A 102,464-nucleotide genomic window follows, 5' to 3' on the forward strand; every position below is an offset into this window, starting at 1 on the left:
ACACACCCTTTGAAAAGTTTTCATGGACATGGGCTGTCCACTTATCCACCCGAGTGTGACTGAAACACACACATGTTCTCGAGGAGGCCTCGAGCTCAGCCCAGGGCAGCGTCCCCGGCAATGACAGGGCACCTAAAGGTGACAACATCATGCCCCTGGCTCGGCGACCCCAGTCCTCCAGCTCTGCCGTCGATGTTATTCCTGTCCGATTAAATCTCAGCACCGCGCGGCTGCGCACCCTCACCAGCTCTGTGTGAACCGATCATCTCTCAAGACGGGAGGGGAGGAGGCTGGGACCTCACTGGCCTTTGCACAGGCCCGCCTTGATGCCAAGCCAAACTCCGGAGAAGCCAGCCTCGAGGCAGGTGCATCAGGGAAATTCTGTCCTGTTCATGTCAGTGGCACTCACGTGGCTGGCACGGGGCGTGTCCCCTGTGCATGATCCCTGCCAGGCTGATGGAGCTGTGCAGCCCCCCAGGTGCAACCACATGACCAGTGCCTGCGCAGCCAGGGCCCAGGGCAAGCCCCTAGGGGACCCGTGGGAGGCAGGGGTGGGAAGTTGTTCGTGTCATCATCTGTGCCGTGACACAGGAGAGATGGCTGCTTGTCCGCTGTGGCCACAGCGCACCCTGCTGAGCAGGGCAGATGTGTCTCAGGTCCCCTGCTCCAAGTCTCACCCAGGATTCCAGGAGAGAAGTGTTTGCAATCAGCTTTACCTCCCCTCCGGATATCCCCGCACACCCCCGCACGCACGCTGGCAAGGTCTGCACCTCCCACTGCCACCTGCAGTGGCCCCTTCTCCCTGGCCCAGTGGTTCCCGCAATTACTCTGGACACAGCCCTGAGGCTCGGGCCCACAGACCCTCCCCCGCCTCGCTCCCTGCGCCCCCACTTGGTTGCTGGCACAGCCCTGCCTGACCCTCACGGCTCCCACAGCGGTCTCTCCTGCTCTCCCCACAGACTCACAGTCCCCAGGCTCTGTGGTTCCCCTGAACTCCATTCCTGTGCCTCGCTTCAGCCACTCATCCACAGGCGGCCCAGCCTCACTCCCAGCTCCCAGGATGCAACTGTCCGGTTGCCTCACCGGCAGGGGTCCTGCGAGACCCCCGTCCAGCCGCACTCGCAGGGAGGTTGTGTTTTTGTTGATTTTTAAAGTTCTGTTTGTTTTTAAAGGCACTGGAGCAGCAGGTGCAGCACTCAATTAACCACATGCTAATTCTTATAAACACCAAACCCCAGCGCTCCTTCTTCAACTTGCTTTCCTCTTTCCGGGAACACCCCCGCCACACACCATAACTTTGTGTATGTTTGTTGGAGTGCATATTTCTGCCCATAAGATCACAAATAAGGCTTGTTTTGGTAACAGACACAAAATACCATCCCTATCCTGTTTCTCAAGGGAGCTGGCGGCTCCACGTCCAACTCGGGACCCAGACTCCTCCGTTCCTGATCTCATCACCCCCAGGGACAGGTGCAGGGCCATACTGTGGGGGCACATCCAGGACCCAGGTCGTGGGGACTGGGCTAGGTCCCCATCACCGTGGTCACCCTTCCCTGCAGAGAGGTTGGGAAGTGGGGTCCAGCCTGAGGGGCAGCAGCTCTGGGGGGAATCAGCGGACACCAGTCCGGCTCTGCCCCAGCACCTGGCAGCCCTAGCCAGACACCTTTCATGCAGGTTCCTTCCCTTCAGGACAAATGCCTTCAGCTTAAAGTTTGCAGCAAAGCATCAAACAGAAGAAAGTGGCTCCACCTTGGGGAGGAGGAGAGGCAGGCACTGTTGTCCTCCTAGCATGATGAACACACAAAGTGGCTCCAACCACGGTGGGCCTGGGAGGCAGAGGAAAACAGCCCAAGTCCTTTGTGCCCCTGCCACCCATGCGACAGACCAGCGTGGAGTTCCTGGCTCCTGGATTTGGCCTGGCCCAGCCCTGGCAGCGGTGGGCATTCAGGAAGAGAACCAGCAGATGGAAGAGCTCGCTCTATCCATCTCCGTCACTCTGTGTTTCAAATGAATAAATAAATCTTTTTTAAAAAATAAGAATCAACCAATAGGACAAAAGCTCTTCTTCCTCTTCAGGGCTCAGGGGGAGGAGGCCTCTGGGCAGCCGTGCATGGTCAGACAGCCTAGCGGCCATGGCCAGCACATACACCAGGCCTGCAGGCGGGGAAGTCTCCCTCCCGGGAGGCTCTGAGCCCAGAGGCTGTTTCGCACACCGTCGTTTTTAGAAACGGCCACTCCAGGCAAAAGGAACAGTGAGAGCTCAGCCGTGCCCACTCCAGGCCACACATCCCCTACCACAGGGGGTGCTGGCAGTGGGCAGGGGCCCTGCCTTTGCCCTTGAACTTGTCTGTTTTCCATTGCTGGTAGCTGAAGGCCGCGGGCTGTGTAGGGGAGCGAGACAAGTGCTTTGCTTTGCTCAGGGCTCCGGCCCTCGGGCGAGCGGCCACTGTGCAGTGGCCTCCTTGCCAGAAGAATCCCGAGGCAGGAGACAGGGAGCCGTGTGACAGGTCCGGGATGACCTCACAGAACCCAGACCCTCCCCAGGGCCTCACCTCTAACCACCGTGGTTGGACTAAGCTCCCACCCTCTCAACGCCTTGCAGTGGGATTAAATGTTGACACATGAGCCCTTGGGGGACCCTGCCTAAGCCCTGGCACCTCCATCCCATCATGCTCCAGCTCGCCCCTGCCTCTCTTTGCGTCCCGTCCAGATATCTATCTGTCCTCAGAAGAAGGGGAGAAAAGCAAACTTCCTCCCTAAGAATGGAGGGCGACGGAGGGTGACCGAGAAGGTCAGAGCTGCCAAGCCAGACAGCAGGCTGTGCAGCCCATGTGCGACCTCGTTGTGGGCGCATCCATGGGACGGGTCGCCAAGGCACGCAACAGCCATGAACCAGGTCCCAAGTTAAGTCGGGACTGCTCCAGTCCATCCCCGGTTATTTTATTTATTTTTTTTTAAGATGTACTTATTTATTTAAAAGTGAAGTGGGTGCCGGTTCTAGTCCTGGCTGATCCTCTTACAATCCAGCTGTCTGCTATGGCCTGGGAAAGCAGTGGAAGATGCCCAAGTGCTTGGGTCCCTGCACCCACATGGAGACCTGGAAGAAGTGCCTGGCTCCTGGCTCCTGGCTCCTGGCTTCGGATCGGCGCAGTGCTGGCCATGGCAGCCATTTGGAGAGTGAACCAACGGAAGGAAGACCTTTCTCTCTGTCTCTTTCTCTCCCACTGTCTATAACTCTACCTGTCAAATACGAAAAAAGAAAGAAAGAAAGAAGGAAGGAAAGAAAGAAAGAAAGAAAGAGAGAGAGAAAGAAAGAAAGAAAATTAAGTGGGGCAGGGAGAGAGAGAGAGAGAGATCCTTCTTCCATCCGCTGGTTCACTCCCCAAATGCCCCAACAACCAGACCTGGGCCAAACCCAAGCAGAAGCCAGGAATTCCATCTGGTCTCTCACAAGGGCCCAAGCTGGTCCCTCACAAGGCTTATCTTCCACTTCTTTCTCAGGTGCATTAGCTGGGTTGGAAGTGGAGCGACCAGGACTCGAACCAGCGCTCACATGGGGTGGCAGCATCACAGGGGGCAGCTTAACCCAGTGCGCAGCAACCCCCTCTCCCCCAGTTAGTTTCTTACTGAGCAAAAAGATGGCTTCCTCAACAGACTGCATGTCCCCTTTAACCAAGAGAAAGACACAGTTCCCGCAGAGGAAACACAGCACAGCTGAGAGACACGGAATGGAAGCCTGGGGAAGAAATGGCTTATAAAACTTTTAGAAAGCTTAAAGAATTATCGGCTCAACAAGTAATTTCATCCAGGGGTTTATGTGCGTTTCATAGCAGAATCGCTTCCAAAACTCCCTTTGAACTCAGAGTGTAGGCGAGCTCGCTAATGCTCTATCCACGATGACTCTGCCAATGCAGTTATCATAAAGGCCATCAGAGAGAAAGCAGCCATGAGCCGGAGCCACAGATGTGAAATGTGGAGGCAGACGCCAAAGCGAATGTGTCAACACGCAGCCAGAGAGAGCATTCTCCACGCTGTCCTGTAACCTTGGCGTTGAATCAGCCATCAGGATGCGAGGCATGCAGACTTCCCGACCAAAGCCAGAGATCTTTTTAAACCCCAAAATTTGACCACTGACTTGAATGATGGTGAAGAGGGAGAGGCCTGCACCTGCCTCACCACCGACAGCAACCAACACGACAAAGCCTCATTCAAAACCTCCCCCCGCCCCGCCCGGTGTGAGCAGGGTAACGCGGGAACACCATGTGTTCCCCAGGGATGTGTGTCCCAAGGCTGTTTTAGGCAGACACAAGTCACACGTGTAGTCCCGTCTAACCTTATAACCAGCGGCGTCAACACTAGGGGCTGGGTAGCGGCTGATTCTGGAAATGAGGATGTTGAGGTTCAGGGAATTTGAAACGCTTTGGAGTAATTATTTCACACTTGCCTCCCAGAATTCCACAGACTGGGAGCCTTCACCCACAGACACTTCCCTTGTCCCAGTCCTGTTCTGCAGGCTGGTTGGTTTAGGTGAGGCCTCTCTCTCACCGGGCCCCGACATCCTTGTGCACCCCAATGTCTCTTCCACCCCTTACAAAGACATCTGTTAGAATAACCATCATTGCTATGACCAAATTTAGCCTTCAATTATCTCCTCCCAGGCTCTGTCTCCAAATAAAGTCACATCGGGAGTCAGGGCTTAAACATATGGATTTGGGAGAGGGACAGAATTCAGCTCCTACCAGATCATCTGTCCAAGAGCCCACGGTTGTTCACCCAAAGACGCCTTCTACACTCAGAGCTCACTCTCTGTCCCATGCCGTGCGAGTCTGAGAGGGGAGGCAGCTCCTGCAAGAGCTGATTCAGGAAGACAGAGGCACAGCAAGACGCTGTCCGGTAGGCAGGGTGTTGAAGGACTCCCAGTGACAACTAGAAGCCCCCCAGAGGGCACCAAGTACAAATGGCTTTGTCTTCCTCGCGCCTTGCTACACAGATGGCATTCTGTTTCACTGCTTTGTTTTATACCAAGTGTGCACATCCGGTATCCACCAACAGCCAGCGTTTCATTGGGTTTTTCTTTTCTTCTCTCCCAACCACCAGCTAATGTCCTGGAGGGCGACTCCATGGACCAGGATGTCGAGAGCCCTGTGCCCATCCACCAGCCAAAGTTGCCTAAGCAGGCCAGGGAGGACCTGCCGAGACACATCAGCCGGGACCGCACCAAAAGGAAAATCCAGAGGTACGTGAGGAAAGATGGGAAATGCAATGTGCACCACGGCAACGTGAGGGAGACCTACCGCTACCTGACCGACATCTTCACCACCCTCGTGGACCTCAAGTGGAGGTTCAACCTGCTCATCTTTGTCATGGTTTACACGGTGACGTGGCTCTTTTTCGGAATGATCTGGTGGCTAATCGCCTACATCCGAGGGGACATGGACCACATAGAGGACCCCTCCTGGACTCCCTGTGTCACCAACCTCAACGGGTTCGTCTCGGCTTTTTTATTCTCAATAGAGACGGAAACCACCATCGGTTATGGCTACCGGGTCATCACGGATAAGTGCCCGGAGGGAATCGTGCTGCTCTTAATCCAGTCTGTGTTGGGCTCCATCGTCAATGCATTCATGGTGGGATGTATGTTTGTAAAAATATCTCAGCCCAAGAAGAGGGCGGAGACCCTGGTCTTCTCCACGCATGCCGTGATCTCCATGCGGGACGGGAAACTCTGCCTGATGTTCCGGGTGGGGGACCTTAGGAATTCCCACATTGTGGAGGCATCCATCAGGGCCAAATTGATCAAATCCAAACAGACTTCAGAGGGAGAGTTCATCCCTCTAAACCAGACGGACATCAACGTGGGCTACTACACGGGGGACGACCGCCTGTTCCTGGTGTCGCCGCTGATCATCAGTCACGAAATTAACCAGCAGAGTCCCTTCTGGGAGATCTCCAAAGCTCAGCTTCCCAAAGAGGAGCTGGAAATCGTGGTCATCCTAGAAGGAATGGTGGAAGCCACAGGTAAGAAGGGCTCCGTCCTGGGGTATCCGTGGGCTGGATGCTCGTTTAGACTGGCCCCGCCATCATTCTTGCAAGAGATAGAAGCTGAACCTGGGCCTCTGATGCCACCATCCCCTACCTTTGTGAGAGTGTGCCTCTGTGTCCTACAGCCACCAAGAAGCCTAGCCACCTACCCTGTATTTCTATATGAGAGAAAGAGCTGTTGTGTCCTGGTTAGCTACCCAAATGTCTACAACAGCCAGAACTGGACCAGACTGAAGCCAGCAGCTGGGAACTCAACCTGAGTCTCCCAACAGCAGCCACCACCTCCTGCTTCCTGGGCCTGTACTCGGGGGCAGGTGCACTCAGGAGCCAGAGCTGGACATAAAATACAAGTGCTGCACTACAGCAGGCATCATGAGTGGTATCGTAACCACCGGGCTAAATGCCACCCCCCTTAGCTTTTCAGAAGCCCTTTAGGAAATGTTAGTGAATACTTTTAAAATCGCTTCATATATTTTAAATTTCCAAATATTTACTTAAAGTAAAATTTAGTGTCTCTAAAGGACTGTTTCAATGGCTTTAAAGCACTGCTCACTTCAATATTTGAGGTGTTTTATTACTGGGCCACGTGGAAGAAAGTAAGCCTTCCAAACGAAGCCTAACAAATATGCGTCCCGAAAGACATAGTTTCACCTGTTCCTGGAGCCATGTGTAAGGCCCATAGCCTTGGTTTTCCCTTTGTTTCAAGTGCACCTCATGTCTCCCCACTCCCTTTGCTGGACCCCTGTAAGACCTAATACCCCAGACCCAGTTAAAAAAATAAATAAGACTCCAGGAGAAAACACTGGTGAGCCATCCATCAGCATCCTGTTGATGCTGCTGATAACGGCTACTTCCGGGTGTGTTTGGGGACGACGATCTGTTCTCAGGGTGGAGAGATGGTTTGTCACTCATATCGGAGTCTTCATGTTGTGCATCCCAGCTGCCCATTTTTATCTGTAGCATCTACAGAACAGAGCTACAAGCTCTGAGTCCCGCTGACAACAGTGCCTCCCAGACAGAGCGCGAAGCAGCACCCTGTTCCTTGCTTTACTGTTTATTCTTCTGACTTGCCGCTTTGCTCTTGGGGTCCTCTTCCCTTACATAATCAGCCCTTGTGTCCTTTTAAAGTCCTCAGCCAGAGGCTCGAGGCGGGCTGACATCATCAGAAAATGCATGACCTGCAGACTGGCCCCAGATTCTTCATTGTCCTGTGACAACCTAAGCCTGCCTGTCCCTGTCAAAGGAAAGTCCTTGGTCCATGTTTCTACCTTTCTGTCCCAACTGGCAAAGTCACGGCCAGCGGCAACTTTCTCTTGGGGAGGTGTAACTTCAGCAGTAGGTTTTCAAGATGCCACAAACAGAGAGTGCGAATGAGGGCTTGGCGTCCATGAACCTGAGCTGTAGAAGTCGTCTTTACTTTCATTTATCGGAGAGACAGAGATTTTCCATCCACTGTTTCATGCCCAGAATGCCAGCAACAGCTGGGCTGGGCCAGATGGAAGCCAGGAACTCAATCCGTGCCTCTCCCATGTGGGTGGCAGGGCCCCAGCTCCTTGACCCTTCATCTGCCGACTTGCAGGGGCTGGAGTCAGGAGCTGCAGTGGGGACTCAAAGATGCAGGCATCTTAACCGCTGGCTCCTAAAAATCTTTAAAGACTAGCAAATGGCAGCCGGCCTTCCATGTCTGTGGATGCTGCATCCATGTGTTCAGCCCACCATGGATCCAAAATAGCCACACGCAAAACCTGTGCCTGTGCTGAACACACATAGACTTGTTCTCTTGCCACTATTCCCTGGACAGTACAGCGCAGACCCTGCTTATAGGACATTTGCATGGAGTGAGGTGTCGCATGTCATGTAGAGGTGCACACCGGGGCGGGGGGTGTGTGCAAAGGTTACAGGCACGTTCTTTGTCTTCTTATTGAAGGCACTTGAGCACCTGCAGATGTTGGTGTCAGCCCCTGGCAGGCACAAAGGCGCGGCCGTGGATTTATTTAACACCCACCATGGGGCCAGGTGTTCAACTCAATGAGGGCAACTTGACCGTGAGCAGCCCGGGCTGTGCTGAGACGGCTCGTCTCCCTGGCTCATGAGCCTCTCTTTTTAAAATCTTTCTGTATTTGAAACCGCAGCTTCTGTGAAATGCTAAATAAATAAGTGCTGTACCTGGGCTGGTTCGGGGTGTCCACGTGAGGCCATCGCTGTGTGGGGGAGACAGAAGGGGAGAGGACCAAGAAAGCACTTCTACAACCTCTGTGAGCTCGGGGGCTCTGGCGCCCCCTAGTGGTCATGACGGCAGCACGGACCCCTCCTGCTGCAGGGTTTTGTTCTGTTGTTTTTTTAATCAGAGCCACAGAGAGGGTCCTGGGTGAGCCTTATCCACGTGTCTCTGAGCCCCAGACTCAAAAGCCACTGGAGACGTCCCTCTGGTTCCTGGTGTTAACCTGAGCTTCCAGTGGCAGGAGCTGAGCTTTGTGTCCCTCGAACCAAAGCCCAATCTCAAAAAGTAAGTGAATCCGGAACAAGCAGATCCTCTTCGTGATGTCGGTGCCTTGCAATTCTCCCTGGGGCAGGCCCTGTCTTTCCGATGACAGCTGGCAGTGAGTGAGCCTCTCCGAGTGCAGACGCCAGACTTTCTTGGTAATTAACAGTGATGCTTGCCTGGGAGCATTCGAGGCCTTTGCACACCTTGCTTAGGGAATGCCAGCAAAAAAAAAATCCAAATCCTCGCCCGAATGTGGGGGAGGGGTGTTCTAGAAAGCTCCAGAAGTATCTGGAAGCTGCAAAGTCTTGTTCCTTTTTCATGGGATTCCTGTAACACAGCCCAGCTCCTGAACTTCGGATACTGTTTCTTTGTGAATGAAAGATCTGTAGACATTCCTTAGGGAGAACAAAAAACGTTTTCAATGTATCAAAGCAGGTAAAGAAACAAATGGAGACCAAAAGACACTCCAGGAAAACTAATTACTCATTGGAGTGCCAGATTGGGAAGCAGGGTGCATGGTGACAGCCAGTGACACAAACGGCTCTCCTGGTAAGAAATCGCTTCTTTCCAAAATGTCTTCAGTGACCGTCCACTGCTGTGTTCAGTGGCCTCGGTTATCAGATGGGTCTCGGGCAGCAACCACAATGCAACACCCACTTCCTGCTCGCTGGGGGTGATTGCAACATGGTGTTTCTGCCACTGAGTTGGTCTCCTGTGGCAGATCTCAGGGCCCTCCAGCTGCTGGGAGCTGGGGTGGGGAGGGGGCAGGGGCAGAGGGGGACAGGCTAGGTGCTGCTGCCTGCCTTCCATCCCAGCGCTGGCTGCAGCACAGTAGGTTCCAGGGTTGGACATTGGAGAAAGCTCCTTGAAGGCAGGCGGCGAGCCCTGCTCAGCCTGGGCGCCCTGCAGGGAGCTCATCAAACGGCAGCCATGGAGGACGGAGCCGCATCCTCTGTAGATGTCCTCGGCCTGCCCCTGCCCGGGAGGCAGAGTGACCTCTCAAGACCTTTCTAGTCATGCAATTCTATTTTTGAAAATGAATCAAACCCTGGAAAATTCTGACACCAGCCGCCCAGACATCTAGGAGCGAGCCATGTCTCATCTGCAAATATATTTTTAAAGGGGACCATTTCTGTCCCTGACACATGGGTGTTTACAGAAGGTTCCGTAGCTACGTAAACAAACAAGCTCAGCAGCTGCAGCAAATTGCGTTAAAATAGTAAAGCGTTCGTATTGCCTGGTATTTATAGGGGCAAATGGACCTCGCGCCTGGATGACGGCTCCGCAGCCCCGGGCCCGCTGCCAGCCTGCTCCTCGCTACAGCCTCTCTGATTGATGCACTCCCAGATTTACCCCCCACCACAACCCTGCAACTGTGATAGGCAGTCCCCCTTTTGCTTTTTTTTTTTTTAATTACAAAAACTATCAAACTTACACAAAAATGGACCAACTGGAGTCATTAACACTTGTGTGCCTGCCATTCAATTGCAATTGCAATAATTGTCCATTCACAGCCAAATTTGTTTTGTCCGCATCCCCACCACTGACTACACCCAGCGTTGCAAATATCTCAGCACGTGTCTCTGGGAGAGAAGGACACTTTCTAGCCAGATACCCCCAGGCTTCCTAAAATAATCACAGGGCTGTCTGGAGCTCTATTATCTACCAAGTGTTCCAACTTCAACTGTCTCCTAAATGTCATGTCTTTTTTTTTTTTTTTTTTACAAACTGCTGGCTTGAATCAGGAACCCAATGCGGTGAACACACTGTGTGCGATTAGCTGAGGTCTCTTTTCAAGTTTAGGAACTCCCCTTCCACCTCTGTTTATTGTCTTCTTTCCTGATACATTTTCCTTAAAGAAGGGAACTGATTTAAATACTGCACCAAAAGTGGGGGAAGCGGAAGATGGCAGGAAGGCAACTGAACGCAACACAGGAGGTAATGCCACTGGGCAGGCAGCTCGCCACAGCCGTGCAACCTGCACTCGCAGATTCGACCAAATGCAGATTGAAAATTTCGAGGAAAAAACCCACATCCGCCCTGCACATGGAGACTTGTTTTCCTTAGCATTATCTTCCAACCATTGTAGCATAACAACTGTTTACATAGCATCTACATTGTACTAGGAATTCTGTGTCACCTAGTGATGATTTAGGGTATATGACAGGGTACCGTAGGTTATTAAGCAAATCCTACACCACTTTCTTTTTTTTTTTCTTTTTTTTTTTTTTTTGACAGGCAGAGTGGACAGAGAGAGAGACAGAGAGAAAGGTCTCCCTTTGCAGTTGGTTCACCCTCCAATGGCCGCTGCAGCTGGCGCGCTGCGCCCGGCGCACCGCGCTGATCCGATGGCAGGAGCCAGGGGCTTCTCCTGGTCTCCCATGGGGTGCAGGGCCCAAGCACTTGGGCCATCCTCCACTGCACTCCCGGGCCACAGCAGAGAGCTGGCCTGGAAGAGGGGCAACCGGGACAGAATCCGGCGCCCTGACCGGGACTAGAACCCAGTGTGCCGGCGCCACTAGGTGGAGGATTAGCCTAGTGAGCCGTGGCACCGGCCCACAAATCCTACACCACTTTCTAAAAGCACTCGTGCATCTGTGAGTTCTGGCCTCTGGATACCGAAGGATGGGCTGTGTAGACAAGGAAGCAGGACCGGCTGCCCCTGAGTCGCTTTTGAGGGGTACGAGGAGGCTGCTCAGGATACACTAGGAACGGGGACAGCACCCCTTCCCCTGCCTTAGGAGAACTCCGTTCCCCCCTAGCGTAACACGCAGGGGCGTTAGCCCCATAAATCGCGTCCCAGCTCACAAAGTGTCTGAGTCAAATGGAATCTTCTCCCAACCCTTATCCAACACGGAGGAGTAGAGACCAAACAGGAGAGTGACTTAGCTGAAGTCCGAGACCACCAGCAGTGGCGGCCAGCGTCTTCAGTGCGGTTGGTTCATGAAGATTCTGCCGGGAAATGCACCCCAAAAGGCAAACGGCATTTCACCTGCCGGGGACCGGGGTTCACGCCCTCTCTGGCCTTTGCTCCCATCATCGCTTCCTCCTTTCCTTGAAGGCTTCTCTGCTCATCTCCAAATGTTACCGAGTCGCTTGAAAACTCCATAGGCCGTTACCCGAATAAGCTGCTGCTTCTAGCAATGCTACCTCTTCATCATCCCAGTTGCCATCTCTTATTCTCGCCTTTTGATATGTTACTGCTAGTGCCTGCCTTAGAGAGCCACCATCTCCGTACTTACTGTTTTTTTCTCTAAAGAGTTGTAACCCTGACTACCCAGCCTAGGAAAAGAACTCATTGATGAGACCTGAAATGCCAAGAACTTGAGTAAAAATATCCATAGCGGTATCCTTGGGGTAAATCTATCAGAGGAGTGATTTTTTGAAAAATGCCAAGATCTACAAATATCTTTCTCCTACGTCAAAATCTACCACTCATTAACATGGAGAAATCCAACTATCCTTTCTTCTTTGAGTCTTTAGGTTCAACTCATCTATCCAAGGCTTCCTCCCAAAAGGCCCAGGTAGATTTTGTACAGCCCGGCAGTGTCACTGGCTGGGTGCAGATCGACAGCAGTTGCTCCCCTCATATGTAATCGTCAGGAGCCTGGCGACCCTGTGACCTCTGGCTCCATAAATGTCCTAGAAACCTGACCTTGGATACTGTGGAACACACACAGGCTTTGACTTTCTTCCACGTCCTTGGAAAGCAAGAATTCTGGACAGATCCAGTATCATAAGTCTATGAGACATTCCCATCATTATTAGAAGGAAGACATCACATCACCTTACATGATGGAGGTTGAAAAAATCAAAATCCTGGATTAAATGTTTCATTTTCCAAACCCTGGAACTCAGATTGCCATGGTTCTTCCTTTCTCCCCACGGCCCAGGATCAGCCACTGAAAGGTGCTGGGAGGAGGTCGGTGACGGTCACATACGGATGAGGACATTTTCACAAGTTTGTGAAGAAATGGAATTTAAGAGGATCTGGGTGCAAGACAGATTTCAAAATGCATGCACAGCTTTTCGTAATATACATTTTCCATAATTTTTTTTTGGACAGGCAGAGTTAGACAGTGAGAGAGAGAGAGACAGAGAGAAAAGTCTTCTTTTTCTGTTGGTTCACCCCCCAAATGGCCGCCACGGCCTGCGCGCTGCGCCCATCCGAAGCCAGGAGCCAGGTGCTTCCTCCTGGTCTCCCATGCGGGTGCAGGGCCCAAGCACTTGGGCCATCCTCCACTGCACTCCCAGGCCATATCAGAGAGCTGGACTGGAAGAGGAGCAACTGGGACAGAATCTGGTGCCCAACCGGGACTAGAACCCAGGGTGCCAGCGCCACAGGCGGAGGATTAGCCTAGTGAGCCAAGGCGCCGGCCCATGAATTTTTTGAAGACCCATGTCTTCTAGAATACAGAATTCAAACCTAAGGCAAAACTGGACTAGGATCCACGTCGGCCCTGATCCACACTCTAAGTCAATAACCATTATCTTGGAGAGAAACAGCACCATTTAGAGGTCGGTGCTGTGGCGCAGTGGGTAAAGTCACTGCCTGCAGTACCAGTATCCCATTTGGGCATGGGTTCAGGTCCCGGCTGCTCCACTTCCAATCCAGCTCTCTACTGTAGCCTGGGAAACCAGCAGAAGATGGCCAAGTCCTTGGGCTCCTGCACCCACGTGGGAGACCTGGAAAAAGCTCCTGGCTTCAGATTGGTGCAGCTCCAGCCATTTCAGCCAATTGGGGAGTGAATCAGCAGATGGAAGACCTCTCTCTCTGTATAACTCTGACTTTCAAGTAAATAGATAAATCTTTTTAAAAAGCACCATTTGGATTAGGAAATGGGTGCCAAATAGTGTGACACCTCTCATTAGCAAACCTTTCCATAAACAGAGTTTTGTGATTTCTTTGAGCCTTCAATAAGAGAGCTGACAGCAAGTTATCGAGGGGCAGGTGGACCTGACAATTTCTAGTGGTTGGAAGAAGAACTTTGGGAAGAACCGTGTAAATCATTCACACATGTATACGCATACACACACATGTGCACACACACACACCTGTTACACAGCTCAGCATCCAGATGTGCTGCTACTCCAGTTTCCCAGGCCCTCGTCCCTCTGTCCCACACCCACCCACACACTTGCCTGTGATAGTAGATCGTTAATAAGCTGCTTTTTCACAAGCGAGCTCTCCCAGCTACAGCCTGGCTTCTCTGCATTTCTCCATGTCGTGTACAGCACCAGGTTCAAAGCACCGTCGCCCACTCACTGGCTCACATACGCTCCCTTCAAATCCGTCTCTCCAGCTTTGCCACGAGAACGGTATTGGTCCCTACCACACAGGTGACATTGCACCTCCTAAATCCATGAGCTCAGACCATGTAGGTCCCACCGTGGGCTACACAGGTGAAAGACAAACAGAACAAAGTTGTGCAGGGATGGGAAGCCAGGCACGTGTTAAGGGCTGGTCCCAGGGAGTGGCTCCATCGGCCTCAGAGAGCTTGCAGCTGGCGCCTCTACAGCATGACAAGCAAGCCCCCTGGGAGTCACTGCAACGGCAAATGTGGCCTGGTGGGTGCCCGTGCACGCGATGCACAAACAGTGCAAGGGTAAGCGCCAGCCTGGCCTCTGTCCCAGAGACTAGCATGAATTATCAATCGACGGGAACTGAATTGATGAGCACCACTGGACCCAGTCAGAGAGGCTTGTGCACGCCTACAGAGAGCAGCATTTCATCCCTACAGTTTCTGCCAAAAGTGGACAGGAATGTAGGTCACCCCGACACTGCCCAGACGACACGTCCGCGCAGAGGAGAGCCACAGTTTATACTGAAGAATGGACTTGTGTGTTCCCAGCTTCCTCCTGGATATTTCACAGGAACCCTGAGGTATCCGCTGGTGCAACAATGTAGAAAATGCACTTTCGTGCTGGTAACTAAATGATGTTTATTTGCATAAGTGCCTAGCGATACTTCTGGTACGCAGCAAAGCATGGCAGAGAGTGTGCCTTTCTGTATGGGAAATTCCATTGTTCTCTTACAAAGAAAACCCTGGCGCTGCCCTGTCTGCCTGCCTGAGCTGGGTTATGCATCTGTCACAAGCGATGGCAGGGGTGACAGCAGCAGGGTTCCGTCTTCCTCGACATGACAGGTCACCTCCTGCCCGCTCCAGGATGCAGCCTGCAGGGGCAGCCGTCAGGTAGGACATGCCATCCCATGATGACGGGAAAAGGAGAAGCAGCAGCCAGCTCGCCTCTGCTCACCACCTCCGAGTCTCAGCAAATCATCCCGCAGTGCCTGCTCGCCATGGGCTGGGGAGACACAGGGATGGTCATTCACGTGTTCACCAAAAACGCCTGCCTGCTATCCTGCCACGCGCACAGTAGGGCCACATTTCTGCTCCTGCTGATTAGGGCCTCGGTATTTGACAGTCCCATCACCACATACCCAAGTGATGAGGATCCACCCTGGCGGGGACTCTGCGAGCCAGTGTGTGACGTTCCGTTTCCAGGGCTAGGGTTGTCATGGAAATACACGTCACAGAGAAGCCTCTGTGGTCCCAGATCCTTGGTTGGCTTTGAAGAGTAGGCCCCCTGCAGAGTCACTGGGGACATGGAGCACGGCTGCAAGACAACTCGTGTCTGGTTAAGCCACAGACACTTGGGTTTGTCACCATGATACAATGTAGCCCACCTTGTCTGCTATAAAATGTCACGTTAACAGCTTGCCAAGCCGGCTGGTATACATTGCTGAGCACGGCAGCCTCTCCCGGAGGTGGGTTTGTAGCCAGCTGCTTCCCGGAGCCTGAACCCTCTTCTTGGAGTCCTCGCTTCCCTGGTTAGGGCTCTGAGGTCAGACGGGCTGGACTGGTTCTGCGGATTGTCCCTGTGGTAGGACACATCACATTCCTCAATGTCGCCAAAACTGCTGCAAGGTGCGAGTGACACCTGTGGCTACAAAAAGATTCCATGTGATGATACGAGCAAATCCTCCATCTCAGGGCCCGGTGTAAGTGCTCAGAAGAGTTAGACAGGGCGTCTGAGACCCCATGAATCTCCAGCTGTCACTCGCTTGTGCCTACCGGATGCCCGTGGCTTCATCAGATGGTTTGCATGGGCCGCTTTCCTTCCTCGAAACGATTCTGAGAGGTGCGTTCCTCGTTTGTTGGCTCTTGGGTGGGGGGTCGGGGATGCGGGCAGCTGCCCAACGTCACCCCACTGGTGAAGTGAAAAAGCCAGGACACAGCCTCAGGGCTGCCCACTCCACTGTCCATCCGCCCCTCCAGAGCCTTCTACACGGACACACTTGGGCATCTCCAAAGTTGTGGTTCTGGAGCTGAGTTCATGACCACAGTGGCGGCTGTGGCTCTGTGACTGTGGCCTCGGCTTCCCCACCACTCTGTCCTTGCCTGACTGTGGAAGGCCGGCAGGGGTGGCCTCTCCTGCATAACCATTGGCAGTGAGCCTCCCGAAGGGGCATCCCACTGGCTTGCCCAGCTCAGATCTGCCCAGCTCAGTGCCGTAGGGTCACCATACCAGCCGAAGCTCTGGGCCAGCCCCATCCAACATGTGCCGGTGCCAGCACAGCCCAACATGCAACCAGGCAGCCAGCTTACAAAGCCTCAGGGGGTGAAAAAAAATAAAAACAAAGTTTAACATGGAAAGGGAAGAATCAATTTTGACTCTGCGCTCTCTGCCAGAAAGCAGTGTAATAAAAAGATGGAGGCTTTGAGCAGCCTAATTACACCCTGCTGGAAAGTCCAGCAAGACCCTTTATGGAGGAGGAGGGAGATGGATGAGGATGAAGATGGCGGTCCACTCACTGAAGCCATCCTCGGAAAATCTTAATTGCTCATCTGCCAAGTAACATGTTTCCTCTTTCATTTTCTCAAATATATTTTATGTAAGCAAATGTTGGCAGAAATCTATACAAGCTGACACACGGGAGAGGGGCTGATTGATGGGCAATGACATCCAAGAGCTCTCGGTAGGGAACTTCAAGGAGACGCGGTGCGAGGAGGGAGTCTAAGACGCTACGTTCACAGCGACCTTCAGCTGAGCGTGTCTGGTGCAACTCACAAACCTATAATCTGGAAGGACAGCATCATTGTTTACTATCTTCAGAGGGACGGCCACAGGGCTGGGCCACCATCGCTACGAGGATGGGAGGAGGCCCAGCCAGGGGCAAAAAAGACTTCCAAACGCTGCCCCGGTTCCTCCCAGCGTCCATCTCATGTCCACCCAAAGGGACCTCAGCACGTTCAGCCCGACCTGCAGATCCTGGGCCACCCCAGGCGGAGAAAGAGGTCAAGTTCATTGAGCCGACGACATCTGAGTGGTGATTTCACATGAGAAAGAAGGCAGCTTGACTGGCCACCAACCGACCAGACGGTTTCCAGCACTGAGGCCCAGCGTGGGCTTGGCGGGGAATCCTCGTCACCCGTGGCTGGGGGAGTGTCCACCCCTGATGCTGGCGAGGCTCTCTACGTGCATTGGGAGTTTTGTGTCAGCAAAGCCAGGTACCCTCCCCTGCCACACTGAAAGGTACAAGGGCACAGGGACACCTCCGCCCTCCAGTGCAGACTCAAGCAGGTTCAGCAGGTACAAGCCAGCATCTCCTGATGTTCGAGAGGTGGTAGCCCAGGAGAGAGGGACCAGAAAGGACCTCGTGTGCACTTGCCTTCGGAGGGCACTCGCCGGATGCCCCAGGGTCTCTTCTTAGGGTGAAAGGAAACCACAGAAGGAGCAAGGGGCGTGCCCTCAGATGAATAAATAAATGCTTCATTGTCCATCTCCACACCCCCCCACCAACCCAAGATGTCCACTTTCTTCTCCCCAGTCCTCCAGCCCCGCCTGCCCCCTGCACAGCAACCTGGTCTCTCACTGGGGAGAAACAGAGGCGATCTGACCATCTCTGCCCCTCCCCATGCCACCGTGGAACCTGCTTCCAGCCGGGGCCACCTCTGGATCCCACCCCCGCAGCCTATTCAAATATTGTCACCCCTAATAATTCATTTTCACTGAAAATGCCTGACTTCCACTCTCTTAAAGAACAACTGGAGGCCGGCGCCATGGCTTAACAGGCTAATCCTCTGCCTTGCGGCGCCAGCACACCGGGTTCTAGTCCTGGTTGGGGCACCGGATTCTGTCCCGGTTGCTCCTCTTCCAGGCCAGCTCTCTGCTGTGGCCTGGGAAGGCAGTGGAGGATGGCCCAAGTCCTTGGGCCCTGCACCTGCATGGGAGACCAGGAGAAGCACCTGGCTCCTGCCTTCGGATCAGCGAGATGCGCCGACCGCAGTGGCCATTGGAGGGTGAACCAACGGCAAAAGGAAGACCTTTCTCTCTGTCTCTCTCTCACTATCCACTCTGCCTGTCAAAAAAAAAAAAAAAAAAGAACAACTGGAGCAAACAAAGCAGTGCGTCTCTCGGTTGCATGTCCTCTTACGGCGCCGTCCGTTTCACAGCTCTTCTTCTCCTATGACTTCTGGAAGGAAGTGACCTTATCCCCACGGCCACTTCCTGCCTTCCGCCCCACGGCCACAGCCCACAACAGCGTGCACGCCCCCCGCTCCAGAGGCCACTCCCATCCTGGCCTCCTGGCCTCTGCGTCAGCCACTGACCGCTGCCTCCCTCCCCGACGTCTCCTTCCTGACCCCCGCTGTCCCTCCAACCTCAGTGACAGCGCCTTCCGGAAGCCTGGTCCCGGTTTTCCCTCTCGGTGAGCCAGGCTGGCCCTGGGCTTTATTTACTGCAGCGACACCGGCTGCCTGTCTCCAGTCCTCGCCTCCCCATGAGCCGCGCTCTCAGAGGCCCAGCCGCATGCATGGTTTCGCTCCCGAGATGCTCGCCGGCGTGTGTGGCTGGCACACCCAGAGCAGACAGGAGAGATTCCCCAGCGCCCTAGGCTGCTCCCCTCTCCATCGTCCCCGCGTCCCTAAACGTCACCGTCAGCCACACAGAGGCTCAGTTCACAACCTGCAGTGTCATCCCCGCTTGGTCTGGTCCCCTTCCTGGGACAGTCCTAGGGGAGTTACAGCTCGGTGTGTCCATCTCAGGTCGGCACTGGACTTCCCCCCATCCTGCAGCCGCCGGTCTGTGAAAGTCCATTCGGGGCACAACAGCCCGAGCATTCTGAATCAGACGGAGGTCACAGCAAATCACTTTCCTGGTCTCCAGCCCCCCGGGGGCTCCCACCGCACTGGGAAAATCCAGCGTCCCCGCGTGGCCTCCAGGGTCCCTGCTGCCTGCCTGTGCGCTTCCACTTCTACAGCCGCCAGGGTTCCGGTACTGAGCACACGGATGTCACTCGGGGTGGCGTTGGCGACAGCGCAGTTGAGCTGGCAACAGCTGCAAGTGAGCTCCATGAGCACAGTGGCCTGGTGCCCGGCTGCTCCCTGCTGTGCCCCGGGACCCAGGACAGTCCCCGCTGGGCAAACAAAGCACCCTGCTGTCAGCCTGAACCACTGCCTTCGGAGCCCAGGAATGGCCCCAGGGGCCATCCAGCCACCTCTTATACACAAGGCCCCCTTCCTCCACCTGCCATTTAATTCCCGGTGGCTATGTAAGGCTCTGTCCTGCCCCCCCCACTTCTCTTCCACACTTCCTCCCACCAGCAGCCCCGCCTGCCTCAGGCAGCACAGGTGCAGCCCACGCCTCTCTGAGCTGCGGACCCAGGCAGCTCCCTGTTCCCGGGGTCTCCATGGGGTGGCTAAGCTCAGGGGTGCGCCCTCTCCTGTAACCTACACCCGGATGTGTGCAACGGCTCACTGCCCCGGTGTCCACATCAGAAACCTGTCTGTCACCTCACACCGTTCCCTCCCGCGTGTTCTGCAGCTCCGCTCTTCCGGGACACCTAGGCTGCTGCCAGCCCATAGTGCGCCTTGTGAATAAAAGCTGTCAGTCCTTGAGACACTCTACTGCCATCTGCTGGGAAACTCATGTATTAACTATGTAAATCTGTACCCCTTAGATGCAGGGTGTTGTGCAGTGTACAACCTGTGCAGCTGTATATGGTAGCCCTTGCTGAGTTTACCCATTCTGTCTTGTACCTGTCTCTAGTGTCCAGACATCCTCTCCTCTGCAGTACTGTGACCGCCATGCTGGTTCTGCCGCCATACGCTCCCCTTGGGTATCTCAGTGCTTCCCTGCTGGTCTCCCACCCAGCCTCTTGCTGCTGTGGCCCTCCCCACAGATGTCAGAGTGGACGCAAACACGCTCAGGGGCTCTGAGGAGTCCAGGAACAAAAGCCAGTCGTGTCGCCACCTCTCCAGGCTGCTATGCATCCTGCTGCCAGGGTCTCTGAACATGTAACAGCCACCTCTCCTCCCGCCGCACCTGTGCCCTGGCGCCATCTTGGCCTAGGACACCATCTCCGTTTGCTCCGCGGCCAAATCTTGTACATCCTGGCCCCATGGACCGTCCCACCCGCTGTACCCACGCGGGGGCGCTCCCCCTGTTTTTGCCTCATTTCTACAACTCTCCACGATGTCTCATGGGTTCTGGTCCCCACGTGGGTGTCCCCAACACACTGCATTTTTGAGGATAAAGATTATGCCTTTTTAAATTTGTTCATTCTTCTGTCCCCAGCAGAAACACAATCTGGCTCAATAAGTGAAATGAACAGATAAATACTTTTCTGCCACACGATCTGGCCTCCCTTGATCTGTTTTTAGACTCCCTGGAGGGTGTCCTCGGCTCCCGGTGCCTTTCACGCGGGCTCTACCAGGAGCGAGGGCAACATCTGGCCTCCCTAGGAAGTCTGCTGAGTCGTTTCTAAAAATAAACACACATTGGACACTAAGCTCCTATTCATTCTCTAGGATCCCCCGACCACCACCCCAGAAAAAGAGTGCAGCACCCATCTCACGGACTCCACCCAGTGTAGACAGAGGAGCTAGAAAGCAGAGAACTGAGATGCAGACTTGCCCCCAGGGTGCCCCAGTGGGGACCTTCTGTCCCCTCTTTGAAAGTGGGTCTTGGCCAACAGAGACTCAAAAACAGAAAGAGAGGGAGATGCTGCCGTGGCCAGGGCAGCAGGTGTCAGGCTGAGCGGAAAGGGGAAGGCGTGGCACAGAAGGGAGAAGCAGGCTCAGGCTTGGGGTGCCCTGCGGGGAAGTGGGGGGCGGGGCTTCCTCTCAAAGACCAAAGGCGATGGCAGGGGCCCCAACGTCCAGTTCTTCCCGGGTTTTATTATCAACAGCGACATGATCGATTAGTCATAAGCAGTGTGCAGTTCTACAAAAACAGGGTCTCGTAACAAGGAAGTCTAAGCACAGGAAAACAAGGAATGGTAAGTGTAGGAAACCACAGGTTTACAGGATTACTCAAAGACTGGTAACCACATTATTGACTATGGTATCAGAAGATAGTAAAGAAACCCATTCTTGGGGCCGGCGCTGTGGTGTAGCAGGTAAAGATGCAACCTGCAGTGCCGGCATCCCATATGAGCACCTGTTCGAGTCCTGGCTGCTCCTCTTCCAATCCAGCTCTCTGCTATGGCCTGGGAAAGTAGTAGAAGATGGCCCAAGTCCTTGGGCCCCTGCACCCACGTAGGAGACCTGGAAGAAGCTCCTGGCTCCTGGCTTCAAATCAGCCCGGTTCCGGCCATTGCAGCCAAATGGGGAGTAAACCAGCAGATGGAAGACCTCTCTCTCTCTCTCTCTCTCTCTCTCTCTCTTTCTCTGCCTCTGCCTCTCTGTAACTCTGTCTTTCAAGTATATAAATAAATCTTTAAGAAAGAAAACACATTCTTGCCCAACAAACACGACCTGGCTTCGATTGCCAGTCCCTCAGCCTGGCCGGTCGCCTTTGCAGCTCGGCCAAGGATGCTTTCGGCAGAGTTCAGGCCATGCCGTGGTCTCCGACAAGAATTACCTATTTGAAAGGCAAAGTGACAGAGGGAGAGAGAGAGAGAGAGAGAGAGAGAGAGAGAGAGAGAGATCTTCCATCCGCTGGTTCACTCCTGGGGCTGGGCCAGGCTGAAGCCAGGAGCCAAGAACTCTACCTGGGTCTCCCATGAGTGACAGGGGTCCAAGCACTTGGGCCGTCCTCTGCTGCCTTCCCAGGTACACTAGCAGGAGGCTGGATCAGAAGCAGAGCAGCAGGGACTCAGTGGGGGCCCTGGTGTGGGATCCTGGCTGGCGTCGTGGGCGGCAGTATAGCTCCCTGCACCGCAACACCCGCCCCCAGCAGAGACTCTTCCCTAGAGCCCACACTCGGGGGCAGCTGTCCGGCCTCGTGACGCGCACAGAGAGTCCCCAGTGCCAGCTGGTTTCCCTCGCAAAGCCCCTGCCCTGTGCAGAGGAAACAGCTGGGCTCTCAGCCGAGAGCAAAGCCCAGGGAAGGGTGAGTCCTTGACCGTGAACAGAAGAGTGTGTGGCTCCGCAACCATGCCCTGCTGCGGTCACCATGGAGGCGTAGGGGGGATGTGGGCACTGCCCACTCAGCCCCCACCACGGAGGCTGCGGGGAGACCTTTCCAGGCGAGGTGTGCCCTGTCGGCAGGGGAGCGTTTTCCAGAACTTTCTCACACCTGGATCAAAGATCAAGCAGACGGGGCTCTGCCCTGCTTGGAGCTGACGTTAGGGTTTCTGTAACAGGCCAGGCGTCAGTGTTTTAGGCTTCGCAGACGCTCTCCGTCTCTGCCACGTTGCATGTGGCATGAAGCAGCTGCAGGTGACTGCTGCGTGCCAATACGGTTTCACTTATGCTCACATTATCACTTCTCCCGCGTCGTAAAGTATGATTCTGTCCTGGATTTCTTTCAAGCGCTTAAAAAATGTCAAAGCCGTTTATCACTCTCCTGTGTTCTTGTCAATAAGTCTGACATAAAACCAAATTACCATAGAGCATCAGACAGGTGATGCCTGTGAAGGGGGCACTGTAGGTGGGGAGCTGAGCCCCTGGGGGCCCATCATCACCACCAGTGCCCGCAGCAGGCCACAAAAGCAGCACAGACCAGGCAGAGGGGACGTGGTTTGCATCCACCCTTGGCGTGGGCTTTCTCCTTGAAAGAGAACATTACGGAGAGCAGGGGTCTCCTGCCTTCAGGAGGGCCACAGTGGCACTTGGCTCCCAAGGCAGGTGTCCACCAGTCAACAGAACCACTGTCAGCAGACAGAGGAGAGGGAACGTGAGCACCGTTTAACCGGGATTCGCACCGGCTCTCATTTCCTTTGTCACTTGCTCTGTTTTGTTTGGGAAGGAAAAGGCTTACTCTGTCTCCCCGTCCTTCCCACAGCATCATTTATTCTGAATGTCCAAAAGAGCCTTTCTTCACCCAAACCCAGCTGTGCCTCAGCCTGTTTGCTCAGGGGGCGAAGTGTAACCTACGGCAATCAGCTGTCACCAGACTCCACCTGCTGTTGATGCACACCCACACAACACCACCGAGCCTTCTGTCAGGCAACCGTGAGACGCGGTCTGCTTGGAGGCATTCCTGATCAGACTGATGGGCAGTGCCTCCGATGGCACCGGCAGCAGTGTCACCAGGACCCCCAAATGACACTGTTTACACCCTGATCATACGGCAGGCGGGAGCTGTTCACAAAGCCCTAAGGACGTGCCGTGGCTGTGTTTCCCCCAACCGCGGATCACGCATGGGGATGATTGTAAGACACTTCAACACCAATAGTACATGTGACATTTCCTACATTAACCATTCCTCCCCTGGAACGGGTTCTTCCTGGAAACACACATCAGCCACTCTCAGGCTCTCTCCTGCCCTGCTTGTGTTCTCTGTCTCTCCCGTGCTGCCTGCCGTGGCTGCTTTCCCCCAACCAATCTGAATTCTCTGCACCCCGGAAGCCACAGGCAGGCACCGCCTCTTCCATGGGGACTCTCGCAAGTCCTGGGCTCTGCTGTGGCCCTGGGCTCTGCCCGGCACACGTGACACCGACTGCTGTCCTCTCCCCCTGGGACAGCGACGCCTCTCCAGGGAGGTGGTCAGTGCCTGTGAGTGTGGACTCCTCTCTTTCCTCCTCTGAGTCCAGGCAGAACACAGGAAGCCCACAGTGACACTGCTTTAGGGGACCTCTCAGGGAGCATCCCGATCTGCCCCTGTCCATCCAAACCTGACAGCCTTCACTGATGGCCATTTGACAAGCAAGTCCTTCACGGGAACATAACGTGCCCAGCTCATTGAAAATCATCCAGTTGATCCTGCCTGCCACGCTACATCAGGAGCCAGGGCACCAGTGGCAAAGGATTTCTCGATATTTCACCACGGTGGCACCATCCTTCTCTGGCTATAGGCTCAGATGCAGACATGTGTGGACACCTTTTTATCTATTTGTTGACACTTTTTTTCCAATCATTTAAAAGTAATATATAGGCGTGCTGCCACCTTCACCTTTAATTCTGCAGTGTATATTAAAGAAAAATGAAAATAGCCTACAAAATTACAGTGCAGTTAGCAAAATCAGGAAATTAATGTTGACATAATGCTATTCTCTTATCTACAGACATGAGTCGGATCTTGCCAATGTTCCCTTGTGGTCAAAGAAAATCCCAGTTCTCACATTGTTCTCATGACTCTTAATCTCCGATTATCTCGTAGAGCTCCTCTTTTTCTCTCATGACATCTGTCTTTCATTGACTTTTTGAAGCACAGGCCAGTTATTTTGTAAAATTTCCCTTGGCTTGAGGTTTTCTGATGGTTCCTCATGATAAGACTCAGGTTATGTGGTTGGGGCAAGAATGTAACAGGAGGCTGTGTCCTTCCAAGGGCATTGAATCAGGAGGCACGAGATGTCCGTGCTCTTCCCAGTCGGCGTGACGTCCACTCCCGTGACTGGGGAAGGGGGCCTCGGCTAGGTGTCTACACAGTAGCCATTGGTTTTCACTTACAGATGGCTTGATCTCATGTCAGCGTCCTGTTCCTCCTCAGACTTACATTTTAACATCTGTTGATTGAAGCCTGTGTCAGGTATTCTTAGGGTGGCTACCAAAAGGGCACCTTCCAATTGCATAACCCTTGCATCATTTATGGGCTGGCTTTCAACTGTAAGGAAGAACTTTTCTACCTCCTTCATTTCTCTATCTCTGTATCTGTCCTCTATCCACCCATCTAACTGATCCGTCCAGCCACACATCCTACTGATTCTCTCTTCTCTCTATCTACCTCCCTCAGTATGGACTCATGGATTCTTGTTCTATACAATGGGCTGCCATATATAGAATGGGCTATCATTATTTGTGGTGCTCAAAGCATCCCAGATTTGGCCAGTGGGACCCCTTCAAGCAACGTCTTTTGAACATTTCCCTAGCACCACATTTTGAAATCTTCCTTCCTTTCCAGCACAAACAAAAATGCTACAGGCTCACCTTGAACTTTCCTGGGGTGAGGCATTTCTCCAAAGAGGCTCTGCTCCTTTCAGTAGAGAGTGATCTTTAGAAGCCAAGATCTGCACCTTAGTGTGTGAGCTGACAAACATGGTCAGTTCTAGACAGCTCCACAGGCTAAGTGTGCCTCTGTGAAGTGCGTGACTCAAAAACATTACCCTCCAGAAACTTGTCAGCAAGAAATCTCAAATCTCATCACCTGCAGCATTTATCAGAAAGCTGGTCTGGCATGGAAACATGTGTGGGGGCCTCTGTGCAGTCACTGGGTTCCTGCTTTCTTCCACAGGATCTGAAATCCAGCTTTGACAGCCAAGAGCAAAGAGCAGCCTTACCTTAGAAGCCCACTGCAGGCTTCCTCGGATTGTGTGACATAAAAATCAGCCTGCGAAAGTGGCCCTGTTTCTGCTAGAAGGAGGTGTGGACACCCCCAGGGCCATCTTGCTGCAAACTCATCCCAGAAATGTCTTCATGGCATAGCACTGGGAATAAGTGGACTTTGGCTTAGCAACTGATGTCCTCCGGGGGAGGGGAGACACGGTGCAGTCCATAAAGTTTTGTAGGCTGCTTCTATCCATTGTGGACCAAATCAGAGCACGCAACAAAGGGACACAACGTGTCCACAGCACTAGGGGTCTGCAATCTGCAATAATTCACCACTGGCACCAGAGCACCTGATGTTTTGTAGTAGTTGCCCTGTGGACGGTGCTTTATCTAAAATGATGCAACGCAGAATTCATGTGTGTGAAATCTGGTTCATTCCTCCACAGTCAGAGGGTATTGAAAAGCAAATGCTAAGACATCAAGGGTATGGGTGAGGGTGGTGGAGGCGACTGTGCTGCCGTGAACACACAACGGGGCCGCGTCTTCGCAGCAGCAGGGAGTACCTTCAGACAAATGCTGAGGCCACACAGGTAGCTGGAGCTGGAGTCCGGGGACAGCAAGGCTGTCCCCCAGCTCAGACCTCCTTCTTCTGGAAGGTTCTGGACCTTTCACACCCCCTGACAGACACAACACAAGTCTGCAGGTCTGGGGAGCTCTGTCCTGAGGCTCATCCAGTGCTGCTTCTGCTCTCATCTCCAAATCACACATTGAATCTGTTTGAATCATTCGCTGTGTTGGGTCACCCTCCCTCCCCACAGTCCCTGCCTACAGCTGTCTGAGGGCTCCCGGCTCTCAGGGACACGCTTCTGTCCTCTGGAGAGACCCTGGGGTGCTCGGTCATGCTGCCCCCCCCCGGCATCCCCAGACCCACGCAGCCCACCCTGCCCATGCCCACAGCTCTGATTTCCCAGTCCTTCCCCGGATTCTGACCTTCACTCCCCAGCTCAGGCAACCCATGGGACCCTCCTTGTCAGGGAGGAAGTTGAGACCCCATCCCCCAAATGACAGCAGTAAATCAAGAGGTGACAGGATTGGCACCCCTGCTCACTGGTCGTTGAGGGAAACATTGCTTTGGTTACATGCAAACCAGCAAGTCTACCTCCAAGTTGCAAGAAAATGCCCAGATGGCACTTGGTACCAACTATCTCAGAAAGAAAAATCATGACATTTAAATAGATCACCTGATCGATTTCCAAATGGAATTTGTGTTATTCATTTCCTGCTTTCAAATAGCACATACCCCAGGGATGCTTCTCTCTACCCGTTAACCCTTTGTGGAAAAGCTGGACAGCAAAGTGGAGCATCAGAGGCTTAGCCAGGCATTAGCAAGTCTGGTCACAGACGCTGCCTTGCGGAATTCGTTTCTTTGTGCCCATTTACAACCCAGATGAACACTTGTAAGGAAAGCTGTCCCTTCTTTGTGTCCAGGTTAAAAATAGAACTTAAAACTCCTAACCCAATCCTTTTACTGTAACTGAAAATAGTCCTCTATTTGAGGAAAGTGGCTTTAGCGAATCGGGCTCACTGGATGGTTCCTGGGCATGCTGCTGGGAGGTTTGCGATCTCAGGGGGAACATTTGGTCTCGTAAAGTCAGGTTGTCAGCTCTCTGAGTGTCTTCGAAAGTGACTCCTCAGTGCTCTGCCATCCTCCTGATTCACGGCAAACCCAGGGTCTACGCTCTGTGTCTCACAGCCATGGGCCCAGCGTCCTGTCAGAGGCACCTGAATGGGGCGTGAGCTACTTCAAAGCCTGTGGAAAGCTTAGTTAAAAGATAAGCTTAGTTTTGTGCAAAAAATAAAATAAAATAAAATCCACGCATACTTTTTTGCACACATTTTCTTTTTTATGCCTTTATAAGAAAGTTAGGAGGATTTTTAATGTTTTCATCATAAATTATAAACATTTGAGGAGAGAGATGCATGCATACACTGGTTTGAGCACTACACGAGGTATACATGCAATGAATCAGCACAGTGTTCTACAGATACGTACAATTTTTATCATTGAAATTAAATTTAAAATAATAATTAGCTCCTGAATAGAAAAACAAAATTTACTATGTCGTAACTTAGTGTGTTTCTCTGGGCAAACCAGTTCAGTGTCTGAGCCTGGGTTTGTTCATCTAGGACCTGATGTGGTGGAATTGGGTTTTCTGTTGTCTGACATCCCCAGCTTCTGAGATTCTGCTCAGCTCAGGGATACTTTCTCCTAAAAGGGCAAGACTGTGGTCCTTCTGGGCACAGAGTGACCCAATGGCTGTGCAGACCCCACGTGCACACAGATGTTCTGTGAACAGGACAGGGAGGGAGTGCACACAGGAGCCACCGACGTGAGGAAGGGTCTCCCGGGCAGAACGGTGTAGACAACAGTGCCACGTCCAGGAGTCCCAGGCTGGAACTCAGGTCTGTAAGGAAGAGGGAAGATGTTGCCATGTGGTCCAATATTCCTCTCACTTCCTTTGTGCAACCTCAGTCCCTAGTCAGCCATCTTCACCATCTTCACTCGGTGCCCCGCCACAGCCACACCCTGGCTTTTCCTCCAGACCAGGGACACTGTGATGTTATCTCACCGAAACCTCCAGAGGAACACAGACCGCTGATCGGCGGGTAAATATTTGTAAGGAAACTCTGTTAAAATGCCACTGCTAACTACAGCTTTAAGAAATCTGTGTTCTTACATGACAACATTGATCAAGTCATACTTGATTGGGTGTTACAGGGAGTGGGAGGAAGAAAGAAGTTCCGTCTTGTGAACAGTATTCAACATTCCTGTGCCCAAGTTTTCTAGCCTTTTCCTTACTTCTCTTTTTTTATCTTTTTTTATTTTTTTAACCCAGAAACCTTTTATTTAAGGTATACAAACTTCATGCATTTCATAAATACAACTTTAGGAACACAGTGATTCTTCCACTGTTCCCAACTTCCCACCCTTCATCCTCCTCCCTCTCATATTCCCATTTTTATTTTTTACTAAGATTTATTTTCAATTAATTTTGTACACATATGATTAACTCTATACTAAGTAGAGAATTCAACAAATAGTATGGAAAAAAACTATTCCTCAACATTCGAGACAAGGGCTGTTCAAAGTCATCGCATCTCAAAGTGTCAATTTCACTTCCAAAGATTACCTTTTAGGTGTTCTGTTAGGTACCACAGATCATTGAGGACATATGGTATTTGTCCTTTGTGGACTGGTTTATTTCACTAAGTATGATGTTTTCCAGATGCATCCAAATGTTTGTTGCAAACGACAGGATTTCATTTTTAACCACTGTGTTTTATTCCATAGTGTACATATCCCATAATTTCTTTATCCAGTCTTCAATTAATGGACATTTGGGTTGATTCAGAACTTAGCTATTGTGAATTGAGCTACAATAAACGTGGAGGTATAGATAACTCTTTCGTATGCTGATTTCATTTCCCTTGGGTAAATTCCCAGGAGTGGGATGGCTAGGTCATGTGGTAGATCTATATTCAGATTTCTGAGGTATCTCATACTGTCTTCCACAGTGACTGTATTAGTTTACATTCCCACCAACAATGGATTAGGGTACCTTTTTCCCCACATCCTCGCCAGCATTTGTTGGTTGTTGATTTCTGTATGAAAGCCATTCTAACCGGGGTGAGGTGAAACCTCATTGTGGTTTTGATGTGCATTCCCCTGATGGCTAGTGATCCTGAGCATTTTTTCATGTGTCTGTTGGCCGTTTGGATTTCCTCTTTTGAAAAATGCCTGTTAAGTCATTTGTCCATTTCTTAACTGCATTGTTTGTTTTGTTGTTGAGTTTCTTGATCTCTTTATATATTCTGGATATTAATCCTTTATCAGTTGCATAGTTTACAAATATTTTCTCTCATTCTGTTGGTTGCCTCTTCACTTTCCTGAGTGTTTTGTTGGCAGTGCAGAAGCTTCTCATTTTGATGCAATCCCATTTGTCAATTTTGGCTTTGACTGCCTGTGCCTCTGGGGTCTTTTCCAACAAGTCTGCCTGTGCCAATGTCTTGCAGGATTTCCCCAACTTTTTCTAATAATTTGATGGTATCGTGTCATAGATGTAGGTCTGTGATCCATTTTGAGTGTATTTTTGTGTAAGGTGTAAGGTAGGGGTCTTGCTTCACACTTCTGCACATGGAGATCCAGTTTTCCCTGCACCATTTGCTGAAGACACTGTCCCTGCCCCAGGGATTGGTTTTAGCTCCTCTGTCAATGATAAGTTGATTGTAGACATGCACACATTTTCCATCAACTTATAGATGACCCCTCAGCTGTCAGGTCCACTGCATGGAACCAGACACGGTTCTCACTGGTCCCCACATTCCCGTGGTTTCCCGATGTGGCTGCTAAAATGGGGCTCGGGGACAGAGGCACTCCTCATACAGCACGGGAACGCGGGACTTGGGGTTGGTGCAGCTGAAGGGATTGTGTTTACTCTTCAATCTCCTCAAACCAGCCAGATTTAAGCACAGTTCACTCTGCTTATGCTACTCCATGGAATTAATCCTGAAAGAAAAAGCAAGTATAGGGAGAAGCCGCAGAAACACGGACATTAAGTGAGAAATGGGTGCTGCTCAATGCTTTTCAATCCATGTATTAAATTCCAGTGCAACAACCCCAAGAAACTATCAAAGTGTGCTAGAGTCCAACCACATGAAAAATCGCTTGAAATAAATGGGGAGTCCGCGGAGGTTAACAGAATCTTTTTTTAACTATATAATGAAACATCGCAAAAAAAAGTTATTTGGTCCCAAGTAAAAGTGCATTGAATGAATCTGTTCCCATCGCGGCCGCTGTCTGAAAGGGTTGCTTTTGAAATATTAGTTTGCTTCTAGTACTCGGAGTTGCTGCTCACCTCTACGAGGACCGAGGGTTCAAACATCGAAACAGGTCAAGTCAGAAAATATCAGCCTGCTGCCTGGCTGGCAATGCTACTTTCGTAGGTGAAATCTGAACAAAATGAGCTGGGAATCTTGTCACATAGAATTCAAATCCAGGGGCTGGCACTATGGCGTAGCAGGTAAAGCCACCGCCTCAGTGCATCCTGTATGGGCGCTGGTTCGAGTCCTGGCTGCTCCACTTCCGATCCAGCTCTCTGCTATGGCCTGGGAAAGCAATGGAAGATGGCCGGCATGGGAGATTGGAAGGAAGCTCCTGGCTCCTGGCTTTAGATCGGCCCAGTTCCGGCCGTTGCAGCCTCTCTCTCTCTCTCTCTCTCTCTCTCTCTCTCTCTCTCTCTCTCTCTTTCTCTCTGCCTCTCCTTCTCTCTCTGTAAAACTCTTTCAAATAAATAAATCTTTTTAAAAAAAAGAATTCGAATCTGCTGGAGCACTTTAGCTCTAGAATTGTCCTTCTAAGAAGGGAGAAAAATAAAACCCCTGTCTGCCACACCCTTTGAGCCATCAGCTGGTGAGGCCCCCATTCCTCACTCCTGTGCTGTAGAGCTGAGACAGACCAGACCAGAGGGACGCCTTCCGCCTGGCTGCAGTGCTGGGACCCAGGGACTGGAACAACTCAGCTATCCGGGACTATCGAAGTTTCTATCAATAGAACAGGAACTTTGTGGTCGCCTGGCATTTGTTTGTGTAGCAACTTTATCCACCTAGACCCTGGGATTCCAGTAAGAAGCCCCCACATGAGGGGCGAGATGCAGCAGTCACCAAAGAAGCCACGCGTGTGCGTGTGTGGAATGTCACGCACTGCAACGCAGCTCCTAAGTCTGAGAGGAGGCGGAGCTCGGGCTGTGTCTTCTCTGGTGTGTGTGTTTCTGTTAAGAAACTCTAACAAGCTCAGCAGACTACATGGCCAGACCAGAGCAGACTGGAAGCAGCAGCTGAAGGAAGGAGACAGTTTTTGCTAAAACAGGACCCTAGCAAGAGGCTGGTCCAACAGGGAGAGAGGAAAACCCAAGCCACAAATCAAAGGAAAAGCAGCCCAAGCAGATCGCGGCTGTCGGGAAGCACTTACTAGAGAAGCCGACGCTCCCAGCCACCTTCCCATCAGAGGTCAGCCCAGAAGGGCAGAGCCTTCGGGTTCCAGCCCGATGGCAAGGAGACAGCAGCAGACTATACTCCACACAGGCCCGTCTGCTACCAGGGAGGGCAAGCGTCTGCCACAACCCAGAAAGCTGGCGTGGGTGTGCTGACCTGAACTGCAACTTAAAAGGACAACCCTCCCTGGCCTGGAACATTCCTCCTGGGGCACAGAATCCCACGGTGCTGATTTATTGGGTAGGGGCTGGCTACTAGCCAGGCTCAGGAGACCCAAGTTCGGAGGTTCCTGCCAGGCAGTTCCAACCCCAGCCCGTCACCTGTGGACCCCTCAGGGCTTGGGGACCACCAGAGAGGAATTCTCCAAAGACTAAGGATATTGATTGACGTGGCACAGCACAACATTGTGATGGAAACACACACCCGTGCCTTAGTAAAACCATGGGTGCCTCCAAGGGTGTGGAGGCCGGGAAAGTTTCTAGAAGTGAAATGAAGACGGTTGCCCGAGCTGTGTTGAAACAATCACACCTGGCTTACCAGGGCTGACACCAGGACGGTGCCAATCTGAGGCTGAGCAGAGTTCTGTACACAGTTAGGAGGGCTCCCGTGCATCCGGCAATTGTGCACAAAGCCCAGTGGTTCATAACCGCCTGGTTTATTCCTCTTGTTTGTCTGTTTGTTAGAGTTGACACAAGAGACTCTATCTGAGTCCAATAACTGTCATTATGTAGCGCTGGGAGCAGCCTCTGAGGCTCCTGCCACCTGCCCCTTCCAGGAGCCTTGGGTGCAGGCTCTGTGGGGTGAACCTGCAATGACAGCTCTGATGGCAGCCCTGCTCCCAGCTCCTAACTGTAGCAGGTGTGTGCACAGGTGGGCAGCCATGGCCACAGCCCCTGGGGCCCTGGGCCTCGTTCTTCTCACAGACAAGCTCTGTTGGCAGTGTCTCTCGCTCACTCGCTCGTATTCCTCCACCCCTCCCCTGTCAGGTCTGTGATGCACAAGTCCCTGTCTGCTTGTGTGTCCCCATCGGGCGTCTTGCAGGGAGTGGGGTCGTGTGGGGTCTCAGGTTAGAAACCCCAGGTGCAGGGGCTTTTCCTCCCCAGGTGGCTGGCCCCTGACTGTAGGCTCGAGGCGATGGATCCCCCTTCATCCGCTCTAAGGCAGCGACGTCTAGGGGGGAGCGTGAAGACAGCCCAGAGCCAGCGCTCCTGTTGCACACGTGAAGTCTGAAGTTGTCACAGTCAAAGTAAGACCTGCCTGTGATCAGACAGCCAAGCAGCATGAGAGAGTAGATGGTGGGGATACCTCCCACCTCTCTGCTGGGCAGGCTCAGGGGTCGCAGCCCCGTGAATGCCTTTCTTCAGGTATAGGCACTAAGACACATCCACGCCTTGCTTCTCACCCATGGTCCATTGCTCTTCTAAATTATTAACCCCTTCCCACACTGTGTGTAAGCAGTGATGTTCGCTTTGTGGCTATAGGATAACTTCTATAACCAGTCCTCTGTTGGAAACTCTTTCATGGAGCTTATGCTTTTATCCTGTTATAAATAGCAAAGCAGTGAACCTCTTGGGTTAGCACAGGACCAGTGTTTACAAAGGGACTCTGATGGGCTTTCAATGCAGGTATCTGGGCTGTTAGAAATTGCGCCAAGCTGCCCTACACGGGGCTGTGCTGATGCACGGTCCTGCCTCCAGGGGGCGAGCCGGCCTGTGCACTCCCAACCGCCCCTCATTGGATGGGAGCAACTCATGGATCTTGCCAGCAGGATCCGTGTAAACGGAATGTCATCTATGTTCCTTAGAATGTTTGCTCATGCATTTACTTTTTTAAATCAATTACCAATGTTTTCCTATGATAAGTTCACTTTTCTTTTTCTGTTCTTCGCCCATGTTTCTAGGGGATTTTCACCTTTTTGAAGGTTTGGAAGGGTTTGCTTTATTTAAAGGAAGTTAACCCTTGGTCGGTTATATGTTTTGCAAGTATTTTTCAGTTTGTCTTTTGCCTCATGGATTTCTTTGTTTATCTTTTGCCTGCGATATATTTTTATTTTATTTTTAATATATTTTTTAATTTTAATTAGTTTTTAACAGATTCAATGCGATTTGTAAATATGATTCTAAGAACATGATGATATCCCCTTCTCCCTTCCCCCAACCTCCCTCCCTCCTCTCTCTCCAATCCTCTTTCTTCCTCCCCTTCTTTCTTTCTCCCTTGCTTTTTTTTTAGTTTTTGAGATAACATATTTTAAAATCACAGTGAAAAGACTTACTATTTCACCAAATAAGAAGTTTAACAAGTAGACAGCAAAAGACCCTAGTTTGGTAGGAATATAGACAACAGCTATATACAATAACTGAAGGGAAAAATGGAAAATTTCACCCATATACAGTAAATTTTAAAGTCATCACAGGTCATTAAAACTATACTAGCATAACATCCTTAACCATTGGCTTGACAGAGTTATACAATAAAGTTTTCCAAAGCTGTAGATGCAGCAATATTTTATATAATGAAACTTTCTATGTTTTCTTTTATATCTCAGTTTACTGTTATACTTGGAGAGGCCTTTCCTATTCCTAAATTATTAACACAGAATCATTTTCCCTGGCTTTCTTGCTGTGTTTTTAACCGTTTACACTTTTATAATGTTTATTTATTTTTACCCACTTGAAAAGCAGCACAAGAGGGCAAGAGAGACAGAGACCGAGATAGAGAGATCTTCCACCTGCTGGTTCCCTTCCCAAATGCACACACAGCCGGGGCTGGGTCAACCAGCCAGGAGCCGGAACTCTGTCTGGGTCTCCCACATGGTGACAGAGGCCCAAGGCCCTCAGCCATCATCGGCCGCCTCCCAGGACACAAGAGCAGGAAGGCGGACTGGAGGTGAGAGTAGCCAGGACGCAAGCCAGGCCCTGTGATGGGGGATGCAGGTGCCCCCCGCAGCAGCCTAACCTGCTGTGCCATGACGCCCACCTCGACGTGCTACACGAAGGCCTCCAATCCAGCTCGCCCACTGGACAGCCAGCTGCATTGCGCTAGAGCCGTCCAGCCAGCCGTCTGAACTCCGTTCACAGAATAGCCTGGCTTTCCATGGCCAGCTCCAGGGGTCATCAGCTGTGTCCCCTGATTTCCCCGGTCCTGTCCAGCAGAAAACAGAAGCCAAATGACACTGCTCACCTGTGAACCGTGGCCTGTGCACATGGCCCGCCCCCTGCTGGCTCAGCGGCTGCCTGGGAGAGCACACAGGCTGTCACAGATGTCACAGTGCTTGGGATCAGTAAACCTTTGGTACCTAATGTCGGCACCAAAGCCAAGAGAGGTGATCCTGGCAACTCCAGTCTACCAGCAGCCAGCGGAAAATGGAGTGTTCTCACCCTAAGAGGGTGCGAATGCACTTTGCCAGGAGCGCTGGTACGTGGCTGTGTCTCATCGCCTACCGTGCACAATGGATCGGCTGAATGTCACCACAGCTGTGGATGAGGGGACTCCAGGAAGGTCATGGAAACTGAAATTAAAAGATGAGCGCATTTCAGAACAAAAACTTTTTGAAATCCATGCGTGTGGGGGCCTTCAAATAACTCATGGGAAATGCACAGTATGGGAAGACTACGCATGGATTTCAAAAAACGTTTTGCATCGAAGTAAACTTATCTTTTAAGTCCATTTTCCCTACACACTTTTTGAAGTCCCTCCAGTGTCTAACGGGCTCATAGCCTGTAGGGTTCGGTTGTACCCACAGCTGCAGGCATCGCCGGGGTCTTGGAACATACACCCCCAGGGATAAAACAAACGGCAGCATCTCTTGTCTGTCGTGGGAGCCCGGCTCCTCTGCTGAGGGGAGGCAATGACGGGGGCCATCCTCCTCTGTCCAGGTCAGCATCCCGCGGAAGGAACGCCCACTGTGCATCTCAGGCCAACTGGGAAAGTCACTCCCGGATCAGCACACACGGTACGGCAAGCAGCAAACTCCCCATCCTGCAGAAGTATCCGTGTCCCCCGCCCCGCTTACCCAAGGAGATGCTCCCCTGCGTGGACCATCAGGAAGAGCCCTTGGCCCAAGGCTGGGACCACCAAGCCGCTGAGGAGTGAGGCGAGATTCGCCCCTCCCAGCCCCCTCTGCACACCAGAACCTGTCCACATGGCCCTCCCTCCAGCCACCTGCAGTCCTGGTTCCTTTCTGCCATCCTGCCAGGCTTTGATCTTCCCCTTCCTTGTCCTGCACGCAAGCAAACGCACTGAGCAGGGAAAACATGCCCTTAAAGAGACAGTGGTCCCAAAGTCCCCTGGGCTGAGCAGCATTGTCTGCAGTGAGCAAAGAAAAGGGGCTTCCGGGGGATGGGGGAGAAGGAAGAGGAGACAGGAAGAGGCCAGGAGGAGCAGGATGCTGGTTCCAGGGACCCTTTAACCTGGAGGGACCCAAGAACCTGGAGACTCCCTCTGGGAAGGGGCCTTCTCCCTGCCTGTCACCACCACGCTGGTGTCCCCCCCCACCCGGAAGCCACATTTGCAGCGCTGCCTCCTTCTTTGTCTGCAAATAGGATTTTTCTTCCAGGCTCGCTTTGTGCTGCAGAGCCAGTCTCCTGCCTCTAAAGAAATCCCATGCAAAGCAGGGCGGTCACGTGGTCCAGGAGAGACCTTCTTCCAGGCACGCCTCCCTCGCCGGACATCAGGCAAGGAAAAGCAGTGGCCGCCCCAAGGGTCCATCCACACGGTGGACCCCAGAGGCCTTGTCCATGACCTTACTGGAAAAGGGGTCTTAGAAATGTAATTAGACTAAAGTTCTCGAGACGAGAGCATCCTGGGCCGTCCGGGTGGTCCCTAAACCCAGTGACAATGTGCTTAGAGGAGACACACAGAGAAGAGGAGGCAGAGATGGGCCTGGAGCCGCCAGCAGCTGGGGGCAAGGGGGGTGGGTAGCCAGGAAGCACCCTTCCCGGGAGCCTGCAGAGGGTGCTCAGTGGGCCCTGTGGGCAATTTGGCTTCCGTCTCCCGGCCTCCAGCTGCAAGAGACGAGTGTCTGTGTGTTCCATCCTGTGCTGCGGCCACAGGAAGCTAACTACAGTCCCTGTGCCCCGGCGCTTCTGCTGCCTCCTTGGTGATCATCTAAACAAAGACCATTTGTGTGGACTGAAGAAACCCACAGGACAGTCAGGTAGCGGGCGAGGGGGTCCCACCCTAAGGGCAACGCCCTCTGCAGGAAGAAATCAAACAGCAGGTGCTTGCTCCCTGCAACCTCACTGAAGCCCAGCGTCATCCCCCGATCTCAAATTACAGGGGAGCCTCATGGCTGGGGGGTCTCAGAAGAGAACGTCTGCTCCCAGAGGCTTGACCTTCCGGAAAATTCGGTTGGGGTCCCTCCCTCTCCCTTCCCCCTCCTCAAGTTATACCTCTAGACAGATAAATGCAGTTCGTAGTCACCACATGTGCACTCACAAAGTTTCACAAATAACAAGATTTAAAAATCCGCTCATGCTTTGCCTTTGAGAGTGAAAACAAACGTTGTGAAGACTCTGGTGCAGAAATACCCAAGGAGCAGCTGTCACAGACAGATTGGAGCGGCGCCACCACGCAGGTGCGCACATCTGCCAGGGGCTCGGGCTTGCGTTACAGGTCTATCTGCGGTTCCTCCACAGACACCTGTTCTCTTGGCCTGGACCAAGCCAAGAACGGCCCCCGGAAGACGAGAAGGACCCAATCGGGAAGACTGGAAAGCCCTCCGATTGCCACCTGCCTATTGCTACGTCGTCCTTCATCCGCTCTGCCTACACCCTGGGAACCTCCTCCCCCAGTGTGAGAGCTCCAAGCTGTTCGCATCCATGGCCAATGCCACAAAAATCTCGGAACTCCAGACCTGTGACGAGATTTAGGAAGACAAGAGAAACCATCCTCTTGGCACTGTCGTTCTGACCAGGGCCGTAGAAGCCTCGGCTTTTAACTCCTCCAGATCGAAGGGAGAGAGATCAGTTAGAACCTGGGCAGGCAGCTCCAGGGACCACAGTCCATGACATCACAGCCAGTCCGAGCCTCAGTCCCAGGGCTGCGGAGGGGCCCCTCTGCACAGGCACCTGGCCGGGAGCAGTGGGTGCTGCCCCATGGGAGAGCGGACTCTCCCCATGAGAGCCCCCCAGAGCATTTCACGGCGACAGTGGCTGCAGTGTCCGGGACACACAAAGAACAGAGCACACACATTCAGGGCACGAGGAAAAGCTCCTAGGACGATGGAGTGAAAAGACACGGGTTTTTTTGGTGTAAAAAGTCTTGAAGCCCATGGCGTGTTTTATAACATGTTTTTTGGGGCTGGCGCTATGGTACAGCAGGTTAATGCCCTGGCCTGCAGTGCCAGCATCCCATATGGGCACCGTTTCTAGTCCCGGCTGCTCCACTTCCAATCCAGCTCTCTGCTATGGCCTGGGAAAGCAGTAGAAAATGGCCCAAGTCCTTGGACCTCTGCACCAGCGTGGGAGACCCAGAGGAAGCTCCTGGCTCCTGGCTTCAGATCAGCACAGCTCCGGCCGTTGCAGCCATCTGGGGAGTGAACCGGCGATGGAAGACCGACCGACCTCTCTCTCTCTCTCTCTCTCTCTCCCTCTCCCTCTCTCTGTAACTCTCTTTCAAATAAATAAAATAAATCTTTAAAAAATAAAGAACATGTCTTTTCCATTAGCTCTTTGAAGATCTCTCAGATGCATGGATTTTGAAAAGATTTTTGCACTGAAATAAATGTTATGTTTGCATTTCATCCCCCATGAGCTTTTTCCAGATTTATTTATTTATTTCAAAAGGCAAAGTTACAGAGAGGAAGACAGGAAAAGGGATCCCGTGGGAAGAGTTCCCTCCTGGAGAGGCAGATCCCAAAATCCTGCTAGGGTGAGGGCAGGGGGCAGCCCTCGGGGATCCGAGGAAGATCCGGGGAGCAGCCCTGGGCCCAGGCAGTGACCCAGCGCGGTTAGCCAAACGGAACCCCAAGCCCACCTGAGGCTGCCACCTGCCAGGAGCCGCACGCACGCACAAGCGCCACCTGGTGGTGAAGCAGCCGCACAGCCCGGCCCCACGTCACTCACGGAAAATCGCCCCCTGACTGTATTCCTTGCCTTGGGGCGTTCATGTGTGGCATTTACATCTCTGGGAGATGGCGATCCTCGCTGAAACCGCAGGCAGCAAGCGATTTTGGTTTGGCCTCCAGCCATTCTTTCAACCTGAGCACCTGCTGTTGGTGGTAGGCAAAGTTCAGTACCTGACTCCCGGGCTCGGGCCAAGGACACACTTGGAGCCTGTGCAAGGGGCGTTAGTTATGCCTGGGTACCCTGGGAGCTCCTAGCAGAGCCAGCTACCTGCGTGCCCCTGGAAGGCTGGGGACAGATCAGGGCTAGGCACTGTCTGGGAAAAGCCGACTTGCCTCCTCTTAGCTACTCTGAGAAGCTGCCCAGGTTTCATTCATTCATTCATCCATCATTAACCCCCAACACGCTGTGCCACCTGCAGTATCTGGCATTGCAAGCAGAGGCTTAACCTACTGGCACCCTCCTTAATCTCTTAAGGAATCGCCCCTCCTTAATCTCTTAAGATGGATGTTTCAGCATTAATATTCTCTCTCTTTGCTAATGTAATTTAGGATGAATTTTCTAAGAATCACGTTAGTTTCATCCACAAGTTTTGGCCTGTCAATTGTTTTTTGTTTATTACTTTTCAATTCTAAGAGTAATCAAATTTCCATGATTTGGGATTACTGATTAAGAAAATTATTTAGCCGTGATTCTATTTCCGGAAGTACGGCATGTCTTTCGTCTTCTTGGTATTGACCTTTAGTCAATAACGTGTCTGTAGAACGTACCAAGACTTGTTCCCTGAGGCCATCACGGCCAACTGCATGAAGACTCTGCAGGTGCTGATGGACGCAGTGTTTGACGTGGTTCTGCTCGTGACATTGAGTCTGTGTTCTTCATATATATACGCGGACACACACACACACACACACACTGGCTCACTTACGGCTAGAGACTTCATGAGAAGGGAAAACCTGCCCGTCTCTTCTGGGAGTCTCCATGACCTTTTCTTCTATGTCGAAACTGTGTGATTAGCATTTGATACGTCAGCACTGGAGCGGGCTTCGCCCTGTCTCCTGGGAAACAATGCACTCTGTGGCCCTGGACGGGCACGGAAGGAGCAGCAAGGTCATTAAAGGGAACACAGCGTCCCACGCGCGAGCCCACTCCACAACGCAGGTGAATTCAGCCCATGGCACCCAGGCCACTTCCCGTTCAGGGTACAGCAGGGAAGATGAAGGCAGCCTTGAGACCAGCCCACAGCCCAGGCACCCCGATGAAAGTGGTGTCCACTCACACGGATATTTCTTAGTCCTGGGGCTTGGGAGGCAATTGCACTGACCCTCGCGCATGGGGCTGTTCTCGGTCAAGGGGAAGGCAGCCAGACTGCCGGCGTGTGCCCAGGTGGACACATCCCAGGATGGCCACCTGGAAGGTGAGCTCTGTACAGGAGTCCCGTCTACACTGCTGGCCCGCACAGCCACTGCCTAAGGCCCGGGTCAGCACCTGAGGGCGCTGCCTTCCCATGCCCAGCTCCTTTTCAGTCTCTGGGGACTTCCTTTTCTTCCCAGCTCCTCGCGTCCTGGCATTGTGGTCCTTCCACAGAGCCGGCACGGGTTCAGGGCTGGCACGGGTGCCACCGTGCAGGGCAACGTGCATCCAGCGCGCGCCGCACCGTGCACTCTGAGCAGGAGAGGAGAGAGGGGAAGGGGGAGGGGAGAGGAGAGCCTACCCTCTCCCTCCAGCCCTCTTCGGCAGGGCCTTTTAAATCCATCAGATCCTGCCTGCTGGCTGCAACATTTTAGCAAATGCAAAACACTGCTGGAAGGTTCTGCACTGCGGGCCCATGTGAAATGGCTGCACCGCGGCAGGAACCGGACAGAGAGATGCTCGCACGTGGACAGGCGTTTCCGAGAGCGCTCGGTTTTCTCCGCCGGCGTGAATAGCAGTGTCACACTGGTCTCCAGGGAGCAAATGCTTCCTCTCTCCATTTGATTCCCTGAGCCTCCCAGCCGTCCGCGCCAGTGCCCTGGTCTTGCTTCTATGTCCCACTTCGTCTCCGTGGTGAATGTCACGGTCACACCGGAGCCGCCATGAAATCGGCAGATTGGCCCCCGACCACAGACAGCTCTGTTTCTGCCCCCGCCTGGTCTCAGGCAGCTCTGGGCCAAGAGTAATAAAGCGATCTGAGCATATTTACAGAGAGAGGGGCCTGGCCTGCTGGGAAAACGCCCGAGTGATAAAAGCTGCAGCCCTGCCCCACGAGGCACAGCGGTGGCCCGCAGAGCTGAGCGCCAACCTCCGCTCGCTGCACCAGCTTGCAAAAGACACTGTCACAAAACGCAGGTCCGGAAGACGCCACCACCGGGAAATTTAATTCATGTCTTGCTGGGATTTTTCCAAACCAGGCTGTGGCCCACATGCGTCCATGGAGAGGAGCTATTTCACCTCCGACCTGCCTTGTCCCTACCACCTCAGTTCCCTTAACTTCTCACCAGGAACGACAGGGACCAACCGGAGCCGCTAGGAACCCAGAAAGGCAGGAGTGTGCCCCTGGCTCATTACAGTCACCCTGACAGCCCCCAGCGAGTCCTTGGGGCCCCTCCAAGGAGGGGAGAGCAGGGGAAGAGCATCCAGGCTGTCCATCAAGCTTGGGGCAGGAGCCTCGGCTGTCTGTCCGTGCATGGAGCACCGGACCACGTCCTGCAGGGGACGATGGCTCAGAAACTTCCGTCCCCTGCATCAGAGAGACTTTCACAGAGCTCCCGGCCAAACCTTGCCTCAGGCCCATCCATAATACATGCCCCTTCCTCTGCCTGTGCCTCCTGGCTCACCCAGCGAGGGCCCTGGGGAGCAAGTGTGGGTTCACCCCAGCACTTCCCCTGGATCAGGGTCCCAACCACAACCCTGGTGACCTCACGCGCCGACTCCAGCCTGCATGGGCCTTGGAGCAGGGCCGTCCTGGGAGGGAACTCCCAGGTCCCCGGAGATCCAGGGATGGGCTGATACTTTTACGGCCCCAAGGAGGAAGGCCAGAGGCCAGGGCACCCCATCCTCCTCCTCAAACCCAGCCTCAGAGCAGAGCAGGGGCGGCCCTCACTGAGGCCCCCGGGAACGTCTCTTTGGGGTGGAAAGGAAGCAGGCAAGGGGCCATCGACAACTCCCAGGACCAGGCCAACTTCGCGCACCGCTGTCTGTGCAGCCTCTCCCAGCAGAGAGGTGTGAGCTCAGGCCACACCGGGAGGCAGGCCAGGGCCCGCGGTGCCTGGCAGCTCTGCCAGCCTTGGGTTTTGAGGACAGCGGCCCCTGACCAAAGCCAGCCCATGGGTCTGATTTCCAGGCTACCAGCCGGCTCAGGCGGGCAGGAGGATCGAAGAGATGTTTGCTCGTTGATTGCATGCGTGATGGACTGAATGAAAAAGCAAAATTATAAATGAACGAACAAACCAAGTGCTTTGACTGATGCTATGCATCTCGTCTCTAATATTCATCCCAAAACGAGGCAGAACTTTTTTTAAAGATTTATTTATTTATTTATTTGAGAGGCAGAGAGAGTGGTCTTCTATCCACTGGTTCACTCCGCGCATGGCCACAAAGGCCAGAGCTGGGCCAATCCGAAGCCAGGAGCCTGGAGTTCTTCCAGGTCTCCCACATGGGTACAGGGGTCCAAGCACTTGGGCCATCTTCTACTGCTTTCCCAGGCCATAGCAGAGAGCTGGATCAGAAGCGGAGCAGCCAGGATTCGAACCAGTGCCTATATGAGATACCAGCATGGCAGGCGGTGGCTTTACCTGCTATGCCACAGTGCCGGCCGTGAGGCAGGATGTTTTGCTCAGGTTCTGGGAGGTGGTGAAGGCTCTCTTGCCAGAATTCCTGCCCGGTGGTCTCCAATCCGGCCCCAGTCCCTCCAGGGCTGCCCACCTGCTTCTTAAGCCCACATGGGGTGCTGGGGTATCTGCTGGGACAGCACTGCTCCATGTTGTGTCCTGCCTTTTCCATCAGGGACTTAGGTACTCACCCCACTTTTTCCAGAAGTTGTTGTCACTAAGAAAGTGGAGAATGCTTTGTTGATAAGACAGGTCATGTATTCTTGCCTGGTGCAGCCTAGGACAAAGAAAAATTTACAAAGGAGAATAAGAAAGGCAAGATAATTAAACGAATGCTTTAGTTCAGAATAGCAGGTCCGCTCGGGTGGCCTGAGGATGGGAAGAGCCTGGGGAAGGGGAAATAAATCAAACATTAACCCTTTCTGTCCTGGAACTGAAGACCGCTGGATAACAGACGTTTCCCTAAGTGCTGAACGCATTCGCTGGAATTTTAGGCACATGGATTCCATTGTCAATCACTGCCCTACGTCCCCTGTGAGCATTTCAGTCCCTCCTTCGCTCTGCCCTATGTTTACAGGTTCTGGTCTGCTGCGCCGGCCTGGCCAGCTCCCTCCCAGCCTCGTGCCCTGTGCCCTGCGCCCTGTGGCATCAGAATGACTGCGCCCTGTGCCCTGTGGCATCAGAGGTGACTGCGCCCTGCGCCCTGCACCCTGTGGCATCAGAATGACTGTGCCCTGTGCCCTGTGCCCTGTGGCATCAGAGGTGACTGCGCCCTGTGCCCTGCGCCCTGTGGCATCAGAATGACTGTGCCACTCATCCAGCTTCCACCGCCGTCTCCATCCTCTCAGTTAGGAGCCTGCACTCGGACCTTACCAGAAGCTTCCAATCCATTGCCTTTACCCAAAGTCTACGCACTCCCTTTGTTCACATCTTGCCGTATGCAATTCAAGTTCCACGGTCTGCTACTTCAACAAAATACTTCCAGTGCCTTATGTCCCCGTTTTTACTCTTCTGTTGCTTCACCTGGAAAATTGTCATCTCTGGACGAAGCTAACTATTGCTCTTCTGTGATCCTCTGCGGGCTAATTCCACGCACACAGCACATTGTTAGAAACTCATAGACCCCAGCCTCACACGGTCATTCAGAACCATCCAGGAATTCTGCCCCATTTCTCTGATCAACTTGCTCTTCCAGGTTCCACAAGGGACATTTCAACCCCTCTCCACTCGTTCCCTCTCAGCAAAAGATCTACTCCTACTTCAAATAAGGAGAAAATGTCAGCTGTGAAACCTTCCTATCTGATGCTGCAGGACATCCAGAGCTTTCTCTGAGCTGAGTCCACCCCTCTGCAGAAGAGGAGGTGCCCTGCCTCCTGGTGAAATCGATTCCCCTCTCTCACCCGTAAACCAGGATGGCCAAGCGTCCCCACTTGTCTATGGTTACCCTGGGCTGGCACTAAAAGTCCTGTGTCCTAAGAAGCCAGAGCAGCCAGTCACCCTAAGACGCCATCCATGATCTCTTCTTTCTCCCCAAATCGCAGCCTCTCTCATGCCAGTGGACCCCGTCCTGTGGGTCACGGTGCTCACCTCTCTCCCCTTAAATGAAAGCTTCCAGTGGCTTCCACCACGTGTTTCCTCCCTCCCTCTTCTCTCCACCTTAGCACGCTCCTGTTCACCTCTACCCACATGAGAAAGCAGAAACGCCTCTTCCCCAGCTTGTCAATGACTTCCAGACTGCAGATCCACAGAGCAGTCCCAGTCCTTGTGCCGGGTGTCCTTCTAGGGGGTTGTAGGTCGTTGGTGTGTGTGTGTGTGTGTAACACCTAATCCCGAAACTCTTCAAAATAACAAACACAAAGGTAGTGCCAATAGAATCGCTTTACATATCCCACTTTGAGTGGCCGTTTAGATGCTGTCATCAAGTTGTCATCGGACTTATGCAGAAACACAACTCTGACCCAGCCTCTGACCTGCAGGTGCAGCAAGACTTCTGCTGAAATGCTGTTGCCAAGGGCAAGAAAGAGACGCCAATGAACAGGCCCAGGGAAGAGCAATGGGAGAGCTTAGCGAGCCGAGATCCAGGGACTCCTGAAAGAAAGCCTGGGAGGGCACGCCAAGAGCCTCCAGCAGTCAGGGTGCAGGGCCGGGCAGCCAGAGGAGGAGACGGGGTCCTTGGGGGTGAAAAGAATGGCAAGTAGGGAACTGTGCAGAAGTCACAGAAAACGCCCCTGGGTCTTGTGCAGTGCACCTCCTGGTGACCCGGGCTGTATTGTTAGTCCTCTTTCCCAGAGGCTGGAGGACATGCAGTCACTTGCCTCAAGTCACTCAGGGAATGAGAGGCGGCACCAGAATTCAGCCCAGGCACAGCTCACTGCACAAGCCCAGGGGCACAGCCCCGACTCAGTCCTGCCCCTCCCTGCTGGAGCAGGACACTCAAGGAAAGGAGAAGTGGGAACTGGCCCCAGACAGCGCACAGGGGCCTAAAGCACCACCAGACCAGCCACAGCCCAGGCAGGAGCACAGCCGCCTCATCGTGGCTGCTTTTCCAGGACACAGACCCGCTGGACAGATGGTCTTTAGAAGCTGGAATAAGAGGATTCTTTCCACAGGTGACATCTTTGCTTTTGCCAGCTCCTGGAGATCAAGTGAAAAAGGCATGTCTCCTTTTTCTGCCACAAATCATGGCAACATTTTTGCCCATCACCCAGTAGTTGGAGGATATTGGATCCCAGCAAGCATCCAGGAGTCAAACCAGTCCCTAGGGACACAGAGGGAGAGTCAGTGAAAACCAGGCAAGCCCCTGTCACCCAGCAAACGTCCCATCCATTCTTCCTGGTGTTTTTTCAAAATCCAAACTTCTTATAAAATCACTAATCAGTGAGGAGCAGAGAGCTTCCAAGTCAGATTGTTAATTTAAAAAATATCTGAAAATTGTACTTGAAAGATTGGCAGCTAAAATGAATTTCACCTTCATGACAGAGGAATGCATATCACAGCTCAGAGCCAGGGACCCCAAATCCCCTTAAGCTAGGTGGTTAAAATACTATCTTAAGTGTTAAAGCAATCACATAGTTAGGAATAAGTGTTTGATAATAACAATAGAATTAAAAAGGAGTGAATGCTCCAACATGGGAGGCAGTCCACACAGCAGACTCATAGAATGACAATCACCTTAAATAGCACTCTGACCTCAGCATCAGCCCTTAAGGAATTCTGGTCTGGCTGAGAGTATTTCAGGCATGGAAAGCCAAGACACTGTGGCAAAGTCCTAATTGGAGAACCTCTGTGGGTGAGACCCCAGGGGAAAGAAGTGGCCATCAAAGAAGGAGGTATTTTTCTCTGAAGGGAGGAAAGAACTTCCACTTTGCTTGCGACCTTGTCTAAAATACTGAAGGTGTTTGTGGATTCAGAAGGCTTCCATAGCCTAGGCAGCTCATGTCAAGAGCCTCAGGTGATCACTGACATCATACATAAGAGTGTTAATTGTTAAATTAACAACAGGAGTCACTGTGCACTAACTTCTCATGCAGGATCTCTGTCCTCAAAGAGTTGTACTATGAAAATTAACTGTAAAACTTGTTCTCAAAGTATTACTTCATTTTAGTGTATTAAGTGGAGGATAATCTTTTTTAAATGTTTTTATTTAATGAATACAAATTTCATATGTACAGCTTTTAGAAATATAGTGTTTCTTCCCCCCCATTCCCACCCTTCCACCCTTACTCTCATCCCATCTCCTACTCCCTCTCCATCTGTTTTTTCATTAGGATTCATTTTTAATTCATTTTATATACAGAAGACCAACTCTATACTAAGTAGAGATTTCCACTGTTTGCACCCACACAGACACACAAAGTATAAAGTACTGTTTGAAAATAGCTTTTACCATTAATTCTCATAGTACACTTCATTAAGAACAGAGGTCCAACATGGGGAGTAAGTGCACAGTGTCTCCTATTGTTGATTTATCAATTAGCACTCTTATTTTTGACGTCAATAATCACCCAAGACTCTTGCCATGAGCTGCCAAGGCTATGGAGGCCTTTTGAGTAGTGGAGGATATTCTTATGTCCCATAAATTACACTTATATCTAAGTGCTAGCAAAAGATATATCATTCTTGGGTTCTTCTTTAAAGATAATTAAGTTTCAGAGAGAGAGAGGGGAGGGGGGAGAGAAAAAGAATTTTAAAAAAATAAGCAAAATTAACTCTGAAATGCAATGACTTTGAACAGTCCTTGTCTGGACTGTTGAGGAACAGAGTTTTCTTTTTTTTTTTTTTTCTTTTTTCTTTTTCTTTTTTTTTTTCTCATACAAAGTGCTGAACTCCTTACCTAGAATAGAATTAATCTTCTGTATATAACACTAAGTAAAAAAAGATCTTAGTAAAAAAAAATAAGACTGAGAATAGGAGAGGGAGGAGGAAGGGGGTGGAAGTGTGGATGGGAGGGGGGTATGGTGGGAAGAATTACTGTGCTCCTACTGTTGTATTTATGGAATGCAGGCAAATAAATAAGTAAATAAATAAACTAAGACTTGGCCCTAGACATCTACCCAAGGAAATAAAAGACAAAGTGCTCAAGTAGAAAACATTGCATCCAAAAACTCTATTTCACCTCTTTATGGAAAAGCAGAACTTGAAACAAACAGGTGAGAGAAGAAGAACCTGTCCATGTGAATGTTCAAGCCCTAGAGGATTTCCATAGACTACAGGATTTCCATAGACTACAAATGTCCCACAGGGGTAGAGAAAACCTTTGCCAAAGCAGATAGTCTTGATGAGATCCTGGTGAGGACCCTGCAGGGCTAAAATATACGGAGCACACAGAATATAATACACAGGGGGGCAGCATGGTGGCACAGTGGGTTAACCCTGTGACACCAGCATCCCATATGGGCTCTGGGCCAAGTCCCAGCCATTCCACTTCCACTCCAGCTCCCTGCTAAAGCTCCCTGGGAAAGCAATAGAAGATGGTCCAAGTGTTTGAATCCCTGCCACCCATATGGGAAACCTGGATGTAATTCCTATCTCCTGGCTTCAGCCTGGCCCAGCCCTGGCTGTTACAATAATTTGGGAAGTGAACTAGCAGATGGAACATATCTCCCCCTGCCGTGTGTGTGTGTGCATGTGTCCCTGTCTCTCTGTAACTCTACCTTTCAATTAAACAAATATCTGAAAAAAATATAATACACTGCATTAGCAGAGTACAGTATATTAGTAGAAAATGTGAGGTATAGTAAGGTCAACAGATTGGGAAGTAATTGCCATTGGAAGTGTGGGTTTTTCACAATTCCTAAGAGGAAGAGGCACATCCTATTGTGGGGACCATAAGGAGGAAGCACCAGTGTCAGTCAGAAGGCAGAGAGGTGAGCAGAACTGTGGGCAAAAGTATTTGTTATGATTTCCACAAGAATAGATGGACAAGGCGAGACAAGCACGTTTAGGATTGCTAATTTTGAATAATTTCATCAACTCGGAGGCATGGGGACTCTCTCTAGCTGTGTGGTCTTTGGCCATGGGGTGATCCAGGCAGGCAAAGAGTGACCCAGAGTAGGAAAGCCCAGTAAGTGAGGCAGGTGGGGAGTAGGCTCTGGATGGAGGGGTTTGCACCTGAAAGACCATCCCGTGGGTGAGCGTTTGTTTTCTCTCCCAACTGGGCCAGCCAAGCCCCAGATGTCGAAGGATCAGAAGTTAGATAATAAAAGGCAAGACTGATCCACTAACCCAGAGGTAGCCCTCACTCCACCCACAACACAACTTCCTCCACCAGGCAGGCTTCACAGTTAACAGGACACTCGGAGAAAGACCAAAAACCCCATGGGATCCAAAGACGTGAGCTACAAAGTGGGGATCGGATCAGTACCTTCAAGCCATCATGAAGTTAGCAGTAACAGTCTATGCTTAATAACTGATGGCACCAAGAGCATGAGGGCTCCACCTGTGCAGCGTCCCCTGTGTGTTTTTCATCTCATATGAGGGTTCTTTCATGGGAAATGAGATCAAAAGAGAAGTTTATTTTGAGGCAAAAATATTTTGAAATCCATGCATAGTTATGTCATAATACACAGTTTCCATAAACTCTTTGAAAATCCCTCATATGCATGGATTTCAAAAATGTTTTATTCCAAAATTCTTAATTTTTTACAAGATTTTTCTCAATGTCACTTTATTCACTTTATTTATTTTGCAAATTTTAATTACACATGTTTACATCTTTTTGTTCTTATTTCTTTTAAAGTTATATATTTATATTTATTTATTTCAAAGGCAGAGTAACAGAGAGGAAGAGAGATATCTTCTATCCACTGATTCAATCCCCAAAGGCCTGCAAAGCCAGGGCTGGGCCAGATCAGGCCAAAGCAGGGAGCCAGAAACACCATCCAGGTCTCCCACGTGAATGGCAGGGACCCCAGTCCTTGGGCCATCACTGGCTGCCCCCCAGGCCCATCAGGGAGCTGAACTGGAAGTGGCCATAGGACTCAGTCCCAGGCATTCTGAGGTAGGATGAGGGTGTGCCAGGCAGTGGTTCACAGGCTGTGCTATGATGCCTGTCCCTTAAACTCATCTGTCAATCACATTTGCTGCAGATTTTCTGAAGCGCCCTCATATATGACTTGTCCTCCTCAGACTGGAGCAGATGAAAAGATCCTGACCCTTCCATCAGTCCACATACGCAGTCCACCAGTCAATACCCACAATCCATCAGTCCACATACATCATCCACCAGTCAATACCCACAATCCATCAGTCCACAGACACCATCCACCAGTCAATACCCACAATCCATCAGTCCACATACGCCATCCACCAGTCAATACCCACAATCCATCAGTCCACATATACCATCCAGCAGTCAATACCCACAATCCATCAGTCCACATATACCATCCACCAGTCAATACCCACAATCCATCAGTCCACATATACCATCCAGCAGTCAATACCCACAATCCATCAGTCCACATATACCATCCACCAGTCAATACCCACAATCCATCAGTCCACATATACCATCCACCAGTCAATACCCACAATCCATCCGTCCATACCCACCATCCATCAGTCAATACCCACAATCCATCAGTCCATACCCACAATCCATCAGTCCATACCCACAATCCATCAGTCCATATACACCATCCACCAATCAATACCCACAATCCATCAGTCCACATATACCATCCAGTAGTCAATACCCACAATCCATCAGTCCACAGACACCATCCATCAGTCAATACCCACAATCCATCAGTCCATACCCACAATCCATCAGTCCATACCCACAATCCATCAGTCCACAGACACCATCCATCAGTCAATACCCACAATCCATCAGTCCATACCCACAATCCATCAGTCCATACCCACAATCCATCAGTCCACAGACACCATCCATCAGTCAATACCCACAATCCATCAGTCCACATATACCATCCAGCAGTCAATACCCACAATCCATCAGTCCATATACACCATCCACCAATCAATACCCACAATCCATCAGTCCACATATACCATCCAGCAGTCAATACCCACAATCCATCAGTCCACATACACAACCCACAAATCCACACACACAGTCCATACACACAGTCCACCAGTCCATATACACAATCCACCAATCCATACACACAGTCCACCAGTCCATACAATCCACTAATCCATACAGACAATCCATCAATCCATCAATCCATACCCACAATCTATCAATCCATACACACTATCCACCAATTCATATACATAATCCACAAATCCATACCCACAATTCACCAGTCCATACGCACAATCCATCAACCCACCAATCCACACCCACAATCCATCAGTCTACACACACGATCCACCAATCCATACCCACAATCCATCAGTCCATACCCACAATCCACCAGTCCATACCCACAATCCATCAGTCCATACCCACAATCCACCAATCCATACCCACAATCCACCACTCCCTTCACGTAACCCTTTCCTGGCTGTGGAAATACCACTGGTAAAGCTAGCTCACTGGAAATACACCACGACCCAGGGTCCTGGGACCCGTTGTTCCGCTCTCTCGGAGCTCTGCTCGGCCTCGCCAGACACACTGACTGCTGGAGCTGGAACACACTGGCCCTGCTCCCCGGAGGAGGAGTGAGCAGTGAGGAAGCAGGAGCAGAGCCTCGCCATTTGCCTCCTCCAAGTCTTTAAAAGACAGAGTCAAATAAATGGTGAAGCCCCAGGAATCCCAGACACACACACCCCACCCCCAGCCCCGGCACCCCGGGGCACAGCAAGCCGGAGGTGGGACTAGGAAGTGATGGGCAGCTCCTGTTAGGCGTCCAGCAGCAGAGGCAGAACTGGAGCGTTTGATGGTGCTGGCTACACCCATGGAGGAAGCGTCGTGGGGGCTTATTCTGCTACACGAAGGTTTCATTTGTTCCTGGAAATGTTTGCTTCTCAGTAGACATCAAAAGCCCTTATTTGAAATGTCAGCCGCTCCTGGGTTCCCTTTTTTCGCCATACATGGCTTGGAATGAGGAATGCAGAGATTAGCGGATCCGTGGACTTTAAATCAAGACTTCAAAAGCGGATTTAGACTAAGGAGACTGGATGCTAACAGCGTGACGCATGCATTTCCGAGGACGCACTAATTCAGAGGCTTGTCTCGTGCTCTGTAAACAGAGGCAGGTTGTTTGACGCGTCGGGAGAGATTCCAAGTGGGAAGGCAGGCTGCAGTTTCCCGAAGTCCTAAGTAGAGTTTACCCCAGTTTCATTAACTGTTCTCTGTTGGTTGAAGAACAGGAGCCTGTCATGTAACACAGGAACAGGCTACCATTGTAGATACAAGGACATGCTGAGACATTTCCAACCATGTAAACGTCCCACCATGGGAGAAAGCTCTAGAAAAGGCTGCTGACTCCACGCACAACATTTCCTACTTAGCAGCTGCCACCAAGGGAACAGCAGTGCCTTGGGGACCACTGGGTGCCCACCTGCCTGCTCCAGGCAGTCCTGGGGCCACCAAGGCAGAATAGCCTGGAATCTCCCAGACAGAAGCCTATTGGCTGAACATGAATCAGCTCCTTCATTGTCACCAAGGCCCAGAGATCTTTCCAAACAGGCAGGACATTTTTCCCAAAATGTGCCCAATATTTCAACTTAAGAGTCCATTTATTACACTGCCATAAGAAGGTGAGTCTGCTCTTACGAAAGTGTTTCAAGAGGTTTGTGGAAAATAGAATTAAAAGATAAGCTCAGATTGGTGCAAAACGTTTTTGAAGTCTGTGCGACCTCTTTTCATAATGAGCGTTTTCCCTGAACTTTTTGAAAACCCCTCATCGAAGTGATCTCCATCCTATGATCTCTCTATCTCTGGAGTTTGGGTCAGTCTGCCAAGGTCTTCTTTGTTTTCCTAAAAATCCATTGGTTTTGGTTGAAAATCATTTATAGTTGGTTTGCTTGCTGAAGAAAAACACCCGTTTCCTGGCGGTCGGAGCCGATCCTGGGCTTGCCTTCCCTGGCCCATCCCCCACCGCTGTCCCCAGGGGAAGAACCCCTTTCAATCTGCCTGAAAATGATCCTGCGGTGAGGAGAGAGGGCGGGAAGGTTGGCTGCAGTTTTGCCACTAACTTTAAGAAGAAATTCAAACACACTCGAAGCGGTTCTTTTAGACAGGCGATTAACGAGGCGAGAGTACAAGCCGGTCCTCAGAGAAAGGGGAAGTTTTATCACTCTGCAAGTTGATCGCCTGTGACTCCCTGGGCGCAAACTTAGTGCAAACATCAACAATTATGAAGACGCAATAAACGTGAAAGATGGCGAGGCCAGGCCTAAGCCCTGCTTAATTTTTGTTAAGCTTTCTCTGCTCTCCTGAAACATCAGATAGATTCACAGCCCCAAAAGGAAGCCACGGCAGGAGGCTGACACGTTCTGTTCCCTTCCACCAAGTCAATTGTCCAGTTACTAAATCCAGCGCTGGACGTGTGCACCTAATACGCAAGGCAGACAGAACTCAGCTGGAGGACATAAGTCATTTTCATGGTGGTTGACGGCTTTATGTTCCTTTGCAAATCAGTAGTAGTTCTTTCTCTACAGCAGCCAAGGGGAGACCTTCCGCTCACTCTCACTGCTCCAACAGCTCCCCAGAAGCAAACCTGGGGCAAGAGGTGGTCCAGGGACTTAGGCCCCAGGGGAGGGGGCGGTACCAACAGCGTCCACGCGATGCCAACTTTACCTTGGCTTCCGGTGCCGGTTCTCAAGGGTGTCACCTCAGTCCAGAGCTCGTTTGCGAACACCAGATGGAGACTGCAAGACACAGGTTGGCTCTGCTCACCTGCAGCACCGTCCTGGTGCCTCCACCCTCTCCCAGCCCTGCCCATGTTCAGGGTCCTGCTAACAGCCTCCCCACCGTCCTGGGAAACCTTCCCAGCTGGCCCAGCCCAGAGCGAGCCCCATGGCTTTCAAACTAGGAAATTCTCACTGGGCGGCTCATCCTAGCCTTGCTCAAATATGGCCTCTTAGGATCCATTCTACCTGGAATGGCTGAAGCCATTACCTCTGCAGTCAGACCTGTGTTGTTGTCAGGGTGATGGCGTGGGAGATGCTGGCCACGGTCTGGAATGTTCACGTATCACTTCAGTTCCCCCTGGAGGAGGTATCTTACCCTGAGCAAGGCTACATCACTCAGAGGTAAAAGGAAGATGGGTGTTGGGTAGGGAAAGAGAAGGGGCCCGGAGCAGCCCTGACATGGGGAGCAGAAACTAGGGAGATCACTGCTTGGATGTTGGGTTTTCTTCCTGGAGCAAGGTTCTAGGCCAGACCCAGATCTGATCAGATCGGCTTTGCCCAGGGGACACTGTGGGGCAGGGAGGACAAGAGAGAGGAGAGTGGGACAGCTGACAGCCTGTGGTGGTGGCATGGGTGACGTCATCCTGTCGTGGGCGGGGGAGGCGGGTCTGCCCCAAGTACATGCCTGTACATCCTGTCTGCTGTCACTCCCCCAGCACTGGGGCATCACACACGTCACTGCTTGTGCTCCAGGTGCCACCCATCCTGGGTGACAGTCACCAATGCCTCTGCCTGCTGGCCCTGTTGGTGGAGAGACATTAGAACTCCTGGCCTCTATGCATGGGTGGAGTGCTCACTTGTGTGAAAAAAAAAAATGATGCTAACATAGGTGTGCACACACACACACACACCCTGAGGCACCCAGGCAGCAGTGCCCACCCCAGGCTGTCGTATGCACACCCTCCAGGCTGCTGTATGGCATCTGAAACCTTACAGAACTCTGCAGAGGTGAGCCTCAAGCCTTGACATTCTCAGATTCCCTCTCAAAGTCCCTGGGATTTTTCTATTTTGGCCCCCTTCCCACACCCAGGTCAGGCCCAGGCCGGGGGGCTCTGAGCCCCAGCTTAGAAACCAGAGCAGTATCCAAACCCTGGTCACATCCCCGCCCACACCCCCAGCCCCTGGCTGTCTCTCTTCCATCTGCTCTGCTAGTGTGGCCGGAGCCTTGTACTCTCACAGCTCTGCTTCTGGAACTGACTTCTGATGCCTTCAGCAGAAGGACATTGTGACTTGCTGCTGGCCCTGCAGCCACTCCACAGGGTGAGGACGAGAACTGGCATGGCAGTGCGCCCAAGCTGTAGACGTCCTCTTCCCTCGGGTGCCTTCCGTCATCTTAGTCTATGAAGTAAATTGATAATAGACAAATTGACAGAAGAAAAAATTAATGAAAGGTGCTATGTGCCTAAACACACGGTCATACACACAGCTGGAAACTGAAAGAAGGGTGATATCTATCTGCTCCACAAAAGGGCAGCCTTCTGGGTGAATCTTACTTCCGCTTTCTCAGAATCGTGCAAGATTCCAAAGAAATGTAGTTTGTGATGGCGTGTTTTAGAGAGTCCCACTTACTTATATAACACAGAAAAGATTCAACAGAAAAACAATGACAGGAGCCACATGTAGGAAGTGGGGCGGGAGGGGTTAAGAGTTGGCAATGAGACTTTTCTGAATATATCTTTTTTTTTTCATTTATTAAACTTTTATTTAATGAATACAAATTTCCAAAGTACAGCTTATGGGTTACAATGGCTTCCCCCCTCCCATAACTTCCCTCCCACCCGCAACCCTCCCCTTTCCCGCTCCCTCTCCCCTTCCATTCACATCAAGATTCATTTTCAATTCTCTTTATATACAGAAGATCAGTTTAGTATATATTAGGTAAAGATTTCAACAGTTTGCCCCCATATAGCAACACGAAATGAAAAAAATACTGTTGGAGTACTAGTTATAGCATTAAATAACAGTGTACAGCACATTAAAGACAGAGATCCTACATGATATTTTTTAAAAAAATAATTAATTTTCTATGCCGTTTCCAATGAATATATCTTTTTATGTTGGCTACATTTGGGGGCCATTTAAAATGGTTTGCAAATTTAAAACCCAGGTAAAGCTGCTGCCTGCAACCCCAGCATCCCATATAGGAGCCGGTTCAAATCCCAGCTGCTCCACTTCAGATCCAGTTCCCTGCTAATGCCCTGGGAAAAGCAGTGAAAGATGGCCCCAGGGCTTTGGCTCCTGCCACCCACGTGAGAGACCCAGATGAAGCTCTGGCTCTTGGATTCAGCCTGGCCCAGCCCTGGCAGTTACAGCTTGCTGGGGAGTGAACCAGCAGGTAGAAGATTGGTCTCTCCCTCTCTCTCTGTACCTCTTTCAAATAAATAAGTAGATCTTTAAAAAAAAATGATGACAAAAGGAAATATAAACAAATGAACTCAACTAGTTATACAACGGATAACCACAAGTAGGAGAGAATAAGTTCAAGTAGCTTTTGAATTCAACACTTTGATGGTGCAGCCTCAATGAGAATATTCTAAAGTTAAGCAAAATTGCAAAGAAATTTGTAATGTTGCCTTGTAGGTTTGTGTTGAAGGTGCCATTGGGACAAGGACCCCTGTAGGATTAACAAGAGGCTGTTTGTTGAGCTCAGACAGGGGCATGTGCTGCCATCACCTGTAGTCGAGCAGAAACTCAAAAGATTTTAAAGGGAGGGTAAGTCTGAGGGAGGAAAAGGAGGAAGACTTACGACAGTATTTGATTGGTGGACAGACTGTTTTGCAACCAGGGGAGCTTTCTGATTGGCACTCATGTGCATTTGGTAGTTTCTGATTGGTCCATTACCTACTGGTACATGACTGGGGGCTTTCTGGGATGAGTAAGGTCACGGAGCTCTCCTGTTTCAGCTGGGAGAATACCCAGTCCTCGGCTTTGAGCTCTGAGTGCTGTGTAAGCAGTTCCTCTGGAGTGTGGTTGGCGTGGCCATCCCAAAGCTATTTGATGAGTTTGTTAAGATAGATTCAGCCGCAGGTGTATAGACTGTTGGGGACGCAAGTTCCCACAGTTAGAGAAGAGAGTTCCAAATACAGAATTACACGTGCATAAGGGGAGGAAGTGAAAAGAATCCTTCAGTCTGAGGTTTGATTTATCGGCTTCTCGTGACTTCCTAGAAAATAAATCAAAGGCACGTGGCATCGTCAAACAATTTTCTGAGACAGCAGCCAGAGCCCCAGGTCTGGGTAGAGAGGAAGCAGCATTCTATGGCAGACAAGACAGGCTTGGGGTTTTAGAAGTAGAGCTGGCAGGGATTAAAAAAAAAAAACAACAACAGCAGGTGCAAGAGAGGGGCAACCTGGAGAAGACGAAGGGCAGCCAGTGCTGAGATCATTCACCAAGTGCCGGGACCCAGTGGCCGTGATAACTCTCCCCAGCTCCATTTTATTTCCTGGCACACGGGCTATTCTGTTGACACCTGTTATCACCTGTAGATGTGAGGCGCTATGGGAGTGAAAAAGACCAAAATTAACACATAGTCCCTGTCTTCAGCTATAGGAGTGATAATACAGTGGCAGGAGCCTGGAGCCCGACTCCTGAATGGGAACCCTGGTTCTACTCTTGCTGGGCCCATCAGCTCAGGTTAAAGACCACAGACTGCACGGCTCACACTTCTCACACTGGAGGTCTGAGACCAGGGAGTAAGCCACGGTCAGTTTCTGGCGATGCCACCCCTCCTGCCTTTTAGACACTGGTCACGTGGCCACAACACCGTGTGCTTGTGGAGGAGCAGCGGGGACAGGCTGGGGTCCCTTCCTCTTCCCACAGTGTCACCAATCCCATGGGATTAGGTCTGCATCCTTATGACCTTAACTTCTCCTTCCTCAAACTCAACCTCCAAGTCCCATCACACTGGGGCTCAGGGCTTCAACGTAAGACGTAGGGGGCGAGGTGGGCAGCACACCGTGCAGTCCCTAACGCCGTGACCCAGGGAAGCTGCTTAACCTCGCTCTGCCTTAGTGTACACGCATGGAAAACAGGGGTCAGGGCCACACCCGCTGCAGCTGTGGGATTAGATATTTGGTACACATAGGACCTCCAGGGTCTGGCTCACCAGAAACACTTGATGGAAAATGTTCATGACCTAGCTCAGTACCTAACTGATAAATGTAGGCTGTCTGTGGACAGGGAGGACCCTGTCATGCTTCTTTGAGAGCCAGGGTTTGGCGAGTCACTAACATGGTTCTCCCGCACGGGACGCCCCCACACGAGGACGGGTAAGCTCGAGTGCACAGCACTTTAGCACTGCATTGACCCATGGCGGTGCTTACGGCGAATGAGCTCCAGGGGTAAAGGAAAAGGAAGGCGTCGCATGGCGTAGCCTGGTATTTGAAAAAGAATGGCTAAGTGTCCTCCAACGTCTGCTTTGAACAGTGGCTGCCAAAGTCGATGAATTGTACAGCACTCAGAAGTGGCAGGGATGGTTTTTATCCATTTTATTTTATCCCAGTCTTACTGTCCAGGCTATGTGGAAGTGTTTTCCAGCCAGCGATGATACCTGTGGCTCTCACAGCCTTGAATTTCTGGATATAAACCTCTCCTATTGTAATTTGTCACTGCACCTAAAACTGGGGCATCTCCTGCCGAGTCCCCACCTTGCAGGACTCGTGTCTTCCCGTTCTCTGCCCCTCTTCGAGCAGCTCATTCGAAGCCTCTGTCCCGTGGGTCCAACGCCTGGGCTCCCTTAGGGGCAGCTGCTGTCGTCTCTGCCTTTCCCAGGGAGGCACCAGTTTCTCGTTTCTTTGCCTGTCTTAAATTTCTGTGGCAAACTGACTTTTTAAGTAATATAAAGGTACTTCAAAAAGCCCATGGAAGTGAAATGAAAAGATAAAGAGTATTTTGTTGCATATATTTTTGAGTCGTGCATAGTTTTTCATCATACGCGATTCCCATGAACTTTCTGAAGTCCCCTTCTACAACCGGGCAGCCGTGAAAATCTGATCATTCCGCCTCGCCGAGGTTTGGGGCGGCCGCTGCTGTTCGTGACTTTCCCGAGCTCATTCTGAAGGTCCGTGCTCCTCTTGGGGTGTGACCACGGAAGTCTCTGCTCAGCCAACCATTGGACAGAGCGTGCCGCGAAGGCCTGGAAGCGAGCTCCCCCAGTGTCTGCGAGGTGTCTGTGCTCGGTGAGATGCGTCTCCAGCACTCAGCCAGGCACTTGACAGCTGTCCTCACCTTCGCTTCCTGGGGTACGGAGTCCCGCCGTCTTCCAGAGCGGGAGTCAGGGCTCCTCAAGTGTTCTTGGGCGTGTGCACACCCTGCATGCCCACGTGGGCTTCTCGAGTCTCAGGGAAGGAAACCTCAGAGCTTTTCCAAACTCCTTGGGGCACCGTTTCCCCAGCTTCTCTTCTCGTTTCTGTATTAGCCTGCTATTTTCCTCAACTGTTATCACTCCCCCAGGCGGTTACAACATAAAACAAACGCTACTGGTTTTAGAAAAGTGTTCATGAAAACAGCTGTTGTGACTGACACTGTGGCGCCGCCAATTAAGCCGCCACCTGTGACACCAGCATCCCACATCACAGCACCGGTTTGAGTCCCGGCTGCTCCACTTCCAGTCCGGTTCCCTGCAGAAGATGGCAAGTGCTTGGGCCCCTGCCACACACAAGGGAGACCCGGATGGAGTTCCAGACTCCTGGCTTCGCGCTCTCTCTCTCCCTGCCTCCCACTTTTCAAATTAATAAAATAAGTCTTTAGAAGAAAGAGAGAAAAATGGCCATTTACACTGGGCAAGCTCGGACAAAGACGAGCCGTGCACGTGCGGATTTCTGGGAAACAGTGGGAACTCCGCCACAGACTTCAACGAGCTCCAAGCCAGTCCCGGCTCCTCCGGTGGCTGCCACACCACTGGTTTTCACCATGATTTCAGCTCCGGTGGCTGCCAGCTGCTGGTTTGCAAGGCCAACACAGAACTGGGGAGGGGTAAAACGCCGCAAAGTAGAAGCTTGGGATTCTTAGTGAGATTCGGCCGTTCTTCTTGAGCAAACGCTCTGGGGCTCACTTCCAGCATTCTGGAAGAGCTCCTCGCGCCCCCTCTGCCAGTGCGCACCGCTTTTGCGGAGGACCGGGTTCTCAGACATCTCATTCCACCGTTCCCAGTGTCGTCCTTTGACTGCATCTTTTGTAGTCCCTTCACACGTCTACACCGCGTCTCTCTCCTGATAACTCCCATGCACTATAAAATCTTCATTCAGGTTTTGGTTTTCATAATGGTTTTTCATTTCTAGTTATGTTTGATTATTTACACAGCCAGAAATAAAAGTTCTGGACGCATGTTTTTATGTTGCTTGATTGTCAAGAACAATCAGCAACGACTGTTTAATACTGCCGCTGCCCAGGGCAGTGATAACAGCTGGAGAAACCAGCAGGCTAACTAAAAAGACAGAAGAACAAACTGAGGAAAGACATCCATGGAAGGCTTTGAAAAACTTCCACAAAGGCCAGCACCGTGGCTCAACAGGCTAATCCTCCACCTGCAGCGCTGGCACTCCCGGTTCCAGTCCCGGTCAGTGCACCGGATTCTGTCCCAGTTGCCCCTCTTCCAGGCCAGCTCTCTGCTGTGGCCCGGGAGTGCAGTGGAGGATGGCCCAAGTGCTTGGGCCCTGCACCCCATGGGAGACCAGGAAAAACACCTGGCTCCTGGCTTTGGATCAGCGAGATGCGCCGGCCGCAGCGGCCATTGGAGGGTGAACCAACGGCAAAAGGAAGACCTTTCTCTCTGTCTCTCTCTCTCACTGTCCACTCTGCCTGTCAAAAAATAAAGAAAGAAAGAAAGAAAAACTTCCACATGTCCCTGAGAATCCAGAGGGTCCTCTGAGGATGTCCACATGTGGATGTCCGGGCTACACACCTGCCTTCTCCACTTTCTAGTCCCCTTACAATAAGAATGTACTTCTTTCTCCAAAAGAGATTTGTAAATGCTTTGTTTGAAAAGCGAGAGACAGAGACAGACAGAGATCACCCATCTGCTGGTTCACTCTCCAAATGCCCACAGCAGCCGGGCCTGGACCAGGCTGAAGCTAGAAGCCAAGAATCCCATCCAAGTCTCACGTGGAGGTGTCAGGGAGCCACGAACCTGAGCCATCAGCTGCCTCCCAGGGTGCCCGTCACCAGAGCTCTGGAAGTGGAGCTGGGACCCAAACCCTGGGAACCTAATGTGGATGTGGGCATCTGCAGCAGCACCCACTCCCAAAAAGATATCTTGTCACCTTTACCCCCGGCCTCCTAGTTGTGCTTCAATCTGTGCCCACCTCTCTCTGCCCTGGCATCTACCCCCCCCTCCCCACTCCCCACCACAGGTAAGGAGTAAGTCAGAAGAGAAACATCACTAGAAAAAGAAAAAGAAGGCAAAGCCAATGTGTTCTTTTCAAATTGTGGAAGCCTGAACTACGGACGCGTAGGTAGACTTTCTGCGGGCCAGCCAAGCATGCCACTCTAGTTCTGAGGTCAGGAAGACGTGCACGGGTGTGGAGTGAGGACTGGGGGTGGCTCAGGCTCTGACAGCTGCCGCTGTCAACCCCTGGCACCTAGCTTCCTCCTTCAAGACCTGGGACCAAGAGCCCCAGTGCGGGAACATCCAGTAGCTCTGAACCCTGCTGTGGAAGCACCCCCGTGCACCCTCTTCCCCAGCCCCGCCCACATTCAGCACAGTGCAGGTGCACAGCATAGTATTGGCCGTCCTAGCAGATGACTGACTGACTGACTGTTCGGCCAGCTGGCTGCTCTATGAATGAGTGACCCGGGGCCCACACAGGAATTTCATGAATCCTCAGTAGTTTTGCATCTATGGACTCCATACTCCATTTTTGACAATTTTCCTTAAATTGTATTTTGCAACTGCGTTGGTACAAAGATGACTTTTTTTTTTTCATAATTGGTGTTGAGAATCAGTACCCAGACATTTTAATGTGTACATGATTCTTTTTGGAATTTTATTTTTATGCCTAATATTTTTATTAAGATAATGAGAACAGATCTCATGCATTTCAAAGATACAATTCTAAGAACACAAGGCTTGTTCCCTCCCTCCCTCCTTCTTCCTTCCTTTTTGTTTTTTTCTTTTCTTTTAGTTTTTGCAATGACATACTTTCAATTTACTTTATAATCACAGGCTTATTACTCCACTAAATATAGTGTTCAACAAGTAACACACGGTTTCTTCTCCTAAAAGCTCTTTTTTGTTCTGACCTTAAAAGAAATTAAAATAGTTCCATGGACCGCTAAAGCATCGCGGGCCTCGACACTGACCCCTTGCCTGAATGAATGACGCCATGGGCGCTCTGTTTCCTGGGAGTTCTCCCAAGGGTGCTCTTGGCTTCAGGAGAAAGCTCACTGGCATTGCCCACACCCCATGCCACATCTGCTTCGCTTTCTTTTCTAAGGAGATGAGTGGGGCTCCCCTCGCACTGCCGCGTCATATTTCAAAGGAAGTTGCTCCCACGCCAGGCCTGCCTGGAGCTCACGTGACTTTGTGCAAATTAGCAAAAGGGCTTCCCACGTCTAAGAAGGAGAAAAAGGCGTCGAAGTCGAATGCTATTGCATGATCTGAGCTACGATGCCCACTGGGCCTAGGGAAATGCAAATCCAGTAGGTATCCCTTTAGGCCCAAAGGGATCATACTCATGGCCTACGTGGGAGGCAAGCGAGCACCAGTCCGTGGCCTCCAGCTCATGGGCAGCCTGTGTGCAGCCCCATAAGCCAGACTTCAGCCCGAGTCTGTGGCCGAAGCATTCAAATCCCATCAGACTTCGGGGGAAGCTTCTGCAAGCCGTGGTGGCCAGAGTCAGGACGTCAGGGTTCTTCCAGGGCAAAGAGTGGAGGTGGCATAGCCACAGATGCACACGTGCGCTGTGTGCAGGCACGCTTCAGAGAAGCCAGGAGTTTGTCGTTGGTCCCTGGGACTCCACGAGGGGCGCGTGTCTACGGTGTGAGTGACCTCTCCTTGACGGCGGTCCCTGTGCAGGTGTCAGTGTGAACAGCCCCCCCACCCCCCTGCCCAGCTCACACCTCCTAACGCCTCCCCTCCTTTCCGCAGGGATGACCTGCCAGGCCCGGAGCTCCTACATCACCAGTGAGATCCTGTGGGGCTACCGCTTCACGCCTGTCCTGACGCTGGAGGACGGGTTCTACGAAGTCGACTACAACAGCTTCCACGAGACCTACGAGACAAGCACCCCGTCCCTGAGTGCCAAAGAGCTGGCCGAGTTGGCCAGCAGGGCAGAGCTGCCCCTGAGTTGGTCTGTGTCCAGCAAACTCAACCAGCACGCGGAACTGGAGACTGAGGAGGAGGAGAAGGACCTGGAGGAGCAGACGGAGAGGAACGGTGATGTGGCAAACCTAGAGAATGAATCCAAAGTGTAGTGGCCTTGCGGGCACGCTCCCCTGCGCCCCGGCACAGCCTCTCCCGGTCTCGCATTCGCTCCCTTTTCTGTCTCTCTCGCTTTGTTCTTTACTTATTTCTATTTAATTTTGACATCACCACACAACAAATCTTCGAGGTGTAAAATATCTACCTGCCCCCTCTCAGTTATTTAGACCGACGAGGTAGACACGGATTTGGTTGAGGTGCGACGCTCTGTGGCCCAGGTCTGGGCTCTTCCCCAAGATACCGCATCCCACCCCTACAGATCTAAGCTACGGACCTACATGGGTTGGACAATAACAGACCACTCACGAGAGTGCGACAACAATGCTAGCAGGGAGGCAGCAAGTAAGGTCTCCAGCGCCGACCTATTCATGGCGTGGAGCCCTCCACTCCCTAAACCCCAACACACGACTACCACGGGCCAGGTGCTTGTCCCAGGCGGGCACTGCAGTTATGGGACCCAGGAGAGCAGACACAAGCCACTGTACATACACATGCCTCATGCCATCCTTTTCTTTTTTTGCACCTAGTAGCCAGCATGTACAAAAGTACTGTAGAACAGAACTTCTAAATAATGTACATAGATGTATCATTAATGTAGGCTTAGATCTATAACTTTAGAAATAAGCAAAAACTAACAAACACCAAAAAAAAAAAAAAAAATCCCCAATGTAGAGTAGGCATTTCTGTTCTGATGTCTATGTCTCCCAGATTACTTTCATCCATCGACTGCTGGTCCTTTACTGCATGGCCAACTTCCAGGTCCCAGACTGGCGGCCCCTAGGGCACCGCACTGTGCCCTCACCAATCCTCTCATCCAATCTAACAAGCCATAGGGCTGGGGCATTGGGAGGGCCAATAGGTGGCAAGACTTGCCACCAAGATGCTGATGGCGAATGAAATGCTTGCCAAACGGAAGTCTAATGGGGGCCTTGCTGCGTCCTGGGGGGAACACACTCTCTTGCATGGCACTGGTGATGCGTTGACGCTCCTCACGCGAGCTCTCGCCCTTTACGGTTTCATAGTTGAGGGGTCTTTAGCTGCTCCACCCGTGACCATGAGAAACCGCAGTCTGTTAAGGTGACACGTGGTGAGTGAGCAGACGATGGATGGGGTCTAAAGGCACGCGGTGGGTGCCGCAGATGGTCACCAGGGACCTCTCACTCCCCCTGGAGCTCTGTGGAGGACGTCCTGCCTGTCCCTGGGGGCTCATCCATCAAGCATTTCGCATTGTGACTTTTCTCTACGCTTCACTCACAAAATGAGCCGGGTTCAGTATTCAACGATGCGGTCAACGATGTGGGTGACTATCTAAGAAATCTCTGCGGGGTATGCCGCCCGTGAGAAATCAGATCCACAGTGTCTGTCATGCTAACGAGGACAAACAGAACACTGCAGCCTTAATTCATTTTAATCTGCAAAGACAGGTGTAGAAAAAGAGGGGAGGGAAGGAAGGGAGAGGTATTTTGAACTGAAACATCTAAATTCCAAAATGGAAAAAAAAAATAGGAAAGGAAGAGAATCTTGCACACAACCGAGGGGCAGGTGGAGATTTTGCACTGTAATCGATCTTACACGTTCATTTCGCATTTAGAAACCGCTTGTTCTGGACACAGTCGCCCATCATCAATATTCACTGAATGGACCCAGTTTATTTTCAGCTCCCACAGCTGTGCTCGGTTTGAGGCTCTGCACCACGGAGGTCAAAGAGATGCAGTGCGCTGCCTCCCTGTTCCTCCAGCCATCCCCGACCGGACCGCACAGGCTTCGCCACAGTCCGGGGACCTCGTCTACCAGAGAGCGATTGCCTGGGAGACGAGGCGAGTGGCTCCTCCGTGTGACATCAGGACAGCTGCTCCTTGCCCTGGCTTGATGCAAAACAAACCAGGGGCCGGCATGTCGTGTTTTTCGCATTCGGTATGCGTTGATCCGCTTCTCCATTGCGCACCCTCTAGGGAGAGGGTGGTGGTCGAGGAGGACGCCACCTGGTGTACTTCCTGCGGGGCTGTGGGGGAGGTCCCGTGCCTGACCTCACTGTGGCCTTACGAAGGGCACACTCTTGGCTTCGGGCGCTCACTCTGCAGCCTCGCCAGGGTTGCAGGGCAGGGCCTGGGTAGCACAAAGCAAGACGAACTCGGGGCTGTGAGACCTCTGCTAATTTAGCTCTTGAAGACTCCCCGGGCCTTCCAATCCATGACTAGGGTTTCAGGGACAACCCCCACCTTGCTGTCTGATTGGAAGAGCAGCTCGGGCCTGTTCACTTCTTGCCTGTCCCCTTAGCACGATGAAACGAACGGAACAGAGGGCCTGACAACACCTTGGCCAGGAGCACGTGTTGGTTCCGTGTCTGGGACGGGGCTCCCTGTTTCTCGCTGTCTTTGGTGTCCGTGTACGTGGAGGAAGAACTTGAACCAAATCTTGTTTTTTTGTAACGTGAGCCTCTGAATCTTTAAATGACGATGCTCCTGCTGAACTTTCCTGAGACCGTCCCTATCTAACACGTCTATTTTTCTACAGTTGTTGAGAATACCGTTTAACAGTGTATTTTGTGTCAATTGTTAAAATTTGGAATTGAAAGAAGTTCATTAAGACAGAATTTTCTAAGCAGCAAGTAGTGAATGGTGTTTTTCATTAAGTCAGTTCAACAAAATCCATGCCACAGTTTCTTCCCACTCTGGGTCACGGAACCCAGCCCTCATCCACTAGGAAAATCAGCCTATTTTCATGTGACAGTATCATAACTGATGGAGATGACTCTCAGCTCGATATTGTGGTCTGTTGGGTTGATGCGTTCGAGTCACTGGGCCATGAAGTGTGGTGGGGGCCATGAGCCAGATCAGAACCCTGAATAAAGGTGACAGGGGCCACAGCCGGCCCCCCGCTGACAGGGCAGAGCCCTCCTGAGAGCAGCGCAGCTCCTTTGGGGTTCCCACTTCCATTCCCCCAGCAGCTCCCCATCTGTTCATTTATAAATCCACTTTATGTAACTAATAAAATAGTTCATGTTTTGTGTTATCGCTTGGGCGAACTATTTTGCGTGAACACACTTGCAGTCACTGTAATGTCAGCTCAGCGTTTTTCCACTCATTCTCAACCTGGATTCCAACCCAGCTGAGCCAACACTCAGCCACCCACGTCCACGCAGCGGGACGCTCTCTCACCCAGCCCCCCTCCTCCCCTGAGCCTCACTTGCTCCTCCCCTGGTTCCCTGCTCTCAAGTCTATGGATTTAGATTAGTGTCTTAGGTTCCCTAATGGAGACCCAGCTTCTATCTCTAAAAATATCAACCTATTTCTTAAGCACAATTTTCTCTCGCAGGTTCCACCCAACTCCAGCTCTGACCTATCTATTTTTCATTACATTTTAATTTTTTTAATGTATGACTTCATTTGAAAGCCTAAATTTTGAAATATCCCAAACACCATCCTTATGCCTTCCCTCCCTATGACTTCTTACATCTCAGATTTCTTACTTTTTCCCCTTTTTTTAACCTAGATTTGAGCCAGTATCCTTGGGATATTCAAAAATTGTTTACAAATGTGGGAGCTGGTAGACAGAGAAAGAGGGCATAACAACAATCACACCAGAAGAATGGGAAATCATTTGACTTTGCTGGGCAAATAACATTTATAGTAAGTTATTTCTAAAACAGCTTGCCAATAGCTTGACTGCTTTTCAATCTTTCTTTCATTGACTCAGATACTTAAAAAGTCAGGAAGAGAGATGAAAACTAAGGGTTCCACGTACGAGAGTACTTCAAAGAGTTTGTGTGAAATGGAGCCAAGAGATAAGTTTCTTTGGGTGGAAAACCATTTTTAAATCCATGCATATGAGGGGTCTTCCGAGAGTTAGAAAAATGTTTATGATGAAAAATGATGAATGAGTTTTTGAGATTTTAGCATGGACGTAACTTGTTCTCTTCATTCTGCACAAAATTTAGGATGTGTCCTCAAAAATGGGAATATTCTCTTGTGATGATTTTCCTCCAATGGCAGGTTGCTATACATCTGGAATGATGATCATTGATGTGACACTGTGGTGTAGCAAAGTCATTCCATCTCGTTTCTAGACTCTAAAGCCAACCTAGAATCAAGGAAATACTACCTTTTACTTGAAAACTGAGCAAAACACACCTCTTCCTAATATTCCTGCCCTTTACCTCTTGAAGTGCTTTTCACACAGAGTGCTACCTTTGAGTCAAAATTCTGTCAGAAGGTTGCTAAGAGATTGATGAAGCACAGTATGCACAATAACAAAACTATTTTTCCCTGCCTTGTGTGTTGCTTTGACACACTTAGAGCACCTGCCCAAATTATCTCACCGCATTCTAACCCACTGTGGGAGGCTGCGTGCCATAATTTACACTTTCTAGATGGAAACCAACGACGTGGGGAGATGGAGTCACTTCCCAAGGTCACTTCCCCAAGACCAGTGAATGCTAGATGCTGGCCGCATATTCAGGTCCTGAGGCTCCAAGACTTACTACAAAAAAAAAAAAAAAAAAAAGTTCAGCAAAGCAAATCTGCAAACAGAACGCAGCCCACTGCCTGTCGTTGTACTACTTGCCAGCTACAAATGGTTTCCACATTTTTCAATGGTTGGGGGGAAAAGTAAACAAAAGACAAATGCTTTGTGATATGTGAAAATCATGAAATTCAAATTTTGGTGTCCATAAATAAAGGTTTATTGGCTCCCAGTCATGCCCACTTGTAGATGTATTGCCTATGGCTGCTTTCAAATCTCACTGGCAGAGCTGAGCAGTTACAACACAGACCATATGGAGGACAAAAACTAACATATTTCCTAGCTGGCCCTCTGCAGGGGAAGTTGGCCAATCCTTGGACTATACTAGTAATACTAGCAAGTACTGATGGTACTACTGAGTGCTAGGAATTATTAAGTGCTAAGAGTACTAGGAATATTTAATAGTGCTAGGGAGCTTAGGAAGATGGCATTCCCTTGCAGTATAGATCTGTTGGAGTTGCTCATGGGTACGTAAGGAAAATTGCACAGCTTTTTTTGGTAAAGGGACATCAGCTTCCCAGGACTCTGAGAATCTAGTCCCACAGTCAGGGCTCAAAGGAAGAGGCTTCCTTTTCTTAACCGTTCCCCCCAGAGTGGCAAACAACCAGCCAGGGTCCGGTGGTCAACTCAGAAACCAGATACAGTCAAAGTACTCATTCAGGAGCAACAGAGAAACAGAATGCCCGGCCCAGCAACGCAAGTACTGCTCTCAGGTGCCCAAAGACCCTGCATTCAGGGCTGGGGGGCGTCCAGCCCGTGGGGCTGAGTAAGGCCTGCGAAATCATTTGGTGTGGCCCCACCACGGCCACTCCCAGTGCAACTCCAAATTCGGTAAATCCACAGCAGACTAATTGTGAAGTCGAGAATTGTGCGTGGCCCACGAATGATGCTACAAACACCCAAACGGCCATGGGCAGGAAAAAGGTTCCCCATCCCTGAATGGCTCAGCCTTTTGTCTCTGCTTAGTGGGGTGAACTGGACTAAGAGCGGTTGACACAAGTCCCGCCAGTCTCCCCTCACGGCCTTGGCTTCTCTGTTATGTTGTCTGGGGGGAGAACCGAACAGGCTGCTGAAGTCCCCTCTGGCCTGCAATTTACAACTGACCAGGGTGGCGAAGGTGACCCCGGAACTTCTACTCCTGCGTAATGGTTCTAGCTTGGACTCTCTCAAGTCCCTCAACCAGAAGCGTAACTCGCAAATAAGAACCGAATGCTTCTCTTGGAAAACCAAGTGGTTCTTTGAAAAGAGCTCAGGGAGCAACCGAAGGCTCGTAAAGAGTTGTTGGCGTGTTTGTTTCTCTGTGAGTCAGAAGCACAGGATCCAGCTTGGTAATCAGGGAACTACTGGATGGATGAAAGCCAGACTGTGCTGTGTCTCGCTAAGTCGGTATTCAATGACCTTCTTCTGTGTCACTCAGCAGAACTCGCTTCTGATCCAAGCAAGCGTTTCGAGTGCCAGCTGTAGTCCACCAAGCTAAGTTTTAGTTCCATTTTAAAAAAAAAAAAGTATCAAGTTCTCATATGAGTGCTTTTCTGGAAATTAGGTGAGGCAAAAAAAGTTGTAGACTCTTGTGATGTTGTGTTGCTATAGGAACATGATGGATGTGGTCCTGGGTCTAAAACCCAGGAGGTCATGGTGTCTGCGTGGGGGACCCTGCAGCCTAACAACCAGGCAGGAGGAAACCCGTCTCCAAGAGCAACACCGTGAAACCTACGTAGGTGTGAAAGGAGGCAAACTCTGACTTGGCCCCATTACCTGGGCGAGAGGCAGCTTCATGCAGCCACCTAATCTGGACAGGAGAGTCCCAGGGAAAGGAAGGCAAAACACAGGTAAGACAGCCAGGAAGAGTTCACTGGCATAGTTTACAGGATGAAGTGAGGGACACGGTCACTGATGAAAATGGTATTTATAAAGCTATTTGTAGGCCGGCGCCACGGCTCAGTAGGCTAATCCTCCGCCTTGTGGCGCTGGCACACCGGGTTCTAGTCCCGGTCAGGGCACCGGATTCTGTCCCGGTTGCCACTCTTCCAGGCCAGCTCTCTGCTGTGGCCCAGGAGTGCAGTGGAGGATGGCCCAAGTGCTTGGGCCCTGCACTCCATGGGAGACCAGGAGAAGCACCTGGCTCCTGCCTTCGAATCAGTGCGGTGCGCCGGCCGAGGCGGCCATTGGAGGGTGAACCAACGGCAAAGGAAGACCTTTCTCTCTGTCTCTCTCACTGTCCACTCTGCCTCTCAAAAAATAAATAAATAAATAAAGCTATCTGTAGACACTGTGCCCCTAGACAGAAATCCCAAGGTGCCCTGTGGTCACAGAGAATCATGGCCTCAAAGTCAAGCGTTTCCGTTTCAGAAGTCTAATTGGCCTTCGCACGAGCAAGGCCCAGTGCCCACGGCAGGATCTCCAGTCGTGAGCACTGTGACGCCCAACCCAAGAAGGGCCGCTTTGCTCCGGCGATGTAAATGCCAACAAGCACTAGTGAACTGAACATGGACTTCATCCTCGTTTCCGAAATTCTCATGGGAATCATAAAATAATCCCCCACAGAGGACAGCTCTCCCAGGAGCCCAGGGTTAGTCTTCTGCCCACTTACGAAGACCCCAGGCCAGGCTGAGTGCCTCACGGGGTGCAGTAGCATTGGGCCTGTTGCCACTAAGCACAGGGAACTAGGGTGGGGTGGCTGGAGTGCAGCCAGCCGCTGCTGGGGGCCCTGCGTGATCTGAACCTCTGCCTCTTGGACCGGTGTTCCCAAGGGAGAAGAAAGAACACTGTCCTCGGACCCAGCCTTTACAGGGCCATTCTAGAATCTTCTCTGAGCATCTCTGCCCCCAGGGCAGGTGTGAGAAGTACCCTCCCGCGTCTCATCCTTGGGAGATCCAACAGCCTTGACCTACCTGCCTGCTAAGGTCTCCCCGGATGAACTTCTTCCTCTAGGGGCTGCTTCCTGCCCATCCAATGTCCCCCTCCCCACAAGAAGCACTTTCTGGGGAACCTGCAGCTTTCAGGTTTACCTGGGCCAGCAACCTTGACACCCATAGGTCAGGGTTCAGGCTGGAGTTAAGACCTTGAGAGTCCCCCCAGCACCAGAGTGCCCCTCCCCTGTGGAAGTACAAAGAAAACAATGCGGAGTGAGCGCAGGAAAGTCCAGACGGTCCGCTTTTCCCACGGGGATTCTCGGTGCTTTGGCTTCTTCCTTCCCATGTCTAATTCTTGACCTCCTAGGAAGCCTCACGTTCTGGTGTCTCGAGGCCCCAAGCACGCATTTGGCCATCAGGCAACCGCGGCCCCGTCCCTGAGCAGTCCGAGCTGACCTCTTGTTCTGAGTGCGTCTGAGAGCTGTCTGCGTGAAGCCGCCCCACAGCCAATCCAAACCCCACCCTGGTCGATAATCTTCACGTGCCCTCCCCTCCCAGAGGACGGCAGTGCTATGGGTGCCACCTTTATTTCCTCAGGATCCAACAGTTAGTGACACAAAAGGTGCTGTCCCCAGGGACGCTCAGGGCTCTCATGGGACGCCAGGTGATCACTCACACCTTCTGTCCAGTTCTCACCCCCTCGTCCCACCTCCAGAACTTGACCTTGCTTGCATCTTTGAGGCTTAAAGTCCATCCTTAAAGCAGCGGCCACAACCCAGCAACCTCTTTCTGGGCTTCGTCCTGTCACCTTCCACTCACCACCCACCATACACTTTAGCTGAGCACATGCTATGTTCAGTCTGACCACCTGAGACCAAACAGGAGGCCGCTCTGTTCCTGCCAATAGACACCTCGAGAGCCATGAGCGATGGTCGGGTGTCTAGGGCCCAGGCCCGAGGGTCATCCTGCTTTTTGTGGCCAGCTATCAGGGAGGATCCTGAACCCCTTCATTCAGCCCAGCAGCTTCTTACCTAAAACGAGAGGCGCACAGCACCAACAGTGACCGCACACGTGCACACATGCACACGGGATTCTGAAACGATGACCCGAATACCTGCCCGTGTGGGCAAATGGGTCTCTCCTCCCCCACCCTCTGCACAGACTGAGCCCTGGAGGTGCCTGCTGCCATGGCAACGCCTGCCTATCAGTGAGGACCACTCCCCCACAGGCTCCAGGAGGCCCCCAGAGGAGCTGCCTCACCTGCAGGCACCCTGGGGACAGCCGAGGAAGTGCAGGGCAGTGCCGGGGCAAAGGGGCGTTCACGCGGCTGCCTGTGGCAGGATACTCCTAGCCCTTCTCTCTAGGACTGCGTGAACTTAGGTGGTCACGTAGCTCCTAAAAGAACCCCGGGCCGGCATTGCGGCACAGTGAGTGAAGCGTCTGCCTGGAGATGCCGCCATCCCGTATCACTCTGGTTCAAGTCCCGGCTGCTCCACTTCCAATCCAGCTCCCTGCTGGTGCACCTGGGAAAGCAGGGGAAGTTGGCCCAAGTGTTTGGGTCCCTGCCATGCATGTGGGAGATGTGGATGGAGGCCCTGACTCCTGGCTTCAGCCTGGCCTAGTTCCAGCTGTTGTAACCAATAGGGAGTGAACCAGTGGATGGAAGATCTGCCTCTCTCCCTCGCCCTCCTCCCCTGTCTGTCACTCTCTTAAAAGTAAGCTACTCTCTAAGGCATCATCCCCACAGTACACACAGCCACACCCAAATCACATCTGACTTAAAAAAAAAAAAAAAAATCCTGAACTATTCAGTATAACAGATGCCCAAAGAGATGGTTGTCTTCTTGGAACTGCACCAATGAAATGCATGAAAAAAATAAAATATTTTAAATTGTAAAAAATAAATTTAAAATATTTATCAAACATAAAAAAAATCATTAAAGAAATCGTGCCTAAAAGGCTGGCCCAAAACAGTGCTTGAATCACAAGGCCAAGTACAAACAGAAGCAACATCAAAGACTTCTCCTCACACATTCTCTCAGATCACCTAACTTCCAATCAGAAATACTCGCTTTTGCCCATGGGCGCACAGCACCCAGTATTTTCTCCTGGAACATGGGGTTTTCGGTCCTCGTGGCTTTGAACCTGAGAAGACTCCCTTCTGTCGGCAGGAAAGGTGAAGTGCAGTTCAGCACTGACCCCTCCAGGGTCCTTCCAGGCTGGCCCAGGCATGCGTGAGCTCTGCCCACCAGGGACAGCGCTGTAGCAGACTCGCTGGCCAGTGCCGTGGGGGGCTGCCTTCAGGGCACACATGTTGGGGTGCAAATCTTTGGGTGTGCCCATACTATGGGACCAGGCCCGTCGGATCCCAAGGTCTGCTGCCCCTGGCTGGCCTGCGGTGTCCGCCCAGGGCAGCCGAGGGTGAATGGGAACTGACAGATGATACCCTGGAAGCCTTTTCCTCACACTCGGCCCGCTGGTTCTGTTCCAACAGGCGCCAAGAAGCTGTGGGACCTGTCGGTGCGGCGCTCTGCCCCACCTGCATCTTCGTATGGGGTTTTGTCTTCATTTTCTGAAAGGTTGAAGACTCCTCTGAACATAATGTAGTGGGGAGGTAGTGTTCCCAGCCCTTTGTAACTGACACCTGAGCTAATCAATAGGACAGCCCCACCCCAGACACACACACACACACACACTGCTCCATCAGACGGCAGCTGGTCCATGGGAATAAATGTCCAGAAATCCAAACTCCTGAGAATGACAACCCCCTTTCCCTCTGCCTTCACTGTGGCATTCTTTTAAAAGGCACTGGGTCATCAAGTCGCCTTTTGCGGTCAGTGTTCTGTAGGAACTCTGGGGTTTTTTGTTTTTGTTTTTTGGTTTTTTTTTGTTTTTGTTTTTTGACAGGCAGAGTGGACAGTGAGAGAGAGAGACAGAGAGAAAGGTCTTCCTTTGCCGTTGGTTCACCCTCCAATGGCCGCCGCGGTAGGTGCGCTGTGGCCGGCGCACCGCGCTGTTCCGATGGCAGGAGCCAGGTGCTTATCCTGGTCTCCCATGGGGTGCAGGGCCCAAGCACTTGGGCCATCCTCTATTGCACTCCCTGGCCACAGCAGAGAGCTGGCCTGGAAGAAGGGCAACCGGAACAGGATCGGTGCCCCAACCGGGACTAGAACCCGGTGTGCCGGCGCCGCAAGGCGGAGGATTAGCCTACTGAGCCACAATTTTCCCTGTAGGAACTCTGGACTTGCATTTAAGAGACCAGGACTCTGGTCCTGGCTCTGTACCCAAGTGAGCCGTGTGCTGCTGGAGACATCATCAAACTGCTCTTTAAAGGTTTTCTCGCCTGTTTTTTAAAAAAAAAATTAACATGCTGCACCTTCCAGAGCAGTTTTAATTTCACAGCAGACCTGAGTAGGAAGCGCAGAGTTTCCACAAACCCCGTGGCGCAGGTGCACCTCCTGACTTGCAGCCCCGCGGGGGTGCACCTGATGCAGTGGACGAGCCTACACGGACACATCACCGTCACCCAGTGCCTGTAGCCCACCCTGGAGCTCACGCTTGGTGTCGCACATGCTGTGGGTCTGGACTAACCTGTGATGACACGTGTGCAGCAACACAGGGCCACTTGGAGGCACTCCCCTGCCCTAAACAGCCTCGGTTCTCTCCTGCTCCGCCCCACCCCTCTTCCCCAAGAGCCCTCGGATCTCTTTACTGCCTCCATAGTTTGTCTTTCCAGAATGTCATTGGAGCTGGAATCCTGCAGCGTGCAACCTTTTCCAACTGACATTTCTCACCTAGCCATATGCACTTACGATTCCCCCGTGTTTATTCGTGGTTTGACAATTCTTTTTTTTTTTTTTTTCAATGCTAAACTATATTCTGTTTTCTGGGTATACCACAGACGATCCATCCACATCCATTCCCAGTTTATTTATCCGTTCACCTGCTTGGTTGCAGCAATTATGAAGAAAGCTGCCACAAACAGCTGGGTGCAGGCTTAGATGGAAACAAATTTTCCACTCATTTGGATAATTCCCAAGGAGTGCGATTTCTGTATCCCAAGGTAAGATCATTTTAGTTTTATTTTTTTTAAGATTTATTTATTTATTTGAAATTCAGTTACACAGAGAGAGCAGAGGCAGAGAGAGAGAGAGATCTTCCATCTGCTGTTTCACCACTCCCCAGATGGCCGCAATGGTTGGAGCTGTGCTGATCCGAAGCCAGGAGCCAGGAGCTTCCTCCATGTCTCCCACGTGGGTGCAAGGGCCCAAGGACTTGGGCCATCTTCTACTGCTTTCCCAGGCCATAGCAGAGAGCTGGATTAGAAGTGGATCAGCCGGGACTAGAACCGGTACCCATGTGGGATGCCAGCGCCTCATGCAAGGGCTTTAACCCACTATGCCACAGTGCCGTCCCCTCCCCATTTTAGTTTTATAAGCAACTGCCGAACTGCCTTCCAAAGTGGCTGTAGCATTTTGCATTTCGCCTGCAGTGGGTGAGCGTTCTGCTGCTCCCATCAGCCCCTGACACTGTGGTGGATTTCCACCCTCCTGGAGGTGTGCAGTGGCATCTCATCGTTGTTTTACCTTGCGGTTCTCCAGTGGCAGAAGAAGCCGAACAGCTCCATGTGCGACGATCTCCCATCTGTTCACTGTTTAAGTCTACTCAGGTCTTTTTTCTTTTTCTACTCAGTATTTCGTCCATCTTTCAATCAAGTTGTTCTCTTGTTGTCGAGTTTTTCAAGTTCTTTGTGGATTTTGGGTAAGAGTTCTTTATCACATGTTCCTTTTGCAAATATTTCTCCCCACCTGTGGCCTGTCATCTCGTTCTTTTGATGTTGTCTTTTGCAGAATGGAAGTTTTTAATTTTAACGAAGTCCAGCCGATCAGTTATTCGTTTGGTGGATCATGGGTTTGGGGTCGTAGCTAAAATAACCATCACATCCAAGATGCCTGCTGTGTCTTATGTTCTCTTCTAGGGGTTTTTTTAGTTTTGTGCTTTACAATAGATCTATGACTGATTCCTTTCTTTTTTTAACAAAAGATTTATTTCTTTTTAAAGTTGTATTTGTTTATTTTATTGGTTTGAAAAGCAATCAGAGAGAGAGAGACACACACACAAAGAGATCTCCCACCCTCTGATTCACTCTGCAGATGCTCACAGCAACCAGACCTGCACTGGGTCAAAGCCAGGAGCTGGGAATCCAATGCAGGTCTCCCATGTGGGGGGCAGGGACCCAATGACGTGAGCCATCACCTGCTGCCTCCCAGGGTCTGCATTAGCAGGGAGCTGGAATCAGGGGCAAAACTGTGACTGAAACCAGATCCTCCATTATGGAATACGGAGAGCCCAGCTGTTGGCTTAACCAGACGCCAGCTCATATGGGGTCTGGGTTCAGAGTCCCTCTCCTGCAGGTGTCGGGGGTGGGGGGCTGACCCAGTGCTGTCTTTGCTTTGCTGTATGGCCCTGCCCTTTCATCAAGGATCAGTTCTCTCTACTTACATGGGCCCCTTTCTGGGACCTCTGTTCTGCTCCATTGATGGAGTTACCTATTCTTCCACCAATACCACACTGTCCTGATGGCTGATGCTTTACAGTAAGTCTTCAAGTCCAGCAGTGTCTGGAGTCTGTACTTCTTCAATCTTGAATTTTCTACTCTGGGGTGTTTGTTCCTCCACGTAGACTTTAGAACCACTTCTTTGCTGCTGTCCACAAAGCAATCTGCTGGGATTGTAATTGGTATAGCATTGCATCTGTAGCTCAAGTGGAACAGAGCTGACACCTTGACAAGTGGAATGCCCTCCAAGTTTCATTCTTCTTTGGCATCTTTCACCAGAGTGTTGTGGTCTTCTTTGATACAGATCTTGTGCGCCGTTCCTTGGATTGGTACCTAAGCATTTCATTCTGGGGACTGCTAATTTAAATGGTAATGTGTTTTTAATTTTAAAGTCTGTTCATTGTTGACATAAAAAAGCAATTGGCTTTTGTATATTAACTTTGTATACTGCAACCTTGCTAGAATCACTTCTTATCTTGGGGTTCTTCTTAATCAGTTCCTTCAGATTTTCTGCAAAGACAGTCATACCGTCTGCAAACGAAGATGGTTTTATTTCTTCCTTTCCAATCTGCATACAAGGTATTCTCTTTTCTTGGATCTTTGCATTATCTAGGACTTTCTCGGGTTGAAAAGCATTGAGGAGAAGGCACATCCTTGCCTTACTCCTGATCTTAGTGGGAATGCCTCCATTGTGTCTCCAACGTGTTTGATGTTAACTGTAAGTCTTTTAAAGACAGTATTTATCAAGTGAAACCTCCCTCTCTGTTCTTAGTTTGACTATAAGACTTTTTTTTTTTTTTTTTTTTTTTTTTTTTATTTTTGACAGGCAGAGTGGACAGTGAGAGAGAGACAGAGAGAAAGGTCTTCCTTTTGCCGTTGGTTCACCCTCCAATGGCCGCCGCGGTAGCGCGCTGCGGCCGGCGCACCGCGCTGTTCCGATGGCAGGAGCCAGGTGCTTCTCCTGGTCTCCCATGGGGTGCAGGACCCAAGCACTTGGGCCATCCTCCCCTGCACTCCCTGGCCACAGCAGAGAGATGGCCTGGAAGAGGGGCAACCGGGACAGGATCGGTGCCCCGACCGGGACTAGAACCCGGTGTGCCGGCGCCGCAAGGCGGAGGATTAGCCTGTTGAGCCACGGCGCCGGCCTGACTATAAGACTTTTAAAGATAGTATTTTACAAGTGAAACCCTTCCGCTCTGTTCTTAGTTGGCTGAGTTTTTATCATGAATGAATGGATTTTATCAGATGCTTTTTCTGTATCTATTGACGTGATCATGAGAGTCTCCTTCAGCCTGTTGGTTGGATTATATTCATTGATCTTTGAATGTTGGACTAACCTTGTATGCGTGGGATGAATCCCACTTGGTCATGTCCTGTATTTCTTTTTGTACAATGCTACATTAGACTCACTTCTATTTTGTAAGGATTTTTGCATCTGTGTTCACAAGAGACGTTGGCCCATCATCTTCTTTTCTGATAACATTTTGTCTGATTTTGGTATTAGAGCGACACTGAACACATAACACGAGTTAGGAAGCATTCATTCTGCTTCTGTCTTCTGAAAGACACGATTGAGAATTGGTGCCACTTCTTCCTTAAATGTTTGGTAGAATTCACCAGTGAACCCATTTGGGCCATTTCTTTGTGTTTGGGAGTTTATTGATCATTGATTCAAATTCTTTAATAAATATAGGCATATTAAAATTGTCTTTTTCTTCTGTGAGTTTTGAAGAATTTGGTCTATTTCACCTTGGTTATCAAATTCGTCAGTGGAGAGCTGTCATAGCATTTCTTTAGCATCCTTTGAATGTCCATGGGATCTGTAGTGATGTCTCTTTATTCATTTCAGGTTGTGTTTCTGGTTAGGTAACTTGTTTCCTTTCTTTTTTCTTAAATAGCTTGGCTACAATCTCTTTGAATGCACTGATCTTTTCAAAGAACCAAGTCTTGTTTCCACTGATTTTTTATTTTCCTATATTTCTTGATTTCTTATTTTCAATTTTATTGATTGTACTCTAATTATTATTATCTATTTCCATCTACTAAATTGGAACTTAATTTGTTCTTCTTCTACATTTTTTTTCTTAAAGATTATTTATTTACTTGAAAGGGAGAGTTACACAGAGAGAGAGAGAGAGAGACAGATGGAGATAGAGAGATCTTCTATCCACTGGTTCACTCTCTAATTGGCTGCAACAGCCAAGGCTTGGCCAAACCAAAGCCGGAGCCTGAAACTCCACCTAGGTCTCCCACATGGATGTCAGGGGGACAAGCACTTGGGCCATCTTCTTCTGCCTTCCCAGGTGTATAAAGAGTGAGTTGAATTGGAAGTGGAGCAGGTGGGACTTGAACTGTGCCCATGTGTGATGCCAGTGTTGTAGGCAGCAGCTTGACTTGCTAGACCATAACACCAGCCCCATTCTTCTACTTTCTTAAGGTGAAAACCTAGATGATTGATTTTGGATCCTCCTTGCTACTACATTCATTCAATGTCACAAATTTCCCTCGAAGAACTGTTTCCACTGCGTTCCAGAAAGTGTGATGTGTTTTCATTTTTGTCTAGTTTAAAATACATTTTAATTTCTCTTGAGATTCCTTCCTTGATCCATGTTATTTAGAAATGCGTTGTCTTATTTCCACGTATTTGGGGATTTTCCATTTATCTTGATGATTTTAATTTCTAGTCTAATTCCATTATAATCTAAGAGCAAATGCTGTAACAGTTCTGTTCTTTTGAATGCGTTAAGGTGTGTCTTACGGCCCAGAATGTAGTCTATCTTAGAGAGTATTCCTGTGAGCTTAAGAGGAATGTGAATCTGCTGCTAGGTCCTCATCTTTTCACCAGGCATTTGAACCCCAGGATCCCTGCTTCTGTGACTCCAATATCAGCCCCAACTACACCACCATCAGTACAAGTTTACACCAGCCCTGCCCTCAACGGTCCCACATGGGATGGCTTTACGCCTTAGCTGTTTTAGTGGTTAAGCTGTTCACTGCTGGCAGTAGTGGAATCATCTCTGGCCGTGTGGCTGTGGCACAGCCATCTCCCCATTCCTCCACCATTGTGGTTCCTGAAAGCAGGTAGACGAGTTATGAGGTAGCCTTCTAGATAAATCAGGTATTGGTATGCAATCACTGTGGTCTACTACGGTAGAAACATCCCCGAGGAAAGTTAGCATCATTGGTAGAAAATAAATGCAAGAGTAAATGGCTGGCTTGCCCGTGAGCAGCCCCCTCAGCCCCAGTGGGGCACTGCTGTCTTGCTTTGCACCAGAATCCAGCAACTCCTCCCTGAAGCATGCAGTCAGAACCTCGGTCAAAAAGAAAAATTAACTAAATCAAATTTAACGAATTCAAGAAAGCAAAAAACTTAAACCATTACAATGTTTTACTTCAACTGCTTTATTTTAGCCATATCACTCTTTTCTGCTTTGTATTAGTCTTGTACCAATAGTGGAAAGAGTAGCCATTCTCCACTATCGGGCTGAAAGATAATTAATGTAAATATAATGTAATGTAAATAATTGATGTAAAATAGTCTAACACTAAAGCCTGAAGTCTTTACTATGGCCCAACAAAATACGGGGTGGTTCTGTGAACCATTTCCTGAGACAGAAAATTATTCTGGAAAGTTCACTAGCTCAAGAGTACACAGCAGTGTCAAGGTTTCCATCTACCTACAATCTTGAATCTAGGAAATTGAGGCTAAGCTTGAATTTGCTTTAGGAGTTGCATGTTTGTTTCTCTTGACTCAAAAGTTCTCGTTGTTACCACTCACAGAACTGTAGGGAACTAGTTCAACAAAGCGGAGCCCGGCAGCCCTCGGAACCGGGCCACCAAGCTGGGATGCCCTTAGAATGGGCATCGGGGTGCCAGTTCCGGTAGCCGTTCCCGCAGAACACAAATCTTCCAAAGAGAGGCCAGACACAGGTGAGGTGCACTTGGCCTTCAACTTCCTCCCCAGAAAACATTGTTAAGAACTTGCCTCACACGGAGAAATAAATCGGTCTGCTTCCAAGGTGGGTGAAGCTCACCAGTACGGGGAGCTGGCACACACCTGGATTTTCATTCTTGCGGACCCCAGCAGCCAACTAAAACTAGACTAGGATAAAACGCCATTCAAAATATTCTGAAAACTGGCCACTGCTCCACACTTTGCAGGGCTAAATACACGCCCCCTGGACTGGGCATTGGCCATGAACACAGAGTGAAGCTGTGCATACTCTCTGCTGCCCTCCGCTCCTGGCTACCAGCTCCTACCACATACGCTAGGTTTGGCAAACCACTAAGACCCTGTGAGCAAAGACTGACTTCCACGTAGCACATGAGGAAGCTGAGTCCAGTTTTAAAACTAAGACAATCTAACAGAACAGGGCAAACACAGGTGTGCTTGTATGTTAAAAAAAGCAGACAGCTGCTGTGAATACTAAGCGATGGTGTGTCGGAAGGGAGGGACCCTCGTCCTGACATTCCTTGAAGAACAGGTGGATTGGGGAAGCCAGGGCTCCTAGGTGGAAGGCATTGCAGTTCAAGGAGCAGCATGGGAGGGGTCCAAAGACAGGCAGGCACCAGGAAGAGCAGGGGAGCAGACCTGCGGCAGCCTGGATAGGATCGTCCTAGGAGTTGACAGACGTGCATTTGGAAAACTGGTGCTAACTTGTAGAAGACTTGGAATTCCAGCTAAGGAACACACTCCAAGGAGGGAATTGTGTGGGAACACTTAGCTTAAAAAAAAAAAAAAAAAAAAAAAAAACCTATCATAGCGCTTAAAAGGCCCTTGTGTCTTAAAGATTAACTTGTAAAAAGCAGAATGTTCACTGGCAAAAGCAAAATGCCCTTGACACAACTGTCAAACTCTGAAACAACACAGTGCAACCATGAAAAGCAGAAGAAACCACTAGTGGAATTTCAGTAGCATGCGAGGTAAGCCATGTCTCCAACAAAGTCCTAAAACAAGGATCACTAAGAGAGATGTACAGGTGTTTTTAAAATACACTGTGCAAAATAAAGTTCTCTCTGATTAAAACCAGTGATCTCTTGGAGATGAACAGAAAGAAAATTAGGAAATGCATCTTTCAAAAAAAAAATGCTACTGAGGTTTCTGACTTCTCTTCATGCTAAAGTAACTACGATGTGCACTGCCCACCTCCCACCTGTTTTCCAGAAAGGAAATCCAGGCAGGGCTCAAGTTCTGGTTTGGCTCCTGACCCACCTCTCGGTCCTTTCGTACTTTCCTCACTCAACTCCAAGTACGTCTGCGCACGGACATAAGACGAAAGCATGCTAAATGCGAAAGCACAAATTATGTATTGAGAAATCACTACAATGCCAAATTTTTTTTTAGAATAAAAATATATATCTTTAAGATCTCGCTGTGTTAGGGAAACTGTTTACATATTGAGGTGTTCCTCTTTTTTTGACTGGAACAATAAAGAAATAATTTGATATGGCCTTGGTTTCTTTTTCATGTGTGTGTGTCCAAAGAAGCCAGCTTTGTTTGAATTGTTGCCAAGCTGTCTCACCTGCCCCAGGGCCACGCAGGCAGTCAGATCTCACACCTGAGTCCAAGGATGGCACCCTAGCTTGCAGTGGCCTTCTCCTTCCCTCGTTCCCTCCTCTTCTCTCTCTCTCTCTCTCTCTCTCTCTCTCTCCCCCATCCCTCCCTCCCTCCCTCCCTCTTTATTTCATTCTCTCTCTCCACTTCTCCACCCCGTTCTGCCCACAGCCGCATCTCAGCAATGGATCAGCTCTGGCCCTTCCCACACCTGCTCACCCAGGAACCCCTTCAACGTCTACTTACACTTTGGGCCATGAGGAACTTGAAAGCAACAAAAGGGGCGTGGGGCTTGCAGAGCCACTCATCCTGCCCCTCCCACCCCCACCCCTGAGAGTCTTAACAAGCAGAGTTTCTTGATTCATGATCCAGTGCGATGTTGAACGCGAAACCCATTCCGGAAATTTTCCACATTCTCCGTCTCCCACCCAGTTGCTCTGGGTCAGTATTGCCCCGCCCCTCCCTGACCACCTCCAGGGTGCTGGCAAAGCCAGGCATCCCCCTCTAGGGAGGCAGGCAAGAAACTGAGTTTTGTTTTTGCTTTTTAAGATTTGTTTGATTTATTTGAAAGGCAGAGTTACACGGAAAGACAAAGAGATCTTCCATTCTCTGGTTCACTCTCCAAATGGCCCCAACAGCTGGGGGGGTGGGCCAGGCCGAAGCTGGGAGCGAGGAGCTGCTTCCAGTCTCCCATGTGAGTGGCAGGGGTCCAAGCACTTGGGTCATCGTCCACTGCTTTCCCAGCCCATTCTTGCTGCTTTCCCGAACAGGTGAACAAAACCCCTCAGTGCCTGGGAGGATGACTTCCCAGTCAGCGCTCACCACACCCAACACAAACACACAGAGATGCAGGGGAAGAGCCCCACCCTGGCACAAGCCTCCACGTTACCCCAGCGTGACTGTCTAGCGCAGCCCCCGGTCAGAACCACACTGGCACCCCCTCCATCTGCAACGGCGGCTTCCACACTAAGCCCCGGAAGCTTGGCTCTGAAGGCAGCTAGGCCGAAGCTCAGGCAGACAAAGCGGAGGTGCTGAGCTGCAGCGGCGGCAGGGGCTCAGCACCAGGCCCCTCGCGTCCGGGGCCCCGGGCCCTGGACTTTGGAGCACAGGTGAGTAGTCGCTGCTGTGCAACTGTAAATCCACGCTCTTCAGCTGGGCCTCTAAGGACCAGCAGGTCCTGAGCCCTGGGCCCTTCTGACCAAATGGCCACATTCCTGCACGGGGCACACCCTCTCCAGCCACCCAGACTTCTTTCTTCCTGGAACGCGAACCCAGGGCCATCCGGAGACCTTAGACGTCCTTCCCAACCCCTGCCGGCCCTGGCAGGCTCCTGACTCGTGGTCTTCAGAGATCTGCCAACTGAAACGTCCCTGTTCGGTCACTCCAGGAGACAGCCAGCCTCAGCAGCCCACGGCTTCTCACCGGTCTCCTTCCCAGCTCCTTTTGCAGTGCTTGGCACTCTGTGCTCAGTGCTTGTTTGTTGGGTGGATGGATGGGTGGATGGGTGGATGGATGGATGAACAGACACATGGGGGGGGTGTAAGTCTGTGGGTGGAGGGTGGGTGGATGGGATGGAGGGATGGAGGGATGGAGGGATGGGATAGATGTACGCATGCATGAGTGGGTTGAGGGTGGGTGGATGGACGGATGGACTGGAGGGTGCATGGGTGTGTGGATGGATGGGGGAGTGGAGAATGGGTAGGTGCATGGGGGACAGATGGGTGGGTAGGTGGGGAATGGATGGATGGATTGGGGATGCATGGGTAGATTGAGGATGAATGGATGGATGGATGGATGGACAGGTGGGTAGGTGGATTGGTGGATAAAAGGGTGGCAAATAGAATATTCAGAGTTTGCTCAACTATAACATCCACAGAAACTCCTGTTATTGCTTTCAGAATTGCATTATATTTTAAAAATCTCACTCTGTCAAAAAGAGAATTATGTGTCCCTGCCGTCCATCTACCATAGAAAACTATTTATTCCACCAAGGTGTCTGTCATTTCGACAAAATCCAACACACTGCTTACATCACAGCAGGCCCTTATGGATGATTTCTGTGATGTTCGCTGGCTGACAGTGTTTAAAGAAGTGCTTAGGAATGGCGCTGTGGTGCAGTGGGTTAAAGCCCCAGCCTGCAACGCCGGCATCCCATATGGACCCTGGTTCAAGTCCCAGCTGCTCCACTTCAGATCCAGCTCTCTGCTGTGGCCTGGGAAAGCAGTAGAAGATGGCCCAAGTCCTTGGGCCCCTGCACCCATGTGGGAGACCGGGAAGAAGCTCCTGGCTCCTGGCTCCAGATCAGCCCAGTTCCAGCCATTGTAGCCATTTGGGGAGTGAACCAGCAGATGGAAGAACTCTCTCTGTTTCTATCTCTACCTCTCTCTGTAATTCTTTCAAATAAATAAACAAATCTTTAAAAACAAAAAATGAAATATAACTTTAAAAAAAAGAAAGAAATGCTTACTGTGACTCAGGTTCTTACAACCAGAAGGACGCAACTTGACCGCATAAGGTCAGGATGTGCACCACAGAAAGGCAGGAGCTCCCCCACGCACTGCCTGGGCAAGAGGCGTGGATGTCACATCCGAGCACCTGCTGCCAGTCCTCCTTGAACCTTCAGCCTCACAAATGCACACATTCATTTATTTATTTATTTATTTTAAACCGAGATCACAGGTTCTTTTTTTTTTCTTTTATTTGACAGATAGTGAGAGGGAGAGACAGAGAGAAAGGTCTTCCTTCCGTTGGTTCACCCCCCAAATGGCTGCTACAGCTGGCACACTGCGCCAATCCCAAGCCAGGAGCCAGGTGCTTCTCCTGGTCTCCCATGTGGGTACAGGGCCCAAGCACTTGGGCCATCCTCCACTGCACTCCCGGGCCACAGCAGAGAGCTGGCCTGGAAGAGGAGCAACCGGGACTAGAACCCGGTGCCCATATGGGATCCCGGTGCCGCAGGCGGAGAATTAACCAAGTGAGCCATGGCGATGGCCCATGCACACATCCTTTTACAAGTTTGCTCATACAGTGCGACCTTCTGCCCTTATAACCAATGCATTACTCCGGCCTTCCCAACAGTTACTTTGATTGCAAGTTTCCTAAGTCAAGTTCCTTTTCCCAGAAAATCCTGAGGTCATCTCTAGAGAGAAGACTTAGGGCAAACCGCTATCTTCAAAGGAGACTCTGCCTTCCTCGGCTGTAGCATCAGGAACCCCAAAGTCAAGAAAATGAGAAGCGGGGCCCTCAAATCATTGCCTGTCCCTACAACACCAGAAAACAGGGCAGAACAGGCTTCCCAGATGCTACAGTCAGTTCAAGCCAGTCTCAAAGCCATTGCCTTTCCAGTTTCTTTAAAAAAAATTATTTATTTATTTGAAAGTCAGGGTTACACAGAGAGAGGAGAGGCAGAGAGAGAGAAGGAGAGAAAGAGAAGTCTTCCATCCGCTGGTTCACTCCCCAGTAGGCTGCAACAACCAGAGCTAGGCTGATCCGAAGCCAGGAGCCAGGAGCTTCCTCCAGGTCTCCCACGTGGGTGCAGGGGCCCAAGGACTTGGGCCATCTTCTACTGCTTTCCCAGGCCACAGCAGAGAGCTGGATCGGAAGAGGAGCAGCCAGGACTCGAACTGGCACCCACATGGGATGCCGGCATTGCAGGCTGGGGTGTTAACCCGCTGCACCACGGCGCCAGCCCCAGGCACAGGGTTTTCCACATACAGGACCTGCAAGGTCAGTGACATGATTCCCATTTTCCAGCTGAGGAGACGGAAACACGGACACTAAAATACTGACTCCAACATCATTTTGTGTTACATTGCATGGGGGGGGGGGGGGGGCATTTGGCACAGAGGTTGAGACAGCACTTGGGACACCCACACCCCCGACCAGAGCACCTGGGTTGAGTCTTGGCTCTGCTCCCCACCCAGCTTCCTGACTTTGTGCACCCCGGGAGGCAGCGGGTGCTGGTCACGTGGTCGGGTTCCTGCTGCTGAGTTCTTGGCTCAGACTGAGTTCTTGGCTTCTGGCTTTGGCCTAGTCCGGCCCAGCTGGTGCAGACATTTGGGTATTGAACCAGCGGATGGGAGATATGGCGCTTTCTAATCTCTCCCTCTCTCTCTCTCCCTCTCTCTCTCTCCTTCTCTCTCTCTCTCTCTTGAACCAGCAGATGGGAGATATGGCGCTTTCTAATCTCTCTCTCTCTCTCTCTCTCTCTCTCCTCTTTCAAACCCAGAAAAATATTTCATTGTATTGCATACTCCCATTATAATCATACAATGAGAACACTGAGTTGCAATTAATACATTTTGCCGGTTACATATCAAACACTCTTTAGTGGTCCAATGTTCAGGTCCTTTTGTGTGGAGAGGAAGAAACCATCATTACCTACTTGGTGACAGGGTCATTAGGCTCAAGCCAGGAGAGGGCAGTAGAACATTAGCCAAGGAGCCACCAGCCACAGGGTCATCCACTAAGCAAGGTCCTCCCAAGTTTCTCTCCCAGCTGCCCATCTGCAGGACAACACAACAACACAGCGTCTTCAGGGGAGATGACAAGGCAGGCCAGGGCTTGGGTAGGCCAGAAGACCATGGTAAGCTGTGTAAGCAGGAGCCCCAAACCCCCAGCACACAGACTCCCATCCCACTGCGCCCTACCTTCAAGCACTCCAAGGCCTCGTGAGCACGGTCCCGAAGACCGATTACCTGGTGGGCTGGAGATGGGGAGTGGAGCTGGAGCCTGGTTCTTTTTTCAAGTTTTTATGTATGTCTTTGAGAGTTAGACTTACCCGGGGGAATGGGGGGAGGAGTCTTCCATCTGCTGGTTCACTCCCCAAGTGGCCACAATGGCCAGAGCTGGGCTGATCCAAAGCCAGGAGCCAGGAGCTTCTTCTGGGTCTCCCACGCAGGTGCAGGGGCAGAAGCACTTAGGCCATCTTCAATTGCTTTCCCAGGCCATCGCAGAGAGCTGGATCAGAAGTGGAGCAGCCGGGACTCAAACCGGCACCCATAAGGGATGCTGGCAACACAGGCAGAGGCTTAGACCACCACACCACAGCGCCGGCCTCTGGAGCCAGATTTCCAGGTAGCACTGCATACATACATGCCAGCCCCAGCCAGCAGCAACGAGCTGGAACAGGCTTGAACCACTTCCCAAGAGTGAACTGCTGAACTTCTAGAAAATGTTCAGGCTAATTGTTAAACACAGCCATTCTTAGAAATAACATGATATAAACTTCCAATTAAATTATATTAAAATAAAACATTAAAAATACTCAAAACTCATCTATTCCTAGCTGTCTTGCTGTATTTCACTACTCGGTGTGTTCCTGAGCCTACTGACAACTCTTGTACCTGCATGGTAGAGCTGTACAGCGCAGCCTGAGAAATTAGCAAATACTACAAATTACGGCTTCTGTTTGTCCGGAGATCCTATTGTTACACACTTAACTGAACAAGCCAGAGATGCTTCTCAAAGAGTGGAGAAGGTAAATATTTTTAGTAGACACAATTGCAAGGCCCTCTCATCAACACCGGCTAACAGGAGGAAGGCTAGCCAATGTCACGGCCAGTGGCTCTGGGTCTTGGGAGAAGCACAGTTGGATGATTGGTACCAAGAAGTGGGGAAAGGAAGGAGGGCATTTGGCCTGCAGGTGAAGATGCATTTGGGTGCTCATGGCCCACATCACAGACCCTGGCTCCTGACCCAGCCAGCTTCCTGTCAGCGCAGTCCCTAGGGGCCAGCAGGTGCTGGCTAAAAATAACTGAGTCCCTGCCATCCACACGGGGGACCCAGATTGAGCTCCTGGCTCCCAGCTTCCCCTTCTCACAGTTGCAGGCATTTGAGGAGTAAACTAGAAGACAGGAGGGGTGTGGGGGATGGGGGCTCACAACTCCCCCGACTGGACCCGGGAACTCCGCCTCCACCCAGGCGCCCTCAGGAATCCATGGCCGCGGCTCCCTGGGTCGGAGGAGGGCTCAGCAGCTCTCAGCGTGGCAAGTGCCGTCTCTTAGGTCCCAGGAGAGCAGAGCAGGGAGTGAACGAACTGGAGGAGCCTCACAGCTGCACGGAGGCCGGAGCCGCTATCACCCCCACCCGGTGGGGAAGAAAGGAAACTCCACAGCGAGCTGAGACCGCAGCTGCCGCGGGCAGTGGGCGGCTACACCAGGGTCAGGCCCGCAGCCCGCAGGGAGGCGAGGACGGAGGACAGCCTCTGCCTGTGCGTTCCTGTTCCTTGCACAGTTCAGAAGAAGAAAACCTCAATCTACCATGTTGGGTTTGTTCCCGCCCTCCGTCTGGCTGCCCCTCACTGGCCAGGGACCACATCTGTCCTGTGTGTCTTCGGGTAACTCCCGCAACCTCCCTGAGCTGCCGCGTCCTCCCAGGCAGGACGTATCTCCAAGCAGTACTGGCAGGACGGATGGGAGAAGAATAAACACTTAGCGCAGTGCCTGGTCCACAGCGGCCCTGAACAATGACAGTCATTAATTGTAACACCATCAGTTACAGCTCGAGTTACTGCTCTATAAAAACCCAGGCACTTCCGTGGAATCTGCACCCAGGAGACCCGAGGTAGAGAATGCCAGGGGACCAGAGAGAGACCCGAAGGCCACAGACTCCGCTCCAGGACCCACGTCCCACGCCCATCCTACACCCAGCAAGAGGTCCCCCTGACCACTGCACCACAGGAAGAAGGTGGCTGCTCCCCTCTGTTCAAAGGCAGCTCCAGTCTTCCGGGCCCTGGAGAGTCTGGGAGCCCCTGCCGCATGCAAGCCAACCCACTCTGGGACTTGCTGGCCCCCCAGGCTCCAATCTCATCTCCCGATGCCCTGCCCAGAACATGTGTGTTCCCCTGGGGGTGGCGCCCCTCGGCCTTCTCCCATGCATCCTTCGAAGGAAGTAGTTAGGAGGAAACACAGGCAGGATGGCCACGCTGTAGTGGAATGAGAAGGCCATGCCAAGATGGCCACTGGCAAGCGAGCATCAGTTACTCAGGAATGGCTTTGAAACTGCCTGGCAACAGGCTGTGATTGGATGGCTCTGGAAACTGCCTGGCAACAGGCTGTGATTGGATGGATTTGAAACTGCCTGGCAACAGGCTGTGACTGGTTGGGGCATAGACCGCCCCTTGACCAGATTGGCTGGTCTTGGCTATATAAGCTGTTGTACCAACTGTAATAAACGAGTCTGCTGCGGGCTGCTCGCCTCAAGCCTGCTTTCACCGGACTCCCGGGGTCTGTGTGTTGACTCCGCGCCTCTTGCCCCCACCAAGCTGCTCCTCTCAGAAACGAACCCACTGCAACATTGTTGAGAAATCAACGGCAACACCACATGACTGTGGCTGACCCACAAAGCTGTGCTTCTGAGCACCAGGTCCCCGGGAGAGAACAGTAGTCACCACACCTGCGAGTGCTGGGCACCGTGTGCTAAGTACTTTGCGAGCATCTGTTCAGGGAGACTCCCCACAGCGGGAGACATGCCAGGCTTAATCAGCCTCATTTTAGAGATTTCTAGGCTTAGAAAGTGCTAACAGGGGGCTGGTGCTGTGGTGTGATGGGGCAAGCCTCTGCCTGCAGCACCTGCATCCAATATGGCTGCTCCACTTCCGATCCAGCTCCCTGCTAATGTGCCTGGGAAAGCAGTGGAGGATGGCAAGTGCTTGGGCCCCAGCACCCACATGGGAGACCCAGAAGAAGCTCCTGGCTCCTGGCTTCAGATTGGCCCAGCTCCTGCCATTGAGGCCATTTGGGGAGTGAAGCAGATGGAAGACTTCTCTGTCTCTCCCTCTCTCGGTCTGTAAATTTGCCTCTCAAATAAATAAAATAAATCTTTAAAAAAAAAAAAAGCACTAACAAGCCAAGATTTTATTCTATCGTGCGATCCAGCTTCCACCCAAAGCAACCCAGGGGTCCTCATGTGGGATGTCTGGGTCCCTCCGATGTCTGAAAACAGGATTTCCACACATTCAGTGTCCCCTAGCCAACAGAAGTCTCTGGAAACCTTGGGGGTCTGAATTTACCTGTCAAATACCTGGCATGGGAACACTGCTTCCGCTAAGTCTGGCCGTCAGAATGCCTGCCGATCTCATCCGTCACCCAAATTAAGGGTGTCAGCATCTATTAAGAGTGAGGAGGCCTCAGGCCGCCACAGCCAATCGCTTCCTTAGCAACCCTCGCCTGCTGATCAGAGCCCCAGAGACGAGTATTTGGGGCATGGTTGGAAGCTGCCGTTTCCACCCTAAAACTGCTCTTTTTCAGGGTTAACTTTGGCCCCTGAAATAAGAAGATTATGCATGGTGAGTTAAAGAAGGTTGAGAAATCTTCCTGAAATAAGAGGCAACCTCCTGGGATTTTTTTTTTTAACTTTTTAAAGATTGATCTATTTATTTGAGAGCCAGAGCCACACACACACACACACACAGAGAGAGAGAGAGAGAGAGAGGAAGAGAGAGAGAGTGCGTGCTTCCTTCTGCTCACTCCTCAAATGGCCGCAGCGGCCAGAGCTGGGCCAATCCGAAGCCAGGAGCCAGGAGCTTCCTCTGGGTCTCCCATGTGGGTGCAGGGGCCCAAGGGCTTGGGCCATCTTCCACTGCTTTCCCAGGCCATCAGCAAGGAGCTGGATCAGAAGAGGATCAGCTGGGACTCAAAACGGTGGCCATATGGGATGGCAACGCTGAAGACCTCCTTGTTTTGAGTGGAGTTCTCCTGAGAGAGACAGGCCCTCTGTCCCCAGCAGGAGCAGCCTTGGCACGTGGCCGAGAAACCCAAGGGCCCCCAACTGACAACCGATGGACCCTGCAGACGATGATTCTGCCAGGACACAGCCCTGCTGGGTAAGGGAGGGGAAGAAGAGACCCCAACACAGAGAAGGAGAATACAGCCGGGGTCGCCAAATACGGATGTGGACTTCGCCTGGTCGAGACCAAAGGCGCACCGAGCTGTGAGACCGTGGAGAGACCCAGGCCAGGAGCCCTCCTTTCCCTCGGCACCTCCAGTCGTGACACTGGGAAGCACACCCATTTGGGAATAGGCACGGGAGCCCAGGAATGAGGATGCTCCTGCCAGAGGGGGTGCTCTGAGTGCGGAGCGATTGGGATGTTAGGGGCATCGAGGCCCAGCCGAGGGCCAGGACGAGGTCGCGGACCTCCAGGGTGGGTCACAAGGCCCCAAGAGCAGACGTCAGAGGCAGGAGGCCCTGGAGAAAGCCAGAGACAGCAGCAGGTTTGCAGCTCGGGCTCCTCCCTCCGTTGGCAAGATCAACGGTGAACTGCCGACTGCAGGCACCGCATTGAGAGATGAATTTTGTCATAAACTGTTCTTCATTTGGCAGGATGCCTTGTGTTGCATACTTAAAGAGACACCTTCAAAAACCCTCTGTGAACTGGAAAACATGTTCTTATCCCCCAGAGGGCCAAGGGCTCCCTGCCCTGGACAAGGAGCAGACACAGCCTGCATCAGGTTGGCAGATTTGGGGGTTGCACGCCTTACCCTTGTCGGGCAAGTGAAAACAAACTGCCTCTAAGAAACAGGGCTAGGTGGGAGCGACGGCAGGTTCCAGCGGGAGGTGGCTGGGTGGCCGGGCTCATCCCACAGGGTGTGGGGGCTAATCAAGGACACCTGGGGGCTGGGGAGTGCCGGCGTTGTAGCACAGCTGGTTAAGCTACCACCTCCGACGCCGGTATCCCACACGGGTACTGGTTTGAGTTCAGGCTGCTCCACTCCTTATCCAGCTCCCTGCTAATGGCCTTGGAAAAGCAGCGGAAAATTGGTCCAAGTCCTTGGGCCCCTGTACCCAGGTGGGGGACCTGGATGAAGCTCCTGGCTCCTGGCTTCAGCCTGGTCTTGCCCCAGCCATTGGGGCCATTTGGGAAGTGAACCAGCAGATGGAAGCCCTCTCTCACCCTCTCTCTGGCTCTCTTCCTCTCTGTGTCTCTTCCCCACCTCTCTCTGTAACTCTTTCAAATAAATAAATCTTAAGGAAGGTGTCTCTGGCCACGAGCCATCCCTAGCCCTGGATGAATGCGTGACCATTCCCGAAAGATGGGCCAATGTTGTGGACACCCAGAGAGCTTGACAAACCGGCACTTAGTCATCCAGGGTGCTGTCACGTGGCTTCCAGTGTCGCTTAATCAGCACACCAAGTAACGTTCAGAACAGGGCATTGAGAAGCTCCAAAGGAAGCCCTTCTGATGACTATGTGGTGGAGCGAAACGAAGCAAGAAGTCAAGACCGGGAAGGCGTCCGGGGTGGGCGACAAGGGATGAAGAAGTCACAAGTAGGCATAAGCGAGATGCCTTGCACGGAGGAGAAGGGGCAGGCAAAGGGTCTGCACTAGCAGGTGGAGAGACGTCAGAGGGGTTAGGGGCAATGGGTACACTGGAGAGGGGCTGGAAGGCAGCCTGACGGGTTCTCTATGACCAAGCTCTGGGCAGGCTCCCAGGAAGCTTTCTTGTCTAGCCGTCAACCTTGGCCTACACAGAGCTAACCAAACACCAACACAGCTTCCAACAGCTCAAGGCCGCATCCCTAGGATGGCCCTAACCCAGCTCCCCATCCCGGCAAGGGCCTGCGGGAGAAAACTCAAGGCTGCCAAGGCATTTCCTGTCAGGCACAACCCACCCCTGAGGACAGCAGCCCTGTCTCCCAGTCTCCATGGGAGTTTTTGGTTTTTTTGTTTGTTTTGTTTTTGTTTTTGTTTTTTGTTTTTTGTTTTGACAGGCAGAGTGGTAGTGAGAGAGACAGAGAGAAAGGTCTTCCTTTTCCGTTGGTTCACCCAAAAGTGGCCGCTGCAGCCAGTGCGCTGCGCTGATCCGAAGCCAGGAGCCAGGTGCTTCCTCCTGGTCTCCCATGCAGGTGCAGGGCCCAAGCACTTGGGCCATCCTCCACTGCACTCCCGGGCCAGAGCAGAGAGCTGGACTGGGAGAGGAGCAATCAGGACAGAATCTGGCGCCCCAGTTGGGACTAAAACCCTGTGTGCTGGCGCCGCAGGCGGAGGATTAGCCTATTGAGCCGCGGCGCCGGCCGCTATGGGACTCTTGACTGGGACCTCGGTCACCAGGACAAACGCCTGCCCCTCCTCCCGTGGTCTGAGGTCCAGTCACAGGAACTTGTAGCAGCTGTACTCTGGTAAGTGCAGGCAGCCAGGACAGAGCTCCAGATCCTGGCAGGTCTCTCTGAGGGCTGAGGCAAACACAAATGAACGGCAGCGGTCTTCAAGAGCAACACACAGAATGCAGGAACGTAATAACGCACACGGCTTCTGTGGGGACGCCTGCAGGTGTGCGTGCGGCACGGCTTCCACTACACAGGCTCTAAAATCCTCTCTCCTCCCACCCCCACGGCACTCGCTCCTTCCTCCTCCACCCCCGGGGGAGCCTGCCTGACCTCTGCCTCCTGGGTCAGGGCCCCGTCCGGCCCTCGGCAGGAAAATGCAGCCTCATGTCCTGTCTCAGCCGCTCTGCTCTGGCTTTGGGGTCTGGAGTTGTTCAGAAGCAAGCCTGCCCTGTGTTATTGTAACCAGAAGTTCCATGGCTAAGCTTATAGTGCATCAGAAGCAAAGCCAGTGTAGTAAAAGGACCCTCGAGGTGGGTGGGGACCCCCGTGGGCTTTGAGAGGAAGTCAGCTGAATGAGAAGGTGGAGGAGACCCCAGAGAGCTTCAACCTCTGACAACTAAGACAGGTGATACCATAGAAGTGGGCCGGGTGGGAGGAAAACTCCACGGTGGGCTTCCCAAGGTCTAACCGATGATCCTGTAGACAAGCGAGCCAAGAGAGCAGAGCCGAGGCTCTCTGGGGACACAGTCCTGCGCCCCGCACACAGCCCAGGGCACCGGCCACAGAATGCCAGGCACCCAGGAAAAGACAAAAACGCACGGGGTCTACTGTCTGGAAACAAAGCACCTGTTGAGACAACCAAACGCTGCCCAGGAAGTGACCACCCCTGCGTGGGCAGTGAAACTGGGCAGTGAGGCTCCTGCCTGGGGGGCACACGAGGGCGTGGCAGTTCGAGCTGGATACCCCAGCGTGGGTGCACACACACACAAGCGAGCAGCGACTCCAGGCGGCAGAGATCAACATGAGCAAACCCAGGACAAACAGTACGAGGTTGCCTTGAGAGAGCTCGCATCCCGTCCAGAAGGGAGCCGGAACGAAGAGGGCAGTGAGCTGCCAGCCACTAGGCCAGGAAGCTCTTGTCCGTGAGCTCCCAGTGCACCTTCTCCCCGGGCTCGCGGATGCCGGGCCGGGGCTCCGATAACCACACCCCTGCCCGGCCAGCTGCTCCCCGCCAGAGACTGCAAGGCTGGAGGAGGAGCGGACAAGCTGTTTCCTGTCCGCTTCCTGTTTCTCTTGGCCTCACCCCCCTAGCTCTTCTTCATCCTGGCAAAGGCTCCTGCTTCCCTTTGGATCCAGCTCAGAGTTGGGTTTTTCGTTGTTTTGTTTCTGGCTTGCAGCCGGAAGAGGCACCAGCCCCGGCCCAACAGCACCTGCCCAGAGGCCTCGGTTTCCGGTCCAACGTTAGAACTGTGATGGGAAAAACAACGCAGCTCTGCCTTGTTTGCCCAGCTCAGGGAGGCAGCCGCCTCCGAGGCCACCTCCTCTGTGACAAGGGTTCCCTTTCCACCTTCCAGTTACCTCGTTCCTAACTCTACACCTCGACAACTGCTCATAATTGGGGCTGGCACTGTGGAGCAGCAGGTTAAAGCCCTGGCCTGAAGTGCCGGCATCCCATATGGACACCAGTTCTGGTCCCGGCAGCTCCTCTTCTGATCCAGCTCTCTGCTATGGCCTGGGAAAGCAGTGGAAGATGGCCCAAGTCCTTGGGCCCCTGCACACATGTGGGAGACCCGGAAGAAACTCCTGGCTTCGGAGAGGTGCAGCTCTCCCCGTGTGTGGAGTGAGAGTCCTCACTACCCAGCTTAATTCCCTGTCCTATCTTAGTCAAATTCTAATCAGGACACAGAAATCAACCCAGACTCCCTGCTCCCACTTTTTCAAAATATTTTGTTTGAGAGACAGACGCAGAGAGATCTTCCATCCATCCATGGGTTCACTCCCCAAATGCCTGCAACAGCTGGGACTGGGCCTGGTTGAAACCAGGAGCCTGGAACCCACCTTGGCCTCCCACGTGGGTCGGGGCAGGTGCCCAAGTGCGTGAGCCATCACTGCTGCGTGGGGGGGGGGGGGGGTTGCGTTAGCGGGAAGCTCAAACCAGCTATTTTAGTAGAATTTATTATGAGCAATTTTTCACTCTGGGGAGTGAACCATCTTTCAAATAAATAAAATAAATCTTTTTAAAAATTGCTCTCACTCCACACATGGGGAAGAGCAGGAACAGCCTTTCCAGTCTTTAAACAATTAAATCCTCCTTTGCATGTGTATCCTACGGGGCTCCGGCTCCTAATCCAGAGGTAGGTACCAACCCCAAAGGCTTATGTGACAGTGGGACTCCATGCAGCCTGGTCGCTCCTGAGATACCTGCTGTCCAGCCCACCCGCCTCACTGAAACAGGGCTCTGGGTTTTTCTGTCCACTCTAGGGCTCAGGAATCCTCGCCTCCTAGAAGGCTCAGGGTCCAGCTGATGGGTTCCGATCCTCACCAGGCAAGAGCACTGGAGAGGCTGCAGGGATGGTCATCTAGAGAGCAGTTAGGGACCAGTGAGGACACCCACCCACCCCAGGGGAGTGCCCGCGTCAGTCCCCAGTCCACATAAAGCATCTGACCACTAGAGCCAGCAGAGGGCTGATACTCAGAAGCACAGAAGTGGAAGCACACCCCGATAACTGAAACAGGATCAGCAAAATGAATGTCCTTTGGTTTAAGAATTTATTTGGAAGGCAGAGTTACAGAGAGGGAGGGAGAGCCAGAGATCAATCTTCCATCCACTGGTTCACGTGCCCAGACGGCAGCAACAGGCCAGGAGCCAGGGGCTTCTTCCTGGTCTCCCGCCTGGGTGCGGGGGCCCAAGCACCTGGGCCGTCCTCTGCTGCCCTCCCAGGCCATCAGCAGGCAGCAGGGAAGCGTGGATTTGAGGAGTGGCTGATACCCCCAGCCAAGCCCCAGTGCACTGCGCCACTGTAGGTGAGCAGGGATTAATCAGCCACATGCCACAGGGCACAAGAAATGGAAAGGAGAAGGCATGGGAAGCCTGTAGGCCGTGGCGCAGTAGGTTAATCCTCCACTTGCAGTGCCGGCATCCCATGTGGGCGTCGGTTCTAGTCCCGGCTTCTCCTCTTCCGATCCAGCTCTCTGCTGTGGCCTGGGAAAGCAGTGGAAGTCGGACCAAGTCCCTGGGCCCCTGCACCCACGTGGGAGACGCAGAGGAAGCTCCTGGCTCCTGATCGGCTCAACTCCAGCCATTGCAGCCATTTGGGGAGTGAACCAGCGGATGGAAGACCTTTCTGTCTCTCCCTCTCACTATTTATAACTCTACCTCTCAAAAAAATAAAATAAAATCTTAAAAAAAAAAAAGGCAGCAAGCCTGCAGGCAGACCTGAGACCCCGCAGGAACGTGGGCGGTGGTCGGAGGTCATCAGCCAGGGTCACCCACAAGCAAGGGAAGGCCAGATGCGGCAGGGAAAGGCAAGTGCCCCCCCCCCCAACTCCCCTTACCCCCACCCACCCCGCCCCGCAACGCTGGGCTCCAGGTGCCCACAGACAAGCAGGTGGCGCCAAGCAGCGGCCGGAAATGAAACCTTAACAGGAAGGAGCCGCAAATGGCTGTCCCCCGGGCTCGAAGCCCCTTCTCCTGACCTAACAGACCTGCTCCAACCGGACCATACAGGCGGCCCCGGGCGCCCGCAGGTCACGTCAACGCCCGTGCCAGTGCGTGGAGAGGCTGGGCCGGGAAGCAGCCCCCACCGCGGTGTCGCTCACGGCGCCCCGGCGTCACGGGCCTGGGCGATACTGCCCGGTACTGGCCCCGGGTGCGTCTCTGCCCTGGGGCTAGCACCGTGCGGCGGACAGGGAGGAGGCTGGGGGGCGGAGGGAGGTCAGCTGGTCGCCCCAGCAGGGTCCCCCGGAGTGCACCGCTGTGACCCGAGGGACACACGGAGATGAGGCCGGAACGGGGCGAGATAGCGTGCGCCACCGCGAGTCACCCTGGGGGCCCACGGCGGGGCGACCTGAGAGCGAATCGGCGTCCCCCAGGGCGCAGGCGCGAAAAGCAAGCGGACCCCGAGCCCAGCCAGCCCAGGAGACCCTGCAGCCACAAGACCAGAAGCACCAACCGGAAGTGACGCAACCCTCCTGCGCCGCCTCGGAGGCTTGGGGCGTGGCTATGGAGCGTCCGGCCAATCGGTGTCCGCGATGCGCGGTCACGTGACAGTGGGCGTGGGTCGGGCTCTTCCGGCCGCGGTGCCCTTAGAGGTTGTGGGTTCCTGGCTTTGGATTGTCTTTGTCACCGTTCTCGGCCCCGCCCACCGGAAGCCCTGAGGCCCGAGAGAACGGCCACGCAGGAAATGTGGGGCGCCCCTGCCTGAGCTAGCGTGGCGGGTCCGCGGCCGCTTCGCCCCGGGGGTTGGGGAGACTCGCCGGAGCCGCGCACAGCCCGGCGTTCCGTGTGCGCCGCGTGGCGTCTCCGAGCACGGCGCCCACGGGCCGAGCCGGGCCGGCTGGAGGCGCCGCTGAGCCGGGCGCGCCCTCCGTGGGGCTGGGGGCCGGCCCCGGCCTTCCCTCCGTCTCGGCGGGTGAGTGCCGCAGGCCCCGCGGCGGGAAGGAACTGCTCAGAGCCCGGCGGATTCGCCTCGGAAGTCCTGGGACTCGGGTTCGGAACCGCCCTGCGTGGTCACGGACAGACGCCGTGCACCTGACTCGAGTCCTGCGAGCACCGAGCAAGGCCGGCAACCTGGCTCCTCAAGAGATCGCCCATCGGATTAAGACGCCAGTTCCTGGTGTGACCATTACCCGTCGTATGCGGATACTCAGTCTCTGCTTTGGCGCAAAGCAGTTTGAAATCCATGCCTGGTTTTTCATAATACACACCGCCCCTGACCCTTCCACGCACGATTATCACCCGGTACCCCATAAATACGTGTAATTGTGTCGATTTAAAGTAAATCTGCTGGGGCATAGCGGGTAAAGCCGCCGCCTGCAGCGCCGCCATCCCATATGGGCGCAGGTTCGAGTCCCGGCTGCTCCACTTCCGATCCAGCTCTCTGCTATGGCCTGGGGAAACAGTAGAGGATGGCCCAAGTCCTTGGGCCCCTGCACCCGCGTGGGAGACCCGGAAGAAGCTCCTGGCTCCAACCATTGCGGCCATTTGAGGAGTCAAATAGCAGGTGGAAGACCTCTCTCTCCCTCTCTTTGCCTCTTGAATAATAAATAAGTTTAGAAAAGAAAAAGGAAAGACAGCTATGATCCCGACGCCCAAGCTAGAGATCACGACTCTCACGCCTTGTGTTTGGGACAGACTCACTCGGAGTCCTAGTCCCCAGCGCCTCAGAATGCGACTGCATTGGAGACAGGGGCGGTTGTGGGGAGGGTAGCCCTGGCCGGAGGTGTGAACACAGAGGCAGAGGCCTGTGGCCATGTGCAGACAGCATCCGAAGCCCCAGCGGGTACCAGCCCGCCCACACCTCCAGGGCTGTGAGGCCGGAAGCACCTGTTGTTTCAGCCACGCGGGGCGCGGTGGACACGAGCAGGCAGCCAGAGCGAGGGCAGGGTCTCACCCAGCACAGGCCGCAGGGGCATGCTTCTCCCCCCCCACGCAGGACGCACCCCTGCGCGGGCTACGGGGGCTCCCCTTCCTCTGGGAATGTGACCGCCAGGCCTGTGACGGTCGAGGGCACCGGTGCCTCTGGCTGCTCGGGCCACGGTGGCAAGCACACGCAGACACCTCCGAGGGCGCGGAGACGCAAGGGGGGAAGCCCCCGAGGGCCAGGCCATGGTCCACTCTGTGCACGTGGGCTAGGAGGAGCCGGCGGAACCTCAGGGGTCCCCACGCTGACGTCAGGCAGTCCCAGAGGGCTGCGCGTGTCGCCAGGTTGTTCACATCTTCAGTTCACGGGGACGGCTTCCGAACCCCCAGCACTCACGGGCGCTCGGGTCCCTGCCGTCAGACGCCGCGGCGTCGGCTCACCCCTCCGGCTTCCCTCACCAGTTCCACGGAAAGTGTCCTGGCGCTGTGTCCTTGAGGGCGGGGAGGTGGCCTGCAGGTGGCCGGCACGGGCTTCTGTCCCCAAGCACCCTCGGTCCGCACAGGGCCGGGGGCTTTGTGAGACGGGCACCGCGCTACGCTGCCCTTTTTGCCCACGTGATCGGAGGCTTTGATGTCCTGTCGGTGTTGGCCAACCCATCCGAATGCGCTCTCATCCTGGGATCGGCCGCCGCGGGGATGACAGGGTGTGGTTACCCTGTGGTGGCCGTCCCAACGCCAGTCTTCTCTCAACACGATTCTGTCAGGTACACCGTCTGCTTTTCAGATGGTTAAAACAAAATGCCACAGGACTCAGGACGGGCAGCTGGTTTTGAAGGAAAAATATTATTTTTTAAATATTTGTTTATTTATTTGAAAGAGCTACACAGAGAGGGAAGGAGAGGCAGGGTGGGGGGTCTTCCGTCTGATGGTTCACTCCCCAGATGGCTGCAACGGCCGGAGCTGCACCAATCCGAAGCCAGGAGCCAGGAGCTCCCTCCTGGTCTCCCACGTGGGTGCAGGGCCCATGGACTTGGACCATCTTCTACTGCTCTCCCAGGCCACAGCAGAGAGCTGGATCAGAAGTGGAGCAGCCGGGACTTGAACCAGCGCCCATGTGGGATGCCAGCACTGAGGGTGGTGGCTTCACCTGCTGCGCCACAGCGCCGGCCCCAGAAGAGTCTTTATTTTAGGCTCTTTTTCTAATCAAAGAAATAGATCACGTGACCTGAAAGCTAGGAAGGGTCTCCTGCAGTGAGTGTGCACTGGGAACACACGCCTCTCCACGCAGCCTCTCCACGCATCTCCACGCATCTCCACGCAGCCTCTCCACACATCACGCAGCCTCTCCACGCAGCCTCTCCTCGCCTCTCCACGCAGCCTCTCCACGCAGCCTCTCCACACATCTCCACACATCTCCACGCAGCCTCTCCACACATCTCCACGCATCTCCACGCAGCCTCTCCACGCATCTCCACGCAGCCTCTCCACACATCTCCACGCATCTCCACGCAGCTCTCCACGCAGCCTCTCCACGCATCTCCACGCAGCCTCTCCACGCATCTCCACGCAGCCTCTCCATGCATCTCCACGCAGTCTCTCCACGCCTCTCCACGCAGCCTCTCCACACATCTCCACGCAGCCTCTCCACGCATCTCCACGCAGCCTCTCCATGCATCTCCACGCAGTCTCTCCACGCCTCTCCACGCAGCCTCTCCACGCATCTCCACGCATCTCCACGCAGCCTCTCCACGCATCTCCACGCAGCCTCTCCACGCATCTCCACGCATCTCCACGCATCTCCACGCAGCCGGAAGCGAGGGGGCAGCACCGGTCTCTCCCCAGGGACCAGTGCCGTGCTGAGAGGGAAGACCGCCAGGCTGTAGGGCAGATCCCCAGGCTGTAGGGCAGATCCCCGCCCTCCAGAACCGGTCCCTGCGGTCTGTCCGGTCTCACAAATAACGGCTTCCTGGGCGCCATCAGACCCGGTAGGAACGGGGCTCTCCCTGCCTCTGCCCCCGCCTCCCCGGGAAAGCGGGAGGGCCTTGGTTGTAAGATGGCTGAATTCAACACAGCACAGGCAAGGCCCAGGCACAGGGCCGCAGGGGTCCCCTGGTGCTCTTGTGTTCTCTCTCCTCTCCTCCCCTCCTCGTCTCCCCCTTCTCTTTCCCTCTCTCTCTCTTCTCTCTCCTCGCTCGCTCTCCTCCCATCTCTTCTCTCTCTCCCCCCTCTCTCTCTCTTCTCTGTCTCTCTTCTCTTGGAGGGAAGGTTCCAGAAGAAGCACGAAGGTTCCAGGCACTTCAAATCGCTCATGGATTGCAAACTCGGAAGGTAAGTTCCGGGCGCTGTCTGGCCGAGTCGCTGAGCCAGCGGTGAGGCCGCCTGTGCTGCCGTCAGCAGAGCCCCTGAGTTCGAGATCCCATCCCGGCTCCCAGTTCCAGCTTCCTGTTAGGCAGAGCCTGGAGGCAGCAGTGTGGGCCCAAGTACTCGGGTTCCTGCCGCCCGCAGGGGAGGCCTGGGCGCAGGTCGCAGTTCCTGGCTTTGCCTGCCTCCTCTAATGGTGTCAGCATTTGCGGAGTGAACCAGTGGGTGAAATCTCTCTCTCTCTCTCTCTCTCTCTCTCTCTCTCAAACACATACAAAATTCTTAAATGCCTATTCATTTTCATCTACTTGAAAGGCAGACGAGAGAGAGAAGAAATCTTTTCACCCGCTGGTGTACTCCCCAGGTGGCCACAACAAGCAAGCCTGGGCCAGGCTGAAGCCAGGAGCCTGGAACTCCATCCAGATCACCCACGCGGGCAGCCGGGGTCCAAGCACCTGCGCCATCCCCTGCTGCCTCCCAGGATGCGTTAACAGGAAACTGGATTGATCGGAAGTGGAGTGGCTGGGACTGGAACCAGCACTCTGATAATAGGACATGGGTGTCCCAAACGGTAGCTTAACCTGCTGTGCCACAATGCCAGCCTTGCTAAGGATTGTTTTTTATTTTTATTCATTTTTATTTTTATCTGAAAGGCAGAGAGAGAGGAATATCTTTCATTCGCTGGTTCGCTCCTCAGATGCCCACAACAGTCAGGGCTGGGCCAGCCTAAAGCCAGGAGTCTGGCTCTCATCCAGGTCCCCCGTGTGGGTGCAGGGGCCCAAGTGCGTAAGCCATCACCTGCTGCCTCCCCAGGTGTGCATGAGCAGGAAGCGGGATTGGAAACGGAGCAGCCAGGACTCCAATCAAACACTAGGCTATGAGGTGTGGGCGCAGCAAGTGGCAGCGTCGCCACTGCACCGAACGCCCATCCCGAGAGGAATTTTCAAAGCCCAAGAAGGGAAATCTCGCATACTATTCCGTGAAGGGAGAGAGGTGGGGAGAAGGAGGGGTGGGGTGTTGCAGTTCTGGGGACTGCTGCACCTAGAATACTGACCATGACCATGTACTCTGCATTTCCCTAAAGAAAGAAAGAACTAGAAGAAAGGATTTTGAATGCCTTCTCCAGAAAGAAATATCAGAAGGTGATGAAGCATGTGTTTACCCATTGGATGCTCCGTAGTAAATGCATGTACAAAATCATCACATTACCCCATAAACATGTGCAATAATGTATCAGCTAAAAATAAAATTTAGGGGCCAACACTGTGGCATAGCAGGCAAGGCTGCCGCCTGCTGTGCCAGCATCCCACATGGGCACCAGTTCAAGACCTGGCTGCTCCACTTCTGATCCAGCTCTCTGCTCTGGCCTGGGAAAGCAGAAGATGGCCCAAGTCCTTGGTCCCCTGCACCCATGTAGGAGACCCAGAAGAAACTCCTGGCTCCTGGCTTTGGATTGGTGCAGCTCTGGCTGTTGCAGCCATCTGGGAAGTGAATCAGTGGATGGAAGTTCGCTCTCTCTCTCTCTCTCTCTCTCTCTCTTTCTGCCTCTGCCTCTCTGTGACTCTGCCTTTCCAATAAATAAATAAATCTTTTCTTAAAAATACAGTAAAGGCTATCAATTGTGAGCTGAAATTGATCACTTGGACTAGTGCGATGGCATTGGTACATGCCATCTTGATGGGATTGTGTTGGAATCCCCTGGCACATTTCTAACTCCACCATTTGCGGCCAGTCCGATTGAGCATGTTCCAAATTGTACATCTCCTCCCTCTCTTTTTCCACTCTTAGATTTAACAGGGATCACTTTTCAGTTAAAATTTAAACACCTAAGAATAATTGTGTGTTAATTACTGAGTTCAACCAATAGTACTAGAACAACAACAACAACAACAAATACTAAAAAGGATAAAGTATTACATTGTACATCTAAAGTCAGGACAGGAGCTGATCAGTTCATTGTTGCTTATAGTGTCCATTTCACTTAACAGGTTTCCCCTTTGGTGCTCAGTTGTCACCGATCAGGGAAAACAAATGATATTTTTCTCTTTGGGACTGGCTTAGTTCACTCAGCATGATGTTTTCCAGATCCCTCCATCTTGTTGCAAATGACTGGGTTTCGTTGTTTCTTACTGCTGTATAGTATTCTATGGAGTACATGTCCCATAATTTCTTTATCCAGTCTACTGTTGATGGGCATTTGGGTTGGTTCCAGGTCTTAGCTATTGTGAATTGAGCTGCAATAAACATTAATGTGCAGATGGCTTTTTTATTTGCCAAATTAATTTCCTTTGGGTAAATTCCAAGGAGTGGGATGGCTGGGTTGTATGGTAGGGTTATGTTCAGGTTTCTGAGGAATCTCCAGACAGACTTCCATAGTGGCTTAACCAGTTTGCATTCCCACCAACAGTGGGTTAGTGTCCCTTTTTCCCCACATCCTCTCCAGCATCTGTTGTTGGTAGATTTCTGAATGTGAGCCATTCTCACCGGGGTGAGATGGAACCTCATTGTGGTTTTGATTTGCATTTCTCTGATTGCTAGTGATCTTGAACATTTTTTCATGTGTCTGTTGGCCATTTGGATTTCCTCTTTCGAAAAATGTCTATTGAGGTCCTTGGCCCATCTCTTAAGTGGGTTGTTTGTTTTGTTGTTGTGGATTTTCTTGATTTCTTTGTAGATTCTGATTATCAATCCTTTATCTGTAGTATAGATAGCTCTGATAGGTCTAAGAGTCAAAGAGATCACACAAACAAGACAAGTATCTGCTAATACTAACTGATAGAATCAAAAAGGGAGAGAAAGATCCAACATGGGAAGTGGGATACACAGCAGACTCATAGGGTGGCAGATGTCCTAAACAACACTCTGGCCTCAGAATCAGCCCTCAAGGCATTCGGATCTGGCTGAAGAGCCCATGAGAGTATAGCAGGCATGGAAAGCCAAGATATCATGGAAAAAAAAAAAAAAAGACCTAAATGAATGATCTCTGTGAGTGAGATCCCAGTGGAAAGAACGGGGCCATCAAAGAAGGAGGTACCCTTCTCTGAAGGGAGGAGAGAACTTCCACTTTGACTATGACCCTATCGGAATAAGATCAAAGTCAGCGAACTCTAAAGGCTTCCATAGCCCTGGCAACTCATGACTAG

General features: G+C 52.0%; 1 protein-coding gene across 1 annotated transcript; it reads left to right on the forward strand.

The window, feature by feature from the left end:
* Window positions 1-5,105: 5,105 nt before the first annotated feature.
* On the forward strand, window positions 5,106-61,843 carry KCNJ6 (potassium inwardly rectifying channel subfamily J member 6). Its single transcript, XM_062175251.1, has 2 exons — window positions 5,106-6,018; window positions 61,518-61,843. The coding sequence occupies exons 1-2, from the start codon at window positions 5,121-5,123 to the stop codon at window positions 61,841-61,843; spliced, it is 1,224 nt and encodes a 407-aa protein (XP_062031235.1). The 5' UTR covers window positions 5,106-5,120.
* Window positions 61,844-102,464: the final 40,621 nt, after the last annotated feature.

Source organism: Lepus europaeus, chromosome 2 (genome assembly GCF_033115175.1).
Source record: "Lepus europaeus isolate LE1 chromosome 2, mLepTim1.pri, whole genome shotgun sequence".
Lineage (NCBI taxonomy): Eukaryota > Metazoa > Chordata > Mammalia > Lagomorpha > Leporidae > Lepus > Lepus europaeus.

Bases quoted from the DNA above. Each gene is read 5' to 3' on its own strand.
- KCNJ6 (XM_062175251.1), top strand. From the start codon at position 5,121: ATGGACCAGGATGTCGAGAGCCCTGTGCCCATCCACCAGCCAAAGTTG. The intron at 6,019-61,517 runs GTAAGAAGGGCT...TCCTTTCCGCAG, and splicing joins AGGAATGGTGGAAGCCACAG to GGATGACCTGCCAGGCCCGG.